The 144,179-nt window shown below is 44.0% G+C and overlaps 2 protein-coding genes and 2 non-coding genes across 8 annotated transcripts in view; 1 reads left to right on the forward strand and 3 right to left on the reverse strand.

Annotated features, from left to right (window-relative positions):
• Positions 1 to 7,536: 7,536 nt before the first annotated feature.
• Positions 7,537 to 69,316, reverse strand: TPX2 (TPX2 microtubule nucleation factor). 2 transcript variants are annotated; one of them, XM_049779178.1, is made up of 17 exons: positions 69,170 to 69,316; positions 51,386 to 51,560; positions 44,282 to 44,401; positions 41,395 to 41,518; positions 39,915 to 40,040; positions 37,615 to 37,713; positions 36,909 to 37,042; positions 35,004 to 35,155; positions 30,514 to 30,685; positions 27,538 to 27,679; positions 26,492 to 26,705; positions 16,075 to 16,170; positions 14,107 to 14,286; positions 12,670 to 12,816; positions 10,908 to 11,019; positions 10,234 to 10,400; positions 7,537 to 7,822 (listed from the first exon to the last, which is right to left on the reverse strand). In XM_049779178.1, exons 2-17 carry the CDS (start codon positions 51,489 to 51,491, stop codon positions 7,712 to 7,714), a joined length of 2,202 nt encoding a protein of 733 aa, XP_049635135.1. In that variant the 5' UTR covers positions 51,492 to 51,560; positions 69,170 to 69,316; the 3' UTR covers positions 7,537 to 7,711. The 2 variants fall into 2 exon arrangements, with proteins under 2 accessions (XP_049635135.1, XP_049635134.1); XM_049779177.1 differs by having other exon boundaries at positions 10,234 to 10,421.
• Positions 50,964 to 51,069, reverse strand: LOC126019885 (U6 spliceosomal RNA). The gene has a single exon (XR_007499497.1). It is a non-coding gene; the product is annotated as a U6 spliceosomal RNA (small nuclear RNA).
• Positions 69,317 to 76,182: 6,866 nt separating the features above from the next.
• On the reverse strand, positions 76,183 to 76,290 carry LOC126019864 (U6 spliceosomal RNA). The gene has a single exon (XR_007499481.1). It is a non-coding gene; the product is annotated as a U6 spliceosomal RNA (small nuclear RNA).
• A 26,198-nt stretch (positions 76,291 to 102,488) lies between these two features.
• The window catches only part of BCL2L1 (BCL2 like 1), a 57,515-nt gene continuing 15,824 nt past the window's right edge, over positions 102,489 to 144,179 (forward strand). The window contains exons 1-2 of one of the 4 annotated variants that reach the window (XM_049779367.1): positions 102,489 to 102,743; positions 104,464 to 105,157. In XM_049779367.1, coding sequence (XP_049635324.1) covers positions 104,594 to 105,157 — 564 coding nt within the window. In that variant the 5' untranslated portion in view covers positions 102,489 to 102,743; positions 104,464 to 104,593. Of the gene's footprint in view, positions 102,744 to 103,720; positions 104,155 to 104,463; positions 105,158 to 144,179 lie in introns of those variants that run through there. The other 3 variants (XM_049779366.1, XM_049779368.1, XM_049779369.1) reach the window with 3 other exon arrangements.

Below are 144,179 nucleotides of genomic sequence, written 5' to 3' on the forward strand. Positions count from 1 at the left end.
GACAGACCCAGGTTCGATTCCCAGCATCCCATATTGTCCCTTGAGCCTGCCAGGGGCGATTTCTGAGCAGTGCCAGGAGTAATCCCAGAGCACTGCCACTGGGGTGTGTGACCCCCCAACACCAAAAAAAATGAACAAAATAAACCATAAAGCTTATAACAGAGCAGTGGGGCAGAAGCGATAGCGCAGTGGTGAAACATTTGCCTTGCACGAAGCAGACTCAGGTTCTATTCCATGCATCCCAGCCTGCCAGGGGTAACCCGAGTATGGCCCAAAAAACCTACACACACACACACACACACACACACACACACACACACACACACACACACACACACACTCACACACACACACATACACATACACACACTATTGTTATTTGACATAAAGAAGACATTTCTCAAAATCTGTGCTGTACATGATAAAACATTCTGGAACAATACAAAATTGTCAATGACAGGTTATTCCTGGGGCAAGAAAAGTAGGAAATTTTCTATTTTTATTTTCTTGAGGTCAGAGCAATAGTACAATTAGGTAGAGCACCTGCCTTGCAATAGTCAACCTAGATTTGATTCCTAGCATTCTAGGTCCCCTGGCTACAACCAGAAGTAACACTGAACACCACCAGGTGTGCTCCCTACAAAAAAAAAAAATCTCATTTTCTATAGTTTATTATTTTACTAGTTTGCAAAAGCAATACTTTTATAATTTATACTTTAAAAAGATACAGGGCCAGAGTGATAGCACAGCGGTACAGCGTTTGCCTTGCACATGCTGACCCAGGAAAGACCCAAGTTCAATCTCCAGTATCCCATATGGTCCCCCTGAACCTGCTAGGAGCGATTTCTGAGAGCAGAGCCAGGAGTAACCCTAGCGCTGCTGGGTGTGGCCCAAATACCCACCCCCAAGAAAAAAGGTACAATCTCACCTCCAATAAAAATCCTTAAACTTGGGGCCGGAGAGATAGCATGGAGGTAAGGCGTTTGCCTTTCATGCAGAAGGTCATCCGTTCAAATCCCGGCGTCCCATATGGTCCCCCGTGCCTGCCAGGAGCAATTTCTGAGCATGAAGCCAGGAGTAACCCCTGAGCACTGCCGGGTGTGACCCAAAAACCACAAAAAAAAAAAAAAAAAAATCCTTAAACTTTTTTTTTTTTTTTAATTTTTGGGCCACACCCAGTGACACTCAGGGGTTACTCCTGGCTATGCGCTCAGAAGTCGCTCCTGGCTTGGAGAACCATAATCCTTAAACTTTAAAAGCTGGAGAGATAGCACAGCGGCAGGGCGTTTGCCTTGTATGCAGCCGATCCAGGATGGATAATGGTTCGAATCCTGGCATCCCATATGGTCCCCATATGGTCCCCCATGCCTGCCAGGAGCGATTTCTGAGCGCAGAGCCAGGAGTAACCCCTGAGCGCCGCCAGTTGTGACCCAAAAACTAAACTAAAATCCTTAAACTTTAATGACAACTTTTATTCAATCCTGTTGTCTTTGTCTTTTTTTTTTTTTTTTTTTTTTGGTTTTTGGGCCACACCCGTTTGACGCTCAGGGGTTACTCCTGGCTATGTGCTCAGAAATCGCCCCTGGCTTGGGTGGACCATATGGGACGCCGGGGGATCGAACCGCGATCCTTCCTTGGCTAGCGCTTGCAAGGCAGACACCTTACCTCCAGCGCCACCTACCCGGCCCTTTTTTTTTTTTTTTTTTTGGTTTTTGGGCCACACCCGGTAACGCTCAGGGGTTACTCCTGGCTATGCGCTCAGAAGTCGCTCCTGGCTTGGGGGACCATATGGGACGCCGGGGGATCGAACCGCGGTCCGTCCAAGGCTAGCGCAGGCAAGGCAGGCACCTTACCTCTTTGCGCCACCGCCCGGCCCCTGTCTTTTTTTTTTTTAATTACAATTTTTTCCCCCTGGGGCCAGCGAGGTGGCACTAGAGGTAAGGTGTTTGCCTTGCAAGGGCTAGCCAAGGAAGGATCACACGGTTCGATCCCCCGACGTCCATATGGTCCCCCCAAGCCAGGGGCAATTTCTGAGCGCTTAGCCAGGAGTAACCCCTGAGCATCAAACAGGTGTGGCCAAAAAAAAAACAAAAAATAATAATTTTTTTTTCTTTTTAAAGAGTCCTGGAGTTGGTGTGGAGATGGTGAGGCCTTTCTGGGCTCGACCTGCTCCGGCAGCCCCTATGGTCTGGCAGATCTGAAGGTTACAGGGTGAAGGCAGAGAGATTCACAAAGCAGTCAGATGAAGTTCCAGGAGTCAGCCAGCTTTAGTTCACAGTCCCTACCACCATGGACACCTCCTCACATGGCCTCCATACTAAGCCTTTTCCTAGCAGCTCCTTCTCCACTCCTGCTGGGCTCTCTCGGCCTCTGTCTCCCTTTCAGCTGCTTTTTCCAGGCTTCCTAACCGGCTTCCAGGCTGACCCATTCCCTCTGGTGCTGTTCCTGCTACTGTTTCCTTGAAGATACTGAATTGCTGATGCTGAATCCTATGCTGTATCTCTGATGTGATGGCTCTCTCTCCTGATGCTTCTCCTCTACTTCTCTAACTCTCCTTCTCACCCCCCACTCTCTCACCCCCTGCAGACTCCTCTCCTGCCCATTCCAGGTGTGGGCAGTTTCGATCAGAGATACACAATCCCAATCTATTTTGTAAGATTTTTATTGTTTTTGTTTTGGGGCCACACCCAGTAATGATCCACCAGAACAACATGGGATGCCAGGATGAAACCTAGGTCAGCATTTGCAAGGCAACTGCCCTACCCACCTATTGCTCTGGCTCTGTTAGAATTTTTTTGTGTGTACATGTTTCATTTCGGGAACAACTGAAACTGCAATTTACCTTAATTCTGCTCCAATTGCCCAGGAGGGAAAAAAAAAATACCATAAACTGGGAAAACATGAGATGGCAACAAAGCGGTTGGTTACATAAGAACTAACACACCAACCAAAGGTCAAAAGCAATCTTATAAGAACAGTAACACAAGACTTTTTTTTTTTTTTTTATTGAGGTCAGTCTTTCCCAGTTGTATTTCAGGTGTTGAGTGACAGTGAATTAGGGCTATTTCCATCACGAGTGTTGACCTCCCTCCACCACAGTTCCCCATATGCATCCTGCTGGACTAGTGTAACAGGTCCATTTTGTTTTCAGCTTGTTATAGTTTGCACAAGACTTTTTTTGTTTTTTGGGTCACACCTGGCTTCGCTCAGGGGTTAATCATGGCTCTATGCTCAGAAATCGTCCCCGGCAGGCTCGGGGAATCATATAGGGTGCCGGAATTCCAACCACCCTCCTTCTGCATGCAAGACAAAACGCCCTACCTCCATGCTATCTCTCCAGCCCTGCACAAGACTTTCCAATGCCAAAACAAAATTGAAATTGTGGGAATTCCAACAACTGTCCATGCTCACACAGGCTAGGATCTTTGCAAAATTGCCAAACTGTAGCAGTCAGATCTTCCAGAATTCAGTATATTTCTATGGGGAAGGAGGATGTGTTCTTCATTGAGAATTCAAGCATGATCTTAGTGTTTGAGAGCAGTTTTCTGTAGAAAATGGCACAAATGAATAAAGAATAGGAATTTCTTTTTAAATAAAAGCAGAGTTGAATTTTAGGGGATCTAGGTTATGTTTAAGGTAAGAAAGGTCATGTGAGATGGTCCAAAAAAGGGATTCAGGGCCAGAGCAGTGGCACGGGGCATAAGGCATCTGCCTTGCTCACACTAACCTAGGACGGAGGGCAGTTTGATCCCCCGGTGTCCCATATGGTTCCCCAAGCCAGGGGTGATTTCTGAGCGTATAGCCAGGTGTAATAACCCCTGAGTATCACCAGGTGTGGCCTAAAAACCACTAAAAAACAAAATGGGATTCAATATATTAAATGGAGTCTATGCTAGAAGAAATATGTAGATTGAACCCCAGCACAACACATAGAAAACACCACTCTGCAAAGGATGCAATGGAGAAATAATGCAGACCACCACCATGCTTAGAGAATGAAGATGGTAGTTCTGCAGAACCAAAAAGTACTAGTCACCTACATAGCCTCTTCAATAAAGTCTAGAGGAAATCTAGAGGATGCTCACAGAACTCAAAGATTAAATCTCTTCCTTCTCTTTCTGTTAGTAAATCTCAAATGCAACCTTGAAAAACTTTCAAAAATCAACAATCTCTCACCACTTTCACTACTACCATCCTAGTCCAAGATACTATTGGTGTTTTGGGAGGGGGTGGAGCAATAGTAGAGTGTGTAGGACATTTGTCTTGCATGTGGCCAACCTGGATTAGATCCCTGGCACCCCGTATAGTACCTTGAGTCCCACCAAGAATGAACCCTGAGTGCAGAGGCAAGATTAAGGCATGAGTGCTGCTGGCTATGAACCCCCTCTCAAAAAGAACCAGAGAGGTGACCAATGGCTGTGTAATCTGTTGCCATCTTAAAGGAGAACTTCACAAAATCAGTAACTTTTCTTTTTTGTTATGAAGACAGAAAACAATTTACCTTTTTACTCACTTTGTATGAAGTGAAAGATTGAAAGTATACCTAGATTGGGATTCTAATGTACTTTCATAGAGATTTTCGAATTTTATTGTTTATCAACCCAACTTTAAATTTTTTTCCAACTCTTAATATATACTAGATCTAATACATTGTAGACATAAATTTACTCCTAAATTTTTTTTTTTTACATTTTTTTTGGGGGGGAGGCACACCCAGTGACACTCAGGAGTTACTCCTGGCTATGTGCTCAGAAATCGCTCCTGGCTTGGAGGGCCATATTCAATGCTGGGGATCAAACCCAGGTTCAGCCTGGGTCAGCCCTGTGCAAAGCAAACGCATTAGCACTATGCTATAGCTCTGGCCCCAACAAAACGAGACTCTCTATTTCTATTTAATATATTCCCATAGAATGGAGTAGTGTTGTGATGACTGCTAGGTCAGTAATTAGGTATGTAGTGGAAGAAAGATAGAGATAGCACCAAATGATTATTTGTTAAATGAACTACAGAAATAGTTCTAAAATACCATATATTTTTAGAAAGTGAATAAAGGAACTAAATGTTGTGGTTTGTGGGCTTCAAGCAACTCAGGATTTGCAAATACATCTGGCTTTGTCACTCACCATTGAATCTATAATGACATATATCTAATATTTGTTAAAAAAATAAATAGAAATAAAATAGGTTTAATGTTATATATCCACAGTGCCAAAGACTGGCCTGGCCTTGAACACCAATGCTTTGTCTCTATTTGTACAGATGTCCATAAATTATGTTGAGTCTAAAACATATTGTTTAACAAGGGGATTAGAACATGGGTATAGAATCTAGTGGATTCTCTATCATCTACAAAAAATAAAGAGGGGGGACTGGAGAGATAGCACAGCAGTAGAGTATTTGCCTTGCAAGCAGCTGATCCAGGATGGACGGTGGTTCAAATCCTGGTATCCCATATGGTTCCCTGTGACTGCCAGGAGCAATTTCTGAGCGCAGAGCCAGGAGTAACCCCGAGCGCCACTGGGTGTGACCCAAAAACCAAAAAGAAAAAAGGGGGAAGAAATGATAGCACAGCAGTAGGGCATTTGCCGTGCATGGGCCCAACCCAGGATGGATCTGGGTTTGATCCCCGGCATTGAATATGGTCCCCAAGCCTGCCATGGGCGATTTCTAAGCACAGAGCCAAGAGTAACCCTGAGCACAGCTGAGTGTGTCCCAAAACCCAAAAATAAATAAAAAAAAAGACAAGAAAATAAAGAGGTAACAAATACAATGTTTATCTTCTAAGATCTTACATAGCCTAGGCTCTGCTAGTTTGTGAATGGCCACAGAGGCGCTGTTTTACCAGAGATATGCAAAAGAGACATTTAGGAAATGCAAAGATGAAGGTGATTATTCTTACCTAAGTAAATCTGACAGTCAAAGGAAGAATGATTTAATAATAACAGTAACAACAACAAACTACCATTTATTGGGGTGAAGAATTTATTAGCTAAACAATAGCATATTTAGGGAAGAAGGCAGTCTGCAAAGCCATGACAACTTTCAGGCTGCTCCCTGGAAAGTTAACTAAATATGGGATAATACTGACATAAAACTGAATAAAAGTTACAAAGCACTTTCCTCTAAGGACAGAACCCGTCTTTCCAAAAGTCCTTTGGATTCATGTCTCAAAGAACTCATATCCCCCTGTTAAGACAAGTCATCTAAAATAGCTGTACATGAAGTTACAAAATCAGAGAAGGGAAGACACTTGTTCCAGTCCAGGTGAATGGAGGACTTACAATGCATGCCGCACCATTTCACCTTTGATCAGTATCAACAAGGAACATGGCAGTATTGCCTGAAAATGTCAATAACTGCTCTGAGGTCCCTATTCAGCTATAAAATCTTCTCCCTCACTGGTGTGGTTCACGAGGCTTTCCAGCCATTAGCTGTGTTTTTGGCTTTTTTTGTTTTGTTTTGGGGCCACACCTTGTGGGCCCCTCAGGGGTTACTACTTTCTCAGCCTTCAGAAATCACTCCTGGGAGGCTTGGAGGGCCATATGGAAAGCTGGATTCGAACTGATGACCTTCTGCATGAAAGGCAAACTGCCTGGGGCCGGCGAGGTGGCGCTAGAGGTAAGGTGTCTGTGTGCAAGGCAAATGCCCAAACCACTGTGATATTACCCTATCCAGCCCTTAGCTTTTGTTTTGCTTTTTTACACCCGGCAGTGCTCAGGGGAAACTCCTGGCTCCATGCTCAGAAATTGCTCCTGGCAGGCACCGGGACCATATGGAAAGCTGGATTCGAACTGATGACCTTCTGCATGAAAGGCAAACGCCTGGGGCCCGCGAGGTGGCGCTAGAGGTAAGGTGTCTGCCTTACAAGCACTAGCCAAAGAAAGATCGCAATCGCAGTTTGATCCCCTGGCATCCCATATGGTCCCCCCAAGCCAGGGGCAATTCCTGAGCCCTTAGCCAGGAGTAACCCTTGAGCATCAAACGGGTGTGGCCCAAAAAACCAAAAAAAAATCTCTCCGGCCCAAATTTATTTGTGCAGAGAAGGAAAGAATTTGACACTTAAGTCTTCATAGACTAGATAGAATTTTGATAGGATTAGTCCTCTTTTTAGTCATGACTTTTACTACTAAAGTTTATTTTACTATTAAGCTTAGTTTCAAATGAAAATAGAAAAATGGGAGAGGACAAGGACAAATAAAAATTACATAGCTAATAACAGACTTTAAATTCTAGTAGAAATGAAGATACATGTTAAAGGTCAATTGAAGGGAACGAGGAGATAGTTCATCAGGTTGAACACATGCAATGGCCCTTGAGCACAGAGCTGGCAATGCCCCCAAGACTCACCAGGAGTAGAGAGGGGGGGGGGAGTGTGGGGGAGAGAGACAAAGAGAGAGGAGATCAGAGAGGAGAGAGAGAGCAAGAGCACAGAGAGAGGAGGAAGAGAAAGAGAAAATAAAATAAAATAAAGGTCAATTGGTGGTTCAAAGTAAATAACGATGTGAAGTCCGATCAAAACAAATGTAAGTTGAGTCTTATTTATTTGCTTCAAGAATAAAAAGCTGGAGTCCAAAGTTGTCAGGGATGCTCCGCTGGATATGTAGGTTAAATTTGCAGAAATGAGTTCTCTCCATGCCCTTGTAGCATTGAAAGAAAGCTCCGGACTTGATGTAAAGAGCATTTCCTGTTCTGAGGTGGTGTCTGCAGCAGTTTAACACTGGAACCGTGTAGAGAACTTGGGAGACACAGGCACCGTCAGAGGCTTGTCGCTGGACTTTATCTCCACGCCCTGGTACTTTCGGATTGGATTGGCTTTGTGCACCTGAAGGGAAGAAAAGTCAACAGTAACCTAGAGTTCGGTTTTTCAATCTTTTCTACCTACCTAGTGGTTGAAACTAAACACTGAACTGCCACTAAATCGAGTAAGATAGACAGGTGGGGTTTCACATCTAACCAGCAGTTGAAAAGCACTAATCTAGAGCTTGGCTCCTTAAACTCTGGTTTGCAGCAGTTGGAACAACAGATGCTTTTATTAAGTATATCAAATGTGGGGGCTGCACTTTTTGTTTCTAATTCAACTAGCAAATGGTAATTTAGATTTTTCCCTTAAATAGTTTTTATCTACAGCTACTGTACCTATGCCACACGTATGTCACCAATGGGCCTAATACTTTTAAACTTATAAACTGTCAGGTACTTATAAATATCATAGTCATCATTAATAATCAGATCAAGTTTTATCTAAAACTGTCCCTTTTCAGGGCCGGAGAGATAGCATGGAGGTAAGGCGTTTGCCTTTCATGCAGAAGGTCATCAGTTCGAATCCGGCTTCCCATATGGTCCCCCGTGCCTGCCAGGAGCAATTTCTGAGCATGGAACCAGGAGTTTCCCCTGAGCACTGCCGGGTGTGACCCAAAAAAAACCACAGACACACAGAAAAAAGTAAAACTGTCCCTTTTCTCATTATGTACTAATAAAGTTTATGTTCTTAATGAAATAAAAAACATTACTATAAATTAAGTTTCTTTATTAGTAATATATAAATTATCATACTAGTAATAATAGCACAGAGGCCACCTATACTATATGCTCCATAATGCTACAGAATTTGCATCAAATATTAACAAAAAAAAGTTAGAAATTTTCATGTCCTTCCCAAACTAATTGTAAAACACATTGATTCTTAAGCCTTTTTTTTTTTTTGGTGTTTGGGTCACACTCGGCATCGCTCAGGGGTTACTCCTGGCTCTATACTCAGAAATCACCCCCGGCAGGCACGGGGGACCATATGGGATGCCAGGATTCGAACCACCGTCCTTCTGCATGAAAGGCAAATGCCTTACCTCCATGTTATCTCTCTAGTCCCGATTCTTAAGCCTTATAGGAAATAATTAAACTAAATTAAAAGAGGTCCAATGAATGTATGCACTTTGCATGGTTATATGACACGATATCCTCTGGAAGAAGGCACCTCAGAGAAATTTAATCTAAATCCAATAAAATATATTTCTAAAGAACTTGGCTTTTTTTTTTTTTTTTGGCCCCCACTTGGCAGCACTCAGGGGCTACTCCTGGCTCTGTGCTTAGAAATTGCTCCTGGCGGGGCCGGAGAGATAGCATGGAGGTAAGGTGTTTGCCTTGCATGCAGAAGGACGGTGGTTCAAATCCCCGCATTCCATATGGTCCCCTAGCCTGCCAGGAGCGATTTCTGAGCGTAGAGCCAGGAGTAACTAACCCCTGAGCGCTGCCGGGTGTGACCCAAAAACCAAAAAAAGAAAGAAAAAGAAAAAAGGAATTGCTCCTGGCAGGCTCAGTAGATCCTATGCAATGGTCCCCAAACTACGGCCTGAGGGCCACATATTGTATTTATTCCCATTTTGTTTCTTCACTTCTAAATAAGATATATGCAGTATGCATAGAAATTTGTTCATAATTTTTGTTTTTACTATAATCTGGCCCTGCAACAGCCTGAAGGACAGTGAACTGGCCCCTGTTTAAAAAGTTTGAGGACCTCTGCTGGGAGCTGGGGATTGAAGCCAGGTCTCTTCCACTTGGCTGCGTGCAAGGAAAACTATCCTACCCATTGTGCTATTACTACAGTGCAGCTTTTTTATATCTTTTTTTTTCTCCCTATTTGGGCCACACCCAGTGACGCTCAGGAGTTACTCCTGGCTATACATTCAGAAATCACTCCTGGCTTGGGGGGTGGACCATATGGGACACGGGGGAGGGGGGATTGAACCACAGTTTATCCTAGGTTAGGATTAAACCACAGTTTATCCTACTTGCGCCACCACTCTGGCCCCAATAGCTTATAAAAAAAAACATTTTTTGAGGGGCCAGAGAGATAGCATGGAGGCAGGACAGTGGTTTGAATCCGGCATCCCATATGGTCCCCCGTAACTGCCAGGAGCGATTTCTGAGCGTAGAGCCAGGAGTGACCCTGAGCGCTGCCGGCTCTGACCCAACAAACAAACAAACAAACAAACAAAAAGAGCTTTTTTTTTTTTTAAGTTAAGATTAGGTTGGTTCCTGAAAAAGAGTTAAAATTACAACAAACGTGGCAGATGTTAATTACAACATGCCTATATCTTTAGTACTATTTATACTTCAAATGTCACCACCCTTGGTTTATAATACTATCACAAACTTAATGTGTAATTCTTGAACAGGCATATCTTCTTCGAGAAGAAAAGGAAAAGGAAACAACACACAAGGCTTGTGCCTCGTTACCAGTGTTTTCCGTATCCTGGCCAGCTCTTCCTTCTCTTGTTCTTCTTCCTGTTGCCTGATCTCCTCCAACTGCTGGGCTTTCTGGGCTTCGGCTTCTGCCATTTTCTTCTCCAGTTCCTGCCACTCCTTAGCTCTCCTCTCAGTGGCGAGCTGGAAAGGTTCCTGAACTAGAGAACCAGAAAGGTTCTCTGAGTACAGAAACAAAGAGAACACTGGAGCACAAGCAGGACTTGTACAATCCCAGCCTGCATAGGGACAGCAAGCAGCACAAATATACACAGCAATAGAAAAGCTGACACATAAAAGAGTCCTATGGGCAAAAGGTTGCATAAATCACACAAAGTTACTAGAATTTTAATTTTTGGAAAGATCTCTGGAAATCATCTAATTAAGAAAAAGGCACTCTCCCTCTCACTTATTATCTATTTTGGGGGCAGAGAAAAATCTTAACATATTCAAATACCAGATGCCTATGCCCAGGTTCTATTAATTTGGCACCAACGTACTCTGCATTCCAATATAACTACTGAGTTCAGAAGGACTGGGCCAAGAGGAGAAAAATTAGATCCTTTAAAGACAAATATTTCAGGATAACACAGCATTGTAGCAACACAACTAAATCCTAGGCATACTCTTGGGATGTCTGACAATTCTGTTGCAATATATAATATTACCAGCAAGTTTTTTGTTTTCTTTCTTGGGAACAAAGGGCTCCTGGGAGATGATGTTGTTTGGTCGAGCCTTGAAACAAGTTGCTTCTTTCTGCTGCTTTTGTTCTTCTTCCAGCTATTAGAAAGTAAGACCAACAGATAAACCACTGCACAACTGTCTACAACTACCCCCTCAATGACTCAACCGTTTTTGAACTACTTCATCAATAAAGATAATTTAGGGACCAGAGAGACAGCACAGTGCCAGGAGCTTTGCCTTGCATGCAGCTAATCCAAGACGGACAGTGGTTTGAATCCCGGCATCCCATATGGTTCCCCTGTGCCTGTCAGAGGCGATTTCTGAGCCCAGAGCCAAGAGTAACCCCTGAGCGCAGCTGGGTATGACCCAAAAACAACAAAAACAAAAAAGATAATTTAATTTAAATTTTCTTTAGATTAGAATTGCAGATGACTCCACCTAAACCCCAGCTAGAAACTCCTTATACAAGGAAGATAACAGATTGATAAAACCTAGTAAGAACTAGAGGATATAATTAAGATTTTGTTTGTTTTATACAAAAAGGGGGAATGTGCCCATGTTGAGTCATAGAAACAGTGACATCTCCTGAGCTTCATCTTCAGGGACAGACCATGCAGTCCTGGGTATCACATCCAGAGTCCTATATGCTTCAGTCCTTGGACCCATCTCCCTGTTCCATAAAGAGTAGCTCTATCTACTTAAACACATGATGATCAAGGGGATAACCCCCCACCCCAGGTAGAACAGAATTAGATTACTAATCAGCAACCAATCCAATCACCTGATATCTATATAAAAATCAAGTAAGACACCAGTTGAGGAAAACTAGGTACCACAATGAAAATCCAGCATGATAATCTATTCTCATTATTACTGGTTCTATTTAATCTCAAATAAATGAATAGGTGAGATCTTAAACTCCTATGAAGTCAGTTCTCACATTCCTCAGATGATTACATAAAACAGGGATCAGTGAACTTTAGCCTGGGAAGCAAATCATGCTTATGATCTTTATGTAAGTGATTAGGCTAAGAATAATTTTTATTTTGTTATTTTGTTTTGGGGCCACACCCAGCAGTGCTCAGCTGTTTCTGCACTCAGGAATCACTTATGTGGGGCTCAGGGGATGTCAGGGATTGTATCCCAGTCAGCCACATGCAAAGCAATGACTTTTACTTTTTGTTGTTGTTGTTGCATTGCTCAGGAGTTACTCCTGGCTTTTGCACTCAGAAATCGCTCCTGGCAGGCTCAGGATGCTGAGTATCAAACCAGGTCTGTAATGAGTCTGCCTTGTGTAAAGTAAATGCCCTACTGCTATGCTATCTCTTCAACCCATGATTTTTACTTTTTTTTTTCCTTTGGTTTATGGGTCACATCCGGTGATACTCAGGGGTTACTCCTGGCTCTGCACTCAGAAATCACGGCTGACAGGCTTGGGGGACTATATGGGATACTGGGATATGAACCACTGTTGGTCCTGGGTCAGCCACATGCAAGGCAAATGCCCTACTGCTGTGCTCTATCTCCAGCCTGATTTTTACTTGTAAAAGAGCATAAAACACAAATAAATATGTGAGAGACCGATTCACCTAGAAAGCCTAAAATATTTACAGAAAAAAAATTGTTAACCTAGTTTTTAATAAGAACTAAAATTATGTAGTATGTGAATTTCCCAGGTAAATTTCAGCTGTGTTAACAAATCAATGATCAAGCAATTCATATTTTAACTATTTTCTTTACACCTACCTGATGTTTCCAAGTCTGTGCCTTCAGAGCACCTCTTTTGTCCGTCTCCAAGCTAAAAGGCTCAATCTGGGTTGCATTCTTCACCTTCTTCTCTGGTAGGTTAATAGTGTCAAAATAAGGCAAAGGATGTGCCTTGAATTTAGGCATCTTAAAGGAAAAGAAATTTAAATGTTAAGATGAGGCCTTTCTAGAAAGAAATCAGCAGCTACTCTAGAATATTTAAGTCTTTTGTTTCGTTTTGGGGCCACACCCAGTACACATAGGGGTTAAGCTTAGTTCTGCGTGCAAAATTACTCCGGGCAAGCTGAGGGGATGCTGGGGATCGAACACTAGTCAGCAACATACAAAGCAAATGCCCTATCACTCTGGCTCTCAATACCTGCAAGTCTTTATATATATAATGCCAGTTTTCAAAAGAGCATGCTCTAGCAGAAAGTAATGAGCTCAAAGCAAAATGGAGGTAATCTTCCCAATATTGCCAATAACTGGGCAAGACACTTAAACACTTCGTGCCTGAAGGTATTATCAAACCCTGATTACACTTTATAAGGTTTCCAAAGGAATCAATGTAGGGGTCAATTTCATATAAAAGAGTATCTTTGGGGTACGGAGAGATGGCATGGAGCTAAGGCATTTGATTTGCATGCAGAAGGTCGGTGGTTCAAAGACCGGCATCCCATATGGTCTGCCGAGCCTGCCAGGAGCGATTTCTGAGTGTAGAGCCAGGAGTAACCCCTGAGCATTTCCGGGTGTGACCCCCTCCCCCAAAAAAAGAGCATCTTTGAGGGGCCAGAAAGATAGCACAGCAATAAGCTGTTTGCCTTGCACGCAGCCAACCCAGGACAGACCTGGGTTCGATTCCCAGCATCCTATACTATTCCCCGAGCTTTTCAGGAGCCATTTCTGAGCGCAGGGCCAGGAGGAACCCCTGAGCACTCTCAGGTGTGACCCAAAAACCAAAAAACTAAAAGTATCTTTGTGCAATTAAAAGTACAGTATTTGGGGGCCGGGCGGTGGCGCTAAAGGTAAGGTGCCTGCCTTACCTGCGCTGGCCTAGGACGGACCGCGGTTCGATCCCCCGGCATCCCATATGGTCCCCCAAGCCAGGAGCGACTTCTGAGCGCATAGCCAGGAGTAACCCCTGAGCGTCACCGGGTGTGGCCCAAAAACCAAAAAAAAAAAAAAAAAAAAAAAAAAAAAAGTACAGTATTTGGGGCCCGGAGAGATAGCACAGCGGCGTTTGCCTTGCAACCAGCCGATCCAGGACCAAAGGTGGTTGGTTCGAATCCTGGTGTCCCATATGGTCCCCTGTGCCTGCTAGGGGCTATTTCTGAGCAGACAGCCAGGAGTAACCCCTGAGCACTGCTGGGTGTGGCCCAAAAACAAAACAAAACAAAAGTACAGTATTTGGTTACTTAGAGATCTAAAAACACTCACCTCCTCTGCTTTCAACAGTTCTTTAATTTTCTTTTCCTTTTGTAACTGACGTTCTTTGTCTCGAGAATCAAAAGAGAAAGGGCATATTTCCACAGTTCTTGTCTCTGGATTTTGTGGCTTAAAAGGCACCCCGTAATGCGGCATAGGTTGAGCTCTTATCACTGCGGGCTCCTGTTCTTTCTATAAAAAAAAAATGTGTTAAATAAACAAACAGTTTTAGGCTGGGGATGTGGATCAAGTGATAAAGCACATTCCTGTATATGTGAGGCACTGAGTTCAAGCCCCGGCCCCCAGAACACCACGATATGGCACTAATACAAAACAAATCCCCCTTTCTCTCACACTTCCTCAGAAAATGTAGTCAAAATGTATGCTGTCCAGTGCTGAAGAGATAGCACAGTGGGTAAAATGTTTTCCTTGCATGTGGCCTATCCAGGTTCAATCCCCAGCATTCAATATGGTACCCAGAGCTTGCCAGCTCTGAGCACAGAGCTAAGAGTAACCTGTGAGCACTGTCCAACCCCCCCCCCAATATATATAAGGTCTGGTAAAGGATAGGAGGAACATGTGCCTTACATGCTAGAACCTGGGACTCATAGTTCCCAAGCACCACTAGAAGTGATCCTTAGACGGTGAGTTGGAATAACTCAAGAGGACTGCTAAGTGTGACACAACCCCCCCAAAAAAAAACCCAAAATTAATTTTTAAAAAAGATTTCTTTTTTTAATGTACTTTTTAAACTTAAAAAATTTTTTGAAACTGGAGCAATTGTATAGTGAACAAGGCACTTGTCTTATACCTGGGTTAGATCCCTGGCACTATATATGGTCTTCCAAGCCTGCCAGGAGTGATTCCTGAGTGAAGAATAATGTGCAGAGCCAGGAGTAACCTCTGAACAGCACTGGGTGTGTGCACACCCAAATTAATAAACAAAAAATAAATTATATGAGAAGCCAATCAATGTCTTAGGTATTTAATCTCCTTTTCTACCAAAGAGGGATAAAATTATATCTAAGCTTTCTATAGAATCACAGAAAAGTGATCCACAGAAAGGAGGAACAACACATTTACTCCAGTTTTTGTTTTCTGTTTTATAGAGTGGGGGGGGGCGGGGGGGGGCGGGCTTAGACCAAGCTAGAGGTGCTGGGGTCTACTCCCAACTCTGTGTTTAGGGAACCAGACCAGGGTGAAGCTGCCTGTAAGCTAAGTGCCTTAGCCCCTATAAAGGCTCTGGTTCCCATAATTACTCTATCAGGAACTAAAATCTATAACAAGAAAGTTATAAGAATTAAACAAGATCGGTGTGAATAAAATGACAAACACAGGGTAATAACCAAGCTCATTCCTTAGCCTCTTGCTTGATTCAGTCTCTAGACTATATTAAACATATGACTGGAAGTCAGAGCTGTCCAATCCGAAACAGGAGCAAGTTGTTTGGGTTTAAACTGGTCATATAATATTACCGTGTATTCAGTTTCAGATGAACCTATAAAAAGGTTTAGGCTTGAGACTTGATATAAAATTACCCAAACCCTGGGTATTTATAGATAAAATGAGAAAGAAGCTGACCTGAACAATGAGTTTACGTCATCAATAATCACGACCACCAAGCCATTAGCTTTGCGACTCTTGAGTATAACACAGAAAAGGTAGACCGAACTGCTTACTATAAATTTAAATGTCCTTCACTGAACAGAGAAAAAAAAGAGTACAGGCTTTGACCACGGCTCATTTTCAACTCTATCATAATGAATAAGCCTGCAATTCATTAGAACCACTGAAAGCCAGAAAATTCATATCCTTGTCAGCTATTCTGTTCTTGGAAGAGAAAAAAATTATCGATCAAATATTCATACATTGTTACAGACAACTCCACAGGGTGATTGTCTTGGGATTCACAAACTAAGAAAAAAGCAGATGTTTATAGAAAAAGTATGAAAGGTGTAAGACAATCTACCCTGAACTTACTTCATCTTCTTTAGTGAGTATTCTCATTCTGTTCTTCAACGCAAAGGCTGGTGACTTGGGAACAGTGATTGGAAGGACTTTCTTTTCAGGAACACCCTTGGGAAGAGAAAACAATTGTATTAGATATACCAGTACATCTAATAGGCTATTTGATGACTAAATCCCCCTTTTAAAAAGAAGTTCACATACCGGAAAAAAAGACTAGTTATCTAGCACACAGTGGGACTCTTGAAGCAGACTATGATAGAAGAGCAACAAATAATTGAGGGTGCAGATAGAACTGACTTTTAGTAAAATATTTTATTAAAGAACTGGAGTGATAGCAACAGCAGGTAGGGCATTTGCCTTGCATGAAGCTGACCTGGGCTCAATCTCCATAATCCCATTGGTCCCCAGGCCTGCCAGGAGTGATTTCTGAGCACAGAGCCAGGAGTAATGCCTGAGTACCACCGAGTGTAGCCCAACCTCCCTTGCCAAAAAACCCCAAAATATTACTGATTTTATGAAAAATACACACACACACACACACACACACACACACACACACACACACACATAATGCCAGGGCCGAAGTGATATCATAGCACATAGAGTGCATGCCATGTACATGCAAAAACCCAAGCTGAATCTCCAACATGGAATTCCATATGGTCTCCCAAGCCCCACCAGGAATGACTACTGAGTGCAGAGCCTGAACATTGCTGAGTGTGGCCTCCAAACTAAAATACCCTCCCTCAAAAAAGCACCTATGTCAATGTTTAATTTTTTTAATCTGCTTTCTAATACCTAAACAGTTTAAAAATTCTTCTAAAAAAGTTTCCTTTTACCAAGCAATTCAATAAGTTTGTAAAAGCTCAAACTCAGTAGATTTTTTTTTCAAAATATATAACAAGATGTGTTTCATCTATTAAAACTGGATATATTAGGCTGGAGTGATAGCACTGCAGATTGGGTGTTTGCTTTGCACGCAGCCAATCTGGGTTCAATCCCTGGCATCCCATATGGTCACCAAAGGCTGCCAGGAGCAACTTCTGAGCACACCAGTAGTAATCTGAGTGCTGCCACCATGGCCCAAAAGCCAAAAAAAAGTAAAAGACTGAATATATTTAGGACTAGGAGGTGGCTCAATTATTTGGTACATACCTTGTATGTAAGACTATGGATTCAATTTCTACCACAATAAAAACCAAAAAGTGCATGCGATGTTTAAAAGACTGATAAAGACACATGTGGTATGTGTAACAAAGACACATATGGGGATAAAAAGTAGTACTTTTGATAATTATATATTAAAAATATAATCTGCTCATACACTTTTACCCAACAGTATACCTCTTGAAATTTTATCTCTAGCTTTTTTTTTTTTGGAGAAAAGGGTAGAGGGTGCTTGGTCTATACCCAGTACTGTTCTCTCAGAAGGTCCTATCCAGTGCTAATATCAAACCAGGGCTGGTAGCATACAAGGCAAAGCCTGTATCCCTGTAATCCCTATATTATATCACTGGCACCTTGCTCAGTTTTTTGTTTGTCAAGAAAGGGTCAATTCAATCCTTTAAATTGTGGTATATTTAACAGCAGACAAAATACTAAATAATATTTAATCTAATAAATCATATTAAATAAAAGCTTTCACAGTATTAACAGGGGAAAGGGTAAGCTACTAAGATTACTTTCATTTTCTGATTTTGGGGTCACAAGGACTATATCCTGTGCTGAGGATTACTCCTGGCAGTGCTTAGCTAGGGATCAAATCAGGATTGGCTATATGCAAGGCAAGCTCTTTACTCAGTGTATTATCTCTCTGGACCCAGAGAAATTTTTTTTGAATTTTAGAAACTAATATATAGGGCTAAGAAGATCATGTGGTAGAAAACATAACTAACATGTGCTAGGCCCTGAATGTGACACCTCACTTGCATAGGCCCTTAGCAAAGCCATTAGGTTACATTGGTAGTATCAACAGTAATGACTCCAGATTCCTTTAGCAACTGCTGAGGGTTACCCCCCACAACATGTATACATAATTTAGTAGAAACTAAAATTGGAATCTAAAATAAGCACATGTAGGGCTGGAAAGATAGCACAGCGGTAGGGCATTTGCCTTGCAAGCAGCCAACCTAGGCTGGGCCCAGGTTCAATCCCCAGCATCCCAGATGGTCTCCTGACCTATAAGGAGTAACCCCTGAGCGCTGCTAGGTGTATCCCAACTCCCCCACCAAAAAGGCACATACTTTGTATGTGGAAGCAAAAGTTCAAGCCCCCTAGTGCATGATCTTGAGCCCCACTGGTAAAATTTCCAAGCATAGAGCCAGAAATTGGCCCCAAGCACTGTCAGATGTAGCCCAAACACCACCCCCAAACAAATTAAAAATCATATTTAAATAAATAAAACACATTCAATTGTGGTACTTCCTAACTTTGTCATCTCAATACCTTTCTTTACTTATGTTCTTGCTCTCTGATAAGCCCAAGTGTTCTGAAAGCACCTAATTAATCTCAAAGCTTTCACTGGAGGACTACATCTTTTTTGAGGGATGGGGGCATACCCGGCGGTGCTCAAGGGTTACTCCTGGCTCTGCACTCAGAAATCGCTCCTGACAGCTCAGGGGACCGTATGAGATGCTGGGGATCAAACCCGGGTCCATCCAGGTCTACCATGTGCAAGGCAAATACCCTAGCACTGTGCTATTGCTCCTGCCCTGGAGGACTACATTTAAGGTTTTTCAAGACTTCTCCACTCAGATAACTGCTTTTCTCTTCCCTAGACAACTTATTTTTTTTTTTTTTTTGGTTTTTCGGGCCATACCCATTTGATGCTCAGGGGTTATTCCTGGCTAAGCTCTCAGAAGTTGCCCCTGGCTTGGGGGGACCATATGGGACACCGGGGGATCGGTCCTTCCTTGGCTAGCGCTTGCAAGGCAAACACCTTGCCACCTCGCCAGCCCCTTCCCTAGACAACTTTATCACAGTATATGCAAACATTTATTACACTTATTTATTCTTATCCATTTGCTAGCCTATGTGTACTTTAAGAATAGGGATGACAGACTTTTATCCCAAAAATCCCTAAAATTGGCAACTCCAGACCTTGTCCAGTAAAAGGTATTCAGTAAATGTTCATTGAATAAATATAGTAAGATTGAATAACAGAATTTATACCATGGACTCTAAGAACTTATGGTTGGACTCTGTAATTTGGTAGGCGATCTCTTAAATCCCAATAATGCTACAACAATGCCTGTTTGGAATATCTTCCTTAAAGTGGCTTTTAAAGTCAGTTTTAGGAACTCAGTCTTTGAGTTAGATAAAACTGTTTCCAGTTCTATTATCTTTAACTACTCAGAAAAAAATTTGTTGTTGTTGTTGTTGTTTTTGGGTCACACCTGGCTCTATGCTCAGAAATCGCTCCCAGCAGGCTAGGGGGACCATATGGGATGCCGGAATTCTAACCACAGTCCTTCTTTTTATTTATTTTTTTTTTTTGCGAGGGGGGGGGGGGGTTTGGGTCACACCCAGCAGCTGAGGGGTTACTCCTGGCTCTCTGTTCAGAAATCGCTCCTGGCAGGCTCAGGGGATCATATGGGATGCTGGGATTCAAACCACCGTATTTCCACGCAAGGTAAATGCCTTACCTCCATGCTATCTTCTCCGGCCCCACCACAGTCCTTCTAATGTAAGGCAAACGCTCTACCGCTATCTCTTAGGCCCCTTCAGAAATTTTAGTTTCAAAGGACTAGCTTAAAAAACCCAATTAACCTTTAAAATATAAAATATACCACAGTGAATAAATATAAGACACATGGCTTTTCCAAAATGTCGTGAACAGTAACTGTCATAGGAAATCATTCATCTTCTCCCAAGGTGGTGACTGCTGTGAAAGTTCTGATTTTCTAAAGAAACTATGATATCACTGGCGTTTGCCTAGCATGCTGCTAACCTAGGACGGACCTGGATTCAATCCACAGTATCTGATATGGTCTACCAAACCTGCCAGGAGCAATTCCTGAGCCCAGAGCCAGAAGTAAGCTCTGAGCATCACCAGGTGTAACGAAATATAAAAAGAAAGAAACTGTGTTATGTTTGAGTGAGGAGTTGCGGAAATTGAACAATGACAGTAAAATCATACTAGAACATGTAATCTGAATGACATTCATGAAATGAGTTTTCAGGGGTTAAAGCGACAGACAGCTAAGTGGGCAGAGCATCTGCCTTGCACACAGCTGACCTGAGACAGATCCAGGTTCAATTCCTGGCATCCCATATGGCAACGTTTTTCAACCACTGTGCCGCGGCACACTAGTGCATATGGTATCCTGAGCCTGCCAGGAGCAATTTTGAGTGCAAAGCCAGTAAGTAGTAATCCCTGAGCACTACCAGGTGTGACCCCCCCCCCCCAAAAAAAAGTGCAATGGTGGCTGGAGTAGTACAAGAATTAAGGTGCTTGCCCTGTATGAAACCAACACTAGTCCAATCACTATATGGTCCCCTATCCCTACCAGAAGTGGTCCCTAAACACAATGCCAGGAGGAGTAAGCCCTGAGTACAGTTGCCAATGGCCTACCAATCAAACATAAAGAGTAGTGAAAATTTCTCACAAGCTAAGTCATGTAAGAGATATTTCTAAGTGGTTTTAATCCTAATGAGCTGATCAAGAGGGAAAGGTGACGTTTGAAAACCACTTTGCAGCAGCTATCCTTCCACACTTTATCTCTACTACTACTGAGAGAATAATAAAGGAAATTGGATTGCTTTGCTATGCATGTTTTACATTATAAATGCTTCAAGGCCGGAGAAGAGCATTCCTTTGCATTAGGCAGAACAGCTAGGAAACTGTAGTCTTCGTTTGACAATGGACATATGTTGATTAATATTAGTGTCACTATTAGTTTAGACTTCAATCTGTTCAACCAGACTAAAAGTTTTGAGCAATGAGGCTACATCTCTCCTCATCTTTAAATAGACAAGCCAGTGCATTTCAGTTTACATTTTCATCAACCCACTTATCCAGTACTATGCCCATACTATGATTCTAAGTACTAGGGCTACAGAAGTGAACAATAAAGACATACAGGGTGCCTGGTCTCAAGTTAACTCACATTTTAGTGCAATTATGAGAAAACGAAAATTCAGTAAATCAAATGTTTCCTAATTTTCACAAGTGCTCGGAAGTAGACTATAAAGCTAAAAGATAATGGGGGCTTGAGAAGGAGGAAGCACTGATGAGAAACTGGGAAAGACATTAGCAAAGAGGTAAAGTGTGGGTAGAAGTAGGAAATGTGAGCAGATTGATGATACCATTTAAGATAAGCAGCGAAAGCTGTACAATGCAGAGGGTACTTGCCTAATACACAGCCCAACCAGTGTTTGATTTCTGGCACTACATAAAGTCACCTGAAACCCCTCAGGAGTAATTTTTGAGCAGAGAGCCCACAGTCACTGCTGAGAACTGTCAGTGTGGTCCCAAAACCAAAAATAAGGAGCTCAACAGGCTGAGTAATTGAGTTCAATGACCAGCTCCACATGGCTGATTCTCTGATGATAGAGCAAAAATAGCCCTGACTACTGTCAGGCATGGTGAGAGAGAGTGATTTTTCAAATGTTAAAATCAGCTGTGGTGATGATTGCCTAACCACACTTCAAATATACTTTCTGTTTGTTTGTGGGCTACAAGGGTAATGCTAGGGCTTATTCCTGGCTCAGGAATCACTTCTGGCGGGCTCAGAGAACCATATGGGGTACCAGAAATTGAATCCAGATCAGCCACAAGCAAGGCAAACATCCTATCCATTGTGCTATCGCTCCAGCCCCTGTAAATATATTTTTAAAAAGCACTAAGGGCTGAAAAGATAATACCACGGGTACAGTGACTTGCCTTGCACACAGCTGATCAAAGTTCTATCCCTGGCACCACATATCCTCTAAGCACAGAGCCAAGAGTGATCTATGAGCAGAGACCCAAAAGTAAGCACTGATCACAGCTGAGTGTAGGTTTTCCCTCGGACCCTCAAAAAATAAATAAATAAAATAAAAAGCAGAAAATAAGAAAGAAAAAGTAATATTTTTAATTTTATCTTATATGTAATATATATATTATATTTTATCTAAAGCCTAAAATAAAGTAAGCAGTAATATATGAGGTGAGTTATTCTCCCAGGGCAGCATAGTTCTCAGACCCTTCTCAGAGTACATAGGAAAATCACAGTGAATACAGGTTACCCGAGGAAAGAGAGAAAAAAAGGGGGAGAGGGTCGAGTTAAAGAGAAAGTAGAGGGGAAGGGAGAGAAGTTACTGCTATGCTGATACCCCCAAGTCATACCTAAGATATTAGTGCTAAAATTATACATTGGCCTCACAACAGCATATCTACTACCACTGTGGTGCCCCATCTCCCCACTAGATGTCGACATCAGGTTCACATTTCACACCCTTGAGCATAAGGCTTTCATCATTCCACCTCTGCCCCAAGAGTCCTTTTTCCTTTCTTTTTTTTTCGGTTTGTTTGTTTTGGGGTCACACCCATCAGCACTCAGCTCAGGGGTCCTGTGTTGGTTGCTTGCAAAGCAAACGCCTTACTGCTGTGCTATCACTCAGGCCCCAAGAGTCCTTTTTTCATCTCTTCTTCATAGCCTACTGCTGCCCAAGTCTGTCTCTCATCAAGTCTGTTGTCTCTTCACCATTTATCAACCACAAGTAGAAGAGCACAAGATGCATAGAAAGGACACATGGGAAGGGAGCTTCAGCACCAGGAGGAGAGATAAGGAAGAACTTTTGCAGACAGACAAAGCTTCATCTGGACTCTAAGATAAGCTTTTCTAGGGTAACTTTTATGTTGTTTGGTCCAAGCCTGGGAATTAAAGCACCAAATCTCAGCTCTGCTATCACATTTGAAAAATGAATAGCCAAATTCCCTTTTTAAAACCTTCATATGTAGGGACCGGAGAGATAGCATGGAAGTAGGGCAGTTGGTTGCTTTGCATGCAAAAGATCAGTGGTTTGAATCCTGGCATCCCATATGGTCCCCCAGGCCTGCCAGGAGTGATTTCTGAGCATAGGAGTAACCCCTGAGTGCTGCCAGGTGTGACCCAAAAACAAAACAAGAACAAAAAAATTAAAAAAAAAAATCTTCCTATAAAAAAACTTAAAAAGATAAGTGAAAAACACAGGTAATAGTTCCTCCTATGCTTTTTTTTTTTCTTTTTGGGTCACATCCGGTGGTGCTCAGGGGTTACTCCTGACTCTACACTCAGAAATCACCCCTGGCTGGGGCCAGAGAGATAGCATGGAAGTAAGGCTTGTATGCAGAAGGTCAGTGGCTCGAATCCCGGCATCTCCTATGGTCCCTGAGTCTGCCAGGAGCGATTTCTGAGCATAGAGCCAAGAGTAACCACTGAGCGCTGCTGGGTGTGACCCAAAAACAAAAACAAAAAAGAAATCACCTCTGGCAGGCTTGGGGTCAAGTGTGTGCAAGGCAAACACCCTACTGCTGTGCTATATCTCCAGCCTCTATGCTTTTCTAAAACCATTAATTAAAGTAAAATCACTAGAAACTATAGTAGGAAGAGCTGTGGACAGCTAGCACAAAAACTCAAAAAAAAAAAAAACGTAATAAGATTGGATAAACTGACTAAGGAGATGAAAGTTAAGTCCTGGTTCTACATACAAAATAATTCTTAATTACTATTTCTTCATCTGAAAAGCAGGAATAGTATGAGAATCAATCTTTTAGGAATTGTTACGAGGGGCTGGAGCGATAGCACAGTGGTAAGGCGTTTTGCCTTGCATGTGGCCAACACAGGACAGAACCTGGTTCGAATCTCAGTATTCCATATGGTCCCCTGAGCCTGCCAGGAACAACTTCTGAGCGCAAAGCCAGGAGTAAACCCTGAGCAATGCCTGGTGTGGCCCAAAAACAAAAAACGAAAAACAAAAAGAGAATTGTTCTGAGAATGAAGTAAACTAAATAAAACTATAATGTAAACAAAATGACAGCTACTACAATTAACAAGTGGCTAATTTTTGCTTGTTTGTTTTGTTTTGGTCACACCTGGCAGTGTTCTGATACTACCTGGCTGTGTGCTCAGAAGTGCTCCTGGCAAGCAAGGGGGACCAAATGGGATGCCAGGATTTGAACCAATTTGAATCAGCTGCTTGCAAGGTAAACGCCCTACTGCTGTCCTCTCTCCAGCCCATTAGCTAATTATTGAGTTAGACTCCACACTAAATTTCTTCCCCAGGTTCACAATTATATCTGTAGCTTACAAACTCTTAAGAGTTAAAGGCCTGGGGCCGGGTAGGTGGCGCTGGAGGTAAGGTGTCTGCCTTGCAAGCGCTAGCCAAGGAAGGACCTCGGTTCGATCCCCCGGCGTCCCATATGGTCCACCCAAGCCAGGGGCGATTTCTGAGCACATAGCCAGGAGTAACCTCTGAGCGTCAAACGGGTGTGGCCCAAAAACCAAAAAAAAAAAAAAAAAAAAAAAAAAAAGAGTTAAAGGCCTGGAATCAGTTATGTATGAAAATTCCCAGAGGATCTGAGAATTTGTGGATTTAGCAAACATGTCGCTATAGCATATCATATCTATCAACCTGACTTACCTACTGCTTTGCAGATTTGTTTATCCATAATTCTCATTAAGCTCTTTTTTTTTTTAATTTTGGGGTGTGTTTTTTTTGTTTGTTTGTTTCTTTTTGAGCCATAACTGGTAGTGCTCAGTGATTACTCTTGGTAGTGACTAGGAAACCATAATTTTGGGGTGTTTTTTTTTGTTTTGTTTCTTTTTGAGCCACAACTGGTAGTGCTCAGTGATTACTCTTGGTAGTGACATAGGAAACCATGACTAGGAAACCAGGGATTGAACCCGGGTTGGCCACATGCAAGACAGTGCCCTACCCATTGTACTATCACTCTAGCCCATCAATAAGGAATAATTTAATATAACTGAAGACCTCACTTAACTACTTATCGTCATTCCTTTCTTCTCTCTCTCTTTTAAACAGTACCAGAGCTCAAACCCACGTCTTCAAATACACATCTATCCACCTATCTGAATACCCACTTCTTTTTGTTTGTGTTTGATTTTGTTTTTGGGTCACACCTGGCTTCGATAAGGAGCTAACTCCTGGCTCTACGCTCAGAAGTCGCTCCTGACAGGCTCTGGGGACCATATGAAATGCCGGAATTCGAACCACTGTCCTTTTCATGCAAAGCAAACACCCTGCCTCCATGCTATCTCTCCGACCCCTGAATACCCACTACTGATTCCAGAAGTCTCCCTCATGTTTTTCACCTTTTAGAATTTTGTTATTTTACTCCTACAGCCTGGAATGTTCTATCAACCCATTTCATTATACTTCTGCAAGTCCAAATCCTACCATATGGAAAGGCACCACACCTACCTGCTCTCCCCCATCTCATTAAAATTAAAATGAATCACTTTATGGTCAAGATGAATGAACAGTAGAGCCAAGGATGTGACCCTTTCCTTACATGTGTAGGGCTTTGGGTTCAATTACTTGCATCAAGCACAAACTGAAATATTAACATGCAATTTTTTTTTTAAGTTTTGAGGCCAAACTCAGTAGCACTCAGTAATCATCCCTGGCAGGCTCAGGAGAACATATGGGATTGAACCCACATTGGATATACGAGACAAATGCCCTCCCTACCTGCTATGCTATCACTCTGCCCCTTAACAAGCAAATTTTAAAAAACGAGCTTAGGGACAAATATGGTAATAACAACTTTTTATTAATAATGACTACATGTAGGCAGGATTCAAATCAAATGTTTCCTCTTCCCTGATGATTTGGTCTGTACATTTATTTGTATTCAGGTTCCACTTTACAGGATAGAAAGCAGTCACTATCTGGTATTAATTTTTATCTATGGGTGCAGCAAGGCACCAATTCTTAGGCACTGGATAGAAACTGAGGCCTTAGGGAAAGGACATCTACACCTGGTAAAAACAATTATTATCTGGGGCTGGAGAGATAGCACAGCGGTAGGGTATTTGCCTCACACACAGTCAATTTAGGATGGACGGTGGTTTGAATCCCAGCATCCCATATGGTCCCCCGTGCCTGCCAGGAGTGATTTCTGAGCGCAGAGCCAGGAGTAACCCCTGAGCGCTGCCGGGTATGACCCAAAAAGCCAAACAAACAAGACCCAATGATTATCTCCTTTAAAGTTCTGTAGTGCTTTTAACCATCAATCTTAGTACATTTTATATTTTCTACTCTACATATACTGTTTCCTACTGGATTTTAAGTTTCCTAACAGCAAAATTAGCCTGTTATATCTCTTTATCACCTATAGTCCCTAATTTGATGCCCTAATCACAGTGTCTATCCCCCCCATTTGTGACCATGATCATGAGCAGGCACACTTCTGCAGTATGTGGCCCACCGCAACCATTCTTACCACAACATCCTCAAAGATCTTAGAGGGGCAAGGTCTGGAATGAAATTCAAAGTGTTCGTCCTCCGACTTCTTCTTTGACTCTCGTTCCTGGATTCTTTTCTCAATTTCCAAATCAAAGCCAACAGGCTGGGTAGGTGGTTTCACAGGCATTTTAGGCAGGTTGGGCCCACTTTCAAAAATCTTGGAATCAAGTTCCCGTGCTTTGAACTTGTATCTGTGAGTTTATATAAAATGAAAGATTTTACTGAAAGCCACAAAAAGAAAAAAATGATACCAGGGGCCAGAGCGGTGGTGCAGCGGTAGGGCGTTTGCCTTGCATGTGGCTAACGTAAGATGGACCACATGTAGTTTGATTCCCCATCGTCCCATATGGTCCCCCAAGCCAGGAGCGATTTCTGAGGGCACAGCCAGGAGTAACCCCTACCACTTGAACCACCATTCCAGCCCCAATATTAACACTATTATAACCATGTTACTAAAACTATTTAAAAAAAATTTTTTTTAAAACATGGGTGCTGAAACAGAGGGCTAAATGGGCTAAGTGCATGCCCTCATGCAGGAGGCCTGGTTTTGGTGCCAAGTATAGTATAGTCCCACTGGGCCTAACCTCTGAGTGCAGTGCTGGGAGCACTGATGTATGTGGACAAAAACAAAATCCCTAGAGTAGTTTTAAGTGGGTGGGATCTTACTAAACTAACTTCAGAGGCACCTCCTCTTCAATTAAGCCATAAGTTCTCCCACATCAACATTAGTTTTTCACTGGTTTAGGGTATCTACAGAGTATATAACCTATGTGCCATAAATCTCATGGCAAGAATAGTAATTCCAGGCCTAATAGCACAGAGGGTAGGGCATTTACCTTGCATGTGGCCACCCAGCATTGCACACAGCATCCCATATGTTCTGCCAAGCTTACCAGGAGTAACAGAGCCAAGAGTAACTCCTGAGAGACACTGGGTGTATCTCCCCACCCCACCCCCAAAAGCAACTCCCTCTCACAAAACTGAAAATGGATTTTTCCTCAAATACTACCAGTGGGAACTTACTGTCGTATTTTCTCCAATTCCTCAATCTCTTGTTCCGCTGCACTTTTGTAAGTGACAGGCCTTGCACGGTGTTTGGTTTGCAGTACAGGCGTCTGTGGGTCTTTGCAGATCTTAGCCACAACAGGTTTAGAAGGCAACAGAGCTGCAAACCAAGATTACAGATACTCAATTTACAAAGACACATTTATCTACAGGTGCTACCTCATTAATCAGTCCAAAGATGCCAAATCACAAAATGACTGCCCTCCACTCAGCTTAGATCACTTGTCAACCTGACAGTCAGTCTCTTCTCTCTCTCTCTCTCTCTCTCTCTCTCTCCTCTCTCTCTCTCTCTCTCTCTCTCTCTCTCTCTCTCTCTCTCTCTCTCGTGCATTATTGAGGAGAGCAATGATGATATGCTTTAGAAAACTCTACATTCTAAAAGAAAATCAATTTTCCTTTTGGACCACACCTGGTGATACTCAGCACTTAAGAATCACTTCTGGGGCTGAAGAGATAGCACAGCAGTAGGGCGTTTGTTTGCCTTGCACTCAGCTAACCCAGGACAGACAGTGGGTTCAAATCCTGACACCCTATATGGCCCCCCAAGCCTGCCAGGAGCAATTTCTGAGTGCAGAGCCAGGAGTAACCCCTAAGCACTGCCAGGTGAGACCCAAAAACAAAACAAAACAAAAAATCAGGTTTGCCATGTCAAGATAAGTACCTTAGCAGCTGTACAACTGCTCTGGCCCCAACAGCCTCTATTTGTGTGTGTGTTTGTGTGTGTGTGTGTGTGTGTGTGTGTTTGTTTGTGTGTGTGTGTGGTTTTTGGGTCACACCTAGCAGTGCTCAGGGGTTATTCCTGGCTCCAGGCTCAGAAATTGCTCCTGGCAGGCACGGGGGACCATATGGGATGCCGGGATTCGAACCGATGACCTCTTGATTGAAAGGCAAACGCCTTATCTTCATGCTATGTCTCCGGCCCCAGCCTCTATTTTTTTTTTTTAATGACAATGCCAATACTTGACAAATCAGCTTGTTTAATTCAACTGCAAAATATTATCTTTCTTAGAAAAAGTGTGGCCCAAAAGACAAATATTTTTTAAACAATAATAAATTTAAAAATTAGGGGCCAGAGCGAAAGCACAGCAGTGGGGCATGCAGCTGACCTGGAACAGACCCAGGTTCAATCCCTGGCATTCCATATGGTCCCCAGAGCCAGCCAGGAGTAATTTCTGAGTACAGAATAACCCCTTGAGTGCTGCAGGGTGTGGCCCAAAAACAAAAATAAATTTTGAAAATCAAAGATAGGACTGGAGAGATAGCATGGAGGTAGAGTGTTCTTGCATGCAGGAGGATAGTGGTTCGAATCCTGGCATCCCATATGGCCCCCTGAGCTTGCTAGAAATTGCCAGGATGGGGCCGGGAAGGTGGCGCTGGAGATAAGTTGTCTGCCTTGTAAGCGCTACCAAGGAACGGACCGCGGTTCGATCCCCTGGCGTCCCATATGGTCCCCCCCAAGCCAGGGGCGATTTCTGAGCACATAGCCAGGAGTAACCCCTGAGCGTCAAATGGGTGTGGCCCAAAAAAAAAAAAAAAAAAAAAGAAATTGCCAGGAGCAATTTCTGAGCGTAGAGCCAGGAGTAACAGTAACCCAAGTGCTGCCGGGTGTGACCTAAAAACCAAAAAAACCAGGGGCCAGAGAGATAGCATGGAGGTAAGGCGTTTGCCTTTCATGCAGAAGGACGGTGGTTCGAATCCCGGCATCCCATATGGTCCCTGTGCCTGCCAGGGGTGATTTCTGAGCATAGAACCAGGAGGAACCGCTGAGCGCTGCCAGGTGTGACCCAAAAACCAAAACCAAAACAAAACAAAAAATAAAAGGTAGATGGGGCCGGAGTGGTGGCGCAAGCAGTAGGGTGTCTGCCTTGCACACGCTAACCTAGGATGGACCACGATTCAATCCCCTCGTGTCCTATATGGTCTCCCAAGCCAGGAGCGAATAGCCAGGAGTAGCCCCTAAGTGTCACTAGGTGTGGCCCAAAACAACAACAACAAAAAACAAGGTAGAAAAAACTCAAAGCAGAACTTATAAAGATCATCATACTGATCAGAAAAATAATTTATCTAGCTAGGTATATTCTAAAGTTTATCTAGAATGAATCCTCTAAGTTAGTGGAGTAGGAGATAAAAACCAAAAGAGAAAGTTTTTAAATGGCAGGGACTCATGCATACAAGGCAAATGCACCACTACTGAGTATATTCCTGGCCAAACACCAAAAATAATTTTTAGAAAAATGCCAGGCTTCAGGACTCAGAAAGAGTACAGTGGATTCAATCACTGAACAAAATAGCATACAATCTTGAAAATTAAATTATTTTTTCGTTTGTTTTTTTTTTGTGGCGGGGTGGTGGTCACACATGACTGTGCTCAGGGCTTACTCCTGACTCTGTAGTCAGAATCACTCCTCGTGGTATACCAGGGACCATGCGAGACGGCCAAGAATCAAACCTGGGTCGTCCACATACAAAGCAAACATCCTATCCACAGTGCTGCTGCTTCAGTCGCACGTTTCCTATAGATACTTAGATGTATTGTGACACTGTGACACAAGTAAAAGATATTCGTATTACATAAGGAGAGTGCATCTCCGATTACTTTCTTTCCCCATAGCTAATCATTATACGGAGGGTCAGATGGCTGATAGGTAGAAACACGCAGAGAGGTAGTTTGGAAAATGTTCAACTTACATACTGTCATCATGTCATACTTTATTTAAAAGGTAGGATTTCAAGATAAGATATAATAAAAGAAAAGTCTAGGGATTGGAGCAATAGTACAGTGGGCAGGGCGTTTGCCTTGCACACAGCCAACCTGGGTTCAATCCTCGGCATCCCATACAGTCCCTGAGCTAGCCAGGAGTGACTTTTGAGCGCAAAACTAAAACAAAAATCTAGAGAGGCTCCAGAAAATCATAATATTGATCATAAACTTACCAACATCATCCTTCTTACTCCTTAAGTGGTATCTGTTAGGGGTTCGTTTGTGGAAGGCTTCGACCTGCTGTGCAAGAGGCACATATGTAGAAGCTGCTTCTTCAAATGTTCTTTTCTTTCCATGGGACAGGTTGAAAGGCTTAATAATGGTGCATCCTTTAGATACTCGAGCCTGTAAAGAAGTTGTTCACCATATGAAGTGCTATGAAATAATCTAGCATAAACAACTTATCATCACAAAACATCAAAAGAAAAAGAGCCCTAAAAAGAGAAATACTGAAGTACATTAAAAAAGGGGGAGGGCCGGAGAGATAGCACAGCGGCGTTTGCCTTGCAAGCAGCCGATCCAGGACCAAAGGCGGTTGGTTCGAATCCTGGTGTCCCATATGGTCCCCCGTGCCTGCCAGGAGCTATTTCTGAGCAGACAACCAGGAGTATCCCCTGAGCACCACCGGGTGTGGCCCAAAAACCCAAAAAAAAGGGAGGGTGGCAGAGAGATAGCATGGATGTATGGCGTTTGCTTCCCATGCAGGTCGATGGTTTGAATCCCGGCACCCCATATGGTCGCCTGAGCCCACCAGGAGCGATTTTTGAGCATAGAGCCAGGAGTTACCCCTGAGCACTGCCGGATGTGACCCAAAAACCAAAAAAAAACCAAAAAAAAAAAAAAAAAAAGGGAGGGGCCGGAGAGATAGCATGGAGGTAAGGTGGTTGCTTTTCATACAGAAGGTCACTGGTTCAAATCCCGGCATCCCGTATGGTCCCCTGAGCCTGCCAGGAGTGGAGCCAGGAGTAACCCCTGAGAGCTGCCGGGTGTGACCGAAAAAAACAAAAGAAAAAATAAATAAATAAATAAAGAGCCCATGTAAAGTTTTTTTCATTCCTTGAAAAATAATTACCGTATTTTCCAGCGTATAAGACAACCCCCTAATTTTGCAGTTAAAACATAGATTTAGGCCTATATTCGCTGTATCAGAACGTTCCTGTGCTGCAACAGTATGTACCACAGTGAGCCAATCACAACAAGGAAAGGTTCAGAGGTTATACTGTAATAGACGTCCTCTCTGACTCTGGCCAATCTGAGCAGGCTTTTGACAATGTAGATTCGGGTCCAGAACATTGTCTAATTTGCATGCATAAAAAGCCTGCATGGATTGGCTGAGTTAGAGAGGTGGTCCGAGCAGCCTGGCAGTGATTGGTGCAGGATCGAGTTGGAAAATTCGTTTTGTGGCAATATTCAGACAAATTTCGTTTAGCGGCATATTGAAACATTTTTTGGGATATACTCGGTGTATAAGACGACCCCCGATTTTCGGTTGACTTTTTTGTTTCAAAAGTCGTCTTATGGGGCCGGAGAGATAGCATGGAGGTAAGGCATTTGCTTTTCATGCAGAAGGTCATCAGTTCAAATCCCTGCGTCCTATACGGTCCCCCGTGCCTGCCAGGGGCAATTTCTGAGCATGGAGCCAGGAATAACCCCTGAGCACTGCCGGGTGTGACCCAAAAACCAAAAAAAAAAAAAAAAAAAAAAAGTCATCTTATACGCCAGAAAATACGGTATATCTATATTTTGGAAGCGATGAAAACCAAACAGCTAAAATTCAAAGGTACACTGGTCTTCTGGCTGAAAATTCTGGAACACCCTCATAGCACACATCCACACACCACTGCCACAGCCATCATGCTAATGGCCCAACTTCACTACTTTACAAGTAATCTCTGCAGAGACACCAAACCAAAATCCCAAGCACATCAGTGCTTTGGCTGAAAGCTCTGAGGTCTTCTCAGAGTAGGGACGGCAGCCTCCCCCACGTGTCCCTCCATATTTCCAGAAGCACAGGCAGCAATACCCATGAACAACCAGGTAAACTGGTCAGCTCAGTTCTACAGATCCTGGAGTTCCTGAAGTATGTGGCCGTATATGCAGCTTGCAAACCACCATCCGTCCTGGGTGGGCTACATACAAGGCAAAATCCTACTCTGTGCTATCTCTCTGGCCCCAATTAAGGTCATTCTTGATGTTAATGTTTTGTTTGGTTTTGGTTTTAGGGCCACACCCATCTTAGAGCTTACAGGCTCTGCAGTAGGCTGGTCTCAGAGAGCATATGCAGTACTGGGATAGAACCCAGGTGATCTATCAGTTATACTTTCTCTCTGGCCCTAACATGTTTATAATTTAAAATAATCAATAACAAGATTTCTTAGACTTAAAGAAGGAATAAAGGCAGTTGCAATGGCATCCCATTTCTAATGCCACTAAAAAAACAAACAAAACTAACATATAAAAAAAAAAAAAAAAACAGGGATACATAGCTTGCTTTGTTACATGCCTAACTCAAATTTTATCCCTGGTATCCCCTGTACCCTAAGCACTGTCTAGAGTGATTCCTGAGTGCGAAGCCAGAAGTAACCCCTGGCATTGCTGGGTATGACCCAAAAAACAAAACAAAACAAAAAACAATTACAAAGAAAAATATCACACCTTTATTTTGCAGGAAAGGGAGCTTGCAAAGCTGACCAAGAAGCACTCAGTGGGCCCAGGGGCCACTCCTGAAAATACTTGGTCGAAAAATACAAACAGTTCAGTGCTTAGGTCAGTGATAGGCTACTCTAAGGCCACACCAGTGTGCTTAGAAACCACCAGAGCCACACCTGACAGCACCAGGGAGCCACCAGACGTACACCCCATGGTGTTTGAAGGGTCATATGGTGCTGGGCATCTAACTTAGCACTTAGTAAAACAAGACATGCAACCAGTCTATTGAATTCCTCCCTTTATCAGTATTTAGATTTGGATTCTAGCTCTGAATCTTTCCTGAAACTGAATGATGAAGATGCCAATTCCTTGAATGATTCATTTTATAAAATGAGTCTCTGACTGGAACCAACATTCTTTGAGGACCTATACCTAAACAAACAAAAATCCACTCCAGGTTTAAAACATAAAAGGGAAGAATACAGGGGTCAAAGTGCTTGTCCTTGGATTAGAGTGATAGCACCGTGGGTAGAGCATTTGCCTATGTCTTATGTCTACCCTCAACTCAATTTTTTCAACGACTTGGTAAGATGGTTCCCAGAGAGTTTTTATCAAAGGTCACATAGCTAACAAAGAAAATTGAAGATCCAGATCTTTCTTCTTTGACTGTTGAACTATTCCCAAGATTGCTTAGGAGCTATTCTCAGCTCTGTGCTTGGTAAGGGCTATTCTCTACAGTAATCAGAGAGGCCATGCAGTATTGGGGATCAACTCTATGTTACAAGCAAGGCAATTACCTTACCTTCTGTACTATCTAGTCCAGATATAGATCTATTTCAACTAAAAAATTTACTTCTTCTCAACTATATTACTATACTATAACAACATTAAGTACGATGTGTGAAATCCTTTTTTTTTTTTTTGGTTTTGTTTTCTTTGGGGGGTTACTCCTGGCTCTACACTCAGAAATCTAAAATATACAAGGCACTGACAGAACTTTACAAGAAAAAAAACATCTAACCCTATCAAAAAAATGGGGAGAAGAAATACAAATGGCAAAAAGGTACATGAAAAAATGCTCCACATCATTAATTATCAGGGAGATGCAAATCAAAACAAATATGAGGTACCATCTCACGCCAGAGAGACTGGCGTACATCACAAAGAATGGAAATAAGCAGTGCTGGCGGGGATGTGGAGAGAAAGGAACTCTTATTCACTGCTGGTGGGAATGCCGTCTAGTCCAACCTTTATGGAAAGCAATATGGAGATTTGTTGCAGCGCTATTTACAATAGCCAGACTATGGAAACAGCCAACATGCCCTTCAACAGATGAATGGCTAAAGAAGCTGTGGTACATATACACAATGGAATATTATGCAGCCGTCAGGAGAGATGAAGTCATGAAATTTTCCTATACATGGATGTACATGGAATCTATTATGCTGAGTGAAGTTAAGTCAGAGGGAGAGAGAGAAACGCAGAATAGTCTTACTCATCTATGGGTTTGAAGAAAAATAAAAGACATTTTTGCAGTAATTCCCAGAGACAAAAAAGAGGGCTGGAAGACCCAGCTGACTACATGAAGCTCACCACAAAGAGTGATGAGTGTTGTTAGAGAAATAACTACAATGAGAACTATCATAACAATGTAAATGATCGAGGGAAGTAAAAGCCTGTCTCGAGTACAGGTGTGGGTGGGGTGGAGAAGAGGGAGATCTGGGAAATTGGTGGTGGGAATCTTGCACTGGTGAAGGGGGGTGTTCTTTACATGACTAAAATCATACAACTACAATCATATTTGTAATCACGGTGTTTAAATAAAGATAATTTTTTAAATAAAGAAAGAAATCACTCCTGGCAGGCTTGGGGACCCTATAGGATGCCAGGATTCGAACCACCGTCCTTCTGCATGCAAGGCAAACGCCTTGCCTCCATGCTATCTCTCCGGCCCCTATGTGTGAAATCCTAACTGAATTAGGAACAAAAATATTCATTCAGTCCATCAACTTACAGGAGATGAAGGATGCTTCCGCAGTTCAGATGTAAAGTTTACTTCCTTATATTCTTCCTGGTTCTTAGGATGCTGTTTAATTCGCTCATCTGTGCGAAAATGGAAGTCAACTGCTTTGGTTACCTGGCTCACTGGTTTCTTCAAAGACTGTCCTGGAATAAAGTAAACACCTAGGTAACACTGAAAACATAAAAAACAACAGTCCAACCTCTTTATTCTACTCCTCATATTGCTGTAACCATGGATCTAAAAACTTTATTCACTTTGTACAAGAAATCCAAAACTTTAAACAATTCTTAGGACTCTAGCCTCCTTATTCACTAAGTAATACAAAATCTGAGAGCCGGCCCCTCAATCTATATGCTGTAAAAAAAAAAAGTGCACATAAAACTAGTACACCTCATCTCTCAGGTGTATTGGTGCTCTGGAGACACAAAATAACTGGAATACTTTAAATAAGCACAGTGATAGGACATTTGTCTTGCATGTGGCCGACTTGGGAGGGACCCGGTTCATTTCCTGGCATCTCATATGGTTCCCCCAGCCTGCCAGGGGTGATTTCTAAGTGTAGAGCCAGAAGTAACCCCTGAGCACCACTGGATGTGGCCCAACAGCCAACTAACCAATCAATAAATAAAGTTTAAAAAAAAAAAGTCTTGGGCCTGAGAGATAGCATGGAGGTAGGGTGTTTGCCTTGCATGCAAAAGAACGGTGGTTGGAATCCCAGCATCCTATATGGTCCCCGAAGCCTGCCAGGAGCGATTTCTGAGCATAGAGCCAGGAGTAACCCTGAGTGCTGCTGGGTGTGACCAAAAACCAAAAAAAAAAAAGTCTATAATCTGACTTGAAAAGCATTTTGAGAGACCAGCACAATAGTTCAGCAGCTATAAGCTGCTATAAGCTATAAGCTGATCAGGGTTTGATCCCTGCATCCCATATGGTCCAGAACCCTGCCAGGAGTAATTCCTAAGCAGTGTGGCCCAATAAATAACAACAAAAATAATAAAAGTATTTTGTAAGCATCTCTAAGAGGAAAGTATTTTTTTCAATACACATTAGAAATTATAGCTTTAACTCTAACAATAACAATTCAATGCAGAGCAAAGCACAACCCTTAAGCTCCAGTGTACACAGTATACTGTGTCTCCATGGCTGCATCTAGATGTAACTCATAGATATTGCTTTCTTTCTTTCTTTCTTTTTTTTTTTTTGCCTTAGAGCCAAGCTCAGGGGCACTCAGGGGTTACTCCTGACTCTGCTCAGAAATCACTCCTGGCAGACTTGGGGGAACCATGTGGGATGCCAGGGATCGAACCCAGGTTGGCTGCTTGAAAGATAAAAGCCCTACCCACTGTGCTACTGCTCCAGCCCCGAGATATCACTTTCATTTCCTCTGCTGGAGAAATCAGAGCCCCCCCCCAAATAAAACCCCACAAAACAAAATAAAACATAAAAATATAAAAACAAAACATAAAAAACTAGCCTGCCAATTGTTCTATCTTCTATTGCAATCCTAGTTCCTTCTTTATCTAAGTCAAAGAAAAGTAATTTGGACGGCTCTTTAAAGGAAATTTTATTTGGAAAAATCCTCATGGAAAAGGGCCTCAAAACAGAAATAAAATTAAGCAGATTGCATATTTGCCTTGGTTATGCAAAGTCCCAGGTTCAATTTTCAGCACCGGGGGATTAAAAAAAGGAATGATACTAAAGTTAGATATGCTCTAAGAAAGAAATGGTATATGGAAAATGGAAAATGTCCTAGGGAAAGACCATTGGCTATTACAAAATCCATTATCCAGTAAACACAAGACCCTTCAAAATAAGAGTTTTATGCTATTAACTAAAAATGCTTTTCTTCAGAAATTTAAAAACCAAAAAATCCACCTAAAATCAGATTCAACTAACCTGTTCCTGCAAGAGCAATTTTCTTGAATTCTTCATTCTTTTTCCGCATCTCCATCACGTCCTGCTGCATCTTCATTCTCATTTCCAACTCTTGCTCCTCCGTACTTTTTAGAACTTTCTGTCTCAAAGGCAAACTAATAACATGGGTACAGAAGAAAGGGATTCAATTATTCAAAATAACTCAACAGTGCTTTATATATTGTTTTAGCCTGGAAAAAAAAATTTTTTAAGGGGGCCAGAATGATAGTACAACAGGTAGGACACTTGCCTTTCATGCAGCTGACCAAAATTAGAACCCTGAAACCCCACATAGACCCCCCCCCAGCTCCACCAGAAATGTGCCCCAAGCACAATGTCAGAAGTTAACTCCTGAACACCAATGGATATAACCCCGGAACAAAACAAAACAAAATCTATTTACTCAGATCAAAACCAGAAGAGCTTAGCAAAATTAAAATATTTAATTTATGTATTAAGAAATTTTACAGACTTTTTTCTCTTAATTTTTACATTTGCTTTTAAGAATGAATTTTTCTCAAGATTTTAAGAGAAGCATGTGCTAAGAATTCACCACCTAATGATTGAAGCTTTAGGATTTTCCCAAATTCCAAAATAACTGACTACAGATGTACTAATTGCAATTTTGCTCTATTTATTGTCATTTAAACTCAAGGGAAAAAAAACAAATTTAGGGACGAAAACATACCTTCCTTGTTTGCCTTTGGCTTTCTCTTGGAAAGATTCATTCTTCTGAGAAATATCTTGAGCACTACCATCTTCCTCTGGCTTCATTTTGTTATTAGAACTTGAGTTTGAAAGGACAGAAAAATAATTTCTCCATTTCCTAAAGTACAACCTATACAGCCCTTCTACCACATAGAACATTAAAATTTTCTCATCTCATTTGCTCTTCAAGCCCAAGTTATCCCTTAATGAATATCTTACTTGCTTCTTTCTTTGCTTGTTCATTTTCACTCTGGAGAAGCCCATGTCTTCTCTCGAACATGTACTTCTCCCTTTTCTCCCCTGACATCTTTCTAAATAAGTTTCAATAAAACCTAGCTTGCTTCACTAAAAAAAGTTAATAAAAGTTCTCATTTCTGCGCTTGAGAGATGCTTCAGTAGATTGAGCATTTCCCTTGCACACAGCCAACCCAATTTGATCCCCAGAACCACATAAGGTTTCCCTACTAGATGTGACCCCTGAAAACTGCCAGATAACACTAAAGCTAAAAAGAACATTTCCTCCTGTCTTGCGACCACAACATACTTAAATAGTGAGTGTTATTACCATATCATATATACCAATGGCCCTAATTCAATCCCCAGCACAGTAAGATCAGCACTGCCAGTAAAGATCCCAGAACAAAGTCAGGAATGCTCCTGAGAACCACAAGGGATAGGGAAGGGTGTGTGTGTGTGTGTGTGTGTGTGTCTGTGTGTCTGTGTGTGTGTGTGTGTGGTGTGTGGTGTGTGTTGTGTGTTGTGTGTGTGTGTTAAAATCAAACATATCAATGGCTGGTAAACTGAGAATGTTCCTGAGAACCACAAGGGATAGGGAAGGTGTGTGTGTGTGTGTGTGTGTGTGTGTGTGTGTGTGTGTGTGGATAGGGAAGGTGTGTGTGTGTGTGTGTGTGTGTGTGTGTGTGTGTGTGTGTGTGTGTGTTAAAATCAAACATATCAATGGCTGGTAAACTGAGAATGCCAAATGCCAAGAGAATGCCAAAAGAAGTCATATTAAAAGTTGTTGGATGGGGCCAGAGCAGTGGCGTAAGCGGTAGAGCATTTGCTCTAGGACAGACAGTGATTCGATCGCCCGGTATCCTATATAGTCCCCCAAGTCAGGAGTGATTTCTGAGTGCATAGGTGGGAGTAACCCGAGAAGTCACCAGGTGCGGCCCAAAAACCAAAAAAAAAAAAAAAAAAAAAAAGTTGGATAGTAAAAAAAAGCTTAACTGGTAATTTGTGTAAAGCCCTGAGTTTGATCCCCAACACAGCATAGCATCCCAAACGTTCCTTGGCATAGTCTCTATTTTAAAATAGACTGGAGCAATAGCACAGCAAGTAGAGCATTTGTCTTGCACGTAGCTGACTCACAACTGACAAGGGTTCAATACCCAATATCACATATAGTCCTGAGTTGTCAGGAGTAACTTTTGAGCACATAGCCAGGAGTAACCCCTGGAGGTTGCTGGGTGTAGCCCCAAAACCAAAAAATGGATTTAAAAAAAGAAGAAGAAGGGGCCGGAGAAATAGCATGGAGGTAGGGCTTTTGCCTTGCATGCAGAAGGACAGTGGTTTGAATTCTGGCATCCCATATGGTCCCCCGAGCCTGCCAGGAGTGGTTTCTGAGCACAGAACCAGGAGTAACCCCTGAGCACTGCCGGGTGTGGACCCCCCCCCCAAAAAAAAGAAAGTAAAATAAAAATGATTTAGAAAAGGAACCTAGAATAGTCATTTTGAATAAAAGTATGGGAATAAAAACCTAGAGAAAAACAGTCAGAGAAAACAGTACAGGAGTTAAGGCACTTGTTTTGCATATGGCTGATCCTAGTTCAGTCCCCAGCACTGCATATGGCTCCTTCCCTAATCACTGCCAGAATGACTCATCCCCCAAGAATATTGAGATGCTGGTCTGGCAGTATTCAAACACTGAATCACAGGAAACTACTTTTAGAATTCTATGAAACAACTAAATTACTATTCTCTAAACCTCTGGCTGAATAGGCAAGATACATGGGGGGGGGGGGTTGGGGGCCACACCCAGTGATGCTCAGGGGGTTACTCCTGGCTATGCACTCAGAAATCACTCCTGGCTTAGGGACCATATGGGACGCTGGGGGATTGAACAACGATCCGTCCTAGGCTAGCGCAGGCAAGCCTTACTGCTTGTGCCACACCACTCTAGCCCCGCAAGATGCATTTTTAATAAAAATTAAAACAAACATCATCACAGATACCAATGAGTTAAACTTATGACAACTGATAAAAGCTATAGCTACTTACACTTTCATTTTCTTGGTGGGTGGAATTTCATGGATTACAGGAGTAGCACATCTCTTGGCTTTCATTTTTACATGTTGTTTTTCTTTCTGTTCCAAATCCTTCTGAGCAGAAAGTCTAATAGATCTTCTATGATAGAGGAATTGACAAACATTTATCTGTAATAAATATAACTACTACAAACATAAATGTTCTAAGAAATTTGAAAATATAATTAAACTACCTAGTCAAATTCTAGTAGTAGCCCAAAGAACTGTGGCCCAAAAACAAAACAAAATGTATTTTAACCATTTTAAAAATTTAGCATTTGTTTATATTTTAGCATCAACTAAGCACTCCAAAATGAAAATCACTTAATATGCTGAATCTACAGCTCAACTGGACAGTATTGACACCTTTACAATACTGGGTATCACAATCCATAAACCACTGTCAGTACCACTTTTTAGGCTTTGTTTCATTTCTCTCAATACTTTCTACTTGAGTGGAAGCAGGGTTACCAGAGACCAGATCCAGGGCTACACATATGTAAGGACAGCATTTTATCTGAATGACATTCACAGATCTCCAAACTTTCTGTATGAAAATACTGAACACTATAAGTCATTTATTGTGGAGACAGAGCAATAGCACAGCGGTAAGGCATTTGCCTTGCACGCAGCTGACCCAAGATGAACCCGGGTTCAATCCTCGGCATCCCATATGGTCCCCCAAGCTTGCCAGGAGCAACTTTTTTTTTTTTTTTTTTTTTTTTTTTGGTTTTTGGGGCACACCCGGCGGCATTCAGGTGTGGCAGGCATGGGGGACCATATGGGATGCCAGGATTCGAACCACCTTTGTTCCTGGGTTGGCTGCTTGCAAGGCAAACGTCCTATCGCTGTGCTATCTCTCCGGCCCCAACCAGGAACAACTTTTGAGCACAGAGCCAAAAGTATCCCCTGAGTGTCCCCGGGTGTGCCCCCCTCCAAAAAAAAAAAAAAAAACCACCAAACATTTGTATATGCATGTCTTTTTTATTTTTTTGAGGGATGGAGTTTGGACTACACCTGGATATGCTCACGGTTTACTTCATGTTGTCAGTGCTAGTTCCATTGTCAACATACAACACTCAAGGGAACCATATGGGATACCAGGGATCGAACCCAGGTCTGTCCCAGGTAGACAGTATGCAAGGCAAACGTCCTACCACTGTACTATCACTCTGGCCCCACAAATAATCATTCTTTAATTTTTTTTTTTTTTTTTTTTTTTTTTTGTGGTTTTTGGGTCACACCCGGCAGTGCTCAGGGGTTATTCCTGGCTCCAGGCTCAGAAATTGCTCCTGGCAGGCACGGGAGGACCATATATGGGACGCCGGGATTCGAACCGATGACCTCCTGCATGAGAGGCAAACGCCTTACCTCCATGCTATCTCTCCGGCCCCATCATTCTTTAATTATTATTCATCTGACCTCCAAGTTGAAGCTCTGGAAGTCTTACTTACCTCTGAGGTTGGGTTGGAGTATTTCTTGTCCTAGTTGCCTTGACTTTCAAAGAAGAACAAGAATTTGATGAAATGGGATCCTCCACCAGATTTTCTTTATCTATCTCTTTAGAAGTATTGTCAACTGCAAAAGCACAAATACAACTCAGAACTCATACCCCAAGAAAATGAATTAGAAATATTTACATATATGCATACAACTTAATATAATATCCAAGATTGAAAAATTATCCTAAGCAATGAAAACTTTTAGTTGCAGAGAAAATTTGGGTAAATGGCCAATTATAAAACTACTTTAGTTGAAGCATATATGAAGTACCCAGGTATCAACACAGGAAAAAAGCATCCCAAATATATCATCATATCATATCAGAATAGCAATAGAAATAAAATTCTGGAAGTTTCTAAAGAGAAAAAGACATTGCCTAAAAATCAGCTTATGAGATTTGCAGTGAATTCCTCATCAGCCATACAGATTATGAGTAATAATGGGCTTGCTCGCGCAAGCCTGTATTCTATCTTGAACAATCTCTCTTGCTTGTCTGTCTCTTCCTGCCTTTTTCCCCATTATAGAGAAGCCCATGCTCCTTCTTGAACATATATTTCTCCTTTCTCTCACCTCATGTCTAAGTAAATTTCATTCAGTAAAAATTATCCTGCTTAGGAGCCGGAGTGATAGCACAGTAGGTAGGGCATTTGCCTTGCACTCAATTGACCTGGATTCAATTCCTGGAATCCTATATGGTCTCCTGAGCCAGTTAGGAGCAATTTTTTTTTTTTTTTGGTTTTTGGGCCACACCTGGTGACGCTCAGGGGTTACTCCTGGCTATGCGCTCAGAAGTTGCTCCTGGCTTGGGGAACCATATGGGACGCCGGGGGATCGAACCGCGGTCTGTCCTAGGCTAGCGCAGGCCAGGCAGGCACCTTACCTCTAGCGCCACCGCCCGGCCCCTAGGAGCAATTTCTAAGTGCTCTGAGAGTAACCCCTGAGCTCCACTAGGTATGACCCCAATCCCCCTGCCCCCCAAAAACTATCCGGCTTCAAAAAATAATAATAGTGACTGGCGTGATAGTATAGTGGGTAAGGCACTTGCCTTACACATGATCAACACAGTTTTGAACCCCAGCATCCCATGATTCCAAGCCCTGCCAGAAGTGATTCCTGAGTGTAGATCCAGGAATAGGCCCTAAAATTGGCAAGTGTGGCCCCCCCCCCAAAAAAAACAAACAAAAATAAAATATTTGAGATAGGGAAATCGCAGCAGAAAAGTGAAGGAGATATTTGTTACAAAGCATCGTGATATTACTAACTATATGTATCTCTCTCTCTCTCTCTCTCTCTCTCTCTCTCTCACACACACACACACACACACACACACACACACACACACACAAATCAGAGGGACAGAGATAGTACAGTGGCCATTTAAGATTCCTAAAAACAGAGCCAGAAGATAACCCCTGAGCATCACCAGATGTGACCCCAAAACAAACAAAAAATCAGAAAGAAAAATGTTGGGCCAGAGAGACCATACAGGGTTTAAGGTATTTGCTTAAATGCAGCTGACACCAAGTTAATCCACCATATTATATATGGTTCCCTAGAACTGCTAGAAGTGACTTGAGTCAAGAATATCCCCTGGGGCCGGGGAGATAGCACAGCAGCGTTTGCCTTGCAAGCAGCCAATCCAGGATCCAAGGTGGCTGGTTCAAATCCCGGCATCCCATATGGTCCCCCTGCCTGCCAGGAGCTATTTCTGAGCAGGTAGCCAGGAGTAACCCCTGAGCACCGCAGGGTATGGCCCAAAACCAAAAACCAAAAACCAAAAACCAAAAAAAAAAAAAGAATATTCCCTGGGGCAGGAGTGATAGCACAGTGGTAGGGTATTTGCCTTGCATAAGGCCAACTTGGAACTGACTGGTTTGATTCTCGGCATCCCATAGGAGTAACCACTGAATGCCACCAGGTGTGACACACACACACACACACACACACACACACACACACACCGAAAAAAAACAAAAGAATATTCCCAGATGGGCCGGAGAGATAGCATGGAGGTAAGGCATTTGCCTTTCATGCAGAAGGTCATTGGTTCGAATCCCGGGGTCCCATATGGTCCCTCGTGCTTGCCAGGAGCAATTTCTGAGCATGGAGCCAGGAATAACCCCTGAGCACTGCCGGGTGTGACCCAAAAACCAAAAAAAAAAAAATGATGCAGCAACTATAAGTTCATATGTATGTACTAAACCGACCTAAGGGGGAAAAGAGAAAAATGGAAAGAAACAGAAAAGTCAACAATAATAGCTAAAGGCATTTTACTTTAAGCTATTTACTTTAGCTAAATAACTGCATCTTCATCATAAAACAAATTAGCCAGTTTCACAACAATAAATCAAAGCATCTATCACTTAGGTAATTTCCTCAGATCCTCCAAACTCCTAATACACTGGTCTATGATTCTGTCAACAAACTTTAAAAACCTGTTCTTTCGGGCCCGGAGAGATAGCACAGCGGCGTTTGCCTTGCAAGCAGCCGATCCAGGACCAAAGGTGGTTGGTTCGAATCCCGGTGTCCCATATGGTCCCCCGTGCCTGCCAGGAGCTATTTCTGAGCAGACAGCCAGGAGTAACCCCTGAGCATCGCCGGGTGTGGCCCAAAAACCAAAAAAAAAAAAAAAAAAAAAACCTGTTCTTTCAAGGCCATTGCAGTGGCACATCAGTAAGGCATTTGCCTTGCAAGCAGCTGTCCTAGGATGGACCACGGTTCGATCCCACTGCGTCCCATATGGTCCCCCAAGCCAGGAGCGATTTCTGAGCACATAGCCAGGAGTAACCCCTGAGTGTCACCGGTTGTGGCCCAAACAAAAACCACATTCTTTCTTACCTGATCTCAAAGGAGTAAGAAGAGCTTGCTGGAGATTAGTCTTTTTCAAAGGAGTTTTGCTCTGAAAAATTCTTGCCCATTTATTCCCCGATATCCTATTCTCCAAATTGGCCTTCTCATCTGTGAAAAGGTGAGATATTTAGTTGAGAATTCAACCAAGCATTCATCAAGGAATCAAACTAAATCAGAAATGTATTTAAAAGAGAGCTGTAAGCCCCTTCTAACTCACTTGGAAAAGTTCTAGTTATCCAAAGAAAACAGAAACAAATTATATGTCAGAGATAGAAGGCCACTGATAAATTGGTAACACCAAACAATGTGTTACAGAAAAGGGGCTGGAGAGATAGCATGGAGGTAAGGCTACAGAAAAAAAAGAAGTGCATATTCTCCATTGCAAGTAGCATCTTATCTTTGCTTATGCACATTTATACAGCCAAAACCACCAAAATACATAATATTCCTACTAAGGAACACTATGACTCACAACCAAGACTGTATGGTTTAAAAGGAATACGTCTACGTTCCTCCTAAATTCAGGGGAATTTGAGATATGTAAGGCAGGAAGGGAGTAAAGTTTTCACAAGGAATTTTATCTTAAATTCCGCAATGCCCAAAAGTCCATGCAAAGTCAAGGTTTTGTTCTCCAAAAGGTCTACAAATAGAAACTTTAGGAATACAAAGAGCTTTTTATTCAGAAATAAAAAGGTCTTATGTACACTATGCAACTATGTTGTTTTTTGTTTTTGTTTTTTTTTAAAAAAGCGGTGATTATTTTAAAGAAATCACAAATTTCTTTTCTTTTTCTTTCTTTTTTTTGGTTTTTGGGTCACACCCAGCAGCGCTCAGGGGTTACTCCTTGGCTCTACTCAGAAACAGTTCCTGGCAGGCTTGGGGGACCATATGGGATGCCAGACTTCGAACCACCGTCCTTCTGCATGCAAGGCAAATGCCCTACCTCCATACTATCTCTCTGGCCCCCAAAATTACAAATTTCTACATTAGAATTAAGGTAATTTTTGGGGGCCAGAGAGATAGCATGGAGGTAAGGCATTTGCCTTGTATGCAGAAGGTCAGTGGTTCGAATCCCGGTATTCCATATGGTCCCCTGAGCCTGCCAGGAGCGATTTCTGAGCATAGGGCCAGGAGCGCTGAGCACTGCCAGGTGTGACCCAAAAAAAAAAAAAAAAAAAAGAACTAAGGTCATTTAAAAAAAAACAAAAACGGTAATAGGCCAGAGAGATTGCATGGAGGTAGGATGTTTGCCTTGCATGCAGAAAGACAGTGGTTTGAATCCGGGCATCCCATATGGTCCCCCGAGCCTGCCAGGAGTGATTTCTGAGTGTGGAGCCAGGAAAAACCCCTGAGTGCTGCCAGGTGTGACCCAAAAAAGGTACTAATTTTTTAAATAATTTCTTTATTTAAGCACCATAAGTTACAGGCAGGTCTGTAGTTGGCTATCAGTCATTAAATGTACACCCTGCTTTACCAGTGCAACTTTTTGCCACCAATGTTCCCCATTTGCTTCCTCTCCTACCCTCCTGCCAGTATTTGAAACAGGCATTCTATTTATCTCTTTCACAATCATTGTCATAATAGTTGTTAGTGTAATTATTTCTCTACTGCGCTCACCATTCATTGTGGTAAGCTTCAGATGATAGACTGGACCTTCTGGCCCTCATCTCTATTGTCTCTGGGTATTATTATCATACTAGTCTTTGATTTTTCTTACATCCCACAGATGAGACTACTGTGTCTACTCTCCATCTGACTTACTTCACTCAGCATAAAACTCTCCATATCCATCCATGTATAAGCAAATTTCAGGACTTCATTTTTTCTAACAGCTGTGTAGTATTCCATTGTATAGACACACCAGTTTCTTTAGCTACTCATCTGTTGTTGGGCATTTGAATTTTTTTCCGGGTACTGGCTATTGTAAATACAGCTGCAATAGGGCATTGTGTGTTTTTCTGTTCCTAGGGTATATCCCTAGGAATGGTATTGCTAGATCATATGGGAGCTCAATTTCCAGTTTTCTAAGGCATAATCATATTGTTTTCCAGAAAGGCTGGACCAGACAGCATTCCCACCAGCAACTTCCTCCGCGCATCCAGCCAGCAATGGTTGTTCTTGTTCTTTATTCTAGTTCTTGTTATTTGTGCCAGTCTCTGTGGCTTGACATGAAACCTCATTGTTGTTTTGATTTGCATCTCCCTGATAATAAGTGACATAGAGCATTTTTATGTGCCTTTTGGCCATCTATTTCTTTTTTCCTTTTTTTCCCCCAGGAGATATTAGCTTTATTCAGTGGGCAAGGCTGAAGAATCCCCCATCTATTTCTTCTTTGAGGAAATGTCTGTGTATTTCTTTTTGACGGGGTTAGATTTATTTTGTCAAGTTCTGTCAATACCGTGAATAGCCTAGATATATTAGCCCCTTATCTTTTCCTTTGACATGCAGAAGCTTTTCAGTTTAATGTAGTAACATTTGTTTATCTCTGCTTCCACTTATTTAGACAGAAGTGTTTCCTCCTTGAAGTTACTTTTAGTCTCAATGTCATGAAGTGTTTTGCCTATGTTTTTTTAATATACCTTATTATAGTTTCTGATATTAAGGTCTTTAATTCATTTTAGCTTGACATGTGTGCCTGGTGTTAGATGGAGGTCTGAGTTTGCTTTTTTTTGCATGTGGCTGACGAGTTGTCCCAACACTGCTTGTTGAAGAGGCTTTCCTTACTCCATTTTGTGTTTCGTGCCCCTTTATCAAAGATTAACTGATTGTATGTCTAGGGTCATTCTCTAAGTATCAAGTCTATTCCATGGACCTGAGGGTCTGTCTTTAGTTCACTACCAATAATGACTATTGCTTTGTAGTACAATTTAAAGTTGGGGAAAGTGGGGCTACACAGCAGTAGGGCATTTGCCTTGCACGTGGCTAACCCGGAAAGGACCCAGGTTAGATTCCCGGCATCCCATAAGTCCCCTGAGCCTTCCAGGAGCAATTTCTGAGCGCAGAGCCAGGAGTAACCCAAGAACCACCAGGTGTGACCCAAGACCCAAAATAAAGTAAATAAATAGGTAAATAAATGAATAAATAAAGTTGGGGAAAGTGATGCCTCCATCTTCTTTTTCCTAAAGGCTGCTTTAGGTATTTGTGGGCATTTATTGTTCCAAATGAATTTCCATACTGTTTGATCCACTTCTTTGAATAATGTCAGAGGTATCTTAGAAGGATTGCATTACATATGTACAATGCTTTGGGGAGTATTGCCATGTAATATTTATCCTCCCAAGGTATAAGTCTGCATATTCTTGTATCCTCTTTTATTTCTTGAAGCAGTTTTTTTTTAATTTTCTTTGTATAGGCCCATCATCTGTTCAGTTATGCCGACTCCAAGATATTTGAGTTTCTGTGGTACTATTGTGAATGGGATTGTTTTTTTTAATGTCTATTTATTCTCTATCATTATTTGTGTATAAGAAGGCCATTGAGTCTTGCATATTAATTTTGTAGGCTACCCCTTTGTTAATGAATCTATTGCTTCTAGAAGCTTTTGGTAAAGTCTTTAGGGTTTTCTAAATATAGTATCATGTCATCTGCCAACAGTGAGAGCTTGATTTCCACCATTCCTATCTGGACGCCCTTGATATCTATGCCCTAAGTGCTATGGTAAGTACCATGTTTCCCCAAAAATAAGACATCCTCAAAAAATAAGACCTACTTAGTTTTCCTTCTGGGTGAAATATAAGGAAAGACATCCACTGAAAATAAGTGCCCTATAGGCTGTCTCGAAATAAAAATTAATTTACCATAAACTGGCTGCTATGGCAACCCTGACTGGCATCTGTAGGTTTCAGTTTGCCTGGTTTGTATTGACAACTACCATACTATCGAACTGTATACAGGTAATATATTTCCTTTATTTTCATTTAACAATAAATGTGTACCATATTCTTCTTCATGGAAAAATAAGACATCCCCTGAAAATAAGACCTAGCACATCTTTGGGTACAAACATTAATATGACACTACTGTCTTATTTTCGGGGAAACAGGGTACTTACATTACTGTTGGATAGGAGTGGCGGGCGAGAGGGGGAAGCCAGCCTTGTGCCAGATTTTAGAGGAAAGGCTTTCATTTATCTCCACTGAGCATAATATTTGCCATGGGCTTGTGGTAAATGGCCTAGACCAGTGCTTCTTAATTATTTTCTGTCATGCCCCCCTAGGAAGAAGAAAACATTTTTCGCGTCCCCCGCGCGACTATAAGTAGTATCTTTTTTTTTTTTTTTTTTTTTTTGGTTTTTCGGGCCACAATCGTTTGATGCTCAGGGGTTACTCCTGGCTAAGCGCTCAGAAATTGCCCCTGGCTTGGGGGGACCATATAGGACGCCGGAGGATCCAACCTCGGTCCTTCCTTGGCTAGCACTTGCAAGGCAGACACCTTACCTCTAGCGCCACCTCGCCGGCCCCTGTAAGTAGTATCTTTATTAAAAAAAAACTTTAACCTGGGACCGGAGAGATAGCATGGAGGTAAGGCGTTTGCCTTTCATACAGAAGGACGGTGGTTCAAATCCCGGCATCCCATATGGACCCCTGTGACTGCCAGGGGAGATTTCTGAGCATAGAGCCAGGAGTAACCCCTGAGCGCTGCCGGATATGACCCAAAAAAACAAAAACAAAAACAAAAAGACTTTAACCTGCAAAAAATATATATAAAATAATTTGAGCTGATTTTTTAATCAGAGGTGATGTCTGGATGAAAGGCATTTGTATGAGCACATGTATGAGCACATTTTGCAATGCATAGCTTTTCGAAGCAGGGTTTGAAGCAGGACACGGCAACTCTCAGCTCCAGAGACATGCAGACATAAACATGGGGCTTAGCTTAGCTTGACAAGGTCAAATGCGCCCCCTTTACGAAGCCTCCCGCCATCCCTGGGGGGCGCGCCCCACTATTTGAGAAGCACTGGCCTAGACTATGGTGAGAAAAGTTCCTTCCAATCTCATCTTGTTGAGTTTTTATCATGAATGAGTACTGAGCCCTTTTTTTTTGGGGGGGGGGTGTTATTGAGCCTTATCAAATGTTTTCTCTGCATCTATTGATATGATCATATTGATTTTTATTTTTCAATTTGTTTTTTTTTTTGGAGGGGTGGGGTTTTGGGTCACACCCGGCAGTGCTCAGGGGTTATTCCTGGCTCTATGCTCAGAAATCGCTCCTGGCAGGCTCAAGGGACCATATGGGATGCCGGGATTAGAACCACTGTCCTCTGCATACAAGGCAAACACCTTATCTCCATGCTATCTCTCCGGCCATATTTTCCCATTTGTGGATATGGTGTATTACATTGATTGACTGGCATATGTTAAATCATCCTTGTTATCTCTGGAATGAACCTTTGTATGTGTATGACCTTTATGAAGTACTGGACCCTATATGCTAGGATTTTGTTGTGGATCTGTGTTCAGCAGGGATATTAGTCTGTAGTTCTCTTTTTTTTTTTTTTTTTTTTTTTGTGGCATCTGTCACCTTTTGGTATCAGGATGAAGTTAGCCTCATAAAAACTATTTGGGAGTGTTTTTGTTTCTTCGATTTCCTGGAAGAGCCTAAAAAAGATTGTTAGTAGATCCTCTTGAAAGGTTTGAAAAAAACGGTTAGTGAATCTATCTGGATTTGGGCTTGTTTTTGGGAAAATTTTGATTTCCATTATCTCCTCACTAGTGATGGGTCTGTTCAAAAATGCTACATTAGGGGCCGAAGCAATAGCACAGCGGTAGGGCGTTTGCCTTGCATGCGGCTGACCCAACACAACTGGGTTCAATCCCTGGCATCCCATATGGTCCCCTGTGCCAGGAGTAACCCGTGAGCGTCACCAAATGTGGCCCTCCCGCCCCCCCCCCCCAAAAATATGCTAGATCATCTTGGTTCAATCTTTGGAGGTTATAAGAGTCCAAATATTTATCCATTATTAAGTTTCTCTCCCTTTCTTTGTTAACAGTTTACATCTTGTTTATTTTTTCAAAGAACCAACTCTGCTTTCATTGATCTTTCAAATTGTTTTTTTTTGGATTTCCAGTTCATTAATTTCTGCTCTAAGTTTTATTATTTCCTTCTGTCTGCCTATTTTTTTTTTTGGGGGGGGTCACACCCGGTGACGCTCAGGGGTTACTCCTGGCTATGTGCTCAGAAGTCGCTCCTGGCTCGGGGGACCATATGGGACACCGGGAGATCGAACCACGGTCCATCCAAGGTTAGCACAGGCAAGGCAGGCACCTTACCTCTAGCGCCACCGCCCGGCCCTGTCTGCCTATTTTTGGTTCATTTTGCTGATCACTTTCTAATTTTATAAGCTGAGTCATTAAGTTATTTCTTTCTTTCTTCCTTTCTTTTTTTTGGGCCACACCCAGCGGTGCTCAGGGGTTACTCCTGGCTGTCTGCTCAGAAATAGCTCCTGGCAGGCTTGGGGGACCATATGGGACACCGGGATTCGAACCACCTTTGGTCCTGGATCGGCTGCTTGCAAGGCAAACGCCGCTGTGCTATCTCTCCAGGCCCCCTTTCTTCCTTTCTAATGAGTGCTTGCAAAGCTAAAACTTTCCTCTTAATACCACTTTTGCTGTGTCCCACAGTTCTGATAATTTGCGTCTTTGTTCTCATTTGTTTCCAAGAATCTTTTTTTTTTAAATATGAACGCTTCACGAATTTGCATGTCATCCTTGCGCAGGGGCCATCCAATCTTCTCTGTATTGTTCCAATTTTAGCATATGTGCTGCCGAAGCGAGCACTCCAAGAATCTTTTAATTTCCTCTTTAATTTAGTCTCTGACCCACTGGTTTAAAAGTGAATATCATGTCATTGCAAACAGTGAGAACTTGACTTTTCTTTCCTATCTAGAGCCCTTGATATCTTTTACTTGCCTAACTGCTATGACAAGTATTTCTAGTACATAGCCAGGAGTGACCAATGAACATTGCTAAATGTGGCGGGGGGGGGGGGGGTTGGGGGGGGGGAGTCTTGGCGCATAAAAAATTTTTTTTTGTTTTTGTTTTCATTCCTTCCAGATCATTAACATGAAAATGACAAAAGAAAGCGGAAACTTACCAAACCAAGAATCTATGTTTTCAGTATCTTCTTCAACATCCAAAGATGTAAAATTGATGAAGTCTGAGGGCGCATCATAGGAATAAGAGGTTTTCAGCTCTGACATTGTCTTCCCCTCTGGCACAAAACAGGTATTTGCCAATATTTGTTGTCACTCTTCCAAACAAATCGCCTTCTAAAGAAACAAATTATCCAGAAAATTATTTTATAATACTCAAGTACAGTAACTCCCTAGTGATTACTTAATTTTTACTACAATTGCAATTCTAAAATTCACCTCCATAACAAATCTTACTCTTCAAATCAAACTAAAAGTTCATTTTTCTTTTTTGGTAATTTTAAGACACTTTGAGTTACAATCAGAAGACACAAGGTTTAAGTATCAACACCATGGCATCCACTGTGCTGGTAGGTATTTTTTTTTATTATTTAGCCTTTTTGTTTTTATTTTTAGGAGCCACACCTGGCCCAACACTCAGGTTATTCCTGTTTTGTGCTCAGGAATCACTGGTGGCAGGTTCAGGTAACCATATTGGAAAAGCAGGAATGAGACCCGGGTTGGCCATGTACATACCCTCTGTGCTGTGCTGACCTTATATTGTTCTTTTATTTTTCCTTAATCTTATTTATAAAATTAAAATAAAGGGCTAGAGAGGTAGCACAACGGCAGGGCATTTGCCTTGCAGGCAGCCAACCCAGGACTAAGAGTGGTTCAATTCCCAGCATCTCATATGGTCCACCAAGCCTACCAGGAGCAATTTCTGAGCTCACAGTCAGGAATAAACCCCTGAGCATCGCTGAGTGAGACCCAAAAACCAAAAAAGAAAAAGAAGAAAAATAAAGGGCCAGAGAGATAGCGTGGAGGTAGGGGGTTTGCCTTGCATGCAGAAGGATGGTGGTTTGAATCCGGGCATCGCATATGGTCCCCCAAGCCTGCCAGGAGTCATTTCTGAGCGTAGAGCCAGGAGGAACCCCTGAGCGCTGCCGGGTGTGACCCAAAAAAACAAACAAACAAAAATAATAATTTATGGGGGGGGCGGAGAGATAGCACAGTGGTAGGGTGTTTGCCTTGCAAGCGCTGACACAGGACCAACAGTAGTTCGAATCCCGACATTCCATATGGTCCCCCGTGCCTGCCAGGAGCGATTTCTGAGCAGAGAGCCAGGAGTAACCTGAGCGCCACCAGGTGTGGCCCAAAAACAAAGACAAAAAAAGTAATAATAATTTATGGGGCCAGAGAGAGCACAGTGGTAGGGTATTTGCCTTGAGTACAACAGATCCAGGACAGAGGGTAATTAGAATCCCGGCATCCCATAGGGTCCCCTGTGCCTGCAAGGAGCGAGTTCTTTGTTTCTTTTTTTTTTTTTTTTTTTTTTTGGCTCCTGGCAGCTTGGGGGACCCTATGGGATGCAGGAATTCGAACCACCATCTTTCTGCACGCAAGGCAAACGCCCTACCTCCATGCTATCTCTGCAGCCCATGCCAGGAGTAACTCCTGACCACCGCCAGTGTGACCCAAAAACCAAAAACAAACAAACAAACAAAAAACCTCTTAATTAACTTCTAGAGTCAGATCGCTAGCACAGCGAGTAGGATGTGTTTGCCTTATACACAGCCGACCCAGGTTCAATCCCTGGCATCCCAGATTGTGCCCCTAGCTTTCCAGGAGTGGTTTCTGAGCACAGAGCCAGGAGTAATCCCTGAGTGCCACTGGGCATGACCGAAAAACAAAACAATAATAAAAAAAAAATCTTCATTTCTTGACAGATAACTGTCCTTGTTCCTGACCTTTTTCTTCTATTTTCGTCTTATATTGAAGGTTGCCAATGTCATGCTACAGTTAGAGCAGTAATTGTGTATAAATAAGTGGTCCACCAAAATGACATATTGGAACTGACATCATTGAGCATTAATGACTAAAAACTAGCAACCTTCTTTCTCCAAATGTTTCATGGGCGCCACCGCTCCAGCCACGAGAATAATAATCTTTTAAGTCATTATAGTCACATTTTCTGTCACTTATAGTCAAAACCAAACCTAGCTAAAAAGTCCAAATTTTGGGGCTAGAGCAGTGGCGTAGCAGTAGGGCATTTGGCCTTGCATGCAGCTGACCTAGGATGGACCATAGTTTGATCCCCCAGAATCCAGTATGGTGCCCCAAGCCAGGAGAGATTTCTGAGCGCATAGCCAGACATAACCCCTGAGCGTCACCAGTGTGGCCCAAAAAAAACCCCAAAAATTAAAAGTTCAAATGTTTTTAATCTGTCATTTATTAGATGTATATACAACACACAAATCTGACTACCTGAGTCCCTGCTTCTTATGAAAAAAAAAAGGGGGGGATATTTAAAATGGTATTAACAGTGCAGGTATTTTTTGTTTTGGGGACACAACACACATAGTGATGCTCAAGGGTTACTCCTGACATTGTACTCAGGAATTATTGCTGGCAGTGCTCAGAGGACCATATGGGATGCTGGGCATCAAACCCAGGTCAGCTACATGCAAGGCAAGAACCCTACATGCTGTATGTACTATCTCTCCAGTCCTGCCTTTTAATCTACTGATATACCTCCTTTCCCTAACCACACTTCTACTCAAGGAACTATAATGAATAATTTCTCAGTAACTAATCATGACTAAAATTTCCTTGTTGGGGAGACCAAGTAGGGTGTTTGCCTTGCATATGGCCAACCCCGGAAAGACCCAGTTTCGATCCTCAGCATCCCATATGGTTCCCCCAAGCCAGCCAGGAGTGGTTTCTGAGTGCACAGCCAGAAGTAACCCCTGAGCACCACCGGGTGTGACATTTCTTTCCTCATTGGGGGTCAGAAAGATAGTATAGCAGGTAAGGTGCTTGAGTTGCATATGGCCCAACTACATTTGATCCATGGCATACCATACAGTCCCCTGGAGAACAGGAGTGATTCCTGAGTAGAGAGCAAAGAATAACCCAAAAACAAAACAATGCAAAAAAATTTCCTTGTGGGGAAACAAGAGGTGCCTGCTTTATAAGCATGAAACCTCAACTTTAAAAAAAAAAAAAATTGGGGGTGGGGAGTTGGAAGCATATGCTCAGGGTTTATGACTGGCTCTGAATTCAGGGATCACTCCTGGCAGTGTTCAGGGGGATGTGTGGGATGCCAGGGTCCCATTGGTCCCATGCAAGGCAAACACCCTACCTAATGTATTATTGCTCTGCCCCTAAAGTTTCACTTTTGATTACCCAATGGTCCCCACACATGCCAAGCCTAAGACTAGATGCTCTGCGGAATAGGACCTCGAGGGCCACATAAGACTATGCACCTGGTAAAAAGCAAGAGTGTGTGAGGACTACAAGCGGAAGTAATGGACCCTGAACAAGTACTGTCACTAAAAGACATACGAGCACTGCAGCCAAGAATGTGACACTCCCCCACCCAAGACTGTGTGAGCATCATTGCTCAATGGAGAGCACTTCAACCTGAATGAACATGGACACCAAAACTTAATGAGTATGACCCCTGGAAAGCAAATGTACAAGACTCACAACTAAACTATGAAACCCCCAGCAAGCACCATAAATATAGCATATGACCCCCAAGGAATTCCAAGGCCAAGTGTGTAAGCACCACAATAGTGTGTATGTATATGTGTGTGTATGGGGATTGAGAATCATCACAACAAAGGGAAGGATATAAATAAATAAATGAAATTCCCCTGCTGTGAATAACAAGCTTAGAGACATGGGAAAATCTTAAATTCCCATGATCTTAATTCCTAACCCAGGTCACTGGGAACATTTCCCAGGCAGGAATGTCATATAGAGCAACTCTACTTAGCCTCCTAAAAATATCAATTGCACTAAAGCGTGCTGCTGAAAACCATTTAAAAAGTATTCAGGGGCCGGAGAGATAGCATGGAGGTAAGGCGTTTGCCTTTCACGCAGGAGGTCATCGGTTCCAATCCCGGCGCCCCATATGGTCCCCTGTGCCTGCCAGGAGCAATTTCTGAGCCTGGAGCCAGGAATAATCCCTGAGCACTGCCGGGTGTGACCCAAAAACCAAAAAAAAAAAAAGAAAAAAGAAAAAGAAAAGTATTCAAATTTAAGACCCCACACCTTTCCCCTGCTAAATAATGGAACTACATAGCTAGCTAAGACAAATAACTGAAATAAAAATAAAGGAGGGGGATTCTCCTTTTGACAGATATTGCCAAACATAGAAATTTATCTTGTAAATAGCTATGTATTTATGCATATGTAAGGGTAAGAAAGTTCACTTGATATAGCCAAAATAAGCAGTGGCACCAAAAAGATAGTATAGAGGGTAGTGTGCTTGCTTTGTAGGCACTCTATATGGTTCCCTGAGCCTACCAGAAGTGATCCCTGAACAGAAACAGGAATAAATCCTGGGGCTGGAAAGATAGCACAGCTTTAGGGCAATGGTTGGCAACCTTTTTTTTTCAACTGAGCCAAATCTCGCCAGGACCAGGATTGAAATTTATTTTGAGAGCCACACAGACAGAGGCTAGGAACAGAGTCCTGACTCCTGGAGCAGCGCCCGGCACACAGAAGAGCCAAATTAAAAGTTTAAAGAGCCACAGGTTGCCGACCACTGCCTTAGGGCATTTGCCTAGCATGCAGCCTAACTGGTCAGGGTTAGATTCAAGGCATCCCAGCCTGCCAGGGACAATTTCTGAGTGCAGAGCCAGGAGTAATGCCTGAGCACCACTGGGTGTGGCCCAAAAACCAACCAATCAAAAAAAAAAAAAAAAAGGAATAAACCCTGAGCATAGCTGAGTGTGGCCCCTGCCTCGGCCACCATCCTGGCAAAAAAGGAAAGAGATACTACAGGCAGTACAGAGAGATGATAAAGCACTTCCTCTGCATGAGGCCTAGCCTGGTTTGATCCCTAGGACTGCCTATGAGCCTATGATTACTGTGGGGGGGGTCACATTGGGGGAAGGGGTATTTGAAAAAGAAAGAAACTTACTTGGTGGACAGGTCAAGGGGCTCGAGAGAAAGACTTGTATGACCAAGAATCCAGGCTTGATCCCTAGCACTATATACCACCCCCTAGTATTGCCAGGTGTAATTCAGAAGTTCCTCAAGAACCACTGGGGTAAGCCTACAGCCTTGTAGCTACAAGTACTACCACGCTAGCACTGAGCCTAGAACAGCTGGACAGTATCACCAATAGTGACCCCCTACGACCCCTGAACACCCACCCAAAAATTAGATAAAAGGGGGAGCAATATATATTCATATGTACCTTCATGCATAGATAATTATGAAGAAAACAAAAATATTTTTAGTGTTTGGGTTAGAAAATTCTAGGTGGTCTATGTTAGGGAATATTTTTCCTACATAAATTTTTATACTCTAGTATGTTTTGGGTTTTTTGTTTTTGGGCGGGTCACATCCACTCAGGTATTATTCCTCACTCTGAACTCAGAAATTGCTCCTGGCAGGCTTGGGGTTACCATATGGGATGCTGGGAAGCAACCCAGAGTCCCTCTGGGATTGGCCACGTGCAAGGCAAATGCCCTATTGCTATGCTAATGCTCTGGTCCCATACTCTAGTATGTTTTATTACATGAATGCATACCTTTCCATTTTATTGGGTTTTTTTTTTTAGTTTGGAGCCACACCCAGTGTTCAGGGCTTACCCCAGGTTCTATACTCAAAGATCACTCACTATGGTCATGCTTGGAGGGGACCTTATGTGATCAACCCTGGGCCAGCAGCATGCAAAGTAAGTGTCCTTCAAGCTGTAGTCACTCTTTGGCCCATGTACCTTTCAATTTCAGGAACTAGTTAAGCAGTATTTATTTCTCTATAAATCTGTTTATAATCCAGAAGTCTCTGAGCTTCCCTATAATATTTATTAAGTATTTTTACTATTACAGCAATAATTGTTAAGCACTTGTTTTGGGGAAATAATGCTTTCCGTTTAAATGATCTATATATTGGCTAATAACAGGGGTGGCGAACACGAGCCGCATGCGGCTCCTGGCCAAAATGAATGCGGCTCTTTGCCTCTTATTATTTTGTATCCTGTGGCTCTTTGCCACAGAGGACGGACCTCTGAGGAGAGATCTCCAAGCGCGTCCTTCCATCTCCCATCCCTCGGAAACAACTGCACGGGCCAGCGAGCGGGGGCTCCGTGTGTCACATGTTGGGTCACATCTTGCCGTTAGTTCTTCGTGTGGAGGACGCAGCACACCCTCACCAGCACTGCAGGATTTTTACCCTCACTCCAAATGGCAAAATGCAATATGTGTTTAATATACTATTGTTAAAATTAGATGCTTTTGTGTGAGGTTTGTCTGTTTTGGCGGGTCACTGCGTGATGCATGCTGCCGACCTCAGTTCAATCCTTCAACACCACCAGAAAGTGATCTCTAATCACTCAAAAGTACAGAAACGAAAGTCCAAAGTTAAAAGTAAGCCCTGAGCACTGCCAGATGTGGCTAAAAAAAAAAGGGGGGGGGTGAAGGGGAATTGTGTTTAGCATGACAGCAGAAGTATATGAATAAAACCAAAAGTAACTTCTGAGGGCAGGAGAGATAGCATTGGAGGTAAGGTGTTTTGCCTTTCATGCTGAAGGTCATTGGTTCAAATCCCAGCATCCCATATGGTCCCCGGAGCCTGCCAGGAGCGATTTCTGAGTATAGAGCCAGGAGTAACCCAAAAACAGAACGAAACAAACAAACAAAAAAGAACAAAAGTAACTTCTGAAATGTTTTTTACTACATTGCTTCTTCCACAATAATAAATTTCAATTTTAAAGTGCATAGTCCAAGTGGAAATGGAACAGGGCCTAACCCAGCTATTTAAGTAAGAGCCTAGGCATTGTGGGGACTGGATGCCTTCCTGCATCCCTTAATCTAGATAGAATTTCTGTCAACTAGTGTCACTGAGGAATAAAAAGCAAATGTGTCAACTACATTCTTCCAAACAAATCAAACTGCCAAGTCAGAGAATCAGCTTCACACTTCAAAATTATCTAAATCAACCAGAGTTTCAGAACTAAAACATCCTGGGGCCCGAGAGTCAGCATGGAGGTATTCTGTTTATGACTGAAACCCAATTACAAACATGCTTGTAATCATGCTGCTTAAATAAAGATTTTATTAAAAAAGAATATCACTCCTGGCTGGGGAACCATATGGGACACTGGGGATCGAACCAGGTCCGTCCTAGGTCAGCCTTGTGCAAGGCAAATGCACTATCACTTCAGCCCCATTGTTCTGCTTTTAATTTTATGGGCATACCCAATGGTGCTCAGGAATTAATCCCAGCTTGGTACTTAGGTTCACACATGACAGCACTCAAGGAATCTTGGGTTATCATGGATCAAACCTGGGCATCCTTCATACAAAGTCTGTCCTACCCACAGTTACCTCTTCATTTTATTTTTGAACTGAACCCAGAGTTCATTTTTATTTCTAATAAATAAATAAATAAATAAATGCATACATACATACAAACATACATACATAAAGACCAGGGTTGAAGAGCAAGCTCAAACAGATCCTGAGTTTGATCCCCATCACAGTATGGCCCTCCCCCTTCTACCACAGGGGGCCCTGACCACCCTTAGCACCAAGGTCCAGCCAAGCACTCAGCCATCTAGCCCACACAGTTGGACCACATATTCCTCAGGCTGCAATGAATGGGTAGTAGAAGCGTCGAGATGAGTCCCTGACTGCTTAGGAAGGCCCCTTAGAAAATACTGAAATGGGGGCCGGAGAGATAGCATGGAGACAGGGTGTTTGCCTTGCATGCAGAAGGACAGTGGTTTAAATCCCGGCATCCCATATGGTCCCCCAAGCCTGCCAGGAGCAATTTCTAAGCATAGAGCCAGGAGGAGCCCCTGAGCACTGCCAGGTGTGACCCAAAAACAAAAAACAAAAACAAAAATACTGAAAGGGGGCCAGAGAGATAGCACAGTGGTAGGGACCCAGTTTGATTCCCAGCATCCCATATGGTCCCCCAACCTGCCAGGGATGATTTCTGAGCACAGAACCAGGAGTGATCCCTGAGCACTGTTGGGTGTGGCCCAACAACTAATCAATAAATTTAAAAAGTTTTAAAAAAATAAAAAAAATTTTTTTTTTGGTTTTTTTTTTGGTTTTTGGGCCACACCCGGTGACGCTCAGGGGTTACTCCTGGCTATGCGCTCAGAAGTCGCTCCTGGCTTGGGGGACCATATGGGACGCCGGGGGATCGAACCGCGGTCCGTCTCCTAGGCTAGCGCAGGTAAGGCAGGCACCTTACCTCGAGCGCCACCGCCCGGCCCCAAAAAATAAAAAATTTTTAAAAAGACTGAAAGAATAGTCATTCTCTTCCTTACAGAAACCATACTTAAAAGGATATAAACAATTATAATACAGGTTGAACCTTACATATTGAGGAATTGAACTGGGGCCATTATTAAAATACTACCAAGGGAAGCAGTAGAGTTAGAGGAAGCTTCCAGGTAGAAGTGATACCCACAACAAATAAACAGACCGACCTATAGAATACAAGCTAAGGGCTGGAGAGACAGCACAGCAGTAGGGCATTTGCCTTGCACACTGCCGACCCAGTACTGATGGTGATTTAATTCCTAGCATCCCATATGGTTCCCCTGAGCCAGCCAGGAGCGATTTCTGAGCGCAGAGCCAGGAGTAACCCCTGAGCACAAAGCCAGGTGTAACCCCACCCCACTTCCAAAACAAAAGAAAGAAATGTACAAGCTATAAAAAATAACCAAAAGATGAATGCTGAACCTTTTTCTCCGAAAGGTAACAGAAAGGGGAAACAAATATAGAGAAAGTACACAACTAAGGAATACTGCAAAAGAAATAAAAAAGAGAACCTATATATCCAGCTTCCACATTCATCAGAAATTGACTTCCATTGCCTCCATCTCTCCTCACTATCAAACTAAAAATAACTAGCCTTGACAAGAGCAATAAATCAAAAGAGAAATGGATTCTATAAATCAAAATGTGAATGGGTTCTAAACATTCTAAGCCAGGCTGAGATTGTGAACTTATATGGCTTAAGCAAAACAAAGATTTAAGCGTGACAAATATTCTCAAGCATTTCTCACTATTCAGCTTGTGAATTTTGTTTTCCCTATTTCTATTAGAGCAAACACTATGAATGTAACAATTAGTAAGTAATAGGACAGATTAAAACAGATGCTCAAAACTTCATTAGAAGCATAGTTTTTAAGATAATCCTCTCCCAAGCAGTGCTATTTCCCCAGGAATACCCTCCCTAACTTTCATATGGGTAAGTGATCCTGTTACAGTACTACCAGTTAAACATTTGAGTTATTTTCATCTTACCCAGGGAGAAAACACCTACATAAATTTTTTTGTACTTAGCGATTAACAGGAATAAAATACAACATAATCCAGCATGCAATTTTAGTTGAATCAAAGTCACAAACTAAATCTTAAGATAATGAACTTGGTGTTTCCACATTTATATCTGTTAGTTTCTATGCTGAAATAAGATCTGTTTACAGAAACAGATCTATGAAGCTTCCAAAATCGGGTCAATTCAAAATCCAATGACAATCTTCACAGTCCAAGCACTCAGAAGTCAGCACAGGACACAGGGACACTTGTTCTAATTCATCACTGTCCAGAAATCTCAAGCAAATATATTTTCCTATCCTTTCTCTGTGAGTTTCATAGTGTTCTTTTTCAAGAACTACACCCTTATTTATCCATAAAACCACTTCCTACACAAATAATAGGATCTAGATAAGTATCTATCAAACTGCTTATCTCTAAGGTTAAAAACAAAACAAAACAAAACCCCAAGATTTCTATAAAACAATGAAAAAAATTTCTGTAAAACCTCAAACATGTTCTGATGTTGTAATATCAATTAATTACAATCTAGGGACCAGAATGATAGTACAATGGGCAGGGCGTTTGCTTTGCATGCAGCCAACCCAGGTTCCATCCCTAGCATCTAATAATAGTTCCCCAGAGCCTGTCAGGCATAATCCATGAGAGCCTCTGGGTTTGGCCCAAAAACAAAATAAACACAAAATAAATGAAAAAGAAACATTGTAAGGAATAAAGCATAAGAGCCAAAGGTATTGCCTATAGAACTACAGTTTACAGGGTGCTAAGTGGGTTTGACAAGGGTTCTTGGGACACTGATAGAGGAAATGAATTCTTAGGTGGTAGGTGTGGTGTTGGGATGTTGTATTCATGAAAAGTATGATCAACAGTTATTATAGGGCCTGGAGGACAGTGCAATAGATAGGGCACTTGTCTTTCACTCAGCCAATCCAAACAGCATCCTCAAGAATCACGACCATATGGCCCCTCCAAACCCCACCAGGAGTGATCCTTAAGCACAGGACCAGGAATAAGCCCAGAGCATTGCTGAGTGTGGCCCAAAGAAAAACAAAAACAATGGGATGGAGCGATAGCATAGCAGTAGAGCATTTGCCTTGTACATGGCCAACCTGAGTTCAATCCCTGGTATCCCATTATGGTCCTCCAAACTTGCCAAGAGTGATTTCTGAATGCAGAGTCAGGAGTAACCCCTGAGTACCACTGGGTGTGGCCCCCCACAAAGAAAGAAAATAAACAGTATTGCAAAATTCCAGTGCCTAAAAAAAAAAAAAAAATTTAGGGACCAGACAGTGAGCAGACAGTGAGCATTTCCCTTGTATACAGCAGACTCAGAAGGTTCAATTCCAGGCATCCCATAAGGTTTTCCCAAGTTCCACCATGAATGACTGCTAAATGCAGAGCCAGGAGCAACCCCTGAGTATCACCAGGTCCAAAAACAAATAGTTTAAATAAACAATTCAGTATTATTTTGATTTCTGCATAATGAATATATTAAATATTTTGAAGTTCTATATTTGTGCTCATATGAGTACATACTATTTGTTTGTTTTTGGGTCATACCGAGCAGCGCTCAGGAGTTACTCCTGGCTCTACGCTCAGAAATCACCCCTGGCAGGGGCCGGGCAGTGGCGCTAAAGGTAAGGTGCGCCTGCCTTGCTTGCGCTAGCCTTGGACGGGCCGCGGTTCGATCCCCCGGTGTCCCATATGGTCCCCCAAGCCAGGAGCAACTTCTGAGCGCATAGCCAGGAGTAACCCCTGAGCTTTACCGGGTGTGGCCCAAAAACCAAAAAAAAAAAAAAAAAAAAGAAATCACCCCTGGCAGGCTCGGGGACCATATGGGATGCCGGGATTTGAACCACTGACCTTCTGCATGCAAGGCAAACACCTTACCTCCATGCTATCTCTCCAGCCCCCAAAAACATACTATTTGTAAATAAGTAAAAAAGCATAATTTTCCTAAGGCAACCTGGAATTTTATTTGGAATTATGCTTTCTTTGAACAAATTATTTCTTGAGGGTAGTAACAGAGTGGAACCCAGGACTCACACATGCCATCATGCACTTTACCAGTCACATTCCCAAGTCCTGGACCAATATTTTTCACTAGGTAAAATATTTTGTTAAAACTATGTAACAGACCATCACAGTCATTTAAATTATATTGTAGAAAAGTTTATAATGACCAGGGCCACAGAGAATACAATTGGTAAGGTGCTTGCCTGCATACAGCCAATACAGCTTCAATCCCTGGCATCCCATTTGGCATCCAATATGAGCTATCTCATATCTCATGCTTTTGCCCTACTAGGAGTGCTCCCTGAGTGCACAGTCAGGAGAAAAACCCACACCACTGGGTGTAGTCCAAAAAAAAAAAAAAATCAAGTAATGTCATGATTTAAAACATCATCTATTGGGGCAGGAGCAGTGGCACAAGCGGTAGGGTGTCTGCTTTGCATGCGCTAACCTAGGACGGACCACAGTTCAATCCTCCAGCGTCCCATATGGTCCCCCAAGCCAGGAGTGACTTCTTTTTTTTTTTTTTTAATTTTTATTGTGACCAAAGTGCATTACAAATCTTTCACTGCATCATTTATGGTACATAGTGACAATGAGTGAGGGGCATTCCCACCACCAGTGCTGTCCTCCCTCCGCCCCTGTTCCCAGTATGCATTCCATTATCTCCTGCCAGGAGTGACTTGTGAGCACATAGCCAGGAGTAATCCCTGAGTGTCACCAGATGTGGCCCATAAACACCCCCCAAAAATTTATAATACTTTGTATTTTATACTTGGTGCTGGAGATAAAATCGGGGGTACACAATGAAAAAAGCATACTCTTCCTCTATGCTATTCCTGGGCCATAAATTTAATTAAGGGGGAAAATAATGAAGGTTCTTTATTAGGTTAACTGATAAGCAGAATATGGCTATTATTTTGCTTCCTAAATTTCTTCCAAAATTCATATACTATACTTGGCAGTACTCAGGGGCTCTCCCTAGTATTATTCAGGGGACAATGTAGTATCATGGATCAAACCTAGAGTTCCCATATATGCAAAGCATGAACTTCATCCTTTTAAGCTATCTCCCTAGGTCCCACTCTTCCTGTGAGGCTAGGGAGGACTGAAGCCACACTTGGAGGTAGTCAGGAGGTTAGTCCTGACTTTATGCACAGGAGTGATCTCTGAGAAATCATATGCAGTGCTGGGGGTATTGTATCAGGATCACAATCACATGCAAGGCAAGTGCCTTACTTCGTTATATTTCCTTTTAATGTGAATCAACTGTGGATATAGGCTTACCTATAGTTTAATGCATTAGCTCACTGCCAACAGGCTAGAATCTAATGCAATGTATTATTCTACTCCTCTGAAATTTTGTTTTGGGGTTTGTTGCTTCTTTTTTTGGTTTTTGAACCACACCCAGCAGCGCTCAGGGGTTATTCCTGGCTCTGTACTCAGAAATTGCTCCAGGCAGACTAGGAGGACCATGTGGGATGCTGAAGATTGAACCTGAGTCCATCCCAGTTCTACCTCATGCAACACAAATGCCCTACCGCTGTGCTATTACTCTGGCCCTCTCTTCTGAAATTTTGAAGTTTAGCAATACTTCCTATCAAGAACCTGGAAAACAGGGGCCAGAGAGATAGCATGGAGGTAGAGCATTTGCCTTGCATGCAGAAGGACGGTGGTTCAAATCCTGGCATCCCATATGGTCCCCCAAACTGCCAGGAGTGATTTCTGAGCCAGGAGTAACCCTGAGCACCACAGAGTGTGATTCAAAAACCAAAAACCAAACGACAAAACAAAACAAAAAAAACCTGGAAACAGAAAAAAGAGGAACAAATTCAATTTCCTTTAGTAAACAAAATGAAGGGACCAACAATACTTATTCTCATAGCCTAAATGTGCTGATAAACATATTCCAATTATCATAGTCCCCCACGAAACACCAAAGTTCTTAATAGATTGCTGTTTCATCCACAAAAATGATAATTGTAAAATTTCCAATGTACCTTTGTTGTCTTTTAGTTTTGATAGTATATACTCCACTTTAAAACAGTTCCCAAACCTACAATCTAGAAACACTGACATCAAAAGGAAATAATACCATTCAAACATCAGGACAAGGGGCCGGAGAGATAGCACAGCAGCGTTTGCCTTGCAAGCAGCCAAGCCAGGACCTAAGGTGGTTGATTCGAATCCTGGCATCCCATATGGTCCCCCGTGCCTGCCAGGAGCTATTTCTGAGCAGAGAGCCAAAAGTAACCCCTGAGCACCGCCGGGTGTTGCCCAAAAACCAAAACCAAAACAAAACAAAACAAAAAAACATCAGGACAAATAACGGGCACACTAAAAAAATCTGAGGAGAGAGAATAGTCACTATCTTTAATTGTGTGTGTGTGTGTGTGTGTGTGTGTGTGTGTGTGTGTGTGTGTGTGTGGTTTTTGGTCCACACCCGGCGGTGCTCAGGGGTTACTCAAGGCTGTCTGCTTAGAAGTAGCTCCTGGCAGGCACGGGGGACCATATGGGACACCGGGATTCGAACCAACCACCTTTGGTCCTGAATTGGCTGCTTACAAGGCAAACACCGCTGTGCTATCTCTCCGGGCCCACTATCTTTAATTTTTAAAGTAGAAAAGGGAATCACAGCAGATAGGGTGCTTGCCTTGCATGCTGCTGACCCCAGTTTGACTCCTGGCACCTCTTACAGTCCACAGAGCCCTGCCAGAAGTATTCCCTGAGAGAACAGAGCCAGGAGTGAGACTTAAGCACTTCCAAGTGTATCCCCTAAACAAACAACAACAACAAAATCCAGGCTATGCAAAAAAAAAAAAAAAAAAAGGGCCCGGAGAGATAGCACAGCGGTGTTTGCCTTGCAACAGCCGATCCAGGACCAAAGGTGGTTGGTTCGAATCCCGGTGTCCCATATGGTCCCCCATGCCTGCCAGGAGCTATTTCTGAGCAGACAGCCAGGAGTAATCCCTGAGCATCGCTGGGTGTGGCCCAAAAAGCCAAAAAAAAAAAAAAAAATCCAGGCTATGGGCCAGAGCAATAAGGCTTTTGCCTTGCACGTGGCCATTCAGGTTCTATCCCCAGGATCACACAGATGGTTCCCCCAAGCATGCCAGGAGTAATTTTGAGCAAAGAGCCAGGTGTAAACAAAACAAAATTCAACAACAAAGGGGCCAGAGAGATAGCATGGAGGTAAGGCGTTTGCCTTGCATGCATAAGGACGTTGGTTCTAATCTCAGCATCCCATATGGTCCCCTGAGCCTGCCAGGAGCGATTTCTGAGCGTAGAGCCAGGAGTAACCCCTGAGCGCTGCCGGGTGTGACCCAAAAATCCAAAAAGCAAAAAGAAACAAATAACATAATCCTGAGCTGAGCACAACCAGATGTGCCCAACCAGGTCCCCTCCCCACTGTCATGATGTGGCCCTGGGGATCATTTAAGTACCTTGGACAATCAGTCTTGCAAGGCTCAGGTCGGCAGTTTAACCCCCAATGCTACCACATGCACCAAGCATAATTGTTGTCTGTGATCCCTGCACTACCCATGTGACTTCCACCTGGGTTTCAGCCAAATGTATGTGATCACAACTAAGACCTGAGTCCCCCTATACTACAGAGAAATAAGCTAACACTACAGCCAGAAAGGACAAACCCCTAGCAAGCATATCACATAAACATCATAGCTACCCAAATATACACAAGCACAACTAAACTACCCTCTGATGTAAGCAAATGCTTAAGCACTGAAATTAAAGCATAGCCCTCAGCAAGTGCTACAACAGAGCATGTGGGCATTGCACCACAACCTTATGTGAACCCTAATGAGTGTGATGCTTTTTTGGGGGGGTCACACCCAGTGGCACTTAGGAGTAACACCTGGCTCTGCACTTAGAAATGGCTCCTTGGGCCAGAGAGATAGCACAATAGAGCATTTGCCTTGGATGCAGCTGATCAAGGTTGAACAGTGATTCGAGTAAACCCAGGAGCAATTTCTGAGCATAGAGCCAGGAGGAACCCCTGAGCATGGCTGGATGAGTCCCCCAAAAAAAAAAAAAAAACAAGCAAACAAACAAAAAAGAAATCGCTCCTAGCAGGCTGAGAGACCATATGGGATCGAACCCAGGTCAGTCCCAGTCAGCCAGGTGCCAGGCAAATGTCCTATGGCTGTGCGCTCTCTCTGGCTCCCCAATGAGTGTAATACTAAAATATGGGGCCGGAGAGATAGCATGGAGGTAGGGCATTTGTTTGCCTTGCATGCAGAGGGACGGTGGTTCAAATCCCAGCATCCCATATGGTCCCCCGAGCCTGCCAGGAGTGATTTCTGAGCGTAGAGCCAGGAGTAGCCCCTGATCCTGGTGGGTGTGATTCCCCCCCACCCCCCGCAAAAAAAGAAAACAACTAAAATTTGTGAGCACTTCAACCAAGCATTATAGCAACAGGTAATCACATCAACCAAGATGAATAAATAAATGTTTAAATGTAAGTTTCCATGGTGGTGGCTATGGTATAGTGGCAGATATTTTTAAAAAGGTAGAGGCCTAAAACACAAATCGTCATATAACTTTTTACAAGAGTTCTTGAGGGCCCGGAGAGATAGCACAACGGTGTTTGCCTTGCAAGCAGCTGATCCAGGACCTAAGGTGGTTGGTTCGAATCCCGGTGTCCCATATGGTCCCCCGTGCCTGCCAGGAGCTATTTCTGAGCAGACAGCCAGGAGTAACCCCTGAGCACTGCCGGGTATGGCCCAAAAACCAAAAACCAAAAAAAAAAAAAAAAAGAGTTCTTGAACAGATTTAAGCCTGAGACTGGTCAAAATAACTATTTTACTCAAATGACTTTGAAGTCTAAACAAATTTGTCACCTCGTTGAATACATCCAGTTTTCCATGTGTGCTGTTTCAGTTAATTTCAGTAATCTCAGAGTTCATCTATCCAAGTTAACAGCTCTTTTTTTTTTTTTTTTTTTTTTTTTGGTTTTGGGGTCTACTCCTGGCTCCACACTCAGAAATTGCCTCTGGCAGGCTCGGGGGACCATATGGGATGCTGAAATTCGAACCACCGTCCTTCTGCATGCAAGACAAACGCCTTACCTCCATGTTATCTCTCAGGCCCCTTCCCATTGTCACCTATCAACCTGAATCAATCTTTGCCCTCAAACAAACCAGAAAGAGCCCCTGGAGCTCACAGATCAGTATACTAACAGCACCAAGGTTTGATCATGCACAACTCAGCCCCCATAGGTACATCAGTTGGACATTAACTCGCTAGCATTTTGATCTACAGGAGTGATTTTACCCTGAACTCTACAGCCAACAATATTCCAAAACCACACAGGGTGCTCCAAACTGTCGGTAGGGATAGCCAGACAAGAGAGGCCACAGCCCTAAGACTGTCCTTTATTACAAACAGCAGGGACCAGTTCAATTTGACATCTGATAGAGGAGTCCAAACTCAAAGGCAGTAGGCCAGATGCTGTCAAGAAGCTGGAAGGGCAGATAGATCCAAGCCCAAAGTCTAGGTAACAACAGGTTGGGGAGCCTAGGTCAGATGTTGGTCCCCCAGCTGTTGGTCCCCACCAGCCGCCTTGAACATCCCAAGACCCAGCGTGAGATCCAAGATCCAAGGAATATTGTAGAATTGTTGTCTCCCCCCACCCCTTTCTTGACACACAACCCCAACCTATGACTATTCTAGGACAGGGTACCCATCACGAAAGGAAAGAGGGCGGAATAGGCAAGGGGAAGTGAATACCTTTTAATCCTAAACACACCTCTAAGGAGAATGTCAAAGGCCTGTTTTTAATCTCTTTTTGTTTGTGGATTCATTTTTGCTTTGAGGGCCACACCCCGTGGTGCTGAGAAATCGCTCCAGGCACCCTCTGGGATGATGGGACCTTATGGGATGCCGGAGATCGAACCCGGGTCCATCCTGCAAGTCTCTCTCTCTCTAATCAAGGAACCCTAAAACAAAGCATTTAAGCCACTTGCTCACAACCAACCCAGAAAAGCCTCTTGGGACTTCCTTTGATCTCACGTTGGGTCTTGGGATGTTCAAGGCGGCGATGGGGACCAACATCTGGGGGGGGGGGCAGCCAAGGCTCCCCAACCTGTTGTTTGTTACCTAGACTCTGGGCTCGAATCTCCCTTGCGAAGAGAAAGTGGGAGCCCCAATAAAATAAAGTGGGGGCGGGAAATCCCAGGCTCAGGCCCCGCCTAGGCGGGGTTCAAAGGCCCAGACACCAACCACCGCTAAGCGGGGCGCCCCCAGGCCCATTCGATCCCCAAAATCTGCGGGGCAGAAGCTGTCATGCATGCATGCATGGTAAGAGGGGCCCGAAGCACGACCCCCCAGTAGGCCCCGTCAGGCCCCGCCAGCCTGGGGTCCCCCCTGTTCACCCCCACGCACCGCCGCAGAAGCCGAGGCCGAAGGCGACGACGAAAACGACAGCCCCCCAAGTCAGGAAAAGGCACCTCCAAACTCGGAAGAGAAGGGGAGAAGGCGGCTCAACTAGCTCCGCGCCCGCGCTGGCTCCGCAGCTCGCCGGCCGACGCGCTCCCGACGACGTCGCTACGGTTGAAATTTTGAACCTGGGCTTCTATCGAGCGAGCCAATCAAAGCGCAGAGCGTTGGAGCGTCCCGCCTTCCGATTGGATGACGGAACGCGACGCTGCCGGAAGTCGGGATGAAAAAGGCGGGATTGTGCGCCTAGAGGTTGCTGGGAAATGTAGTCCTTCCCGCGGGACTTGAGCGAGCGCGTTGGAACGTGAGGACCAAGGAAATTATTGTCCAATTCCGGGCCGGATAGATAGCATGGAGTCAAGGCGTTTCCCTTGCATGCAGAAGGACGGTGGTTCGAGCCCCATATGACATCCCATAGGGTCCCCTGAGCCTGCCAGGAGTGATTTCTGAGTGTAGAGTCAGGAGTAACCCCTGAGCCCTACTTGGGTGTGATCCAAAGACCAAAACACAAAAACAAAAAAAACTCAATTAGTAGTTAAGACAGAACTTTATGTCTTTAATCCAAGCATTTCATAAACATGATTTTATTCATTCTTAAAATTACTATTGGGCTGGATGCAGGTAGGTATTTGCCTGCAACCAACCTGGGTTTGACACCAAGCATCCTACTGGTCCCCTAAAATCCACCAGGAGTAATTCCGGAATCCCATATGGTCCCCCGAACCTGCCAGGAGCGATTTCTGAGTGCAGAGTCATGAGGTACCCCTGAGTGCCACCGGGTGTGACCCCCCCCCCAAAAAAAAAAAAAAAAAAAAAGAAATGACAGGGATCAAACCCGGGTTGGCTTCATGTAAGGCCAATGCACTACTCGCTGTTCTATCTTACTAGACACTAATTGGGGTGTTTTGGTTTGGTTTTATTATGTTTTCTTCAATGATGCTCAGGGGTTACTTCTGACTCTGCCCTCAGGAATTATTCCTGGAAGATTTTAGGGAACCAGTAGGATGCTTGGTGTCAAACCCAGGTTGGTTACAGGCAAATACCCTACCTGCCCCCGGCCCAACAGTAATTTTAAGAATGAATAAAATCATGTTTATGAGATGCTTGAATCAAAGGCATAAAGTTCTGTCTTAAATACTCATTGAGGTTATTTTTTTTTTTTTGTTCTTGGCTTTTGGTTTTGGGGTCACACCCAGCGGTGCTCAGGGTTACTCCTGACTCTACACTCAGAAATTGCTCCCGGCGGGCGTGGGGGACCCTATGGGATGCCGGGATTCCAACCACCACCCTTCTGCATGCAAGGCAAATGCCCTACCTCCATGCTATCTCTCCAGCCCCACTAATTGAGTTTTTAAACATCACTAGGTCCCCCATGCCTGCTAGGCGTTATCCCAGAATCAGGAATAAAGCATGAGCAATGTGGTGTGGGGGCCAAAAAACAAACATCAACAACATAAAACAAAATAAAATCGATAGGACCAGAGTGAGTGATAGTCCAAAAGATAGGGCTTGTCCCCAGCATACTAATGGCCATTGAAAACTACCAGGAATGGGGCTGGAGAGATAGCATGGAGGTAGTGCGTTTGCTTTTCATGCGGAAGGACGGTGGTTCGAATCCCAGCATCCCATATGGTCCCCTGAGTCTGCCAGGAGTGATTTCTGAGCATAGAGCCAGGAGTAACCCCTGAGCACTGCAGAGTGTGACCCAAAAACCAAAAAAAAAAAAAAAAAAAAAAAAAAAGAAAACTACCAGGAATAAATCCAGAGCACCAATGGCTGTAGTCCCGAAACAAACAAAAAAAATTTCTATAATTGGGGCTGGATCAATAGCATTGTGTGTAGGGCATTTGCTTTGCACAAGGCCTACCCGGTTCCATCCTCAGCATTCCATATATGATCCCCCTGAGGCCTGCCCGGAGTAATTTTTTTTTCTTTTTCTTTTCTTGTTCTTTTTTTTTTTGGTTTTGGTTTTTTTGGGTCACACCCGGTGGCGCTCAGGGGTTATTCCTGGCTCTGAGCTCAGAAATTGCTCCTGGCAGGTACAGGGGACCATATAGAATGCTAGAATGCTGGGATTGAAACCACCAACAGTCCTGGGTCAGCTGCCTGCAAGGCAAACGCCCTATAGCTGTGCTATCTCTGTGGCCCTGGGAGTAATTTCTGAGCACAAAGCCAGGAGTAACCTCTGAGCACTGCGGTGTGACCAAAAAAAAAAAAAAAAAACACACAGAAAAAAAAGTAAGTTTTAAGTTACATGGTTACTTAAAAATAAAACTTGTACTTATGGTGGTTTTTTCCTCTATTCAACCCCTATATTTCAAGTTTGAAAATGCATGTCTGCAAGCAGCAATATAAAAGCATTCATGAAAAATGTATAATCTCTGAAAATTATGAAAGCATCCTACTACCAATACATTTCTAAATATAAAACTAACTACCATATGGCAGTTCTGTGTAGCAAGAAAATTTCATTTTCAAAATAGATAAAATGCAGTCTTTAGGTGTGAATGGTATGAATGGCAAAGTGTGTTTGTTTTTTTAAGACTTTTTGTTTTGTTTTGTTTTCTTTGGGGGCAACACCTGGCCCTGCTTAAGGGTTATTCCTGGCTCTGTGCTCAGGAATCACTCCTGTTGGGTTTGGGGACTGTATGAAATACTGAGGATCAAACCTGGGTTGACCATGTGCAAAGCAAGTGTGCACTGTTAGCCATGTGTAAATCAAGTGTGTGCTATTGCTCTGGCCTACAGTTTTGTTTTTTTTTTTTTTGGGCTTTTGGGTTTGTTTGTTTAAAGTTTTTGGACCACATCTGGTGGTGCTCAGAAGTTACTCCTGGCCCTGCACTCAGAAATCTCTCCTGGAGGGGCTGGAGTGATAGCACAGTGGTCAGGCGTTTGCCTTGCACGTGGCCAATACAGGATGGGCCCTGGTTCAAATCCTGGCATCCCATATGGTCTCCCATGCCTGCCATGAATAACTTCTGAGTGCCGAGCCAGGAGCACTACTGGGTGTGACCCAAAACCAAAAAGAGAGAGAGAGAGAGAGAGAGAGAGAGAGAGAAAGAGAGAAAGAACGAAAGAAAGAAAGAAAGAAAGAAAGAAAGAAAGAAAGAAAGAAAGAAAGAAAGAAAGAAAGGAAGAAAGAAAGAGAAGAGAGAAAAGAAAGAGAGAGAAAGAAAGAAAGAAAGAAAGAAAGAAAGAAAGAAAGAAAGAAAGAAAGAAAGAAAGAAAGAAAGAAAGAAAGAAAGAAAGAAAGAAAGAAAGAAAGAAAGAAAGGAAGAAAGAAAGAGAAGAAAGAAAAGAAAGAGAGAGAAAGAAAGAAAGAAAGAAAGAAAGAAAGAAAGAAAGAAAGAAAGAAAGAAAGAAAGAAAGAAAGAAAGAAAGAAAGAAAGAAAGAAAGAAAGAAAGAAAGAAAGAAAGAAAGAAAGAAAGAAAGAAAGTGGGGCTGGAGAGATAGCATGGAGGTAAGGCGTTTGCCTTTCATGCAGGAGGTCATCGGTTCGAATCCCGGCGTCCCATATGGTCCCCCGTGCCTGCCAGGAGCGATTTCTGAGCCTGGAGCCAGGAGTAACCCCTGAGCACTGCCGGGTGTGACCCAAAAAACACAAAAAAAAAAAAAAGAAAGAAAGAAAGAAAGAAAGAGAGAGAGAGAGAAAGAAAGAGAGAGAGAGAGAGAAAGAAAGAAAGAAAGAAAGAAAGAAAGAAAGAAAGAAAGAAAGAAAGAAAGAAAGAAAGAAAGAAAGAAAGAAAGAAAGAAAGAAAGAAAGAAAGAAAGAAAGAAAGAAAGAAAGAAAGAAAGAAAGAAAGAAAGAAAGAAAGAAAGAAAGAAAGAAAGAAAAGAGAAAGATCTCCTGGCAGGCTTGGGGAACCATATGAGATGCAGGAGCTCAAACAAAGGCAACCCAGGTTTGGAAGCATGCAAGGCAAATGCCTTACCCATTGTGCTATTCTATTGTTCCGGCTCCTCTTAGTTGTTTTGGATCCTCAAGCATGCAAAACCTCAGACAGGATGGTCCACAGAGGAACCAGGGTTGTTTTATGACATCCAGGTAAGCCAGATCTGGGAATGCCTCTGGATGTATTTTTTATTTTGAAGTACATAGTTATTACAGTAGCCACCCACCACTAAAGTACCCAAGATGCTCCACTACTATGCTTATGTTACTTCTAACCCTCCTCTTCAGTCCATTGGGTAGTCAAAGTTTAGTAATCCAATGCCAAATGTTTGTCGTCATTTGATGTGGGTATCCCCTCATTTATCTCACCTGAATGATTTATCGCTTACTACTGGCACTAAACCAGAGAGACCGCCATCTTCCAAGAATGATAAACCAGCTACCGTCTCTGCAGACTCAGAGTCTGAAAACGGCTCAACCAAAGACATCCCCATACCACAAGTACTGAGTCAGGTAGACAAGCTGGTGCTGGCAACCCAAGTCCTGGGCACTATTAAATGGTTCAATGTCCGGAGTGTCAATAGAAATGACACTGGACAGCTGCTATTAGGAGAAATAATCCCTGGAAATTTCTATGTAGCGTTGGCGATGGGGAGACTGTGAAGTTTGATGTTGTGAAAGGTGAGAGGGGACCAAAAGCTGCTAATGTATCCAGATCTGGTGGAATGCCAGTGAAAGGCAGCTGATATGCTCCCAATTGACATAGGGTCTGTCAATTCATCCCCCAGCCTCACTCAGCTGGCCCATCACCTATGGTGGCAGAGTCCCCTCGGGTGAGACAGATGCAGGCATTGAAGGGAAAAGAGTTGAAGACTCTGGACAGCATCCCAAATGCCACCGTCTGCCATTTTTCCTCTACGAGAGGCACCTTTTGCAAGGACCTCGAACCCCTGCAGCAGATTATCTAAGAGACCCTAGCAGCCTAACACAGAAGGTGATGATGGAGAAGATGAAGGATCCAAGACCAGCTGAAGACTAACAAAGAAGCTGTTTTTAGAACTTCCTGCACCTGGGTTATCTCAAAAAAAATAAATAAATTAACTTTTTTCTATGCTAATCTTTTGACTGTTTGCATCGGTCATTGTCTTACTACTTAAATCGTGTTTTGTCTCTATGTATCTTATTGTTTTGTTTTATGCCTTACTGCAAACAGAAAATTTTGTATCTAATTTTAATATTTGCAAAATTCTGGGGAAATGCATGTTAGAGTTTTGAAAGTTCTCAGCTATCCTGGTGAATGTTTCCCAATTGCTATGTTATATTATGTATTTTACATGATAATTTATACACATATCTCTGTTGTATCCCTGTTATAGACTTATCAATAATGCTTCTGTAATAATACAAAAAAGGTGAAGAATGTGGGTATCCCCTCCCCAAACTTCTTATTTATCCCACCTAAAGGATCAGAACTGCCCACACCTAGAATGGCAGGGTAGAGGAGTCTGCTTGGGGGAAGAGAGGGGATAAGAAGGAGGGTTAGAGAGAGAAGTGAGAGAGAGCCATCAGAGATACAGCATCAGCAACTCAGTATCATCAAAGAAGTAGCAGCAGTAACGTCACCAGTCAGCCTGGAAGCCAGTTAGGAAGCCTGGAAAAAGCAGCTGAAAGGGAGACAGAGGCCGAAAGAGCCTGAAGGAGTAGAGAAGTAGCTGTTAGGAAAAGACTTAGTGTGGAGGGCATGTAAGGAGGTGTGCATGGCATTAGGGACTGTTCATCTGACTGCTTTGTGAATCTCTCTGCCCTCACCCTACAACCTTCAGACCTGCCAGACCATTGGGGCTGTGGGAGCTGGGTTGAGCCCAGAAAGGCTTCACCACCCCCCCTACCAACTCTTGGACTCATTAATTTATATTAAGACAACAATTTGATACTATCTGTTCCCTTGCTTTGTTTCACTAGATACCAAATGAGCAAGATCATCAAATATTTGACCTCTCACTTTGACTTACTTCACTTAAAATGATACCCTCCAATTCCATCCAAGTTGCAGGAAACTGCAAGATTTCACCTTTTCTTTTAGCTGCATAATATTCCATTGTGTTTTTGGTTTTGTTGGTTTTGGTTTATAGTCCACACCCAGCAGCGCTCAGGGGTAACTCAGAAATCACTCCTGGAGAGCCGGAACAGTGACACAAGCAGTAGGGCATTTGCCTTGAATGCGGCTAACCTAGGATGGACCGCAGTTTGATCCCCTGGTGTCCCATATAGTACCCCAAGCCAGGAGCGATTTCTGAGCCCATAACCAGGAGTATCCCCTGAGTGTCACCAGGTGTGGCCCAAAACAAAACAAAAATATCGCTCCTGACAGGCTCAGGGGACCATATGGGATGCTGGGAATCGAACCTGGGTCTGTCCAGGGTCTGCAGCATACAAGGCAGATGCCCTACAGCTGTGCTATCTCTCTGGCCCTCAATAGTCCATTGTGTTAATTTAAATTAAAAAAATTTTTTTTTGGTTTTTGGGCCACACCTGGCGGTGCTCAGGGGTTACTCTTGGCTGTCTGCTCAGAAATAGCTCCTGGCAGGTAAGGGGGACCATATGGGACACTGGGATTCGAACCAACAACCTTAGGTCCTGGATCGGCTGCTTGCAAGGCAAACACCTCTGTGCTATCTTTCTGGGCCCTTAAATTTAATTTTTTTTTTTTTTTTTTTTTTGTGGTTTTTGGGTCACACCCGGCAGTGCTCAGGGGTTATTCCTGGCTCCAGGCTCAGAAATTGCTCCTGGCAGGCACGGGAGGACCATATATGGGACGCCGGGATTCGAACCGATGACCTCCTGCATGAGAGGCAAACGCCTTACCTCCATGCTATCTCTCCGGCCCCTAAATTTAATTTTTATCTTGTTTTGTTTGGGGCCACACTTAGCAGTTCTCATGCATTACTCCTAGCCCTGCACTCAGAATCATTCCTGACTATCTCAGGGGACCATATGGGATGCCAGGGATTGAACTCGGGTTGACCATTGCAAGGCAAATGCACTGTACTATCATTCTGATAGTACTATCATTTTAAATTAAAATTAAATTTTAACTTAATTTTTGCGTGTCATCCTTGCGCAGGGGCCATGCTAATCTTTTGTGTATCATTCCAATTTTAGTATATGTGCTGCCGAAGCGAGCACGCTATTTAATTTAATTTTTTTTTTTTTTTTTTTGGTTTTTGGGCCACACCCGTTTGACGCTCAGGGGTTACTCCTGGCTATGTGCTCAGAAATCGCCCCTGGCTTGGGGGGACCATATGGGACGCCGGGGGATCGAACCGCGGTCCTTCCTTGGCTAGCGCTTGCAAGGCAGACACCTTACCTCCAGCGCCACCTACCCGGCCCCTTAATTTAATTTTTTTTTTTTTTTTTTTTTTTTGGTTTTTGGGCCACACCCTGTGACGCTCAGGGGTTACTCCTGGCTATGCGCTCAGAAGTTGCTCCTGGCTTCTTGGGGGACCATATGGGACGCCGGGGGATCAAACCGCGGTCCGTCCTAGGCTAGCGCAGGCAAGGCAGGCACCTTACCTCCAGCGCCACCGCCCAGCCCCCCTTAATTTAATTTTTAATTCAACTACATCCTGGCTTTTCATCCTCCCTGTGAAAGAAAAAACAAAATCTCATAAAAGTTAAGTATCTTTCCTAACATAATAATCTTTTCTAACATAATAAGTGGAGACGATGGGTTATGAACTAAGATTGTCTAGTCCTAGACAGAGAGATAGTACAGGGATAAGGCTCTTGTCTTTTTTTTTTTTTTTTTTTTTTTTTTGTGGTTTTTGGGTCACACCCGGCAGTGCTCAGGGGTTATTTCTGGCTCCAGGCTCAGAAATTGCTCCTGGCAGGCACAGGGGACCATATGGGACGACGGGATTCGAACCAATGACCTCCTGCATGAAAGGCAAACGCCTTACCTCCATGCTATCTCTCCGGCCCCAAGGCTCTTGTCTTACTGTCACCCTACCTCTGCTCAATCCATGACACAGCATATGCTCCCTGAGCAGCAGCATCAGTGATCCTAAGACAAAGCCATGCACAAGCCTTGAGCACTCTGGATGCAGCCCATTTGGTTTGAGCACTGAGGGAAGCAATCCCCAAGCACTGCAGAATATAACCCAAAAGTCAAAAATAAAAACTTTTTAAAGAAAAAAGAAAAAAATAGCAACACCAGAATTTAGAGATTGGTATTCATAAAAATCAAAACTACAAAAGGAGGCGTTCTTTATATGATTGAAAGCCAACTACAATCACGTTTGTAATCAAGGTGCTTAAATAAAGATTTTGCGGGGGAGTTTAATTTTTAGATCACACTCGGCAACGCTCAGGGGTTATTCCGGGCTATACGCTCAGAAATCACTCCTGATTGGGGTGGGGGGGATAACATTGAGGTAAAGAAAGACGGTGGTTCGAATCTGGCATCCCATATGGTTCCCATGCCTGTCAGGAACGATTTCTGAGCATGGAGCCAGGAGTGGCTCCTGAGCACTGCCGGGTGTGACCCAAAAAACAAAAAGAAGAAAAAAAAAAAAAATCATTCCTGGAGGCTAGAGAGAGAGCACGGAGTTAAGGCATTTGCCTTGCATGCAGGACAGTGGTTCAAATCCCGGCATCCCATATGGTCCTCTGAGCCCTTCCTTCCTTCCTTCCTTCCTTCCTTCCTTCCTTCCTTCCTTCCTTCCTTCCTTCCTTCCTTCCTTCCTTCCTTCCTTCCTTCCTTCCTTCCTTCCTTCCTTCCTTCCTTTCTCTCTCTCTCTTTCTTTCTTTCTCTCTCTCTTTCTCTTTCTTTCTTTTTCTTCTTCTTTCCTTTCTTCTTTCTTTTCTTTCTTTCTTCTTTCTTTCTTTCTTCTTTCTTTCTTCTTTCTTTCTTTCTTTCTTTCTTTCTTTCTTTCTTTCTTCTTCCTTCCCTTTCTTTTCTTTCTTTCTTCTTTCTTTCTTTCTTTTCTTTCTTTCTTTCTTTCTTTCTTTCTTTCTTTCTTTCTTTCTTTCTTTCTTTCTTTCTTTCTTTCTTTCTTTCTTTCTTTCTTTCTTTCTTTCTTTCTCTTTCTTTCTTTCTTTCTCTTCTTTCTTTCTTTCTCTTCTTTCTTTCTTCTTCTTTCTTTTTCTTTCTTCTTTCTTTCTTTCTTTCTTTCTTTCTTCCTTCTTTCTTTCTTTTTCTTTCTTCTTTCTTTCTTTCTTTCTTTCTTTCTTTCTTTCTTTCTTTCTTTCTTTCTTTCTTTCTTTCTTTCTTTCTTTCTTTCTTTCTTTCTTTCTTTCTCTCTCTTTCTCTTTCTTTCTTTCTTTCTTTTCTTTCTCTCTTTCTTTCTTTCTTTTCTTTCTTTCTCTCTCTTTCTCTTTCTTTCTTCTTTCTTTCTTTCTTTCTCTTTCTTTCTTTCTTTCTTTCTTTCTTTCTTTCTTTCTTTCTTTCTTTCTTTCTTTCTTTCTTTCTTTCTTCTTTATTTCTTCTTTCTTTCTTTCTTTCTTTCTTTCTTTCTTTCTCTCTTCTCTTCTCTTTCTTTCTTTCTTTCTTTCTTTCTTTCTTTCTTTCTCTTTCTTTCTTTCTTTCTTTCTTTCTTTCTCTTTCTTTCTTTCTTCCTTCTTTCTTTCTTTTTCTTTCTTTCTTCTTTCTTTCTTTTTCTTTCTTCTTTCTTTCTTTCTTTCTTTCTTTCTTTCTTTCTTTCTTTCTTTCTTTCTTTCTTTCTTTCTTTCTTTCTTCTTTCTTTCTTTCTTTCTTTCTTTCTCTCTCTTTCTTTCTTTCTTTCTTTCTTTCTTTCTTTCTTTCTTTCTTTCTTTCTTTCTTTCTTTCTTTCTTTCTCTTTCTTTCTTTCCTTCCTTCTTTCTTTCTTTCTCTCTTTCTTTCTTCCTTCTTTCTTTTTCTTTCTTCTTTCTTTCTTTCTTTCTTTCTTTCTTCTTTCTTTCTTTCTTTCTTTCTTTCTTTCTTTCTTTCTTTCTTTCTTTCTTTCTTTCTTTCTTTCTTTCTTTCTTTCTTTCTCTCTCTTTCTCTTTCTTTCTTTCTTTCTTTCTTTTCTTTCTCTCTTTCTTTCTTTCTTTTCTTTCTTTCTCTCTCTCTTTCTCTTTCTTTCTTTCTTTCTTTCTCTTTCTTTCTTTCTTTCTTTCTTTCTTCTTTCTTCTTTCCCTTTCTTTCTCTCTTTCTTTCTCTCTCTCTTTCTCTTTCTTTCTTTCTTTCTTTCTTTCTTTCTTTCTTTCTTTCTTTCTCTTTCTTTCTTTCTTTCTTTCTTTCTTTCTTTCTTTCTTTCTTTCTTTCTTTCTTTCTTTCTATCTTTGTTTCTTCTCTTTCTTTCTCTTCTTTCTTTCTTTCTTCTTTCTTTCTTTCTCTTTCTTTTTTCTTTCTTTCTTTCTTCTTACTTTATTTGTTTCTTTTTTCTTTCTTTCTTTCTTTCTTTCTTTCTTTCTTTCTTTCTTTCTTTCTTCTTTCTTTCTTTCTTTCTTTCTTTCTCTCTCTTTCTTTCTTTCTTTCTTCTTTATTTCTTCTTTCTTTCCCTTTCTTTCTTTCTTTCATTCTTTCTTTCTTTCTTTCTTTCTTTCTATCTTTTACTGTTTCTTTCTCTTTCTTTCTTTCTCTCTTTCTTTCTTTGTTCTTTCTATCTTTCTTCTTTCTTTCTCTTTCTTTCCTCTCTTTCTTTCTTTCTTTTTTTTCTTTTTTTTTTTTTGGTTTTTGGGCCACACCCCGGTGACGCTCAGGGGTTACTCCTGGCTATGCGCTCAGAAGTCGCTCCTGGCTTGGGGGACCATATGGGATGCCGGGGGATCGAACCGCGGTCCATCTCCTAGGCTAGCGCAGGTAAGGCAGGCACCTTACCTCGAGCGCCACCGCCCGGCCCCTTTCCTCTCTTTCTTTCTTTCTTTCTTTCTTTCTTTCTTTCTTTCTTTCTTTCTTTCTTTCTTTCTTTCTTTCTTTCTTTCTTTCTTCTTTCTTTCTTTCCCTTTCTTTCTTTCCCTTTCTTTCTTTCTTTCTTTCCCTTTCTTTCTTTCTTTCTTTCTTTCTTTCTTTCCTTCCTTCCTTCCTTTCTTTCTTTCTCTCCCTCTTTCTTTCTTCTTTCTTTCTTTCTTTCTTTCTTTCTTTCTTTCTTTCTTTCTTTCTTTCTTTCCTTCCTTCCTTCCTTCCTTCCTTTCTTTCTTTCTTTCTTTCTTTCTCTCTTTCTTTCTTCTTTCTTTCTTTCTTTCTTTCTTTCTTTCTTTCTTTCTTTCTTTCTTTCTTTCTTTCTTTCTTTCTTTCTTTCTTTCTTTCTTTCTTTCTTTCTTTCTTTCTTTCTTTCTCTCTCTCTTTCTTTCTTTCCTTCTTTCTTCTTTCCTTCCTTCCTTCCTTCCTTCCTTCCTTCCTTCCTTCCTTCCTTCCTTCCTTCCTTCCTTCCTTCCTTCCTTCCTTCCTTCCTTCCTTCCCTCCTTCCTTCCTTTGGTTTTTCAGGCCACACCCGTTTGATGCTCAGGGGTTACTTTTGGCTAAGCGCTCAGAAATTGCTCCTGGCTTGGGGGGACCCTATGGGACGCCAGGGGATCAAACTGCAGTCCTTCCTTGGTTAGCGCTTACAAGGCAGACACCTTACCTCTAGCGCCACCTCACCAGTCCCTGATTTCTTTCTTTCTTTTTTTTCTTTCTTTTTTCGTAGCACCTGACAGTGCTTAGGGGTTACTCATGGCTCTACTCTCAGAAATCACCCCTGGCAGGCACCAGAGACTGAGAGACCATATGGGATGCTGGGATTTGAATCACTGTCCTTCTGCATGCAAGGCAACACCCTACCTCCATTCTATCTCTCCGGCTCCAAATAAAGATATATATATATATATATATATATATATATATATATATATATATATATATATATCCTGGCAGGCATGGTGGACCATGGGATGCAAGATTCGAACCAACCACCTTAGGTTCTGGGTCGGCTGCTTGCAAGGCAAATGCTGCTGTGCTATCTCTCCGGACCCCCAAATAAAGATATTTTTAAAAATAAAATAAATAAAACAAAAACAAAACTACATCTACATAATTTTACAAAATAAACCTAATAACTTTGAGGAAAATTGAAAACTTCTTGAGTTGTGGAAGGATAGAACAGTAGGTAAGACTCCTATCTCGCATGTGCTAATCTTGGGTTAGATCCCTGGCATTACATATGATCCCCCAAGCATCACTAAGAATGATCCCCAAGTACATGCCTGAAGTAAGCATGAGTATAAGCAGGTGTGGCCCCCCCCAAAAAAAAAAAACGAAAATAAGAAAAAAAAAACATTCTAAACTATTCTAATTCCAATAAGTGTTGTCATATAACTTATCAATTTAATTTTAAAATTCATATATTAGCTTCATTTTTTTTTTTTTTTTTTTTTTTGGTTTTTGGGTCACACCCGGCAGCGCTCAGGGGTTACTCCTGGCTGTCTGCTCAGAAATAGCTCCTGGCAGGCACAGGGGACCATATGGGACACCGGGATTCGAACCAACCACCTTTGGTCCTGGATCGGCTGCTTGCAAGGCAAACGCCGCTGTGCTATCTCTCCGGGCCCAACTTCATATTTTAAATTCACAGAAGAACTGGCATCTGAGCTGGAGCAGTGGCACAGTGGTAAGCATCTGCCTTGCTCGCACTAGCCTAGGATGGACCACGGTGTGTCCAATGTGGTCCCCCAAGTCAGGGCAATTTCTTTTTTTCTTAATTTTTTATTTGTATTTATTTTTTTAATTTTAACAATAATATTAAACACACATTGCATTTTGCCATTTTGAGTGAGGGTAAAAATCCTGCAGTGATGGTGAGGGTGTGCTGTGTCCTCCACACTAAGAACTAACAGTAAGACGCAACCCAACATGTGACACCCAGGTCCCCCACCCCCACCCCGCTGGCCCGTGCAGTTGTTTCCGAGGGATGGGAGACCAGATGACGCAGCCTGGGGGCGGGACTATGCGCTGGGAGATCTCTCCTCAGAAGCAGCAGAACAAAATCCAAACTTGGCAAAGAGCCACAGTATCCAAAATAATGATAAGAGGCAAAGAGCCACATTCATTTTGGCCGGGAGCCGCATGCAGCTCGAGAGCCGCGTGTTCACCATCCCTGATACAGATGAAGACGCTCCTTGCAAGCTCTAGGGTAAGTCAGTCAGTGAGAGTAGTAGAGCCAAAAATATCCTATCTTCATGGGATACAGAAAGTTCACTCTTGCCTTCCATCAATTCACTGGACCAGTATATGATTGTGGCACCACATGAAATAACAGTTATCCCTCATCCTGAAGATTCTGTAATTATGAGAACAATGATGCAAAGAAAGAGGACAAGGTAAAGTTACAGTGGAAGGACAATCACCCATAAACAGAGTTCTCAGAAGAAATCCCCTTGCTGACGCCTAAATTTTGAACTTACAGTCAAAGAGCATTAAGAAAAATAAAACAGAACCCATGTACAATTACTTTGTGCACAAGCCCCCAGATTGTAGTACATTATAACTTTTCTTAGTGTACACAAAGCAATATAAGGCCATGAAATTTATGTGACTCCTTAAACATTGAAGGCATAGTATTTTTTTTTACATTTTCATGCACATGCATATTAGTTTAAGTTAACATCAGAAGTTTAAGTGTTTTTTTTTTTAAGGTTTAGAGTTAAAGGAGCACAGTTAAAACGGTGTTAGAGTGGCAAATATTGTTTGCATAGGCCCACCAAAATGTGGGGGACATGGAAAGGAGGTAGGAGACCCTACCCCTGGCATAAGACCAACTCTAGGTTCCAGGCAAACTAGTTTGTTTAATCCAAGTCATTGTAGTGCCAATACAGTTTTATTTTTCATGCAGTCTCTATTGTTGGCATCAGGTTTCTGTATTAATGATCCTGGAATCTGCATATCCTACATTAAAGTGAGGCTGGTGTGGAGCATCCTCTCGTTTCACCTCACAATTAAAGGGCAATGCAGAAAGCCCTGTCCAGTAAGCAGGTTGTTGGTGTTGTTAAGTCTTCTCAGTGTTAAGGGAACTCTCTTTTGAGTAGGTCGATGTCAGAGCAGTGGTAGGGTCTTCCCTGGTAGAGGATTGCTTCCAGGTGATGTTATAGACAACCTTGGATGTTTCCTAGATGTCTTCCCTAGATCAGGGGTGAATGGAGAATGCCCATTCTTCTGAGGCCTGTGCCAGGTCATTATGTAAATGTTCAGGGTATAAGGTCCAATTGCACTACAAGATTTGTGTGTTCCCATCTCTATTAGATAAGAACTTATTTGTATGTATAGTATTTTCCCATTTTAATGTGCCTATGCAAACAAGAAATAAAGCCACGTGGTGTTATCAGTGTATATGGGGGCGTAAGAACACATCCAAAAATACCCGTGACTTGGTTCAAATATAAGAATTAAACTGAGGGCCCGGAGAGATAGCACAGAGGTGTTTGCCTTGCAAGCAGCCGATCCAGGACCAAAGGTGGTTGGTTCGAATCCCGGTGTCCCATATGGTCCCCTGTGCCTGCCAGGAGCTATTTCTGAGCAGACAGCCAGGAATAACCCCTGAGCACCGCTGGGTGTGGCCCAAAAACAAAAAGAAGAAGAAGAAGAAGAAGAAGAAGAAGAAGAAGAAGAAGAAGAAGAAGAAGAAGAAGAAGAAGAAGAAGAAGAAGAGGAAGAGGAAGAGGAAGAATTAAACTGAAGGACTCTTTCACAAAATTTCCTATTGAACAGTTTACAAAGAGAAGAAAAGATAAAAAATGGGGAAAATCGTCACTGTATAAGAAAATATTCAGTAAGAGCTATAGCTGTCAAAGAAAACACACATAAAAAATTGAAAAGACATACGTGTCCACTTTATGCCTTTAGAAATAGTTGTGGGGGGTGTTAACTCCAGTGAACCACTTTGTTCTGTGTTTTAGAACTCTGCAGTACTGAAGTTAAAATGGATAAACGTGGAGTAATGATGGTAGGGGGTGAGAGAGTTAAAGAAAAAAATGAGCTTTTGTAGGGGTGTGTGAAAGGGCAGAGTACAAAATGGACATTCTGCTTACACAAAAACATAATCCAAGGATAGGGAGTACTATTAATGTATCTTGAGCACGCGGGGGCGCTAGACCCTGCGTGGTTTTGAACATTTAGACTGGTAAGAAATTACCAGTGACTGCTTTAGTGCAAGCAAGCAACTGTCAGCATCCACAAGTTAAGCCTAGGTTAACCTTCAAGCTCCTCCAAGGGACCCACCTCGATGGCTTGTCCAGGCATGTGGCCCAGGGGAAGGCCTGAAGATCCAGAGCAAGGCAGTAGAGGGTTGCTGGGGTCACCCAAGTCCCACACCCCCACAGGTCTGGTTAAGAAGGCCTTTGGCATGGCGGAGGCCTGTTGAACCACATGCTGGCAGAGACTCCCGGCTCCCAGGAAGGAAAGAGACCTTCAAGAGCTGGGAGGCTGGAAGTTCAAAGTCCCCACCGCAACCCTCCCTAAGGAGCCAGGTGGGGAATGGGGGAAAGCCTAGGGTAACCTTCAAGCTCCTCCAAGGGACCCACCTCGCTGGCTTGCCCAAGCATGTGGCCCAGGGGAAGCCCTGGAGATAAGTCAGGGCAATTTCTGAGTATATAGCCAGTAGTAACCCCTAAGTGTCACCAGGTGTGGCCCCAAAATAAAACAAAACAAAAAAATCTGGCATCTGATAAAAATATTAGACAGGTAGACAGGTCAGAGGATGTGGTTCAGTGGTAGCCACATGTCTTGCATGGGTCAATGCAAAAAGGAAGATATATATTTTATATAGCATATTTTTTCGTGTGATATCTAAACATTGGTTATTATGGGATTGCAGTACTTTTTTTTTTTTTTTTTTGGTTTTTGGGCCACACCCGGTAATGCTCAGGGGTTACTCCTGGCTATGTGCTCAGAAGTTGCTCCTGGCTTGGGGGACCATATGGGACACCGGGGGATCGAACCGCGGTCCGTCCAAGGCTAGCGCAGGCAAGGCAGGCACTTTACCTTTAGCGCCACTGCCCAGCCCCTGCAGTACATTTTAAAGTATGGCTAATTCACTCCATGAAGATATTATCAGTGAAATTTAGAAGATGAGAGAAAAAACACAGGACAAAAGATTTAGTTTTTGCTTTTTGTTTGTTTGTTTGTTTGTTTGTTTTTGGGTCACACCCGGCAGCGTTCAGGGGTTACTCCTGGCTCTACACTCAGAAATTGCTCCTGGCAGGCTCAGGGGACCATATGGGATGCCAGGATTCAACCACTGTCCTTCTGTGTCCAAGGCAAAACAAACACCCTACCTCTGCGCTATCTCTCTGACCCCAAGATTTAGTTTTTTCAAATAATTAACTACAAAGTGGCAGGTGGTTGGTTGAAATAGAAAAATGATAGACTTGGGGCTGGGTGGTGGCACTAGAGGTAAGGTGTCTGCCTTGCCTGCGCTAGCCTTGGATGGACCGTGGTTCGATCCCCCGGTTCCCATATGGTCCCCCAAGCCAGGAGCGACTTCTGAGCGCATAGCAAGGAGTAACCCCTGAGCGTTACTGGGTGTGGCCCAAAAACCAAAAAAAAAAAAAAAGAAAAAGAAAAATGATAGGCTTGAGGGATTAGAGCAATAGTACAGCGGGTAGAGTACTTGCCTTGCACACAGCCAACCTGGTTGGGTTTTTTGTTTGTTTGTTTGTTTGTTTGTTTTGTGGTTTTTGGGTCACACCTGGCAGTGCTCAGGGGTTATTCCTGGCTCCAGGCTCAGAAATTGCTCCTGGCAGGCACGGGGGGGGCGGGGGGGGGGGGGCGACCACATGGGACACCGGGATTTGAACCGATGACCTCTTGCATGAAAGGCAAACGCCTTATCTCCATGCTATCTCTCTGGCCCCCCAACCTGGGTTTGATTTCTATCATCTCATATGGCCCCTGGAGCACTGGCACCTTGAGTACAGAGTCACAAGTTGCCTCTGAACATCACTAGGTATGGCTCAAAAAAAACTAAAAAAGAGGGACCAGGAAGGTGGCGCTAGAGGTAAGGTGTCTGCCTTACAAGCGCTAGCCAAGGTACGGACCGCGGTTCGATCCCCCGGCGTCCCATATGGTCCCCCCAAGCCAGGGGTGATTTCTGAGCACATAGCCAGGAGTAACCCCTGAGCGTCAAACGGGTGTGGCCCAAAAAAAAAAAAAAAAAAACTAAAAAAGAAAAAAGAATGACCCGAAGCAACAGCACAGTGAATAGGGCATTTGCCTTGCACAGCAGCCTACCCGGGTTCAATCCCCTGAATCCTATATGGTCCCCTGAACCTGTCAGGAGTGACTTCTAAACACAGAAGCATACATAACCCCTGAGCACCTCTGGATGAGGCCCCCAAACCAAAATATAATAATAAACAAATAGAACAGGGGCCAGAGTGATAGCACAGCAGCATTTGCCTTACAAACAGCCGATCCAGGACCTAAGGTGGTTGGTTCGAATCCCAGCGTCCCATATGCCTGCCAGGAGCTATTTCTTTTTTTTTTTGTTTGTTTTTGTTTTTGTTTTTGGGCCACACCCGGCAGTGCTCAGGGGTTACTCCTGGCTGTCTGCTCAGAAATAGCTCCTGGCAGGCACAGGGGACCATATGGGACACCGGGATTCGAACCAACCACCTTTGGTCCTGGATCGGCTGTTTGCAAGGCAAACGCAGCTGTGCTATCTCTCCGGGCCCCCAGGAGCTATTTCTGAGCAGATAGCCAGGAGTAACCCCTGAGCACCATCAGTGTGGCCTCAAAACCAAAATAAATAAATAAATAAATAAATAAATAAATAAATAAATAAATAGAACAAATAATGATAGGATTGAAATTAGAATTTGCTTCAAAATAATCAGGACTAGGGGCTGGAGAGACAGCATAGCGGTGTTTGCCTTGCAAGCAGCCAATGCAGGACCTAAGGTGGTTGGTTCGAATCCCGGTGTCCCATATGGTCCCCCGTGCCTGCCAGGAGCTATTTCTGAGCAGATAGCCAGGAGTAACCCCTGTGCACCGCCGGGTGTGGCCCAAAAACCAATAATAATAATAATAATAATAATAATAATAATAATGATGATGATGATGATGATGATGACTATCCAATGTAGGGATGTTGGAATGTAGGGATGTTGGAAGTAATACAGATGAAACAAGATTAACCACAATAACTGTTGAACATTGTGACAGGTTCATAATACAAAGATACACATATATTATTTTTTATTTTGCTTAGCCTGCCAAGCAGTGCTCAGGGGACCTGGAGGTCAGTCCTGCCTTATTTGGCCAATTGGGCTAATGCTAGGTTCTAAAGATCTGGTGTTCTCAGGCCCTGTAGTGCTCAGGGAACTCCAGGTCTACACGTCAGCAATGCTCTAGAGGCCAGGTGGTGCCAGAGCTTTACACAGTGTGGCACATAGATCAGTGGACCATAAGGATCTGTTTGTTAACCAGGAAATTTGAAAAGGCTGATGATCATTTAAGGGACCTTATGTGCTGCTTGGATTGAATGAAAAGAGGAAACTGCCAATTTTCCATGTAAGGTTGGTGCTTACCATACTGGATGGGATTCCCGTAAGTGGGACCCCACTGAGTACTCTCTAGCCTCACGGGTGTATGTGTGTATTGAGAAATAGAGAATAATTGAAGCGGGAAATGGACAAGGGCTATCCTGCTGTGCAAAATCAAAGTGCAGCAAGAACACCATGAAAGGCTGAATCCTAGTTTCCTGGCACCTTCATTAAAGTCCATACACACTACTGTGCAGCCATATGTGCATCCTACCCTGAAAAATTATTGAAACGTCATACACAATTTGAGCCAGATAGTAAATGAAAGCAATCAAAGGAACATTTGACTTTCAGACTAAACAGTGGGTGGAGCAAGAGTGCAGAGGATATGGCACTTGCATGATGCCAACCCAGGTTCATTCTCTACCACCACGTATGGCCCCCTGAGTTCCATCAGGGTGACCCTTGATCACAGAATCAGAAGTAGGTTCTGACCACCTCTAGGTGTGTCCCAAAAACCAAAAGGTCAGAGAAAGAGACAGAGAGAGAGACAGAGAGACAGAGACAGAGAGAGAGACAGAGAGAGAGTATAGTGGGTAAGTCACTTGCCTTGCATGTAGAAGCCCCCTCTCTTCAATTCCTGATACCATATGTGACACTCTGAACCATTCTAGGAGTGATCTCTGAGTGTAGAGCCAGGAGTAAGCACTGAATATAGGCAGAGTGAACCAAAACTCCCCTCCAATTATTTTTTTGAGTCAGATAGTTCAAATTTTGGACTTTTAATAGCGCAGTGTTAGTGTACCTGCTTTGCAGACATGAGGCCTCAGGTTCTATCCCTTTTACCTCCACACATGCCAAAATTGTTCCTGCCATTTAGGATCTCAAGTACCACAACAAAGTATGTGACCTCTGGTGCACCACAACCAGGTGTATGCAACTATCACATGGTTCTCCAAGGACTGCTCAGAAAACTCAGGAGACTCCTTAGCACCATAGAGGTGGCCCAAGTAATACCCACATTGCATCCTCAGATTCTTTCATTGAACCATAGTCCAGATTGGCCCAGAATTCTTGGGCGGGGACCCTGAACTTCCTAAAGATTGTGTAGAAATTACCCTTCAAGGATAAGAGAAAGGAAAAGGAAGAGGGAGAAGAGAGGAAAAGAGGGAGACAGAGGGGAGGGGAATAGAGAAAGAGTTAAGGACCAGAAAGATAGCTCAAGAGATAATACAGTGGGTAGAATGCTTGACCTAGCACACAGCAGACCCAGGTTCAATCCCTGGCACCACATGTGGGGCAATGAGCTGTTAGAAGTGAGTCCTGGGAGGCTGAAGAGATAGCACAGCCTTAGAGTGTTTGCCTTGCAAGCAGCCAATGCAGGACCTAAGGTGGTTCGAATGGTTCCTCTCCCCACACACACACAACCCCCCCCCCCCCCCCGTGCCTGCCAGCAGTGATTTCTGAGCAGAGAGCCAGGTATGGCCCAAAAACAAAAACAAAAAAAGAAGTGAGTCCTGGGTTTGGAGAGACAGTACATTATGTAGGGCAATTGCCTTGCATTGGATCAATTTAACTTCAATATCTAGCATTTTATATGATTCCCCAAGCACTGCCAGGAGTAAATCCTGCCCATCCTTGGATATGATCCAAAGCAAAATAAGCAAACAAAAAAGTAAACAAACAAACAAAAAAAAGGGGCCGGAGGGATAGCACAACAACGGTAGGGCATTTGCCTTGCACATGGCCAACCTGGGTTCTATTCCTGGCATCCCATGTGGTCCCCCAAGCCTGCCAGGAGCAATTTCTGAGATCAAAGTCAGGATTAACCCACCAGGTGTGACCCAAAACAAAACAAACAAACAAACAAAAAACCACAAAAAATAGTGAACTCTCTCATTGATGACAGAAAATGTACACTGGTGAAGAGATAAGTGTTGGAATATTGTAGGACTGAAATTCAACTATCAATAACTGGCACTTTGTTCAAGTGATTCAATAAAAATATTGTTTTTTTAAAGTTAAGTGAACCCTGAGTGCAAAGCCAGAAGTAGAACCCCCAAGCATAGCCAGGTGTGGCCAAAAAGAAAAAGAAAAGACAGCTTGGGACCAGAGCAATAGCACAGCAGGTAAGACGTTTTTGCCTTGTACATGGCTGACCTGGGTTCAATCTCCGGTGTCCCATAAGTCTCCTGAGCCTTCCAGGATTTCTAAGTGCAAGTCTAGGAGTAACCCCTGAGTGGCACCTGGTGTGGTCCAAAAAACAAACAAAAAAAGATGGCTTAAAAGGCTGGAGCACATGCTATGCATGTGGAAGATTTGAATTTGATGTTTGATGCCTACAGGTCCCTGAGATCATGAGAAGTGAATCCCAAACATACAAAAAAGGAAATTAAGTAATGATCCATCTTACATCATAGGTGAATTAGGAATGTCCTATTAAATAAAAGGAATCAGACTAAAACAAGCAAAAGAGATGTTCAACCAACTGAGCACTTTTCATGCTGGAAACCTGGGCATGATCCCTTCACTGCACAAAACTTCTAAGCAGAGCTGGGCGTGGTCCCCAAATCACAAATTTAAATATATAAAAAAATTAAGGCAAGTATAGGGGAGATAGTATAGGGGCCAGATACTTCATCTTGCATGCTGCTGACCCTTTTGCTCCTAGGACTGCATATCATTCTCTGGGCACTCTCAGGACTAATGCCTGAGTGTAGGACCAGGAGTAAGCCCTGAACAATGCCACATGTGGCCCCAAACCCAAAATTAATAACAATGAAGGCAAATATATGATTCTGCATGTATGACACTTTTAGAACAGGCAATAAAGAAACAAAGTAGAAAAGAACTAAGGGAGTACACAGAGGTTAAAACCTGTATGTTGGGGCCCGGAGATATAGCACAGCGGCGTTTGCCCTGCTAGCAGCCGATCCAGGACCAAAGGTGGTTGGTTCGAATCCCGGTGTCCCATATGGTCCCCCGTGCCTGCCAGGAGCTATTTCTGAGCAGACAGCCAGGAGTAACCCCTGAGCAATGCCGGGTGTGGCCCAAAAAACAAAAAACAAAAACAAAAACAAAACAAAACAAAACAAAAAAAAACTGTATGTTGAATACTGCTGATCAGGGTTCAATACCACATTACTTGATCCTCTGAAAATTACTGGAGCACTGCTAGATGTGGCTTCTGTGACATCCTGATTAAGGTCTAAGCCTTAGGCTTGTCAGTTTAGAATTGTTGAAAGGAGGGGCTGAAGCAATGGTGCAGAGGTAGGGTGTTTGCCTTGCACGCAGCTGACCCAGGACAGATCGCGGTTTGATTCCCAGCGTCTTATATGGTCCCCCCAAGCCAGGAGCAATTTCTGAGCGCATAGCCAGGAGTAACCCCTACGCATCACTAGTATGGCCTGAAAACCAAAAAAAATTGTTGGAAGAGGCCTTAGGCCTCCTGAGCACCACTCGTGAGTCTTATACACACAGTAAAATAATAAAAGAATATTAATAATAATTTAAAAAATAGAGTAATAATTGCCAAGAGTTGGGAGGTGGAACCTGGATAGTGTGTGCTAATGTAAGGATTTTCTGTAGCAAGTTCAGGCAGGACAATCAGTATCCAAGCTCAAGCCTTTATTTTCTGGGAATAACTTGAAAAAAAGCCCTTGAAATTTCATCCTCTGCCTTTTTTTTTTCCCTTTGTCTTTTGGGCCGCAACAGCATTCTCCTGAATTACTTCAGGCTCTTCACTCAGGAATTACTCTGCTATTGTTCAGAATATATGGGAAGCTGTGTTGCTATACTTTTGTTTCAGTCCCTTCATGCTCTGTATTGTTGGTGGGGACTAGTTTAGCTTAGGCCAAGGTATTTTAATATTTTTCCTATTCATTAAAAAATACTAGAGGCTAGAGAGATATCCTAGCAGGTAGGGCACTTGCCTAGCATAAGGTCAACCTGGTTCAAGCCCCAGTATCCCATATGGTCTTTCTTTTGTTGTTGTTGTTGTTGTTTTGTTTTTTGGGCCACACCCGGTGATGCTCAGGGGTTACTCCTGGCTATGCGCTCAGAACTCGCTCCTGGCTTGGGGGACCATATGGGATGCCAGGGGGATCGAACCATGGTCTGTCCTAGGCTAGCGCTGGCAAGGCAGACACCTTACCTCTAGCACCACCACGCCGGCCCCCATATGGTCTTTTTTTTTTTTTTTTTTTGGTTTTTGGGCCACACCCGGCGATGCTCAGGGGTTACTCCTGGCTGTCTGCTCAGAAATAGCTCCTGGCAGGCACGGGGGACCATATGGGAGACTGGGATTCGAACCAACCACCTTTGGTCCTGGATCGGCTGTTCGCAAGGCAAATGCCACTGTGCTATCTCTCTGGGCCCCCCATATGGTCTTTCAATCTGCACTAGAAATGATCCTTGAGAAGAGAGCCAGGAATAACCCCAGAGCACTGCTGGGTGTGGCCTTCTAATCCCCCCAAATACTGCATATCTAGGACAGAGTATGTGTATATATGTATATATTTTTTTGGTTTTTGGTCACACCCGGCAGTGCTCAGGGGTTACTCCTGGCTATCTGCTCAGAAATAGCTCCTGGCAGGCACAGGGGACCATATGGGACACCGGGATTCGAACCAACCACCTTTGGTCCAGGATTGGCTGCTTGCAAGGCAAACGCCACTGTGCTATCTCTCCGGGTCTGAGTATGTGTATATTTAAAATGCTATACATTGATGTCTTCATTTAATCATTGCAACACACATAATATGTAGGGCTATTATTTCTGATTTCTAGATTTAAAAGAAGGCTTAAAAAGTAATACGAGAGAGAGAGAAAAAGAGAGAGAGAGAGAGAGAGAGAGAGAGAGAGAGAGAGAGAGAGAGAGAGAACAGTTTCTGAAGATAGATCCAGAGTCAGCTGCGTGCAAGACAATCACCATAATCCCTATACTATCTGTCCAGGAATCAAAGTTTTAAATTCCATATTGTTTTGTTTTGTTTTTGTTTTGAGGCCACACCTGGTGGCACTCAGAAATCATTCCTGGAAGGCTCAGGGACCATATGGGATGCTGGGGATTGGGGACCATATTCCCCATCCCAGTTTAGCTGCATACAAGGCAAAATCCTGCCACTGTGCTATCGTTTTAGCCCCCTATATTCTTTTATTTTTTTAAATTTATTTATCTATTTATTTACTGATTGGTTTTTGGGACACACCCAGAATTTCCCAAAGATTACTCCTGGCTCTGCATTCAGAAATCACCCCTGGCAGACTGGGGGACCATATGGGATGCCAGGAATCGAACTGGGTCCCTCCAGGGTTGGCCACATACAAGGCAAATGCAAACGCCCTACCAATGTGCTATCTCTCTGGCCCACTAAAAAAAATATGTGTATATATATATATATATACATTTATAGATATAGATATAGATATATTTGGTCACACTGGCAGCACTCAGGGGTTACTCCTGGCTCTACAGGAGTAACCCCTGAGCATCAAACGGGTGTGGCCCGAAAAATCAGAAAGAAAGAAAGGAAGAAAGAAAGAGAGAGAGAGAGAGAGAGAGAGAGAAAGAAAGAAAGAAAGAAAGAAAGAAAGAAAGAAAGAAAGAAAGAAAGAAAGAAAGAAAGAAAGAAAGAAAGAAAGAAAGAAAGAAAGAAAGAAAGAAAGAAAGAAAGAAAGAAAGAAAGAAAAGAAAGAAAGAGGGGCCGGGAAGGTGGCGCTACAGGTAAGGTGTCTGCCTTGCAAGCGCTAGCATAGGATGGACCGCGGTTCGATCCCCCGGCGTCCCATATGGTCCCCACAAGCCAGGAGCGACTTCTGAGCGCATAGCCAGGAGTAACCCTGAGCATCAAACGGGTGTGGCCCAAAAACAAAAAAGAAAAGAAAGAAAGAAAGAAAGAAAGAAAAGAAAGAAAGAAAGAAAGAAAGAAAGAAAGAAAGAAAGAAAGAAAGAAAGAAAGAAAGAAAGAAAGAAAGAAAGAAAGAAAGAAAGAAAGAAAGAAAGAAAGAAAGAAAGAAAGAAAGAAAGGCTCAGAGGACCATATGGGTTGCCAGGATTTGAACCACTGTCCTGCATGCAAGGCAAATGCCTTACCTCCATGCTCTCTCTCTAGCCCCCAGAAGTGATTTCTTTTTTTTTTTTTTTTTTTTTGGTTTTTGGGTCACACCCGGCGATGCTCAGGGGTTACTCCTGGCTGTCTGCTCAGAAATAGCTCCTGGCAGGCACGGGGGACCATATGGGACACCGGGATTCGAACCAACCACCTTTGGTCCTGGATCGGCTGCTTGCAAGGCAAACACCTCTGTGCTATCTCTCCGGGCCCTTCTTTTTTTTTTTTTTCTTTTTTTCTTTTTAGTTTTTGGGTCACACCCGGCAGTGCTCAGGAGTCACTCCTGGCTCCACGCTCAGAAATCGATCCTGGCAGGCACAGGGACCATATGGGATGCCTGGATTCGAACCACTGTCCTGCATCTAAGGCAAACGCCCCACCTTCATGCTATCTCTCCAGACCCTAAATTCTATATATATATATATATATTTTTTTTTTTTTTGGTTTTTGGGCCACACCCTGTGACGCTCAGGGGTTACTCCTGGCTATGCGCTCAGAAGTTGCTCCTGGCTTCTTGGGGGATCGAACCGCGGTCCGTCCTAGGCTAGCGCAGGCAAGGCAGGCACCTTACCTCCAGTGCCACCGCCCGGCCCCTAAATTCTATATTTTTAAGTCAACCTTGATTCCTTAATTTAATCAGATTTTTTCCACCCCTTTTTTGGTGGGGAGGGATCTTGGAAGTCCAGGCAATGCTAAGGGGTTATTCTTGGTTCTGGGCTCAGGAGTCACCCCTGGTGATGCTCAAGGGACCACATGATGCTAGGGACTGAACTGCTGTGGACGTGTTGCATCTCAGCAATTCTCGTGGGTCATAGTACTTTCACAAGATGAAAACAGGTACATGAGCAGACGAATATGAAATATGAAATGATTGAGACCATACAAAATGCATTGTATGGGGACCCACGTCTATGAGACGAGAGACAAACTTTACTTTTCAGCTGATGAAATTTTAAGCACAACTCTGGTATGCAAAGTATTTTCAGGAAAACAAAGGGCAGAGAATCCTTAGGAGGGACAACACAATGGTACCAATGTAGGTGAGAAAGAGCCCTGCTAGAGGTAAGGCGAAACATGAGATGGAGGTGTTCTGGTTTGCAAGAAGTTTGCAGCCTCCAGAAAGTAGAATTCAAGAAAGGCAGAAGCTATTGTATAGTACCATGAAGCTGAGAGCAGGAAAAAGCAAGTTGTTGGGAACTGGCTTCGTTCAACCTTTGAGTTGCAAATATACTAGCCAGCGGGGAATTTAGCAGTCTTGGTGCTGAAAATTTCTATAAGATTGCAGGATAACTGAGGCCAAATATCTGAAGTTTAGCAAGGGAGGCAAAGCCAAATAAATACAAGTAAAGAGATATATAATGTTGCAGCCATGTCAGAAATATAGCCAGTAATCCACGCAGGGGTTATGATTGACTTTCACCGACGGGCCTTCTGGCTGAATTTTTCTTGGGAAAAATTAGGCACTTCACCAGGAAAGCCAGTAGACACATCTGGAGTGTGCTATCCCTTTATAATGGAGACATCCATGTTACGTGCAATGACACTGAACCAGGGTTGGCTGCATCGAGGCAAGTGCCCTAACACCAGTATTATCTCTCTGACCCCAGATTTTCTCATTTTTTGCTAAAATAGTGAGCATGGAGTTGTTTCACACAGAAGCTTTCACTTGCATTTCCCTGATACCTAGTGGAGCTGAGAATCTTCCCAGGTTTTTTTTGGCCACTGTCTTTTCATTTAACTTAGCAACCATGGAAGGGTTTTTCACTGCTTTACTTTTGTCACTATCATATTATTTCCCAGCTTTTTTTTATATGCATGGTATTTAGAGTTGAGATCAAATCACACATCTAATTTTGTTTGTTTCTATTTTCACTTACACCATAAGCATGTCCTCATCATCTAAATCTAGGCAGATGTGTTTTTTAAATAGTGTTTTTCAACTAAAAAAAAAGAATACAGTCATGTTTATATAATAAAGTATGAAAAGAAAAGAAAACAAAGATATCCACAATTTGACTACTCAGCAAGAATCACCTTTTTGCTTTGGGCATATTTCCATCATCTATATTTTGCGTGTAATATACATTTTGTATAAAGCAGAATAATTGTCAGTGTATTTTTGAAAACTTGTTTTTTACAAAGTGTTATATTTTGAGCATTTTCCCACATTACTATTCTTCAAGTACACTTTCGATGCATAAACTTATTTATTTTGGTTTTTGGGTCACACTCAGTGGTGCTGGGGTTACTCCTGGTTCTGCACTCAGGAACTACTCCTGGCAGACCCAAAGAGCTAAATAGAATGCTAGGAGTGAACCCCCGATAGACTGCTTGCAAGGCAAATACCCTACCCACTGTTTTTTGTATTTAACCATGTAGTCCATTATCCTACTTCCTGAAGTCAGCATTTAATTTTCCCTGTGCCTTGCATAAATATTTGGCAGCATTTCACATTTTTTTGGCCACACCCAGTGACCTGGCTCTGCACTCAACAATTACTCCAGGCAGACTTGGGAGACCATACAGGATGTGGGGAGCCAAACCCGGGTCAGCCACATGCCAGGCAAATGCCCTACCCTACCCACCATGCTATTGCTCCAATCTGTCACTTCTTTCCTTGTTACATTTCAACCAAAGATCATTTACCAGTGACTTTTTTCAAAGCTATTTCAAAACTCCTGATAAGTACTGCAAAGTTCCTTCCCTCTTACCCAAATACTCTCTGTTTTTCTGGCCACACCCCTTTAAAGTGTTCAGAGGTTTCTTCTGGCTCTGCTTCAGGAATCACTCCAGGTGGTGATCAGGGGACCAAATGGATGCCTGGGATTGAATTTAAAGCACTCTACCTGCTTTACTTTCTGTTCTAGCCCTCTTCAAAGACACTTGACCATTTTTTGTTTGGTTTTAGGGTCTCACCCAGAAGAATTCAGGGGTTACTCATGACTTCACTCTAAGGAATAATTCCTGGTGGAGCTGTGATCATATGGAAAGCTGGGGCTCGAACCCAAGTCAGTCTCATACAAGGAAGGCAAGCATCCTACCTGATGGACTGTATCGCCAGCTTCTTGTTCTTTTATTTGAAGCCTATGACTATTTTATTCTCTACACATACTGATGATCACCTGTTTTCATTTCCCTCAGATATTATTCCCTCCGTCACCCCCAAATTTCTTTGTTTGTTTCTTGGGGGGGGTCACATCCAGCAGCGCAACACTCAGGGGTTACTCCTGGCTCTATGCTCAGAAATCGCTCCCGGCATGGGGCCGGTGAGGTGGCGCTAGAGGTAAGGTGTCTAGGACCGCGGTTGGATCCCCCAGCGTCCCATATGGTCCCCCAAGCCAGGGGCAATTTCTGAGCGCTTAGCCAGGAGTAACCCCTGAGCATCAAAAGGGTGTGGCCTAAAAAAAACAAAAACAAAAAGAGAGAGAGAGAGAGAGAGAGAGAGAGAGAGAGAGAGAGAGAGAGAGAGAGAGAGAGAGAGAGAGAGAGAGAAATCGCTCCCGGCAGGCTTGGGGGGCCATACGGGATGCCGGGATTCAAACCACCGTCCTTCTGCATGCAAGGCAAATGCCCTACCTCCATGCTATCTCTCCGGCCCCATCCCCAAATTTCTTGGGGGGACCACACTCAGCAGTGCTCAAAGGCTACTTTGAGGCTATGTGTTCAGAGTCACTCCTGGTGGTACTCGAGGGACATATGGTACAGAGCATCAAATTTCTATATGCAAAATATGCACTCCAGCTCATTCAGCTCCCTCTAGGACCCTAAAACCATCCCAATTCATCTTCAGGACATAGCACAAGTTGTTGTTGTTGTTTTGGGGCTGCACCCAGCCATGTTAATTCTATTCTCCTGGCTTGTGCTCAGGGATCACTCCTGGCAGGTCTTAGGGGACCATATGGAATTCTGGGAATAGAAATTGGGCTGGACACATACCAGACAAACACCTTAACCTCTGTGTTATTATGACTCCAGCCCCTCCAACACAAATTCTCATGGTAGAGCTCCATGCCTTTGCTCAGGCTATGCCTTCTGCCTAAAATGTCCTTTCCTTCTTCCTCTCCCAGGCAAAATCCCATTCTCCTTTTTAAGGGCCAGTTAAATAAGCCCATGTCTCCAGGTAGAATTGATCTACTCTCTGTTGGTCTCCCAAAGTACAATATAAATTTGCATAATGATAATTACTACATTAAAATAATATGATACCAAATTATTAAAATAGGGCCCGGAGAGATAGCACAGCGGCATTTGCCTTGCAAACAGCCGATCCAGGACCAAAGGTGGTTGGTTCAAATCCCGGTGTCCCATATGGTCCCCCGTGCCTGCCAGGAGCTATTTCTGAGCAGACAGCCAGGAGTAACCCCTGAGCACTGCCGGGTGTGGCCCAAAAACCAAATTATTAAAATAAAAAGTCAGATCTCGTTCCAGATAAAAATCTTTTCCTGAGCACTCAGGAAAATTTTTCAATTAACTGGATGCAAACATTGCATTCTGTAGCCCTGGGTTCAATTCCTGGTACTCAATGGTCCCCTGAGCACTCCCAGAGGCAACCCCAGAGCTTGAGCCCTGTGTTCCATCAAGTGTGACCCAAAGCAAAATAATTTTAAAAAACAAGAAAAACCTCTTCCCTAGAACAAAATATTAAGTTCAAAAATTGGGGTCTGAGGGGCTGGAGTGGTGATGCAAGTGGTAGGGCATCTGCCTTGCATGCGCTAACCTAGGACAGACTGCAGTTCGATCCCCCAGCCTCCCATATGGTCCCCCAAGTCAGGAGTGATTTCTGAGCACATAGCCAGGAGTAACTCCTGAGCGTCATTATGTGTGGCCAAAAAAGAAACAAGAAAAAGAAAAGAAATTGGGGTCTGAGAGATAGCACAACTAGTAAGGTACTTGCCTTATATGCAGCCAATCTAGATTCAATCCCCAGTACTCTAGATGGTTCCTGCAGTGAACCAGGAGTGATTCTTTGTTGTTGTTGTTGTTGTTGTTGTTGTTTTTAGGTCACACCCTGTGACACTCAGGAGTTACTCCTGGCTATGTGCTCAGAAATCACTCCTGGCTGGGGGACTATATCTGATGCCGGGGGATAGAACCAAAGTCTGTTAGGCTAGTGCCGGCAAGGCAGACGCCTTACCACTCGGCGCCACTGCTCTGGCCCCCAGGAGTGATTCTTGAGTGCATAGCCAGAAGCACTGCCAGATTTACCCTCTACTCCTGCCAAATTAATAAAGAAAAAGAAATTAATTCAAATACACTTGTGTTTCATAGAAAGAGGGTGCCCTGGAAAAATGTACTGAATAAAACACCCTCTGGTATCTAAACTAGACCAAAGACATGAAAGCTTTGAAATACAAGGCCCATCTGAGAAGCCAGAAGTCCTTGTGATACAAGAATTCCAGACCCAGAGCATGACTGGTACTCCAGGAGAAGATGCACCAGGATAGCAGGGACAAAGACTGTAATACAATTTTAAATAGTGTCTGACACCTTATACAAAAATGAATTTATAATGGAGCTAGAGAAAAGTACAGGGGTAAGATGTCTGCCTTGCATATGACTGACCCTGATTCTGTCCCTGTCATTACCTGGTCTCTTGAGAACTACATGGAGGAATAAACCCCAAGCACACAGTTGAGAGTAGTCCCCAAGCAGTGCTGGCCCCAATGCACCTCCTTACTAAGAAATTGCCTCCAAAGTAAATTTATGATGGGACCAGAGAGGTAGCACAGAGGCAGGTAGTGCGCTTGCCTCACATGTAGCTGACCAGGGTTCAATAGCACCATATATAATTCCTTGGCACCACCAGGAGTAATCTGTGAATATCTGATGTGGTCTTCCTCCCCTCCCCAAAAATAGTGAATTTATGATAAAACAAGAATTTAAATGTCAACTGTGAAACCATGTTAAAACTAGATGAAACATTTCTTCTATATGTTGAGTGGTTTGTGTGGCTGGGAGGACAGGAGCTTCCAAGGAGGGGCCAGGAAACCCTAGGACCACTTCCTGAAGTATTCAGCCAACTGGACTATGTGGTCCAATGCTCAGGCCTGTGGTGTTGAGGACCTCCAGGACCATTCCTGTGGTACTGGGGAGGCCTCCAGGGCCTAACCATAGATGCTGGGCTGCGGTGGGGAAGCAATGTGGTGCTGTGGATTGAATTCAGGTTCTAGAGTATAAAACCATGCTCTTGTTATCTCCCTGCTTCAAAGCAATTATTTTAGAATATGGAAGTGGAGTTTTTTTGTTTGGTTTGTTTGTTTGTTGTTTTTAGACTATACCCAGGTATGCCTAGGGATGATTCCTTGCACTCAAGAATAACTCCTCCTGATGGGCCCAGAGGACCACATGGGACACTAAGGAGCAAACTTGGGTCAGTCACCTGCAAGGTAAGAGCTGTACTATCTCTCTGGTCCCTAGAGAAGGTAAAAAAGACACAGAATTCCGAAGGCAAAAGGAAAAAAAAAGAGAGAGAGAAATTAAAAGTTTTCCATGGTAATAACTAATAAATTGGAAACATATTTACAATCCAGACTATCCTCCACATACAATGTCAATCAACATGGAGGAAGGGCAGATGTCGTTAACAGACCAAAGTATCTATCTAATGCTAACCAATCTCCAAAGGGGTGTGTGAAGGGAAGAGGCAGCTAGGGCGAAGTCTCAGTGGATAGTCTTCTTCAGATAGAGACGGCAGACAAGAGTGAATATAGGACCCTATCAGCAAAGCATGGTGGATGCCTGTGTTTAGGTAATTCAAATGAAGAACCCTTAAATCATCTCTTTGCCATGGACTCTCAACTCTCTAGCTAAACTTATTTATTTCTTGGATGTCTTCATATACAGCAACAAACAAAATCCAGAAGAGACCATAGCTATCCACCCCACATACAGTATTTGCATCTTTGAGTCCTTAGTCTAAAATAGCATTTTGCCTTTACCCTCCTTACATTGCCTTTTTTTTTTTTTAAAGCCAGTCAAATTGAGCAGTGTGGGGGTATATACCAACTGTTGTGGTACTAACGTTAATAGATTCTGATAAACCACAGCCATTGGACCAGCCACACTGCTTCTTTAAAACAATGTCACTGTTTGGAATTAGTTTGTGTGTTTTCTTACTTTCTCTCTTTTTTTTTAATATTGTATCTGGGGCCTCTCACATGCAAGACAAGTGCTTTATTGCTGAGCTGAGCCCTATTCCCGTTCAATCTCCATGAAAGCAGAGCTGTATCCTGTTTCTATTTTCATCAACCCAAACGATAAACATGTTGAATCAATTTATGCTGCATGTAGTATGGACCATGCACTTTATTTTTTATTGTGGGCAAAGTGAATTGCAAATTTTTCACAGTAATATGTAAGGCACATAGTAATAATGAATGAGGGGCATTCCCACCACCAGTGTTGTCCTCCCTCCACCTGTTGACTTTGGACTTCGTATTCTCATCATTTTTTATTTCCACCAAATGAACATACAACTGTCTGGTCTTGGTACCATCCTAGACCATGCATGAACTTTGCATGCATTTCCCGCTCTTGTAAATCTCACAACAATTCAGTGAAGGAAAATTGGGCTGAACCTACTTGACTGTGAAAACCACTGAGGCACAATTCAATGGAATCAATTCAATTGAGAGCAATTGAATTAATTACCTGCCAGGTTGGAAGACTTGGGAAAACTAGACATGTCCTGTTTGACATGTAAAACTCAGTTTAGAAAAATGTCTTTCATTTTTCTTAAACCCAAGATGAGTGATACTATTCTGAAGCTATCTCCCTCCCTCTGACTTATTGCACTCAGCATAATAGATTCCATGTACATCCATGTATAGGAAAATTTCATGACTTCATCTCTCCTGACGTCTGCATAATATTCCATTGTGTATATGTACCACAGTTTCTTTAGCCATTCATCTGTTGAAGGGCATCTGTTATTATTTTGTTCTACAGGCATCTTGGTTGTTTCTAGAGTCTGGCTATTGTAAATAGCGCTGCAATGAATATAGGTGTGAGGAAGGGAGATTTTTGTATTGTATTTTTGTGTACCTAGGGTATATCCCTAGGAGTGGTATAGCTGGATCGTATGAAAGACATTTTTGCAATAATTCTCAGAGACAAAGAGAGGAGGACTGGAAGGTCCAGCTCACGACATGAAGCCCACCACAAAGAGTGATGAGTGCAGTTAGAGAAAACACGACACTGAGAACTATCCTAACAATGAGAATGAATGAGGGAAGTAGAAAGCCTGTCTAGAGTACAGGTGGAGGTGGGGTGGGGAGGAGGGAGATTTGGGACATTGGTGGTGGGAATGTGGCACTGGTGAAGGGGGGTGTTCTTTACAGGACTGAAACCCAGCTACAATCATATTTGTAATCAAGGTGTTTCAATAAAGATATAAAAATAGCTTATATTAAATTTAAAAAAGAATAAAAAAAAAGAGTGATGAGTGCAGTTAGAGAAATAACTGCATTGAGAAGTCATAACGAAGTGAATGAATGAGGGAAGTAGAAAGCCTGTCTAGAGTGCAGGTGGGAGGAGGGAGACTTGGGACATTGGGGATGGGAATGTCGCACAGGTGAAGGGGGGTGTTCTTTCCATGACTGAACCCCAACCACAATCATGTTTGTAATCAAGGTGTTTCAATAAGGATATTGATTTAAAAAAAAACTGAGTTTGGGGAGGGTAGGCAAATTTGGGCATCGCCGAGTTCCCACTAGCGGTCGCCAGGGGGCGCCCAACCCCAGGCCTGGCCGCCGAGGCCTCCAAGCGCGCGCTTCCTTTCCTTTGCGTCTCGGGCTCGCGCGCGCTGCCGGCACCGGAAGTGACTGCGCTTCGCAAGTTCCCCCGGTCTCTTCAGGGGAAACTGAGGCCGGCTCGCCAAGCGCATCGTGAGCCATCTGCCGGTCCGAGAGCGCGGCGCGGCGCGGCGGTCGGCCACGAAGAACCCTCGCGAGGCTCTCGGCCGGGCAGCGAGGAGCGAGCGAGGGAGCGAGCGAGCCGGTCGGCCGATGAAGAAGGGGGGATGCGGCCCCCTACGGCTCGCGCGGGGGCTGGCGGGTGAGTGAGTGGCGGGCGCGGCGGCCAATGGGAGCGCTCGCCGTCCCGCTTGCGTGCCGACGGCGCGCGCCGATTGGCTGCCGCGGGCGGGCCGCCGGGGCGAGGCCCCGCCCCCGGCGAGGTCCCGGGGGCGCCCCGGAGGGTGCAACGAGGTTGCCTAGCAACGGGGCGGTGGCCCGGCGGGCGGGAGGGTGGTACCCGGGCGGGCGAGCGCGCGGGAAGAAGCCCACCCAGCCCGGGAGGGCGCCTCCAAGGTTGCAGCCTGCCCACCCCCGGGCTCCCAGCCCGCCCGCCCCTGGGCGCCGGGAAGCCGCCTGGGGGGCCCCAACGTGGTCTCCGCCTTGGGGGGCCCCTCCTCGAGCAGGCCGCGACCTCCCCGCCTTCGGGCGACCCGAGCGGAGAGGCCCAGGCCTCACCCCCTCTTTGTGCGGGGCGCCGGCGGCCATTGTGTCTGTCCGTGCTGCTGGGGAATGGAGGAGCCGGCCGGCCTCCTCCTCCTCCTCCACCTCCTCCTCCTCCACGGCCAGGGCCTTGGGGGCCTTCTGAGAACCCCAAAGGCTTTTCTGGGGTGTCCCCCGAAAAGAGAGGCCTCTCGGGAAGGCCTCGCCCGGGCCCTGCTGGAGTCAGACCTGGGCAGGTCCGAGGAGACGTTGGTGCTCCCCTATTTCCTCCTCCTCTCCCAAAAGAAACCTTGAGCCCCTTTGAGAAGAGGTTCCTGGGGTTCCTTCGGAAGCCTCTCACCCTCCTGGGCGCGCACCCGCCTCCCCTTGAGATTTGCAAAAGGAAATTTGGAAATTTGCAAAAGGAGCCAACAGGGCGGCAGGTCCGAGATATTGGTGCCCCCCTTCTTCCTCCTCCTCCCCTAACAGAAACCTTGAGCCCCTTTGAGAAGAGGTTCCTGGGGTTCAGAAGCCCGACCCTCCTGGGCGGGCACCCTCCACCCCCCCTGCGATTTGCAAAAGGAAATTTGAAAATTTGCAAAAGGAGCCAACTAGCAAGCAAGCAAACAAGCCAGCTAGCAAGCAGTCCGTCCTCCCGGCTCCCCAGTAGGAGGCGGGGAGCCGAGCAAGGGGCGTGCAGGAGCCAAGGGGCTGGGCTCCCTCCCGGGTGGCAGGGAGGCCTTGGGGCTCGGTGCGGCCGCCCTGGATCCGGGGCAATGGAAGAGGAAATCGGGGGCCGGTTCCTGAGCCGAGTCGTCGTCATCCCTCCTGTGTCGCCTGCTGGGCTCGCAGCCTGCCGGGTCGCATGATCCCTCGAGCCCGAGTTGCTTTTTTAGGCCAGCAGCCGCCGCAGGCCGGCGGAGTTGCCGGCATCCCGGCTGCTGCTATCTCCTCTCCCAAGCTAGGTTTTTACAAAAGATCTTCCGGGGGGTTGTTGCACCTGCCCTTCTTCGCCTGAGACGGATTTGAATGTAGGTGGTGCGGGGGTGGAGGGAGGTTGCGAGGATAGGGGGTGGACTTTGAGAAGAGAAGGCATTTAGGAGGCCTGGAGGAGGAGGAGGAAGAGGAGGCGGCTGGGGCTTTTTTTGAGAAAAGAAGGCCGGTTGGGATGATTCAGAGCCCACTGGTGCTTTCAATTTGACTTCATTGGAGGCTTCTGGAAGCTGGATCCAGACCTTTCGAAGAGCCGCAAAGCAACCAGTCCCGGTACCTGAAGGGGGGAATGGGATGTTCTAGGGTACATGGCATTCCATAGTCATCCTTTTTCCTTTTCCCTGAAGCTCTTTCTCTCCCTTCAGAACCTTCTCCTGCCTGCGCATCACAGAAGAGAACCAGTAAGCAGATACCAGACTCGGCAAGTGAGCAGGTGTTTTGGACAATGGACTGGTCGAGCCCATCCCTATTATAAAAATGTCTCAGAGTAACCGGGAGCTGGTGGTTGACTTTCTCTCCTACAAGCTTTCCCAGAAAGGATACAGCTGGAGTCAGTTTATCGATGTGGAAGAGAACAGAACTGAGGCCCCAGAAGGGACTGAATCGGAGATGGAAACTCCCAGTGCCATCAATGGCAACCCATCTTGGCACCTGGCGGACAGCCCCGCGTTGAATGGAGCCACCGGCCAAAGCAGCAGCCTGGATGCCAGGGAGGTGATCCCCATGGCAGCTGTAAAGCAAGCTCTGAGGGAGGCGGGTGATGAGTTTGAACTTAGGTACCGGCGGGCATTCAGCGACCTAACGTCCCAGCTCCACATCACCCCAGGGACAGCATATCAGAGCTTTGAGCAGGTAGTGAACGAACTCTTCCGGGATGGGGTGAACTGGGGTCGCATCGTGGCCTTTTTCTCCTTCGGTGGGGCCCTGTGTGTGGAGAGCGTAGACAAGGAGATGCAGGTATTGGTGAATCGGATCGCAGCCTGGATGGCCACTTATCTCAATGACCACCTAGAGCCTTGGATCCAGGAGAACGGCGGCTGGGTAAGCATCAAGCCCCTTGCTTGGCCCCTTTTCCTTGGCCTCTCATCTGACAGATTTTTCTGCCCTCAGGGCCCGGGTTATTATTGGGGATATTGATTGCTAAGGAGATGTCACTGGCCTCATGCACCACCTCTGGTGAATTTCTGAAACATAGATTGTCTAGTTTTTGAAGGAATAGGCATCTTTCATCCGTGTTGTTCCAGTTTCTCAGCAGAGGAAAACCTAGTCCATATATTCATTTACCTTGGAACTGGGGAGAATGGGACGTGGGCTCGGTTTTCTCATCACGCCGGAAAATGGCCCATGATGCAAAGCGCGGTGATACGTGTAATGTTTAGAGAGGAAAGTGAGCTTCAGTGACCCACAAGCCCCTCATTTCTGACTCCCCAGGTATGCCAGTCCTGTTCCAGGCCTCCCTTCCCCAAACCAGGTTACCTTTCAGAGAACTAGTGTATGTGGTACTAAAGCAGGGGCATGCATGACCCTGCAGGAATTGCTACTGACTTGGATTGCCAGACATTGTTTGATTTCAGGATAGTGTAAGTGGGCCAGTGTGCTTGTGCTGTGCCCCGTGTTCATTTTCTCTCCAGGGGACAACCAGCTTTCTTTATATTTGGGTTGTTTGTGGAGAGTTCTTGCTGTGTCACACATTAAGCCCCAGGACTTTGCACCTCACTGCCTGGGGTCGGTTAGGAGCTCCAGCTGTTCTGCCTGTTGCTTTCCGGCCAGAGCTCTGAGGCCTCTTCATCAAGCACTGTTTGTTGGCAAAGCAAAAACTCAGTTTATGGGTCTCTGTGCCACCTGGAGATTCAGTGAGAACTATGGGAGCAAACTGACATGGGTGCAAGTTCCAGCCCTATCACTTAGCTGTGTGCCCTTGTGACCTATACCTCGTGTCACTCAGAAAAAATGTGGCAAATTATCTGAGCCTTGCAATGTACTATAAATCATGTAGATACTGTTAGTGACAGACTCTAGTAAGTTTGTTGTAGCAGTTGTTACTGATGCCAACACAGAATGGACCCCGGGAGTCAGATCTGACTTCTTTCCCAATGAGGGAGAATCCTGCCCATCAGCAGTTCAGGAAATAGTGGTGAGAGACTGTTTATCCTTGGTCACAATAGACAATTTGCTCCTCTACCCTTATCACCCCGCTAAAAAGGGAGTTTATGAGGGGTATTCTGTTCTCAATCCCCAGAAAAATGAACAGGCTGAAGAAAAATAAGTCATCTATTGAAAAAGCTGAGGTGGAAGGGGCCATGCACCATGGACTCAGGAATGGCAAGAATGCAATTATCCATAGGCTGGGCCTAGGGCATGGCAGGCACTTCACTTTAAACTACTGAGCTTGGGTTTGCCCCGAGACCCCACCTCCTGCTTTATTTCCCATTTCTTTGCAACTTCATCAACTCTTCCCTGCTGCCAGAACTTGTAGAAGTCAGGGGTCAAGTCAGTAGAGGTCAGATGACTGGGGAGGTAAAGGTGTGGAGGACTCTAAAGCTAAGGCTCACCAGACTTGAAAGTCATCCTGTAAATGAACTCCCTGGGGGTATGTGTGTGTAAATGATTAAATAGTTCCTGTAGGTTTGTGCAGTGACCTCTCTTATTCCCTCCTGCTTTGAATCTCTTTTGGGGGCAAATATTTATTCAACTGATTACAGGAGGGACAGGATTCCAGGGCTTCAGACACACCCTCTGTGGCATCTCCAAGTAGTCTTGGGCCACACACCCTCTGTGGCATCTCCAAGTAGTCTTGGGCCATTTGCCCACTCTCCCTATTGTCTCTGCCCAGTGGTCATGATACCAAAGTGATTGTTGCTAGCTATTAGCAAAAGGCATTCTGAGAGAAGTGCCTGGTCTGCCAGTGAACCTCTGCAGAGGGCTACCTAGACCAGAGAATTGCCAGCCGCTTGGTATTGTGTGTAGAAAGTGGTTTCTGACACAGGGAGGCTTGGCAAGTTCATTAGATTGCCATAAGATTGAAATTCCATCTTCTGTGTCTTTGCTGAAGTATTATCAGAGCCCGTTTGACAAACATACCACATGCTACTTCCTCTTGGTGAATAGAGGGGATGTGTGCAAAAGAGCCAGCTATGTTAAAACCATTTCTGGGCACACATTCTCTTTGAAGCCAGAAGGTAAAAGACATTTGACTTGGGATCCTTTAGGTAGAAGTTAGATACCTACCCACTTTCTTTTCAGGTATCATCCTGTTTGAGCTGCACACATACTGGCTACTGTAGTGGCATCTCATAACCTTTCTGAAGGCTGTGCTGAGGGATCGATGAGTGTAGGAGTTATGAGCCATCCCACCCTGGGGAATGCTCTAAATTTAGCATCCCAGTAGGAAAGGGAGAGGAAATTAGCTTTTAGGGAGTATATCTTACATGTTAGGCATTGTGTTAGGTCTTTTATTTAAGCAGCCAAAATTTATTGCACATCTAACTATGAAGCAGGCGCTGTGCTAGGTGCTAGCCATAAGCCAGACATAGTGTCTTTCTTCATGGAAGTGACTTGCTACTTCCTGTCTTCCACACAGTAATTCCTGGTTGACAAGTGAAACTCCTCATAGCTAAGTGGCTGGCTCCAGCATCCCCAGCCAGTTAAGTAATAAAGTAGGAGAATTTACATCTAGATTGGCCTACCGCAGATATATGATATTTATATATATATTATTATGTATGTATGATATTCGTATATATATATACTATTATGAATATATGATATATATTACTCTTTTCCTTAATATCAGGTTATACTAAGAGGAATAAAGTGACCTTGATATACTTGCATAGAAAGCCAGAGTTGTATGGGCCGGGAAGGTGGCGCTAGAGCTAAGGTGTCTGCCTTACAAGCGCTAGCCAAGGAACGGACCGCGGTTCGATCCCCCGGCGTCTCATATGGTCCCCCCAAGCCAGGGGCGATTTCTGAGCACATAGCCAGGAGTAACCCCTGAGCGTCAAACGGGTGTGGCCCAAAAACCAAAAAAAAAAAAAAAAAAAAGAAAGCCAGAGTTGTGATAGGCCCAAGCAGAACATGCCCAAGGAGGGCCCCTTCTCTGGGCTGTGGTCCTGGCATTGTTCAGGTAGATGCAGGAGGAAGCATACATACCTTTGGTCAATAGCAGGTTCCCAGAGACACGTAGATAGCGGTTTCAGATTTTGATTTTGGCAGAACTCAAGTTGGTACCAGAATTTGCACAGTCACAGTGGGCAATTTGCTAGGTTTTATAAACATTTTTTAAATTGTTAACCTAACCCTTCCAGATCCTAGCAATAGATGAGGATGGTGTGCATGTGTAGAGAGGGTGGCTTGAGCCAGGTATGCCTACTTCATCACCACGTGATGCTTCTAGGACTGGAGCTCGAGACTCAGAACCCCACCGACACCTACCTGAAGTCACCTGGCAACAGGCTCAACCTGTTTCTCCCTCTTGTCAGTCTCTCCCACCTGTAAAGTAGAATAATGGCAGCCATCTGCCATGGTTGGACTCTAGTAAAGGATCTAGAACAAAAGCCCTTCTTGTACCTTAATTGTAGGGTGGAAGTACCCCTTTTAATAAATGAGTGACCTGCCTCTAAAAGCTGAACTTTGCCCCCAGGGTTTCTCAAGAAACAAAGCTAGCTTCAAAGATAGTCACCTAGAATGGTGTATGATTTGCCCTTCCCCAAAGGGAAAGAGTGATCCTGGCTGGGGCTTTCCAATGGGAATGAGAACAATCCTGGGGCAAGGACCCAGGTTGGCCAAGCTGTATGGGGGTAACTGCCCATGGGAACCCCCTAAGCTTGGTGGAAACACCATGGTTGAAAGCAATGAAGAGAAAACAAATTTCCAGACTGCATGGCTCTGTGCTCTTCTAGTTTCTGTAGGTTTCATCCTACCTATTCTGGCTCCTTTGGCATGAAAATGTGCTTAACTAAAGTACCTCATCAACCTTTGCAGATCTCAGCAGCTGTTGGCAATTCTGTGGTTTTCTTGGGGAAACCCCATTAGAAACCCCAAACGTGGAAATTTTTAGTAATCTCATTCAGGTCCCAAATGAGGTAGAAAAGTGTTTCGGGGCTCCCCCTCAAAATACCCAGTTCTTTTGGATATGCATTTGAGATTGCTTTTAAAGTTCTGTCCCAATCACTGGATTCTTTAGACTTTGTAGGGCTAGTTCTTTAGTAGTCCCATGAAGCCCTTCTACTTCTGTTTGAAAATTACCTGGCTAGTTTCAGGGGCTCCAGCAGCACCTAGAGGGACTTCTTGATATTTGTAGGCAGTCACCAGATTTGTTCGGGCTGTAGGAAGCAGCACTTGTCAGTTGTCCCTGCACCACTGGGTTTGTCTTAGGTTGGTGGTTTGCACATCCTCTGGATTTGTTCTCCCTAGCTTTGCAGCACTCTGAGCTTTGTTTAGCAGTCATCATTTTTTCTGGTTTTAGTGTACGGAGATTTCAGGGTAATTCCCAGTGAGCTCTGTACAGAAACATAATCTCCTGTCTTAATTAGCAGGGCCCCATCACCACCCCTAGCCTGATTCTATGGAGTCCTCCCTAAGGACTCTCATTTCTTTGAAGGAGTCACTCTACTCCTAGATCTTCTCCTTTGTCCCTTCAAACCCACATTCTGTCTCCTCCAATCCCATTTGGTCAACCTGAGTCAGACAGTCCCACTGGGTCCTTTTGTTTTAGCCTGGGGAAGAGAAGACCCAGGAGAATATGATCACTAGTTTCAAATATCTAAGGCAAGAGAGGGGCTAAGCCATTTTATTGGCATAGTAACAGGCAATACTGGACTAAATAATGGACAGTCACAGCAACAGAGTTTAAATTAGTGTAAAGAAATTTCTAACACTGCTGCATATCTGCCCTGTTTAAGAGCTTTCTGGGCACTCAGCTTGGATGTTGCTTCCTAATGAAACAGATGCCCACTAAATTTCTTCCCTTTTTGGGAGGATGAGAGATTCAAGTGCTTAGGTCTTACTCAGAAGTCATTCCCAGTAGAGATGCCTACTAAATTTCTGAAGAAATACACCTTAGTAAGTAATAAGAGTAATAATAATAATAGAAATTGTCCTTTCTCTAATCAACTTTCTTTTTATTTTTTTGGTTTTTGGGTTATACCTGGTAGCACTCAGGGGTTACTCCTGGCTCTACGTTCAGAAATTGCTCCTGGCAGGCTCTGGGGACCATATGGGATGCTGGGATTCGAACCACCGACCTTCTGCACGAAAGGCAAACACCTTACCTCCATGCTATCTCTCCAGGCCCTCTAATCAACTTTCATGAATTCAAGTCATGTTTTGAAGTTCTTACTACGTGCCTGTCTGTCCTGTGTACCGGGGATACAGTCACAAAGAAGCCTTAAAGGTTCTTGTCTGAGGACATAGCTCAATGAGTTGGAGCACAAGTTTTTTTTTGTTTTTTTTTTTTTTTTGGGTCACACCCGGCAGTGCTCAGGGGTTATTCCTGGCTCCAGGCTCAGAAATTGCTCCTGGCAGGCACGGGGGACCATATGGGACGCTGGGATTCGAACTGATGACCTTCTGCATGAAAGGCAAACGCCTTACCTCCATGCTATCTCTCCGGCCCCCTGGAGCACAAGTTTTATATGCAGGAAACCGGGATTTGATTCTTAGCAGTTTGATCCTTTGAGTACCACTGCTGAGTACCACTATAGCTATAGCACCACTCCACCCCCCAAAAACAACAACAACAACAAAGAACCTAAAGAGCTAACATTCTAATGGGGAAAGACACAATAAGCATCTAATTATATTCGTAGACTCATAACACATATATCTCTGAAGAAAATAGAATGGTTTAAGACATAGGTCATGCTCAGCAAGGGAAATGGAGCTGTGCCAAAAATAAATAATGTTTTAGACCTTAAGGACTAAGGTGATGAATGATAAGATTCCTAAGAAAGAGAATTTAAAACAGAGAGGATAGGAGCTGGAGTGATAGCACAGTGGTTAGGGTGTTTGTCTTGGACATGTCCGACCCAGGTTTGATCCCCAGTATCCTATACGGTCCTTGGAGCACCACCAGGAATGCCTCCTGAATTCAGAGCCAGGAGTAACCCCGAGCACAGCTGAGTGTACCCTCCCCTAAAAAAGAGGGTAGACTTAGGAGTATGTCTAATGTGTCTAATGATGAGCAAGACCACTGTGGGTACATAAGAAACTGAAAGAATGGGGAGAGGGATGAGGCCTTCAGGGGCCAGGTAATATAAGGTGTTATCACCTCTCATGATGAAGAGTTGACTTTGGTCAAACCAAGTGAGATTGAGGCCGTGAGAGAGAAGCCAGAAGATTTGGAGCAGGGAAGGTGGCATCAGGGAACCAGGCAAGAAGCAAGATAACTGCTAGGAAAGAAAGGGAGGTGGATTGGGAGGTAGAGATGGAAATGGCGAAAAGGGACTAAGAAATGAGTAGGTTTGCATGAGGTTTATGGATATGTCTACCTATCTAGAAAGCCACACTTTTTAACCCCTTTGAGATCATACATCAGACCTAAATGAAGTAAATTACTCTTTAGGAAGCATTCTCTCCAAAAATAGTATCTTTGATGCTGCTCCTCTATTCTCTTTGTTTTGTTTTGTTTTGGGGCCACACCCGTTGACCCTCAGGGGTTACTTTTTTCTGTGTGCTCAGAAATCGCGCTCCTGGCTTGGGGGACCATATGGGATGCCGGGGGATCCAACTGCAGTTTGTCCTAGGTCAGCCGCGTGCAAGGCAAATGCACTACCGCTGTGCCACTACTTCGACCCCCAGCTCCTCAATTCTTGAAGCAGTATTTCTGCCTAAATAATTGCAGCATATCTGCATACAAGTCCCAATTCACCTGTGTTTGGTAGGGTGACTGGGAAGCTACCCAGCCCTGGGGAAAATAATAAACCTGCCTCATAAATGCATACAGCAAAGCCCCAGTGAGGAACACTTAGGATACATAGATCTGGCACTATGCCTCTACAATAAGTTTTCATCATTCTCCCCATATAACTCATGCCAGAGATCCATTCACAGAACGTTCAGTATACACTCTCCCTTTCTTAGACTTTCTAGTCCCCCTCAGGCATATTCTCAGGGCTAGGAGGCCCTAAGGAGGGATCCTTAGTTCCTTTATAGTCTCCATAGACTTATTGTTATAAGCACTGACCTTAGAAATTGATCCCTGGATTTACTCTTAAGTCTGTTCCATAGGACCAAAGATGTAGCTCAGTGGTAGAGCTGTGCGTTGCTGGCCTGGCTTCCCCCTCTGTAAGTTGGAGGATTGATAAGGAGAGAGGAATCCTGCCTCTCACTGGCCTTATGAGATGTATGTCACATGAGTTAATGTTTTAGGGTGACTCTTTCCTATCAAAAACTGCAGCAATAAGCAAATTCCAAAGTCAGGGTAGAGTGATATATAGTCCAATGACCCCACAATACTACTCCACATTTATATAGTACTGTACAGCTTGCAGAGTACTTGCTTTTCACCTTGGCTAATATTGATTCTCAAAATCACCCAGGAAGGTAAGCAGGAAGGGTGTTGTCTCCTCCTCTCTCTGGAGGGAAATGGGTTGAGAAAGATTAACTGACTTGCTCAAGGTTATATCTGAATGACCACACTGGGTTTGAATTTACAAATTTGGACTAGACCTATTACTTGCCATGTGACCTTAGGCGAGTCTTTCACTTGTAAAAGGCTATAATAGCTCCTCATTTTCCCAAAGATTTAGCGAACAAATTCTTGTCTTAAGGCTTTCAGACTGGTGGCATATCAGCCTCAAACAGCAGCCTTGTCCTAGGTCTCCTTCAGTCACATCAGCTGGCTTCCCGTTTATTACATATTGATTTTTGCAAATAGCATTTTTGTAGAAAGAAACTGCCTTTGGGACCTTCTGTGTCTTGGTTTCATCCCTGATGAGACTCTCAGGCCAAGCTGGAGGCTTCCAGCGAGCTCCAAGCTACAGGGTTTTTTGGGCAGACTCCAGAGCTCCCTTCGGAACTAGAGGTTTTTCTCTGGCTCTTCAGGAAATACCATTGCAATGACTTCCATGGACTGCTTCCTGTCCCAGCCCTGTAGCTGGATTCCTGCTGGCGAGAGTGTGGAAACTGGAAAGTAATGTCCCTAGAGGCTCCCCACCAGTCCCACTGCCACAAGCTACTCCCCTCAACACACACACATACCCTGCCTTTTCTGCTTGCCATTTATTTCTTTGCACCCTCTCTGGAGGGGGCAGGGGGTTATTTTAAAATCCTGGTTCTCTCCATGGCTCAGTGCTCAGTAGCAGCTTCCCCTTAGAGGGACATTAAGCTGGTCACTTAGAGTGCCTTTCTCTCGCCATCCATTAGCCCATGTTCTTTCTCCCAGGGGTCCCAGCCACCCTGTACCCAACTGAGACTCCTCGAGCCTTCTTCAGGGTTTGGCACGTAGAAATCCTACCTCTAGGAGGTGGATGACAGGGTGAAGTGAAGCAGAGCTGCCTCCCCTTCCCCCAGTTACCTTTGAGGAGGAAACTAAAAGGTTGAAAACCTCGTTGGACAATCATCTGAGGAATGGGAGCTGGCTGGGGAGGGGATTGGAACGCGCTCAACTATGCCTCAGATCCTTTGTTCCGCTCTTGAAAGGGAAACATTCCCCTCCCTCCTCCCTGGCCACACACACGTGCCTTTGTTCCCCTGAGTCAGGCGGGGCTGGGAACACTGTGTCCCTTCCAGGGAGCCTGACTTGCCTCCCCAGGGGATGGCCTCCTGGTCAGCAGGACTGGGATTTTGTTCATGAGCCCCCAGCCTCCAGTCTTCTCCATGGGACTCTTCAGGGGCTGGACAAGAAGTTGCCAGCAAACAGCTGCCCAGGGACTTCCCTAGAATTATTGCACGGGATGCCCAAGTCCCAGGATTAAACAGTCCCTCCCTCTGATTCCACTTGGTGATTAGTATTATTGTTAACATTACTATTAATAGCACCTAACATTTATCAAGTGCTTACTCTGTGCCAGGCATTGTTCAAAGTGCTTTATATGTATTAATTTATTCCATTCTTGCAGAAACAGTCTGAAGTAGATACTATTATTATCCCCATTTTGTAAACTAGGAAACTGAGGTACAGAGAGGTTAAGCAGGAGGCTGGAGATGCAGATCAGAGGTATATGAAACATTATATGAAACACTAGGTTTAATTCCTGACAGAGACACTGCAAGAAATCCATTAAGAGAAACCAAAATAAAAGCTAAGCAGCTTGTTCAAGGTAGCATGGTTAGCTGGTGGGACCGAAAGTCACTTCCAAACTCCACTTTAAACACTGTGCTGTGTTCCCTTTCTCCAACTGCCCCTGTGGCTGATGATTGTTGGCACTTATCCAGTGCTGGTGTCCAGGCTTTTTATGTGACAGGCTTTTTACCGACGTCATGTATAATCCCAACAACCTTATCATTAAGGACACAGATTTGGGAGGGCTAGTTAGCAGAGGCACAGGCAGGGTTTGAAACCAAGTCTATCTTAAATCAAAGCCTGTTCTTTATATCTCTAATGCTTCTTAAAAACTTTCAAGGTGGGGGACCCAAGGAGGTAGTACAGAGGGTAAGATGAGCCTTTCATAAGGCTGACCCAGTTCAATCTCTAGCACACCATATGGTTTTTGTCCCACTAGATGTGATCCCTGAGCATAGGGTCAGTTAGAGTAAGCCCTGAGCACCACTTGGTAAAAAAGGTTAAAAAAAAAAAAAAAAACCCTCATGACGTGGGGTGGGTGTCATTTTCATTTTCTGATTAAGAGAACTGAGCCTTGGGGCCGGGAAGGTGGCGCTAGAGGTAAGGTGTCTGCCTTGCAAGCGCTAGTGTAGGATGGACCAGACCACAGTTCGATCCCCCGGATATGGTCCCCCCAAGCCAGGGGTGATTTCTGAGCTCATAGCCAGGAGTAACCCCTGAGCGTCAAACGGGTGTGGCCCAAAAACCAAAAAAAAAAAAAAAAAAGAGAGAACTGAGCCTGGGCCCGGAGAGATAGCACAGCGGCGTTTGCCTTGCAAGCAGCCAATCCAGGACCTAAGGTGGTTGGTTCGAATCCCGGTGTCCCATATGGTCCCATATGTCCCATATGGAGCTATTTCTGAGCAGTAACCCCTGAGCACTGCTGGGTGTGGCCCAAAAACAAAAAACAAAACAAAAAAAAAAAGAGAGAGAGAGAACTGAGCCTGAGAGAAAGGTGACATCTTCAGTCTAGCTAGGCCTCCCATGTTAATTTACTGAAAAGACCTGGAATTAAAACTCTCTGGGAAAAAAAAAACTCTTTGGGATATTTGACTTTATTAATTTATGATTTACCATTTTCCTTTGTATATGTCCTTCCATAGTAGTGAGGATGCTGAGACCTGTTATAGGGACTTTTCTCACTGTCAGGGGCAGAGTCAAACTGCGATTCTGTTTCAGTTTTTAACCCAATATGATCAGAATTGCCTATCACCCTGCTCAAAACTGTTTTCAGATTTGTTTGATTTATTGAATTAGTAAATGCTTTGGAATGTTTTGTACATGATAAGTACTGGGAGTGGGGGTAGGGATACTGTGGATTCTGTGGTGGTTCCCAGCTCTCACTAGTTCATTTTCAGGCCCTATACTCTTGTCCTTTCTTGTGACCATCTTCCACCTGACTCAGACAAGGTGTAGCTTCTCTTTGTCCATTCAGCATACTAGGCAAATTCATGATGATATGTACTGATCAATTTAGCACACCCATAGATAAGAATCTGGACACGGATTTGAAATATAACTTGATCTCTTGGTGGTGGCATAACATTAGGCAAATGAGCTTTAAGTTCTTAGCCATGAATCTGGGAAAGTAATTCTAACATTACCAGAATAAGCCTGGCTTTAAGGAGAGACTGTAAAATGCAAAGATGTTTTGTTTTTAATAATAATAATAATAATAGATTCTGTGTGGAGGGTTTCTCTGTGCCAGGTGCTTTGTTTATCGACTTTATATAGTCATCTTGTTTGAATCGCACAACTTTGATGTGAAGATGGAGAATCCAGACCTTTAAGCTCCAAGATAACACTTCTTATAAGAGGTAGAGCTGAGTTTGACACTCAGAAATGTTGCCAAAGCCTACCCTCAAGCCAATGAATGCATCTTTGCTTTGCTGCAGGCCTGGACTGGCTTCTTTCACCCTTACTACAAAGTGCAGGCCTGGGGTTGGTCAGGCTTGGCCAGGTCTTATAAATCTGTAGCATTTGTGCCAAGTCCCAAAGTGGAAGAGATCAGACCCACTAACTTCCTACAGGTACCCTGGGCTTCTGCCAGTTAGGCTCCTTCCACCACAGGTAGTCAGTTGATGTCTGAGACTGAGAGCCCTCAGTCTCTGCCTCTATCATCAATACTTCTCCTTTAGTCAATGCACGGCCAACTCAGAGCCACCTCCATGCCATTCGTCTGGAAGAGGAGAAAGATCAAAAACCACTGTTGTACCGCAGTGCATAGTAACTGCTGTTCTTCAGTCTAGTGCTCAGATGGGGCCAGTCTTCCAGTATAAAAAGTGTTAAAGATCACTAATTTAAGTCAAATATCTCATCTCTAGAAGAGACCACCCAGGCTTACTTACTGTCTCTCTCTCCCAATAAAATGTTAGCTCCTAGCATGTAGAGACTTTGTCTGATTTGTTCCTTTTATTCTCTGCATATACAGCAAGTGGTTGGCACATAGGAGATACTCAGACAGTATGGTAGATGAGTGCATAACTGTGTAGCCTACCTAGCACAGTGTGTGGCATTCCGTATGTTTAGCCAGTGGTAGATCATTGTCTAATAGGAAGATATAGATCTTGAAGACTTTCAGTCAGTGAAAAGACTATGGCAAGGTCAGGCTGGGTATGTAAGAAGTAGGCACAGTGACCTGGACGATGAAATGTTTATGAAGCATTTGAGAAACAGGAAACAGACTAGCCTAGAGCTGAATAGGGTCTAAGTTGGCAATAAGGCTGGTCATGGGAAAAGGGAGGGAATGATCGATGGTGGAGGCATCTGTGCAGAGAGTGGGCTGGCTGCGGAATAGGTGAACCTGGTGGGGAAAGGTGCAAAGCACCAGTGGGGTGCACCTGGGTTGCTAGGAACTCCCCAGAAAGATAATCCCTTGTCATCATGGTGCGATAGGCTGAAGTTCAGAAAATTAAAAAGCCAGCGGCATCTGTGATCTGTGGCTCAGGTAAGCTGCCCCGGTTGTTATGTTGGGGCTTCAGTTCAGGTGCAGATCCAAAGACTTGATTGAAGCCCTTTGGTAACTCTGGTCTCAGCAGGGTAAACATCACCTGTATCCTGGCCACCTGCAGCAACAATGCCAGGAAGGTACTCTAGGCAGAACCATAGGGACCCAAGTTTCTTGTTGACCTTCTGAAGCAAGAACTACCCCCTCACCCCGAGGAGAGGCCACTCCTCCTGCCCTAGAGCTCCCTTTCTAAAGGGCTCAGGTAGGAGTAAGGTAAGGTGCCTGCTGCCCAAAGGGGCTCTGGTGGTTCTGGCCCACAGAAGATAGGGGTGGAGCACTAGTGGCCGTTGACAGCTGGGCCCAGCTGGGGGGAGGGGTCCATTTGGAAGCAGGTGCAGATTTCGGGGAGGGCGGTGCCTTAAGGGAAGTAGGGATCGTGGTAGGTTGCAGAATTTCCCTTCCCATCCCCCCAGCCACAGCTGGCTTCTTTAGGAACCTGATGACCTAGTTGCAATGCATAGAAATTGTTTGCTTAGTTTGCAGTTCAGAGCTCTTCCAGTCTCTCCTCTGAATGTTCTTGGGTCCCAAAGATGCCCAGGCATTCCTTGGAGTTAAGAATTCATGCCATAGGGCCCGGAGAGATAGCACAGCGGCATTTGCCTTGCAAGCAGCCAATCCAAGACCAAAGGTAGTTGGTTCGAATCCCGGTGTCCCACATGGTCTCCCGTGCCTGCCAGGAGCTATTTCTGAGCAGACAGCCAGGAGTAACCCCTGAGCATCGCCGGGTGTGGCCCAAAAACCAAAAACCAAAAAAAAAAAAAAAAGAATACATGCCATAGTGTACATTGGAAAGGACCAATCAGGCTTTTCCTCTTCCTTCCTGGTGTGCTCCGCCTCTGTCCCCTTCAGATTCTCTCAGGAGGGTTGGTGGATGGCAGATGGAGTTCACAACTTCTTCCCTGGAGGTTCAGCAGAAAGACTGGAGACTGAGACTCCTGTTGTCCTAGTGATAGTTTGAGTGTACCTAACCATTGCCTCCTCCTTACCTTCCCATCTTCATCTCCGTGTGATGTAGAGAGATGATGGGAGGGAGAGGAGGAATCTGCTGCGTGTTTGTGAGGCCCCAGCCTTCCCAGGCAGCAGCTGCTCCTGGTATTTCTGGTGTCTCCCTGAGAGAAATTCCATCACTATTAAAGAATAAGGTACAGAATTTGACAAAGCAGTGCTGAGTCCTTTTTGCCCTATACTTATCCTTGGGCAAATTACTTAATCTCCCCCAGCCTTAGTTTCCGCATCTATAAAAAGGGGGTAATAATATGATGTTTTTCTTGACTCTTGTGAGCATGAAATAACTAGTAAGCTAGCATGGAGCCTGGCATATAGTAATTACCCAGTATGACAGCTACTGTTACTGCTTTATTATCAGAGTGCCTTCACAGGTGATCAAGTTGCTGTGATTGCTATCGGAGCTTCTCTCCAAGAACAGACTTTTAGGCTGACAAAGTATGTGGACTTGGAGGATTCAAGATTCCTGAAGCTGGGGACTTTGGCTTATAACTTGTTCCCTACTTCCTCTACCAGGGCCTCTCCTCTTGCTTTGTGCACAGTAGGAGTTTAGCTAATGTTTCTGACAAGGCATTTGGCAAGGGGCATGTTTGGGTTTTGGTAGCCTTTCCCACGCCCCCCCCCATCTTTGCCAAGCACCTCCAAGAAGTCAGGGACCTTCTTTCTCTGCTCAGTTCACCTCTGCATGTCTAAATCCTAGAACCTAGAAGGCAACAATCATAACTTCTTCACTGAGTGAAAACTTAATGAGTTGAATCTTTAAAGTGCGTAGGAGCATGCCTGCCACACAGTAGGTGCGTGGCATGTGTTTGAATGATTAAACAAGGTGTTGTGGGGACTCTGGAGTTTTTCCAGGCTGGTCCCACTCCTTGTTTGCTACATGGCTATAAGCCTCTTGCCTACGCTCTGCCTGTTGCCTCATCTGTTGAAGAAAGATAACACTGCCTTCCATCCCTCATGGACTGGCAGTATGGCCCAAAGAGATGATAGATGAAAAAGCACTTTAAGAACTATAAACGTTTGGTCTTGTTACTTCTCCCTGACTGAAGCCACAGCCATAGCTTTGTTATTCATTTAGTTATTTATACAACAAGCATTTGGGTTATTTTTTTAATTAAAGTGACGTTGATTTATGTTGTTATAAATAGGGGTGTCAGGAGTGCTTTTTTGGCACCTTTTCAAAATTGTCACACTACACCTACCACCAAAGTGCCAAAATCCTTCCACCCTTTGCACCCTTTTCCTTTTCAGCAATTTCTGTTTTGTAGTCTAAATTCAAGAGTTAGCTTTGGATTGCTTTTTTTTCTATTTGCTTGCCAAGAAGCCTCCCCCCCCCCCTTTTTTTTAAGTGGGTTTAAATTTACCTGGTTTCGTGAATTTGGGTGAGTTACTGTTTTTCTCAAAGTCTGGGCGTTTATAAGATGGAAATAGTAATTTCAGAGGATTGTGGGGAGAAAGAGAAAGTTCACTCTGAACTTGTTGAGGGTAGAAACAGTATCCTAGGCCCTGGTAACAGTTACTGTTAGACATAGCACTTGGTGATGAAGTGTTTAGTAACTAAGGTAAGTAGTGCTCCTGCGGAGTGTTTGGTGTGAAGTAAAACCTCATCAGGTGCTCAGTCCTTCCTTTTCTTCCCTTTGAAGTTTGGTCATTCATTGATTCTGCCATTAGTTTTCTAATGCAGTCAAATTACCAGGCAGAGTAGGAGTAGGATTCAGATGAGATGTAGGAGAGATGGGAAGTAGAAATGAGTATTAACTCCAAAGCTCAGGCTATCCTCGCCCATGTTGACTGGACGCTGAGTGGCAACTCTGACCCAGCCGGGATCAATGCTGCTTAAGTATAAAACTCAGAGGCACAGGGGACCGCACCCTATGTTCACCTTTGATGAACCACTCCTTGTACTACCCAGTCTTGGGCTGCTACTCTGTGAGAAAAATTTCCCTTTGCTCATAGTACCCACATTCATATGGAACCCTAGGGGTTAGCCTACCAAGGAAGTCCCCAAGGAGTTGCTCAGATGGCCCTTTGGGGGCAGGGCCCAGGGAAGAGCCCCAGTCAAAGATCAGGGTCTCCTGGGACCAGATCAAGCAGCAGGTGCAGGCATGAGGCCCCAGGATGGCTCCTGAGTGATGAAACAGAGATGTGTAGAATCAGATGAGAAGTCAAGCCAGGGACAACTGTCTGTTCGTGAAGGTAGCTGGGTATGTGAGGGCAGTTTCTGATTTAGCAGTGGAGCTGAGCTTCCAAAGGACCCTAAACCTCGGTGAGAGGAATCTGTGGAGCTCTAGAGCAAAGTCTGCAGTTGGCACCCAGGTTGGCATCTCAGAATTCTCTTTTACCTTGAGGTGAAAACGCTTTTCTGGGCTCCTCATTGCCTGCTATGGGAGGAACTCTGGGAGCATGGGCATAAGATTCCTTTCCCAGGATCCTGCTATGTGTTGGACACAGGATGGGGGGTGGAGGGCTTATTAAGAAAATGGGGTCATTTTATAGCTGGAAGCAGAAGCTCTGGGGTCAAACAGAGCTGAGTTTGAATCTCCTAGCCTCTGTCACTAGCTATTTGGTCTTGGATACATTCCTTCCCCTTTCTGAGCCGTGGTTCCCTTATATGAAAAGAAAAAAAACAACAACGAAGTTATTAATAATTACTGTCTCGTAGGGTTTTTTGAAAGATGAAATGAGATCATACATGTCAAGCTTAGAGCTGTCATTGTAGTTTTAATAATAGTTAACTAACACATTTATTGGGCACTTACATTTAAGTAATGTGTTAATTCATTGAATTCTCAAAACAGTGACATTGGGGTAGGTACTTTTACTATTCCCACTTTTAGAGGAAACAAGTAAGGCATCATGAAGTTAAGGAATTTGTCTCCAAATGCATATAGCTGTTAAGGGTATGGAAATGTTTTGAACCCAGCCAGTCTCATTCCGCAGCCTACATGTCTTACCTCTGGGGAAGGGGGTCTGGAAACCACTGTTGCCTGTTACTCGTGTAATGTGCAGTATTGTAGCTGTTTGTGGTTCTTGGTCTCTGCTGAATTCTGATCTCAGCGAAGGCAAGAAACCCATCTTAATCACCTTGCATCCCCAGAGAGCAACATAGTACTCATAGTACTCATTAATATTTGCTTAATGGCTGAAAAATTCCCTCTCTTCATTAATCAATCAGTAGCTCTTTATCGACCATTTCCTGTAGGCTAGATTTGAGCTAAATCCTGGGAGGAATGCAGAGTACAACTATGCCTCTGTAAACGGAAGATTGGGTGTGGTGTGGGGGGGAAGAAGGGCAGCATTCCAGAGCACTGTGTCATTGGTAGAAACTTCCACATGGGAGGCAGAAACAATACAGGTGATTTGGGCATGTTTTCTGAGCTGGGATTCCCACCCCACCCGTTTTAGGCAATTCCTTGCAATCTCCCAGAACAAGGTCCAACCCAGGCCAGGGGCCACTCCTCTTTTCTTTCTTCTAATTGAATGGTTGCCTCCTTCATGATCACACAACTATTTCTGAGGAGTCCAGAATGACTCCCAAAGTTGGTGAGGGTAAAGTCAGAAGTATGTTTAAAAATCACTCTTGGGTAGGGTAGAGAGATAGTACAGCTGGTAGGGCACTTGCCTTGCACACAGCCAACCCAGGTTTGATCTCTGGCATAGCATATGGTCTCCCAACTCTGCTAGGAAATGATCCATGACTGCAGAGCCCAGGAGTAAGCCTTGAGCATTGCCAGATGTGACACAATCCCTCCCCCCCCCCCAAATAAAATCACTCTAGCCCCAACACCACAACCAGAGGGATATTTTAAAAACTAAGTTCAGGGGCCAGAGAGTTAGTACAATAGCTGACCTGGGTTCAGTTCTTGGTATCCCACAAGGTCCCCTGAGCACTGCCTGGACTGGTCCCTGAGCACTGCCAGGTGTGATCCAAAAGGGAAAATAAGAACAAAAAACAACCTAAATTCAGGATTTTTGTTTGTTTGTTTGGTTTTGGACAATTCCTGGCTCTGTGTTTAGGAGTGACCTATGATAGTGCTCGGAGAACATAATCGTTGTGCCAGGGAGTCATACCAGGATTAGCAGGATGCAAGGCTATAAACCTCCTACTATCTTATCTCTCCAGCCTTAGGTAGGTTTTTGTTTTGTTTTGTTTGAGCCATACCCTTCTGTGCTCAGGATTTATTCTTGGTCTACTCTCCAGGATCACTCCTGGCAGGGTTTGGGGATCAGGCTTAGAGAAGCACAAGGCAATCTGACCCTGTATACTATCACTCCAGCCCCTTGTCTTTTTGTTTGCTTTATTTATTTTAGGTATTTTGGGGAGGTCTACCCAGTGGCTGGTAGTGCTCAGGGCTTAATCTTGGCTCTGCACTCAGGAATCACTTCTGTCTGAGCTTGGGGAACCATATGGGATCGAACCCATGTTGGCATCATGCAAATCAAATGCCCTAATGTCTGTATGATCACTCAGCCTACCTTATTTGTTCTTTTCGTTTGTTTTGTTTTGTTTTTGTTTTGGGCCACACCCGATGACACTCAGGGGTTACTCCTGGCTATGCACTCAGAAATCGCTCCTGGCTTGGGAGACCATAAGGGACTCCAGGGGATCAAACTGCAGTCCGTCGTAGGCTAGCACAGGCAAGGCAGATGCCTTACTCCTTTCGCCACTGCCCTGGCCCTTGTTTGTTCTTTTCATTGGGTCCTCATAAGGGCCACGGAGTAAACAGAGGTTTTCTACTGACTACTTGAGCTATTTCCTTCTTCAAATTCAAATTTTGCTTGCTTTGCAGAGGGAGAGAGGCATACCTGCTGTGTCCTGAGGAAAGATTATGAGTTATGTTTGAAAATCATGCAGTTCTAGGGATTCAACCTGGGACTCAAGTCCTTTGAGCCATCTCCACAGAACCTCCAAATTTAGATTCTATCACATTTTTGCTTACAAGCTCCACATACTTGGAATAAAACCTAGAGTTCTTAACAATGTCTTTGAGGCCACATACCTGGTACCTGCTGACTCCGTCACTCTGTCTATCACCCTTCTCTGTACTCAGGCCTCTGGAGCTCCTGCTCTTTTGGCTTCCTGACATATTTGGCCCTGCCTGAGAGTCTTTGTAGTTGCTAGCTAGTCCCTCTGCCAGGAGTGCGTTGTTGCTCTAGCTTGCCAAGCTCTTCTCTCCAGTGACCCTTCTAATAGTTTACCTCCTTCAGAAGTCATTTTTGGCCTTTGGTCTAAAGTAGCCAGACTACTTCTAAATCATCATCTGTGATGCTCATGATTGTGATGAAAACACACCATCTTGTATTTTCCTTATGGCACAAGTTCTATCTTAAAAAATTAATTTTATTTTTTGCAAGGTGGAATCGGTGCTTGGGCCACACCAATCAATCACTGCTTAAGAGTTTAATATGTTCCACTGTAACTTTACCCTGTCCTCTTTCTTTGCATCTTTGTTGTCATAATTAAAATAAAAAAGAAAAAATTAAAAAAAAAAAAGAGTTTAATATGGCTTTGTGCTCTGGGGGGATTATATACAGTGTTATATACAATATTATATACAATGCTAGGAATACGATCAGGGTTGGTCATGCATGGGCAAGACCACTTTTCTTAACCACTGTACTTCATCTTTTTTTTTTTTTTTTTTTTTTTTTTTTTTTTTTTTTTTTTTTTTTTTATTTTTGGTCCACACCCGGTAACGCTCAGGGGTTACTCCTGGCTATGTGCTCAGAAGTTGCTCCTGGCTTGGGGGACCATATGGGACACCGGGGGATCGAACCTCGGTCCGTCCAAGGCTAGCGCAGGCAAGACAGGCACCTTACCTTTAGCGCCACCGCCCGGCCCCATACTTCATCTTTTTTAAGCCCCATGATTATAAGAATGTGGGTTTCAGGGCCCGGAGAGATAGCACAGCGGCGTTTGCCTGCAAACAGCCGATCCAGGACCAAAGGTGGTTGGTTCAAATCCCGGTGTCCCATATGGTTCCCCGTGCCTGCCAGGAGCTATTTCTGAGCAGACAGCCAGGAGTAACCCCTGAGCACTGCCGGGTGTGACCCAAAAACCAAAAAAAAAAAAAAAAAAAAAAAAGAATGTGGGTTTCAGGCCAGAGAGGTAGCATGGAGGTAAGGCATTTGCCTTACATGCAGAAGGACAGTGGTTCGAATCCCAGCAACCTATATGGTTCCCCAAGCCTGCCAGGAGTGATTTCTGAATGTGGAGCCAGGAGTAACCCCTGAGCACTGCCGGGTGTGACCCAAAACCCCCCCCAAAAAAAGAATGTGGGTTTCTGGGCAGTGATAGGGCATAGAGCATTTGCCTTGCACGTGGCTGACCTAGGATGGAACGTAGTTTGATCCCCCAGCATCCCAGATGGTCCCCAAGCCAGGAGGAGCGATTCCTGAGCGCATAGCCAGGAGTAACTCCTGAGCATCACCGGTTATGACCCAAAATCCAAAAAAATTAAAAAACTTAAAAAATAGGGGCCAGAGGGGCTGGAGAGATAGCACAGTGGTAGGGCGTTTGCCTTGCAAGCAGCCAATCCATAAATACTCAGTGAATTATTTTGTTTTATTTATTTTGGGGGTTCTTTCAAGCAGTGCTCAAACCCAGGGACCTCTTCCAACAATCCTAGGATAGCTGGGCTTGTGATTGAGTGCAAGGGCCCAAGGATGTGGTATGGCTCTGAGGATCCTGTAGTACTAGGGATTACCCAGGCCACTGCAGATGTTTTCATTTTATACATACGGAAACGGAGGTCCAAAAAGGAGGCTCTATTAAGAATTGAATGTCCTTTTAATTTACCTGTTAAATACTTAATTCAGTGCTGAACTACTGTACTCAGTAATTTACATATATTATTTTTTGCTAGTCATCCTTAGTTGTTATAATGAATTATTTGAAACTTCTTTTTTTTGTTTTGTTTTGCTTTAGGGATGAGGAACCTATTAGTGCTCAGGACTTCTTTTTTTGTTGTTGTTTTGTTTTGTTTTTGGGCCACACCCGGCGATGCTCAGGGGTTACTCCTGGCTGTCTGCTCAGAAATAGCTCCTGGCAGGCACGGGGGACCATATGGGACACCGGGATTCGAACCAGCCACCTTTGGTCCTACATTGGCTGCTTGCAAGGCAAATGCCGCTGTCCTATCTCTCTGGCTCAGGACTTCTGACTATGCTTAGGGATCACTCCCTAAGAGCAAGGATCATGCAAAGATCATTTTGGGTTAACTGCATGCAAAGCAAGCACCTAACAACCCTGTACTATATTTCTGGTCCTAAAACTATTTTTTGTTTGTTTGTTTTGGGGTTACACCCAGCTGTTCTCAGGGGTTACTTCTGGCTCTGTGCTCAGAAATTGCTCCTGGCAGGCACAAGGGACCATATGGGATGCCGGGATTCGAACGGCCATCCTGGATTGGCTGCATGCAAGGCAAACGCCCTACTGCTATGCTATCTGTCCGGCCCTTAAACATTTTTTTGTAGTATTTCATTGTCACATTTGTTTGTTTGTTTGTTTTTGGGCCACACCCAGTGATGCTCAGGGGTTACTCCTGGCTAGTGCTCAGAAATTGCTCCTGGCTAGGAGATCGAACCTAGGTTCATCCTGGGTCAGCCACATTCAAGGCAAACGCCCTGCTGCTGTGCTATATCCCTCAGAGCCCACCATTGTCACATTTAAAAGAAAGCTGAAGCAGCTCAGTTTTAAATTGAAACATCTGTTTTATAAGAATAGGAGGCAACTTAGAAAAATACATGTAGGGCCCGGAGAGATAGCACAGCGGTGTTTGCCTTGCAAGCAGCTGATCCAGGACCAAAGGTGGTTGGTTCGAATCCCGGTGTCCCATATGGTCCCCCGTGCCTGCCAGGAGCTATTTCTGAGCAGACAGCCAGGAGTAACCCCTGAGCACCGCCGGGTGTTACCCAAAAAACAAAAAAAAGAAAGAAAGAAAAATACATGTAATCAAAAGAATAAGATTGTTAGGTGATTTTAATGGGAGGAAAATGTGGCTAGAACAAGAACTGATGCTAAGGTTAGTTCACACAAATGGTCCGCATGAGGCTCTTTGGTTTTGGACTTATTTGTTTGTTTATAATCATGCTAAATTAAGTTCAGATTCTTGAAAATGGTGGTTTCTTAAAATTTCAGTTGTAAGAGCCTGAACAGTAGTACAGTAGATAGGTGTTTGCCTTGTATGTGGCCAATCTGGCTTTGGTCCCCAGTATCCCATATTGTCTCAGAACCACCAGGGGTAACTCCTGAACATCACTGGGTAGGGTCCAACAACAAAATTTCCCTTTTTTATGTGTATGATATTGGGATTATTCAGATCTGGGCATGGTAGTCCAGAACTTTCTGGTTTCATCTGTGTGTGTTAGGATCTAGGGCTGAGGCAGATGATCTCTTCTTATTTTACAGAGGGGCCAGTTCAAAAGAGAGCCCAGCCCTTGCTCCAGCTCTCTCTGGTCCAGTCATCTTTGTTTCAGCGAGAGTTTTCCCCAGGACTATTAGGATTCCATCATTGAAAACCCAGTTCTGCTCTAAGGACACTTCCACATAAATTAAAGAGAGGAGATACTCCAGTTCCTCCACTGTCTACAGTAGAGTATTACTATTTGGTATGGTTACTGAGGTTGGGGCAGGTTACTCTGGCAACACTCAGAAGTGATTCCATAGAAATCAGTGATGACTGGGGCCGGAGAGATAGCATGGAGGTAAGGCGTTTACCTTTCATGCAGAAGGTCATCAGTTCGAATCCTGGCGTCCCATATGGTCCCCCGTGCATGCCAGGAGCAATTTCTGAGCACGGAGCCAGGAAAAACCCCTGAGCACTGCCGGGTGTGACCCAAAAACCACCAAAAAAAAAAAAAAAAAATCAGTGATGACAATGTTCTGTAATTTTAAGAGCAACCTACCAAGTCTTACTAAGTAGGAATGTTTTCCTTTCACAAGAAACTGGATCTTAAGAAAACCAACAATAAATGCTAGATGCCAAATAAGAGAAGCACTTCACAGAGGAAGTAAGATTTGCACTGCTGGGACTTAATCACAGAAGTTGAGGGGCTAGTGATCCCATACAGGGAGGCACGAGTCCATTTGAGCTGAATGTACAGGCTGCATTTGACTTTCAAGAAATACCCACAAGCAGAGGCCAGAGTAACTGTACAGTTTGTGGGTTGCTTGCCTTGCACATAGCCAGTCCAGGTTCAATCCTTGGCATCCCTATGGTCCCCTGCACCCTGTCAGGAGAATCCCTGAGAGCTCAACCAGGAGTAACCTCTGAGCACTACCTGGTGTGGTCACAAAAACAAAAAAGGAAGGAGCAAAAACCTATAAGCAGTGGGAGCTTCATTGGGAGTTTAAAATGGACTCAGTTATCAGATGATAAAGCAGGAGTCAGGTTTGTGGGTTCCTTGAGAGCCAAGGATTCTGAGTCTATCTGTTCTGCTTGTCCCAGGAAATGAGTCTTCATTGCCAGGCCTGGCCCATTCAAGATAGCTGTCAATTCACTGATTCCCAGGTAGCAAGCAGTGGCCATGTTGGTAGCCAGACCTTGAACTGAGAGTGGGAGCAAGGCTGGGTTTCTAACCTCTAACTATCCCAGGTGCATTTATTCATTCATTCATTTGGTGCTTCAGTAGATATTCATTGAGCAGCGTTTGTGCTAGGGCCTAGGCTAAGAGACAGAGTTATGTCATGAAAAACATTGTCAAGGAAGACCAGATAGATAGTATAACAGGAAGGGTGCTTACCTTACTTGCAGGTAACCAGGCTTTGATCTTCAGCACTGCATGGTCCCCTGAGCCTTGCCAGGAGTTATCTCTGAGCACTGAGCCCAAGGTAACCTCTGAGCACTGCTGGATATAGCCCAAAACAAGCAAGGTAGTCAAGGAGATTGCTCAAACTCATTAAAATGAAGAAACAAACAAGAAACAAACAAGATGATTTCTGGTGAAGGAGTAAATGTGACAAAGAAAGTGAAAGTGTTTAATGGAGTCTCTAAAAAGTCATCTTTATGTTGGGAGGTCAAGGAAGTGACATTCATGCTGAAAGAGTACAGGCAAATAGGAGAGCAGGCAGAAATTGAACTCAGTTCTTAGAGTTTAGGGGTCTCCCAGGTTTTCAGCCTGACATTGGTGGGCATAGTTTGGGCTTTGTTTTCCTTTGTTGTAAGTGAAGACGATCTGTTGTACCTCCCTCACAAAGCTGCAAAGGAAATATAAAGGGAAACTTATCCCCGTTCAGGGATTCCATATGCATTTTTTTCAGTTAGTTCTTCCATCCCTTCTAGGTGGTAACTGGTCTATTGACCTTTCTTTGCCAATGAGGTAATTAAAGTTTGGAGAGATAGTTACATGTCCAGGGTCCTGCAGCTCTCATATAGTAGAATCCGCATCAGAACCAGGTGGATCTGGTTCCAGAACTAGGCTGCTGCTTCTGCTGCACCCTCAGAATAAGTGAAGCCTTATTAGTGTGGAATTTGCAGAAAGCTGCTTAGCAAAATGGGAGATAGGGAGCATCTCAGAATGGGAGTCTTCCCAGTAACTTTAGCTTATCTGCAGGAAAATACTCCAGAGTTTAGGATTCGCCTTTGCTAAAGTCATGTTTGAACTTAGCCAGCTGAGTAGCCCCAGTTTCCTGCTTTTACCATCTCAGCTGCTGGTCAGGAGGTTTGGAAAGGTGACATCATCTAGCTGAATCAGCTGCTGCTTCAGACACATTAACGGGAACTGAAAATCATTGTCGCTTCTTTCCCGCTCTGTACGTCTCTCAAGGTTGGGGTCTCTCAAGGTTGGGGTCTGTGCATTTCACCTGTTCTTGCATCTTCACTATAATAGTGCTCCTACTTTTAAGAGCCAGAGAAGTATTTTCTCAAAGAAAACTGTCATTGAGACTTCATAAGTAAGGGAGTGCACCATTGGCATAGAGGGTCTTAACAGGACCTCACTACCCTCACCCCAAATCCTTCATTTATCCCTGTGACCAATAGTGAGAAATCTTTGTCTCTTTTGGTTTGTTTTTGTTTGGGGCCACACCCAATGATACTCAGGGGGAACTCCTGGCTCTGCACATAGGAATTACTCCTGGTGGATCATATGGGGGTGCTGAGGATCAAACCTTGGGTTGACTACATGCAAGGCAAGCTCCCTACTCACTATGCTATCTATCTGGCTCTTCCTGGTCATTTTAATTTTCATTGCCTAAATCCTAGGCTCAGGCCAATTAATACGGCAATTGTTTTGTGGAGTTTGACCTTAAGGCAGTTAGAATCTGGTTAAGGGGACAAAAAGGCAGCTAAGATTCAGAGCAGGGGGATCAGAATCAGAGTGATAGAACAGCAGATAGGGCACATGGCTGACCTGAGTTTGATTCCTTGTACCACACATGGTTCCTTAAGCACAGGATCAGGAGTAAGCCCTGAGCATTGCCAGGCGTGGGTGAGAAAGAAAGAAAGAAAGAAAGAAAGAAAGAAAGAAAGAAAGAAAGAAAGAAAGAGAGAGAGAGAGAGAGAGAGAGAGAGAGAGAGAGAGAGAGAGGGAGGGAGGGAGGGAGGGAGGGAGGGAGGGAGGGAGGGAGGGAGGGAGGGAGGGAGGGAGAGAGAAAGGGGGGCTGGAGAAATAGGGCGTTTGCCTTGCATGCAGACGGATGGTGGCTCGAAATCTGGCATCTCATATGGTCCCCCAAGCCTGCCAGGAGCGATTTCTGAGCACAGAGCCAGGAGTAACTCCTAAGTGCCATTGGGTGTGACCCTCCCCCCCAAAAAAAAATCTAAAGAAGGTAATAAGAATATATATGAGGGGCCGGAGCAATAGTACAGCAGTAGGGCATTTGCCTTGCACGCAGCTGACCCAAGATGAACCCGGGTTCAATCTCTGGCATCCTGTATGGTCCCCCCAGCCTGCCAGGAGCGATTTCTGAGCATAGAGCCAGGAGTAACCCCTGAGCGCTGCTGGGTGTGACCCAAAAACAAAAAACAAAACAAAACAAAAAAAGTGATGTCACCAAGGTCTAACTCCTGGGGTCCTTGGAATGTTCCATAGTACCCTAAACCATTCAAGAGTGCAAGTAAAACAACAAAACTAAAGAGTGCGAGTAAGTGCTCGCCTTGCAGGTTCTCAAAAGAGAGGTAATCTTGGAGAAGGTTGGGGAAGCCTTGCTAGAAAGGATGGGTTTGGAGCTGGACTTAGGATCCTAGATAAGCTGTGGGTGAACACTGCCAAGAAACAGCCAGTTCAGGTGGTAAGACTCACTTTAGGTTCTGACAACAATCTCTGTGTCAGAATACCTAGTAACTGCCTCTCAGAGTTTCTATTTCCCTATGGAATATGTATACTGCTAGAATTCATTCACCAGACTGGTGGGGTTAATGAGGCACAGTATTCATCTTAGAAACCTCTGAGCAGAGTCCTCCTTAGCATGTGCTGTTGGATTTTTTATATTTGGGCAGGGAAGTAGCCTGGTGGTATGAGGCTGCAAAGTAACATGTGAGAGGATACAATTATCAATCAATCGCTGTTTTTCATTTACCCTCTTCTGACCTGGTCATTAGTAGTAACCTCCTGGCTTCTGCCCTTGCCAAAGACCTTTGATCTTTTCATTTTAACAACTGTGCTGCTTCTAAAATAGAAATATGTATCTCAGTGGTAGATTGTCCACCTTGCATACGTGAGACCCAACATTCATTCCCCAACATTGCAAAAATGAAAAAAAAAAAAAAAAAAAAAGGTTAAATGTCTTCCTGAAACTGAAGTCACATTCTTCAGTTTAAGGCCTTCCAGTGACTTTTCAGAATACAAGCTAAAATATTTATGTTGCACAGATAAGAGGACAGTTACCTGGAAACAAGTACCCAAGAATTTACCAGACTTGTGATCCAACTGCCCATTCTCGTTCCTTCTCTGAAGCAGCCACTCCAGTTCCCCCGTCCACATGTGCGCATGAACATAGGCATAAGTGGATGACACAGTCGTGATACTATGTACCCTGTCTATTTCATAATAGGGAAGGACATTGACCCCTCCCCTGGGGCTACCGAAGGTCATCAGGATTGAGAAAACCAAAGGCACTCAGGAAGGTCTTCTTCCCCCTTTGAATCTGAGTCATTTCCTGAGAGACACTGGTCATTCATCCATTTGCTCATTAACAAATATTTATTGAGTGCCTTGTGTCAGCTAATCAGCTCTAGGTTGGGCATACAGTGTGAGTAAACCTGAGTTCTTTTTTTTTTTTTTTTTGGTTTTTGGGCCACACCCGACGGTGCTGAGGGGTTACTCGTGGCTGTCTGCTCAGAAATAGCTCCTGGCAGGCATGGGGGACCATATGGGACACCCAACCACCTTTGGTCCTGGATCGGCTGCTTGCAAGGCAAATGCCGATGTGCTATCTCTGCGGGCCCCTAAACCCAAGTTCTTATTCTCACTGAGCAAAGGTAGGAGCAGGAGACCAGTAAGAAACTGGGCAGTGTAGTTGATGGCAGTTTGTATCAGGATGGAGGTGTGGCTGAATGGCAAGCAGTGGTTTGTGGGAAGCTCTGACCAACTGTCTTTGCTCATGACGATTTAAAGTGTGTGTGGGTGTGTGTGAGAAAGACAGAAAGCAGATCCAGGCATTTATTTGGTCTGAGCAACTGGAAGGAGCTTGCTGACATATAGTGAGAAGATTAAAAAATGCCTTGGTCTATAATAGTTTCCTGCAAGGGATGTGGAATCTCAATGTCTCTTCTGTTCCAAGATGGCTCAACTCTAAGTGAGCAGTCAGCCTGACCAAGCCTCAGTTTACTCAAATGTAAATCTGCTCTTTAGATGATAGGCAGTTGGATGCTGTGAATGCTAGGTGGGAGTATGTGTGTGAAGGCTTGAGGACAGTGCCTGGAGCATAGTAAGAACCATTAAGAGTTGATTCTGGTCATTATTATTGTGGAAGGCAAGGGATTCCATGACCAACAAAGCTTTGGGTCCCTGCTCCGCCATACCCTTCAGGAGACCACACTCTAAGAGGCGACTCAGACACCATCTGTCTGGCAGAGAAAAGCCACAGGGAGACAGTTTGGGGGGAGAGCATTAGATAGATGAGCCTGTCCCAAGAAACTTAATCTCATTCTCAGCAGGTGCTAATCCCAGCAGCTTCCCCTGGTATCTAAACCCAGCCCACCCAGCTCCTTCCCCACCCCCATGTCACTCTCTTCCCATCTCGCCAGTTCCAACCTGCCACCAGCTCATTTCTTCCCAGATGAAGGGACGCTGATGGGAGGCCACCAGCCCGGCTGATGAGGCCTAACCTCCCGCGTATAAGGTCACAAAGGCTGCAGGTGCCACCTGTCCAGAGGCCCCCCTCACAGGTGCCAGTTCCTGGGTGTGGTGCTTGATCCAGGCGGAGCCAGGCTGGAGCCAGCTGGAGCCAGGGACTCCCACTGTGCCCCAGCTGCCGCCTGCCCTCCCTCCCACTGGCAGAGAAAGAGCTTAACCCTTTGGGCACCATATGAGCAGCCAGAGTTAGTGGTTACAATTCTGGTGTCAAATAGTGTTCCCATACCTTTCAAAAAAGAAATGAATAATGAATAAGCAGAATTCCAAATGTGAATGTAAACTTTGAATAAAATAATCATCTGCAAACATCGCCCACATTAAGAAATTAAATGTTTATGAATATTTACAAACTCTTTAGAGGCCCCCCCCCCTGCCTCTCCAATCACAAAACACCACCAACTCATTCTCCTTCCTGAGTTTTGTGTTTATCATTCCCTTGCCTTTAAAAAAAAATATTCTTTAATCTGGTGCCAGGGATCAAGCTCAGAGCTTCATGCATAGCAAGTGTTTGCTCTATCATGGAACTACATCTCTGGCTGATCCCTTGCCTTTTCTCAAAAAGAAAAAGAGTGCCTGGGAGATGGCTCACTGAGCTAGAATGATACTTTGCATGCAGGAGCGCCAGTCTGGATCCCCAGCTCCACATGGTCCCCAGAACAAACCCAGAGCATTAAGCCAGGAAAAACACTTGAGCACTACCAGGGATAGCCTAAAATCTTAAATAAATTAAAATAAAATTTAAGCAAATAGTTTTATGAAACTAGAGAGATCGGACATGCCTTTCCTTTCCCCAGTACCACACGGTTCCTTACTGCCAAGCACCCCTAGTATATCTGTGAGCACTGCCAAGGCAGACCTTATAGGAGCTGCAGAGCCTGAGCAACACTACATCTTCGGGACCTCACATTGAACTGTGGACCTGGTTGAACAAATATCAGAAGTGGCCCCTACACCCGCTGTGCGCCACTCAGGAGAACCCCTTAAAAACAGTTTTACTCCATATGTATAGTATTCTTCTGAAAGCTTTTTTGTTTTTGTTTTTGTTTGTCTCATTTTGGGGCCAACCCCGGCCAAGCACTCAGGGGTTACTCCTGGCTCTGGGCTCAGGAATCACTCCTGACAGGCTTCTGGGACCATATGGGTTGGCTGGGATCAAATCCAGGTCAGCCTCATGCAAGGCAAGTGCCCTCTCCGCTTTTCTATCACTCAGGCCCTCTTCAGAAAGCTTTTAAACCAATTAAATACAACATGGAGGGAGCTAGTGTAACAGTACAGCAGGTAGAGTGCTTGTCTTACATGTGGCCAACTCAGGTTTGTTTCCCTGCATCCTGTACAGTCCCTCAAGTCCACCAGCAGTGTCTCTGAGCACAAAGCCAGGAATAAGCCCTGAGCATAATTGGATAGAGCCTCTTCCTTCTAATAAATAAATACAACATGGCCATCTCTTTTTAAAAAATAGAAATAGAGGGGCCGAAATGGTGGCGCATTAGTAGGGTGTTTGCCTTGCACGTGGCTGACCTAGGACAGACCTCTGTTCGATCCCCTGGCGTCCATATGGTCCCCCAAGCCAGGAGTGATTTTTGAGCACATAGCCAGGAGTAACCCCTGAGTGTCACCGAGTGTGGCCCAAAAACCAAAACCAAACAACAGAATAGAGGGTCATAGCAATAGCACAGCGGTAGGGCATTTGCATTGCACGTGGCTGACCCAGATGGTGGTTCAATTCCCAGCATCCCATATGGTCCCCTGAGCCTGTCAGGAGCGATTCCTGAGTGCAGAGTGCAGAGGTAGGAGCAACTTAGTAACTGAGTGTTGCTGGGTGTGACCCAAAAACCAAAAACCAAAAAAAAGGAATAGAACTATGATATGATACCACTTCTTGGCATCTATTCCTCCAAACAGAAAATTTTTAATTTGACAGGACATATGCACACCTAAGTTAATTACTGAACTTAGTACTAATAGCCAAGTATAAATGCCCAAATCCACCCAGATGAAAGGATCAAGAAGGGAGGTAGGGGTGTGTGTGTGTGTGTCTGTGTGTGTGTGTGTGTCTATGTGTGTGTGTGTGTGTATGTGTGTGTGTGTGATCTATCTCATATGTGGGACTTATGATCTATCTCATATGTGGGACTTAAGGTATTCAGATAGGTAATAAAAAGGACAAAGGCCACACAGCTGGAAAACTGATCAACAAAATTGAGTTCATGGTGGCTCTGGAGGAGAAAAGGGCATTGGGGTCATTAGGGAGGGAAGAGGTGATGGGTGTGGTATTAGAATTATGTGCATAAGAAACCATTGTTAATAGTATTGCAAATCACAGAATGTCAAAACAATTTTTAGCTAAATATTTGTTTTTTCATTTGCATTTTTATTTTTTACCCATCATTGTGAAACTCATTGTGTAACTATAATTTGTTCATTTTCCCATCTTTCTATGATTACTTAAGTTATTATCAATTCTTTTTGTTGTTGTTTTTAGCCACACCCTGTGCTCAGGTTTTACTCCTGGCTCTGAGCTCAGAAATCGCTCCTGGCAGGCTCAGGGATGGATCCGATGGGATGGGATGGGATACCGAGGATTGAACTCCAGTCTTACTAGGTCTGCCACACACACCTACTGCTGTGCTATCTCTCTACCCCCCCCCCCTTTTTTTTCTTTTTGGGCCACACCCTGTGGAGTTCAGGGTTATTACTGGCTCTGCGCTCAGAAATCTCCTGGCTTGGGAGAACCAAATGGGACGCTGGGGATTGAACCCATACCCTTCCTGAGTCAGCCACGTGCAAAAACAAATGCCCTATCATTGTGCTATCACTTCGGCACCTGGCCCCTATTATTATCAACTCTAGTGTCTGTAGCTGATCCTTATTTTTATGATTTCAAACAATGTGGTTTTGCACTTTTTTTTCTTTTTGCACCATACCTGGTGGTATTCAAGGGTTGCGCCCAGCCTTGAATATTGTCTCCTGTGCTTGCACATGTTCAAGAGTGTTTTTAGAACAGTGGTTTCAAAAGACTTTAACTTGTTGTCTTCCTTGATGGGCATATTAAACCATAGATTACTGGACTCTCTCACAGGGCTTGATTCTGGGTTACCACTCTTAGAATTTGCATTTTTCACAAGTTCCCAGATGCAAGTCTAGGCCCTGGATCACACTTTGAGAATCCTTCTTGGAGAATCTATTACCCAAGAGTAGAAATGCTTGATGGGAGGTAATGCGGTTGTTTACCTCTGCGGTTGTAAGAATTTATGCTGCTGCTAGCAGCCCATGAGTTTCCGTTGCTTTATATCTTTGTTGATACTTTATATGGTCAGGCTTTTAAATTTTTATAGAGCTTGATTGTAAGACGGGTATCTGTGGTTTTAATTTGCATTTCTCAGATTACGAGTAGAGTTGAGAATCTTTTCCTTACATATGTGACCATTCATGTTTCCTCTTTTGTAAAATATCTGTTAACATTTGTTATATTCTTGTGATTTGGCTTTTTCTTATGGATTTTTAGGAATTTATATCTTTGTATATTATAAATATAAATCTTTTGTCTACATGATTTTAAATATAGACTCTCATGGTATCTTTTAACTTCATGTCTTTTGATGACTAGAATTTCTTAAGTTTAATGCAGTGGAGTCTTCTGTAATTTACAGTTGTTATGCTTTGTTGACAAAATAAGAATTTTTTTCATTGGCCCTAATTTGTATGTATTTTCAAGTCCTAAATCAATCTAGAATCGTCTCCTTTATCAACCATAGTATTTTTGGTGGAATACCTTTTATTTCTGAAGGTTTTAAAACTCTGTAGATCTAGATTATTTATGACTTGCGTTGTACTTAGAGCTTATTATATGCTTCAAATTAATTCCCCATTCCCCCAAATTAATATTTTATATTGAACAAAGTTACCCCATTGTATGGGGAGAGTTTATCATGTTTTTGTTTGTTTGTTTGTTTGTTTGTTTTTGGGGTCACACCCAGCAGTGCTCAGGGGTTACTCCTGGCTCTGCGCTCAGAAATCGCCACTGGCAGGCACAGGGGACCATAAGGGATGCCAGGATTGGAAACACCATCCTTCTGCATGCAAGGCAAATGCCCTACCTCCATGCTATCTCTCTGGCCCCTGAGTTTATCTTGTTTAAAACCCCTTCTAGGGCCAGAGAGATAGCATGGAGGTAAGGTGCTTGCCTCGCATGCAAAAGGTCAGTGGTTCGAATCCCGGCACTGCTGGGTGTGACCCAAAACCAAAACAAAACAAACAAAAAAACCTTCTAGTTTTATTTTATTTTACTTTTGGTTTTTTTGGGTCACACCCAGCATTGCTCAGGGGGTTACTCCTGGCTCTACGCTCAGAAATCACTCCTGGCAGGCTGGGGCACAGGGATTCGGACCACCGTCCTTCTGCATGCAAGGCAAACACCTTACCTCCATGTTCTCTCTCCAGCCCTAGAAGGGGTTTTAAACATGATCCTTGAGCGCCACTGGGTGTGGCCCCCCTAAAAAAGAATTTACATTGACCTATATCTGGAATTTGCTTCAGAATAATACAGATGATGGGAGCCAGAGCAATAGTACAATGGGTAGGATATTTGCCTTGTATACAGGCAACCAGGGTTCTATCCTGGCATCCCATATGGTCTCTTAAGCCCACTAAAAGTGATTCCTGAGCCTAGAGCCAGGAAATAACCCCTGAGCACCGTTGGGTGTGGCCCCCTAAACCAAATAATAATACTATTATTGTTATTATTATTAATAATACAGATGTTTAGACGGAGAGTTAACAAACTGAGTGCATACTTTGCATATCAGACTATTGGGTTCAGTGTCCAACACCAAATGGTTCCCCCATGCACAGGACCAGAAGCAACCCTGATCACAGAACTAGGGTAGCTCCTATGAATTGTCAGTTAGTACCCAAAAAAAAAAAAAAAAAAAGACCACTATAACACAGGACTGAAGGATAGTACATGGGGAATGGGTGAAGTCAGATTGGCACAAAGTTGGTCATTATTTTTGTTTTGTTTGTTTTGTTTGGGGCCATACCTGGTAGTGCTTACTAACCAGAGTTACTCCTGGCTCTGTTTTGGGATCACGCCTGACTGGCTTTGGGGATTATATGGGGTTCCAGGGATTGAACCCTAGGTCAGCCAGCCACAGGCAAAGCAACATCCTACCCATTATACTATAGCTCTGGCTCCCAAGTTGATAATTATTGAAGTTAAGTAATGGTACAAGATAGTTTATGTTAACACTTTAATTTTATGATTAAAATTATCATATCAAAATATTTAGACTATCCCAAGACTGTTTCCAGTTTTGCTTGTAAGATGTCTTTTTATTTCGGTTTTTGGGTCACACCCGGCAGTACTCAGGGGTTACTCCTGGCTCTACGCTCAGAAATGGCTCCTGGCAGGCTCAGGGGACCATATGGGATGCTGGGACTCTAACCACTGTCCTTGATCGGTGGCGTGCAAGGCAAATGCCCTACTGCTGTGCTATCCGGCCCAATCTGAAGCCTTTTAAATCATTCTTCACAGCTCCATTGTATCCTGTGATCCTGTTTACTGTTTAATAGTTTCTATTGATAGACACTTCTCCCTATTTTACAATTATAATACTTAATATATGAACAAATGCATTTGGTCCATGTGGGAATATGGCCAATATATCCTGTAATGGGGGATAATTCCCTAGAAGTAAAACTGCAAAGGCCAGAGTTGATATAGTTCAGATTTAGGTGGACCAGACCTGGTTTACATGAGCGTATGTTCTCTCACACCATCCCAAGGACCCCGATTTGATTCAGCACATTTCGTGAGTACCTCCCAGTGCCAGATCCTGGATAAAGATAATACCTTCATTTAGTGAGTGAAATTGTTACTTTGTGCCCAAGCACAGGCACTTTATCAGCTACTCAGCAAGGCAGGTTCGTGGTTGAGAAAATAGAAATTCTAGTATGGTCCTTGACCTAAGCTCCTCTGAACTGTCTGAACTGGAATTTCAACCCAGGTTTGAGTCCTTTTTCACCTATGCTCTCAAAAAACACCTTTGGCCCTCTCTCAGTAAGAGTAAGACGATCTTAGAATCCATCAGAGATGGATTATCTCAGCAAATAACTGACCAAAAGAACAGGCTGTCAGGAGGCTGAGTGGCCACATCTATCTGATCTGAGCCCCATGTGTGAACTGATCGAGCTGCTTCCTAAGAGGTTGGGTATTGCTGTTTTTTCATTGTTATGATCATTTTCATTGTTCTGAGGTGGGGGAAGAGACTATATATACTGCTGGAGATTCTATTTTTTGTTGTTTTGGGTTTTTGGGCCACAACCAGTGGCGCTTAGGGGTTACTCCTGGCTATGCACTCAGAAATTGCTCCTGGCTTGGGAACCATATGGGACACCAGAGATTGAACCAAGACCGTCCTGAGTCACCCCATGCAAGGCAAACACCCTATTACTGTGCTATATCGCTCCAGTCCCAATATACTGCTGGAGATTCTAATGAGAGTTAGATGCATACAATTGAAATGCTTTAACCCATGTAGTATTTCTCTGGCCTCTCAGGAGCTATTTCTGAATGGGGAGGGAGGGAGGTAGGGAGAGAGAGGGGGGGGGTGGAGAATGAACTTTCTTCATTCAGAGCCTCAGTTATTTACAACCATAAATGACTGGTTCTTGTTGCTGCCATTTCTTGTATGTCATTACCATATGCAAAGTACTATCAAGTATATATGATTTGGGGGGGATTGTTTGGTTTTTATTTTTTGGCCACATCCTACTGTGCTTAGGGATCGCTACTGGCTCAGCAGATCATATACAATGCTGGGGATTGGACCTGCTGTACTGCCTCACTGGTCCTGTGGTACATTGTGTGGGGGGGGGGGGTTTGGTCACACCCGGCAGTGCTCTCAGGGGTCACTTCTGGCTCTACACTCAGAAATCCCTCCTGGGTGGGGCCTGGAGAGATAGCGCAGCAGCGTTTGCCTTGCAAGCAGCTGATTCAGGACCAAAGGTGGTTGGTTCGAATCCCGGTGTCCCATATGGTCCCCCGTGCCTGCCAGGAGCTATTTCTGAGCAGACAGCCAGGAGTAACCCCTGAGCACCGCCGGGTGTGGCCCAAAAACAAAAACAAAAACAAAAAAAAAAAGAAATCCCTCCTGGGTGGCTTGAGGGACCATATAGGATGCCAGGATTTGAACCACTGTCCTTCTGCATGCAAAGCAAATGCCCTATCTCCATTCTATCTCTCTGGCCCCACGGTACATTTTTTTCTTTTTTTTTTTTTACCCTCTTAATAATCCTGTGTAGGAAACTTTTTTTTGTCCCTATTGCCCCCCAAAATTAAGGTTAAGACTATTTAAATTGTAAGCCTAAAGTCAAATACTAATAAGGATAGGATCCAAATCTAGTGTGTTAGATGCAAAATCTTTTATCACGCCAGAATCTGTAGGTTCTCCTGGCTCTCTGCCTCACCTACTTTTCTGTATTGTTTGGTACCCGCACTAGAGTGAGTCTGCTTTCTTCATTTCACACTCTTAGGAAAGGGTGCCTAAGGGTGCCTATAGCTCCCTGCGCGCGCGCGCGCGCGCGCGCGCGCACACACACACACACACACACACACACACACACACACACACACACACACACACACACACACACACACACACACACACACACACACACACACGCCAGCACTACCCTATGCTCCCCTGCATCTGTACTTCCCTACTGCTTAGCACAGGGAAACTGAAGCTTGTGCTGCCATGTGATGGCTGTGGGTTGGTAGCTGCTCTTTGACAGTTGCCCCGCTGATAATGCCTCAGAAAGGACCTGTCTCCCAGTCTATAGCATGCTCTTTGAACACCTGTCATGTGTTTACTGCTCCAGTGAAGAAAAGAGAAATACAGGCCTACCTCTTAACAACTTTGACCATGAAACTAAATGGAATCACCTACAAATGTTAGAGATACAAAGAAAAAAGGCTTCATAACATGTTTTAATAGTACAAAACATTTATGGAGCACTCTAGAGTATGTATTATGCTTATTTTGTAAATGTGAACACGGGCCAGAACAGTGGTGCAGGGCGTAAGGCGTCTGTCTGCCTTGCACTCACTAGGCTAGGACAGACCGTGGTTCATTCCCCTAGCACCCCATATGGTCCCCCTAGCCAGGAGCAAATTCAGAGCGCAGAGCCAGGAATAACTCCTGAGCGTCACTGGGTATGGCCCAAAAGCCAAAAAAAGGAAAAGATGTGAACACTAAGATTCAGAATTAAGTGACAGGCTCAAGATTGGCCGGTAAATAAGTGGCATGATTTTCAAATACCTCCCCATGCCCTGCTCCGTGGCCTTTGAGGGGAGAGCAACTTGGCCATTGTACTTGCCAGCTCCAGGCAAAGGGAATCTGAAAGGATGTCCAAAGGAAGAGACTGGAAGCAAGGAGAAAGCATAGAGAGACACACTGCTTTGCATGAGGAAGCCCTGGGTTTCATCCCAGACCCTGCCTAGTCGCCCGGAGACCTGACCTGGGAGGGCCCCTGGGCTCTGCTGGTGTGGTCCAAAAGGCAAAAGAAGAAGAGCTGAGAAATGGAGCTGTGATAATTCTGAAATATTATAACTTTCAGTTTCCACTGGGATTTGAGTTTGGGGGAGCCCAGGCTTCAGTTACAGATAGTATAGACTAATTAGCAGGTACGTCTTGATGCCCATGTATTGAGCTTCTGCTTAGGCTAGGAGGAAAAAGACATCTTCCTTCTTCTCCCCCACTGCACGATTCGAAGATTCTGCCCATTATCTCATACATGCAAGTGGAGCCACATTCCCAGTCAGAAGAGAGCTTCCTCTTACCATGGAGGAAATTGTGATCTTTGGATTTACATCATCTCATCCACATTTCTTTCCCTTTTTTGGTGGTGGTGGCTGAGGAGAGGAGGGTGTTTGGGCCAGGCCTGACTATGCTCAGAGCATACTCAACTGTACTCAGAGAGCATGGGCTCAAAGGATCATATATGTGCCAGAGACTGGCCACATGCAAGGTAAGCACCCTACCCACTGTACTGTCTATCTATGATAGTCCAGCATCCACATTTTTGTTTTGTTTTGTTTGGGGGCTACATTTGGTAGTGCTCAGGCTCAGTGCTCAGTATTCCTGGCTCTATCCTCAGGAATCACTCCTGGTAGGGCTTGGGGAATTTATATAGGGCCCAGGGACAAACCCAGATGGTTGCATGCAGGGAAAGCTATACTATGGCTCTGGCCCCAGCACCCACATTCTATAATAGAAGAACACACAGACCTGATTTGAACCCAACCTCCCCCATATTTCATTTATAGGGTCTGCACATTGGGGTAATACCAGGTAAAATGCAGGCAGATGCAGGGATGTGCTGAAAGTGATGAGTATCAGTGGCATTCAAATGTTTGCTTCAAGTGTGCAGAAAGTGAGACTCAGTGATGACATGACTTGACAGGCTGACTAGGTGAACTAATAAACAGCAAAGCTGGGATTAGAATACAGGTCTTTTTTTTTTTTTTTTTTTTTTTTTGGTTTTAGGGTCACACCTGGCAGCACTCAGGGGTTACCCCTAGCTCTCTCTGCTCAGAAATTACTCCTGGCAGGCTCGGGGGACCATATGGGTGCCGGGATTTGAACCGATGACCTTCTCTGCATGAAAGGCAAATACCTTACCTCCATGCTATCTCTCCAGCCCCAGAATACAGGTCTTTTAGCTCCCAAGAGAACTTATTTTTTTTTCTGACACCCCACTTCTCCCCTGAGGGGGGTATGGGCAACCCTTGGGATAGGCCCTAGCACCTTGGAGTTGAAGAAAGGTCCTTAGAGACTTTGTGGTCCATTCCCCAAACTTGGCAGAAGGGAAAAATGAACCCCAGGATACATAATTGATTTGCTCCTAAATCTACTGACTCTCACACCCCAGATCTTTTTCACATGACAATGCAAAGCTTCCAATTTGTCTTTTTATTTTCTATTTAAAACTAATAGGTTTTTGTTTGTTTTGTTTTTTCCAAACAGAATCTTTTCTTATCTGACTCTCACCCTCTTTCCCTCTTTCTCTCTCCTTAATAAGGAACATGTACTAGAAGAATGGGAAAGGGGGCTGGGTAGACCTCTGTGGAAAACCTTGGCAGGAACAAAAAGATAAAAATGCTCTGAGATCTAAGGAAGTTCTCAAGGCTGGGAAAGCAGGCAAGAATGTTGAAGTCCACCCCACACCTTCCCAGCCAGCTCGCTACTCATCCTGCTTTGCTTGCTTAGGCCTTCAGAGGTCCCAGCCTTCCCTTGGCAGCTGCATCTGGTGAACACCAACGGAAATCCCTGGTATTTTTCTTTGCATGCACCCAAGCATGGAGATGTGGTTCAGGCATTGCTGGCCTGGCAGTTTCAACAGGTCTAGCTTTACCCCCTGCACCTGCAGCCATGTTTGCTAAGTGGGATGGGAAAAGGGTTATTCCCCTCCACTCAGGGACCAGAGCCTCCAGGGTGTGGGTAGGCGGAGCTGGCGGGGCTGCTGAGGGTGCAGGGTGAGACCATCTGCAATGTGGGGGCCGTGAGCGTGGCTACTCCCTTCTCCCATACTGTCTGGCGTCTAGTGATGAGCAGCAGGGTGAACAGTACCTCTGTGCAGCTCCTCTGCGAGTCATCGCAGAAGGGAAGGAAGATCCCATCCAACCCTTGCGCTTGACTGCGCCCCCAGTTCTGCATCTGAACCCCCGTGCTTTACTGCTGTTTACAGGATTGAAACTCCCTTTGGGAGCTCGCCTGTTTTTATTTCTGCTTTCAGCTGTCTGGTCTCCACGGACCTCACCTACAGGTTTGTGCCTGCCCGGCCTCCACGGTGCAGCCCCGTGAGGCCCCTCCAGCCTGGCACACTCCTCTTTGGCCTTTGTTCTCTGCTGCGGAGCTCCCAGCTCCATGCCCAGATTGGGGAAGAATGTTCCTAGCTCCATAGAAAGGCCCTGTTTGTCGGTCCACCTAGCTGCATTTGTCCCAAGAGGACATCTGTGTGATGGGTCTGGACAAGTCGCCAACTAGTTGAACTTTCTCCTGCCCTGGACCTCACCATGTCTTGAAGAGGTATTTGACCATGACCATGTGCTATTGAGTATTAGGAGGAAAAAAAAAGTGATCGAGCTGGGGGTTGGGCCATACCCAACAGTACTCAGGAATTGCTCCTGACTCTGCTCAGGGGCTCTTTTGCAGTGCCAAGGATTGAATCAAGGTTGGCTGAATAAGAGGCAACCTCCTTACCCGCTATATATCTTTTTTGTTTTGTTTTGGTTTTTAGGCCACACCCAGTAACACTCAGGGGTTACTCCTAGCTAGCGCTCAAAAATCGCTACTGGCTTAGGGGACCATATGGGATGCTGGAGGATCTAACCTCAGTTCATCCTAGGTTAATGCATGCAAGGCAGACACCCTACTGCTTGTGCCACCGCTCCGGTCTATCTCTGTCTTCTTAAAAAACAGCAATAA

The sequence above is a fragment of the Suncus etruscus genome, chromosome 9 (assembly GCF_024139225.1).
Source record: "Suncus etruscus isolate mSunEtr1 chromosome 9, mSunEtr1.pri.cur, whole genome shotgun sequence".
Taxonomy (NCBI): Eukaryota; Metazoa; Chordata; class Mammalia; order Eulipotyphla; family Soricidae; genus Suncus; species Suncus etruscus.

What these genes read in the sequence shown, in the direction of transcription:
- TPX2 (XM_049779177.1), bottom strand. Translation starts at nt 51,491, where the DNA reads ATGTCAGAGCTGAAAACCTCTTATTCCTATGATGCGCCCTCAGACTTC. An exon ending in AAACATAGATTCTTGGTTTG is followed by an intron (nt 44,402 to 51,385) that starts GTAAGTTTCCGC and finishes ACCTTTTCACAG; the next exon opens with ATGAGAAGGCCAATTTGGAG. An exon ending in TACTCACTAAAGAAGATGAA is followed by an intron (nt 14,287 to 16,074) that starts GTAAGTTCAGGG and finishes TTTTTTTTATAG; the next exon opens with AAAGAACAGGAGCCCGCAGT.